This window comes from Brachycentrus maculatus, unplaced genomic scaffold (genome assembly GCF_059751285.1).
Source record: "Brachycentrus maculatus isolate JH-2025_06_01 unplaced genomic scaffold, ASM5975128v1 h1tg000202l, whole genome shotgun sequence".
Taxonomy (NCBI): Eukaryota; Metazoa; Arthropoda; class Insecta; order Trichoptera; family Brachycentridae; genus Brachycentrus; species Brachycentrus maculatus.
The window spans coordinates 939153-1047885 of NW_028280953.1; the positions used below are offsets into that span (position 1 = coordinate 939153).

General features: G+C 31.3%; 1 protein-coding gene across 1 annotated transcript; it reads left to right on the forward strand.

Annotated features, from left to right (window-relative positions):
* Positions 1–35812: 35812 nt before the first annotated feature.
* Positions 35813–102166, forward strand: LOC148307268 (arrestin homolog). The gene is made up of 10 exons (XM_088263619.1): positions 35813–35888; positions 38256–38420; positions 44937–45060; positions 85494–85641; positions 96615–96756; positions 97484–97597; positions 98565–98660; positions 99500–99608; positions 100849–100993; positions 101577–102166. The coding sequence occupies exons 1-10, from the start codon at positions 35857–35859 to the stop codon at positions 102164–102166; spliced, it is 1665 nt and encodes a 554-aa protein (XP_088119745.1). The 5' UTR covers positions 35813–35856.
* The last annotated feature ends 6567 nt before the right edge of the window (positions 102167–108733 follow it).

Sequence of the window (108733 nt, forward strand, 5' to 3'; positions counted from 1 at the left end):
ACATATATCTCAACTCTACCCTCTAAGCGAAAGGGGTGACGTCTTATTTTCTTGAATTAATTAATGTCGTGCCGTTCTGAAAACTTATGCTAATGAATTCATTCATGGCATCCATATTGTTTTTTGAAATTTGCATACTTACACACCATTATCTTATGAATATTATTAGTTTATACACCGTCATCACCCTGAGACACAACGAAAACCGGGCGAAGTTAGTAGTAAAACATTTTATTAACTTACAATGCCCCTCCACAAATCACGAAATGTAGCTAATAACTGTTAATTATGCATTGATTTTGTACTGAAAACTTACTAGAGCATTTTTTTATATTCATGTTTGCAGCTAAAACCAAAACATACATTGAATGAAGCATATATCGTTTTTATATGAAGAAAATTGGAAGTCTGATCATTGCCAGAGCTTACCATTTACCAGCTGGAATTTGGCTGGTTAAAACAATCCGAATACCTCCCAAATGCCAGGTTTTTATACCTGGAATGCTAAGACTTCCACCTTTCTTCATTTTAAAAATGATAAATGGTAACTCTTAGATGAAAACCTTTAATATTTATGAATATACCATTCGTACTGTAAAAAAAAAACAGTGTCTTATAGAATAAATAAATTTAAAAAATGTTACAACATTTGTATTTGTAAATGTTTTATGATATATGTTAAAATGGTGATGTAAAGAAATAATAGAAAGCTGAGATTATTATTAGCATTATCAACAAAATATAAAAAAAATGTGTATTGAGATGGATGGGCATGTGAATCGAAAGAGAGAAGAAAGAATAGCTAAACTTATTCATGGGATAAATGTGGCTAGTAATAGAAGCAGAAGAAAACATAGGAAAACTTGACATTATCAAGTATTTCAAATACGAGTACTTAGGCGGGATCAGGTCAGGGGTTGGAATAATAGTCGAGTATGTATGTGGAGATGCACCAATGTAAAAGAGGCGAAGATTGTTATCAAAGACATATTGGTTCTCTCTGCCTACCGCTGCTGGAAACAACTTAATAGTTAGTTTATTATTTAGTTAACAGACATTCTATTTACGCGAAATACAATCAATATTATCGTGTTGTAAAAAATGATAAAAATTCTAAGTGTGATTTTTTTTTTGAATTACCTAATGTCCAAGTGACTCTGAAATCTAGCTACGGCTTATGCAACACCGTTTATCATATCCCTACTCAGGGTTCAACTTTATAAGTTTCATAGCCTATGCCTACTTGTGAGTGGATTTACTGTTTATGTTCAAAGTTACTATAATTTCATGTAATTCATGAGTGAAAATTCTAGGCAAAAACACTCGCTTCTAAATGTGAATCAGCCCGGTTTTTTTTTATATCTCTGAACCATGGGGAAATTCCACCCCAAAGTTTTAAACACGAATGAATACTACCAACCTTGAAACAACCCTTAGAGTTGAATACATCCATTAATTCACCGTGCACCTTGTATAGCTGTTAACTTACTGAATAAAATTATCATACTTAAACTTATTTTTAAAAGCATATAAGATCATTTACTAACAAAACCTAAACATATACTAAACCAGTAACTTAAAATTCAGTTTTATATTAACATACTAAAATGGTCTGCCTCAAAAGAACAATGTTTCAAATTTGGTTCATATATATAGAACTTCCAAGAATTTGAGAAGTGTGGTTGTCAATAATGGGTAGAATTGGTGAATGTTACACGTATGTAAAGTGATCACTAAAACCAGCCCATGGCGCATCATTTTCATTCCGCATCATTTTCAAACACCGTATAAAATTATGCGGAATGCATCGAAACACGTGTCACAGTAGATTTTAAGAAAAAGTGGTATTTACTAAGTAAAACATTTATTAAAAATGGATAGATTTTACCACAAAGTGACCGAATCAATTAATGAAATTAATTTGTTTATAAACTGTAGCTGTTTTGTTTACAAATTTTATATATTATTGATGTATAAAGCCATTTGCAAAAATTATGACATCTTCCGAAAGGGCGATAAGTTTTGCGCCAACCTGTACATTATTTTTACATTTATAGAATAAAATAACAACTATTTAATTTTTTCATATGAATTTTACTAGACCAGCAACCGGGTTTTGTCATTACCGACATCATCAGACTGGTGTGAGGCTAGATAAAATTCTTTGTTATATATACAACAAGGCAGGAGTTGAAAACCGTGATTTTATAAAAAATTCTAAACTAACTAACTAACTAACCATCACGCCACTTCTCCGCAGGGGTAGGCAGAGAGAATAGAGCACCACACCACTCTGTCCTTGCAAACATTCTTCACCTCTTCCACGTTCATGCATCTCCTCATACATACCCGCCGATTGTTACGACTCCTAACCTGACCACTTTCAAGTATTTGGCATACCTGATCGTGCCATGTTTTTCTCGGTCTTCCTCTGCTTCTTTTCCCACTAACATTCGCCTCATAAATTTGTTTTACCATTCTTTCCTCACTCATTCGTTCTACATGTCCAAACCATCTCAACACACCTTTCTTAATTTTATCGATAATGCTTATCCCATCTTTGCATTCCTTCCTTATTTCACTATTCGCACATCTATCATACATCGTTATAAAAAAATTATAAAAATCATAAAAAAATCTGACAAAATGAATTTAAATTGAAGTTATGGTAAAGATTGTAGGTATGATTGGATTTAATTTTATGTTGGAAATGGATTTTGTTTGTGAATTTAAATAATATATTGATGGATTTAATCATAACACATGTCGGTTACGACAAAACTCGGTTACTGGTCTAATAAAATTCATGTGGAAAAATTACATACTTTTTATTTTATTCTATAAAATGCAGTTTTTTTTTTGTATACATTTATTTCAATCACAATTTTTACATATTTATAACATTTTTTTGCAGAGACCCACCAAGCCACCTTGTGTGTCTTGTCGGTGGAGTTCTTTTTTAATACATTTTTTATTGTTTATAACAATTTTAACCTAAAACACACAAAAAGAGAGAAAAATTAAGAATATAAACATTTTACAATTTTTATACAATTAACTCTTGATCATTTACCCATTCCTTTATTTTGACCTCTAACCTCCGTCGGTTAAAAATTAAAAATGTTCGGAACGATATGTTGCAGTGTTGGACTCCCATATTTATTGTAAATTATTCTTCTACCAAGAAATGTCAGTACAATTTTTTTTTTAAATTATCAACATTTGTTTAAAATTTAATATTTTTTTTTTCACTTTTTTTGGTACCTACTTTTCTCCAACCAGTTTCGATTAAGACCTCGTCAAACTTCGCTCTAAAGACTCTGTTCTTTAACACTCACATCCAAACATCTTTTAGTGATCGCATTTGTTAACGGAGTAGATATATACTTTAGCTCTTTATCGATTCCCTAAAGTAATGCTACCTTTTAACTTTTGAAGATCTTCACTTAACAAAACTCACAACAACAAAAAACCTTTTGATTCTGAAAATACGAACTTTTATCTCTTCCGGAAAAAACATCTCAATCAAAGTTTTTTTTTCATTAAGTTTGAATCGCAACGTAATTAATAAATTAACAAACGTTGTTTTTAATATAATTTATATTTGAGGCACTAACTTTGTGATTTTCCATTTTATAATTGAAATTTCACTTTTTTTTTAAATCACTTTAAATATTTTATTATAACTTAATTGTAATGTCTGCGAAGAGAGTTTCTGTCCAATAAAAAGCTTCTTTTCATCTCACCAATAGATGTCTCTAGTGAAGTTCTAGTGATTCAAGAGGAATGTTTTTAAAATTGGTTTAAATATAGAATTTCTATGAATTTAAGTAGTGTGGTTGTCAATAATGGGTAGAATTGGTGAATATTACACGTGTGTAAAGTGATCACTTAAACCAGCCTATGATGGTCGTCAGCCCCGTAAATGCCCAGACTTCCATATTCTTCTTCATCTTTGATGAGATGTCAAAAAATAAATAAAATATTTATTGTGATTTTGAAACAAAGTTACATTTCAATTATAAATTGGAAAATCACAAAGTTTGGATTAGGAAAGCTTTTATTTAGCAAAGACCACAAAAGTGTTAACCTCCTGAAATCTGGCAGTAAAATAAAAATAAATTAAATCCTCTTTTTTTACCACTACTTTATACCTCCTGGACAATTGACGTTTTGGATAAAATAAAAAACAGAGAATAACTGAAGAAAACTTGACATTATGAAGTTTTTCAAATACTTGAAAGTTGTCGGGATGTATGAGGAGATGCATAAATGTGAAAGAAGTAAATATTGTTTGCATATACAGATTACTGTGGCATTAAATCCTCTCTGCTTACTCCTGTAGAGAAGCACTACAATGGCTAGTGGCTAAGTTATTTATTATAATTTTCTACTAAGCTCATATTTTCAGTAACGATGGAACCCAATCGCCATTCGAACAAAACAAAATGGAAAAAGCTTACAGTATGAAGTTCTTGTTTTTTTGTATTCTGTATTTTAATTTTTGTTCGTGAATTTACCAAGAATGAAAAATTGTCATACTCAGCGCGATATCAAATTTTTGACAAAAAAGGGGAACATTTGGAAAAACGTAGTGTTATCGGCGTATAAATATTCATATTTTGTGAGGATAAACATTGAATGCGTAGGAAGATTAAATGTCATCGCCGAATTTTATTTTTGATGGACAAAATATTTTTTCTTATTTGTATTGGGGTGGTTTTTTTAAAAGGGTGGCTAAAAAGGCTTCCGTGAAAACAATAACTTTTTTCAAATTCAACACCCTCCTATCATTCATCGCTTGCTTTGTATAATACCACTTTAAAAACTTATTTTTAAGTAGTATTATACAAAGTGATGGATGAATGATAAGGATTGTGTTATATTACCATACCATAAAGTTGCTTTTATTTGTATATTGTTTGTTGTTGTCAAAATTAATAGGAAGAAAACATTGTTCCTATACGATACAGTACCCTATGCACCATTGGGTGCGGATATGTCCTTCTGTCCTGGATAACGTTACCTAGGCCATGGCTTCAATATCACAATATGTCACAATATATTTTAAGAAATAGTGGTATGACTAAATTTAACTTAAAATAAAAATGGATTGTTAATTTGACAGGCGAATAGAAAATAGTGGTATTTACCAAGTGAAACTTTATAATTCAAATGTTACTTTGTTTTAAAATTACCATATATATATATATATATATATATATATATATATATATATATATATATATATATATATATATATATATATATATATATATATATATATATATTTGTATAACTTAATTATAATGCCTACCGGTTTCAAAGCTTCCATGTATTTATCAATACTGGTTAATGCTATATGATTAATCAGTCTTGATAAAGAAGCGGTCAGCTCCGAAACCGGTAGACTTTATAATTAAGAGAGTTAACCTTTGTTTAATGGACTTTTAATTGTATATCTTGAAGAAAAACTTATGCCGCAATTTTTACCGCAAAAAAATAAAGGTAGTCTCTATCAAAAATTCATGCGTTGAGTCGAGAAAAAATTTGTCTGGATAAATATACTCGTATACCGAAATCTACTGCTTTAATTATGAGCAAATTCATAATTAAAATATAACTTTGTTTGAAAATCACTATAAATATTTTATTATAACTTAATTATAATGTTAACCGGTTTCTAAGCTAACCGGTAGACATTATAATTAAGTTATAATAAAATATTTAAAGTGATTTTAAAACAAAGTTACATTTTAGTTATAAAATGGAAAATCACAAAGTTAGTGCTTCAAATATAAATTATAAGTAATACTTTAATGAAAAATAAAATATTTCAGTAATAATTTTCCCATGAAATCGGTCAAGTTTATTGTAACGATGTTTACGAGTATCGTCTGACGTTTTGAACGGAGCAATATCAAATAATCCGAAATTATGTCTTTCATAATAAAAAAGTACACCTAAATCATTCCCCTTTAGAAATAACTTTACGACAGTTATGAAAACTTCGACAACAGAATGATGTTCAAAACCTTCGAATCTACGTCAAAACATTTTCTATATTATATCGTACTTTGGGTCTTATTCAGAAGTTTGTTTTGCAAGGTTAAATTTTGGAAAATTTATATCGTACCTACATGATTTACTTGTAGGTACGATATAAATTTTCCCTTTGGCTACTAAGACTTTTCGACCTTCCATTCCAGAAAGTCTTCGATTCAACCAAAAATAATTAAAGAGAAAAATGTGTAACATAATTTGTGAACACCTTTTGAAATGTTTCAAACATCTTCCGCACAACAAAAATATCTGATAGAGTTTAGTTAACTATTGTTAATTATGCAACATACTATGTTTCTGGTATTGATGTGTTTGAAACATTAAAAACATTAGATGTCAACAAGGGTGCTGGTCACGACAAATTACCTCCGTTATTTGTCGTTATATATAAATATATATTTATAATTATTTTTCTTGAATCATTTTTGTTTTATTCTCTTAAATTATTTTTGGTTAAATCGAAGTCTTTCTGGAATGGTAGGCCAAAAAGTCTTAGTAGCCAAAGGGAAAATTTATATCGTACCTGCAAGTAAATCATGTAGGAACGATATAAATTTTCCAAAATTTAACCTTGCAAAATAAACTTATGAATAAGACCCAAACACCTATTTTTAACATCTCATGAGATGTCAAAAAATAATATGAAAATAACTCCCGTAATTGGAGATAATCCAGATTTTGTGTACAAGTATTTGGACACACTCAAAATGTTGTATATAAATTATCCGGTCAAATTATGAGCTTAAATAATAAAAATGAAAATGTTTTTTTCTGGCGTTTCTCATGTGTGTGATTATTATATCCAGGATTCGGACCTCACATACTAATATAAGAGTTTCTGCTCAGTAAAAAGCTTCTTTACATCTCACCAATAGATATCTTTAGTGAAGTTCTAGTGATTCAAGAACAAGGTTTCTAAATTGGTTCATATATACAGAACTTCCAAGAATTTGAGTAGTGTGGTTGTCAATAATGGGTAGAATTGGTGAATGTTACACGTGTGTAAAGTGATCACTTAAACCAGCCCATGACGGTCGTCAGCCTCGTAAATGCCCAGACTTCCATATTCTTCTTAGTCTTTGATGAGATGTCAAAAAATAATAGATTAAAAGTGTTATAAAAAAATACTTGAATTTAACGAAAAACAAAAAATATGAATAATGTGTTTCTTTGTTTTAAATCTTCTTTGTACATTTTCGTAAAGTGTATTTGTTGTGATTTGTATGATTTGTGTGCTTTGCTGGGAGGTGCTTTCTTGTGTTATGTGAGAGTAATTCTTAAATGCACATGAAGTGAAAAAGATTGTGTATTGTTAAGGGTAATATTTCGGCGCCTCTTAGCGGGGGCATAATGAGCTTGTCGTGTTTCGCTAAGTAAAATATTATGTACTGACATCGACTAGAACATTCCATACAAGCCCCATGCACTGCTTGCTAAAAGCTCAAAGTTTCGTTGGGCATTATAGCAAGCTTGTGCGTGAGCGGATATTAGAATACTCAAAACTTACTACAGTTTAGTTCAGCTCAAAGAAAGTTCAACAAAACTAACACAGGGCAAAATATAAAATATAAAACAATGAACTGGTGTACTAAATAGGCATATAATACAAACGTAAGGTAAAAAGCATATTTAAAGGAAACCAATTAGAAAATATAATTAATCACTACCACAAATATACCTTCCCATAAATAATTTTTTCAGTTAGTCAATTTTGGATCCTTGAATGGGTTCTTTTTTATACATATCGTTGTCGTACAGGAGAAAGTGACCAACTTACAAAACTTAAAATGTTCAGGAGGGCCATTTAAGTCACTTTTGCTTGCCAAGAAAATAAACAACAATATAATTACTCATTTTTAAGTCAATATACTACCAAGTTTAAATTCCTTTGGGATTTTTTTCAGGGCAATATTAAGCTAGTAAGATATCAAATGGTCAATAATCATGTTTTTGAAAAAATGCACTTGGTCACTTTCTCCTGTATCAATACGATATGTAATTGTCGGGGAGCTGGTTTATTTTTAGCAGTATACAATGGTTCAAATACAACATGTTCTGTTTTCAGCAGTTTAAATGGTATTAAACTCGCTTACCATCACGCCGCTTCATCCCAAAGGTAGTAAGAGATAATAGAACGCTACAATACTATGCACGATATTCATGCATCTCTTCATACATCCTCTTCGATTATTACGACTTCTGGCCTAACCACTTTGAATGTTTGACCAGTTTTCTTCATTCTTTCATTACCTTTGTTTCTACTACTAACTACATTCGCCTAGTAAATGTGCTTTACCGTTCTCTCCCCACTCATTCGTTATACATGACCATCTCAACACAACTTTTATAACTAATCGTTGATGATTTAACCATTCGAACATCTGTAATAATCACCTGCTCTCCGTCTACTCTCATCCTTCTTTTACCAAGTTTATACTCCACCTCCATACAATCAGGACTTTATTGTGCTATGCCAGCTAAGCTTTTGCTAAAAGGTAAGGTAATCTTTCAAGAATGTGAAAAATCAAAAAACATGATTTTTCAAGAGAACGTTTTTAAAATTTAAAAATATAATACAATGCATTAAAAAAAATCGAGTCACTTATTGAACTTTTTACTGTGCAACAGATCTTTTTAGGTAAAACCTGAAGGTTTTTTCTCCATTTGATAAAAATTTTGGATATTAAAAAAAATAAAAAAAAACTATACCTTTTCTTCAAAATGCAAAAACAACACTCTCTGCCCTGTAGCTGGTAAATATTAAGTTTAAAATATGAATCTTTTGCTGGGATATAGTAAGTTTTTTGGGCATTCCGAAAACATGCACAACTGAAAATTGACGATTTTTGTTTTATGACGTTCTTGAAAGGAGTGAGCGATATGTTTTTCACTAGATTTAAAAAGTCGTCCCATATTTTTTTAAATACACATATTTTCTACAGTAATTAACTACAGAATTTTAAAAACTATGTATGTCTGAGAACAGGTTTATCGTGTATTTTATGCAAATTGAAATGTCTTCTGTAATATTTCATTAAACGCAGATGAAATATCTCGCGTGGGAGAAAATATGCAGTGAAGGAGAATAATGCAATATAAATATGAAGAGCTTCATCTAGGTTCAGAAACTTACTTATTAAATCGAGATATAACATACGAGTTCATATGTAATATACCGTTAGAAAAAACTCAATAATGAGTCGTCAACTAAACACGCACACACGTGATTATATCATATATAATAATAATAAAATAAAAACCCTTATCCGCACCAAATGGTGCATAGGGCACTGCTTCATATAAAAGCAGTGTTATCTTGATCGTATACACATGAAGGAAAGGTGATCAGCCCTCCGCTTCAGGTACCAGTCCAGGGTAATATTAAATAAATATTACAGTGAAAAAAAATCACTTATATTTATTTAACCCCCCCTGGGAATCGAACCCAGGACCTCCAGAACGGTAGCCGAGCGTGTACATTGAACAATCTTGCGACTCGGTTTTTTTCAATAATGGCAGTAAATTACAATTCTTTGGTAATTTATCGTAAAAAAATTATGTATAAACATTAGCATATTAAATTTAAGTCTCTTTTTTATAGATAACCAGTTTAGTTCTTCTCTCATTTTTTCTATATTATTATATCTTTTTTCCTTAAAAATTATTTTTATCACTTTATTTTATATTTTTAAACATATTTATTTATATAATACGTATATGATGTATTCGTCATAGGAAGCTTAGAGTAATTTACCTTAGGCTTTGGAACAAAAAAACAAAACAACCTGTTTACCCCTGTACCTCTTAATACAAAGTTCATCCACCCCTAGTTCACAACCCCTGGCATTCACTATGCTAACTTATTAAGGAGTTTGGGGTGCAAATAAGTCCTTCGGGATGACGAGTTAAAACTTTATTAATTGGAAACATAATCCGGAAACTTTGATGCAAGGTGCTTTTTAATGAAGAAGTCAGGATTGGTGCTTTTAAGGACACAGTTCATCCATTCGTACATTCGCTATACACTCACTTATTAGTTACATAAAGCTAGGTACAGTTTTCGTACACCTCCGTAGTGTAATGGTCAGTAAGCTCGGCTACCGCACTGGAGGTCCCGAGTTCGATTCCCTGGGGCGAGGGGGGTCAAATAAATATAAGTGATTTTTGCACTCTAATATTTATTACATAGATAAAAGAAAACACTTGTTTTTATACCACTTGAGTTTTATCAAAGACTACTAGTTTCAGAAGCTAAACTTCCATCATTCAGGTCTGAATAATAACTCATATTTATGCTAAAACAAATATTTTTTCTATACTACCCTGGATTGGTACATGCAGCGGAGTTGTGATCACCTTTCCTTCAATATAACACTGCGTTCATATGATGCAGTGCCCTATGCACCATGGGGGTACTATGTACGTATAACGGTGTAAAGAAGAAGAAGAAGATAAGGGTACCAAATAAAAATTAGATTCTATTCATTCTCTAACCTTTATCCGCACCCAATGGTGCATAGGGCATTGCACCGTATAGGAGCACTGCATCTTGATCGTTAAATACACGATTGAAAGGTGATCAGTTTTCCGCTTCAGATACCAGTCCAAGGTCATATTAAATAAATATCAGACTGAAAAATCACTTATGATCATTTTAACCCTCTTGGGAATCGAACCCAGGACCTCCGGCATGGTAAATATTTTATTAATATCATAAAATGACTGAATTAACTCCTCCAGCCCCCGAAAGTAAACGCAGCCCAATATCGTTAAACATGACGAAATCCTAAGAACTTATTTTTCCTCTTCTGCTTGGTGTGGGCCTTGTAGCTTGTTTTTAACTGGGATTAGCCTCCTGCGATGTCGAATCCATTCTGTCAATCCATCTCTTTGGTGGTCTGCACAGAAGTCGTCTACTTTGGGGTTGGCTGTCAGAGCAATGTCAGGAAGTCTGGATGGTTCCATTTTCTTCGCATGCGCATACCATTGTCTTCTTCGTTTTCTACCCCACCTAACGACATCTTCAATCTCGCATATTTCTCCTGGTGTTCCTTATTCTATCTCGCAGACTCTTGCCAGATATGCTCCTTGGAGTCTTCATTTCTGACACTCTTAGCGCGTTTTTTGTTACTGCGGTGTCCGCTCTGCATTCGATCCCATATGTCATGATTGATCGCGCAAAAGTTTTATATATTTCAATTTTTTTTAAATAAGTCTAGATATTTAAAGGACTTAAGACCTATTATTGACTGGTGTAACGATCACTTTACAGAAGTGCAACATTTACCATTCTACCCATGACTAATAACCACACAATTGAAATTTTTGGAACTTCTTCATATGTCATTAATCTTGTGACACTGTATGTACATGTGAGTTCGCTACAGTCTTCTTTGTTGAATTTCAATCCAAACGTCAAAAATTAAAAAATGACCAATAAGAAGAAAAAAAAACACATACACACTATTTCTATCATCCATTGTTTACTTTGTGTAATATCACTTTTATAAACATTTATTCGTGACTACGGGTTTCGGAAAATCAAAATTTTGAAAGAGAGAAAGAAGACAAATAAGTATGAATTCAATTAAGTATTTGGACACTCTTAAAACGTTGTAAATTTTATTTTTATATTTAAAACATCGAAAAGGTTAGACATAATAGGAATTTGGCTTCCTTTCATTTTTCGTTATGATTAAAACAATCGTTTAATTTTAAATCATTTTTGCTGCCAGAGAGAAACGGAAATGAATCTTTATCTTAACATAAATATATTTCAGCTTCCGTTTTGTGGTTAAGTACCTACCTCCAACCCTTACTGTATATCCGAGATAGGTAATTGCCGGATGAGGGTGAATACTCCTACAATCGAACCGAAAAAGCAGCCTTCTTTTGGGGAGTTATTTTCATTCACAGAGCCTATTTATGTAAGTTAATATTTGATTGTCTTACGTAGAAACAATGGACAGGTAACAGAGGTCGATTCGAATCGATATTCAATGAATTATGTAGAGTGATTAAGATTTATTATTCAGCTATTTTGGAGTATTTTTGGACTTTTGGAGTTGATTTTAGGGGTCTTAAATAATTAATAATGACGTCATTATCTGCCTCTTTACTTTATCAGTTTATTACTTCATCGTACAAACCAACCATACAAACAAATGTATTTATTTGAGGACATCAGTGATGGACTCCCACAAACGAAATATTTAACAAATTTCAACATATGACAGTCACAAAACTATATGCTAATATTATTTTATCATATGATGTATTTAAAAATTACTCTCATATAAGGGAAGAAAGCACCTCCCAGCAAAGCACACAAATCACAAATACCATACTTTATGGTAACAAGAATAATATAATATTATCTTGAATAATATAACTTTATTTATTTGACCCTCCCCCAAAAATAGAACCCAGGACCTTTACTTCAGCCGAGCGTGCTGACCATTACACTTCGTATATAAATATATATATATGTATATATATATATGTATATATATATACATGTACATATATATATATATATGTACATATATATATACATATAAATAAAATTCAATTGCCTTTCATTGTTTTAGAAGAAGACAATCTTCCCAAATATTTTAATATAACAAACATCAAAAACGGAAAAAGGACAACATTTTATCAACAAAAAATATTACATAACTTCTTCTCCATAGGTACATGTCAAAAAGGCTACCAAAATACACAAAAGCATCCTTGAATGAAAATGAATATTTGGTTAGTACATTCAGTATTAGCTGTCCTGAAAACCGCAGGATATTCTGTATTCGACAGGATTTCAACCCAGATATAAAGGATGAAAATTTTAATTTTTTATATGTGAGTATTTTTAAAATTATCGTTTTTCTTTTTGAATTCTTTAAAATGAACTTATTTTTTATTTATTTATTTATTTACAAAAATGTTAATAATATTATTATATGACCGCTCACCGAGATTTTCATGTCTATCGGATTCGAGACGTACCCGTCTCTTCGTCAGGACAATCACTATCACAGCATGCAAACAATACCACCGTTCATAGCACTATTAACTAATCCTGGATTATAATCACACACATGAGAAACGCCAGAAAATACCATTTTCATTTTTATTATTAAGCTTATAATTTGACCAGATAATTTATTTACAACATTTTGAGTGTGTCCAAATACTTCATTTGTATCCAGGATTCGGATCTCACATACTAATATTAGAGTTTCTGCTTAGTAAAAAGCTTCTTTACATCTCACCAATAGATGTCTCTAGTGAAGTTCTAGTGATTCAAGAACAAGGTTTCTAAATTGGTTCATATATATAGAACTTCCAAGAATTTGAGTAGTGTGGTTGTCAATAATGGGTAGAATTGGTGAATGTTACACGTGTGTAAAGTGATCACTTAAACCAGCCTATGAAGGTCGTAAGCCCCGTAAATGCCCAGACTTCCATATTCTTCTTCATCTTTGATGAGATGAAAAAAAAAAAACAAAAAAAAACTTACTACTTGTTATTTTATTTTTTTAATTATGATTTTATGTTATAAGACTATTTGTTTCTCTATAAGTGTATTCATTGGTGTTTTTTTTTATTTTTGTATTAGATACTGTATATATGTATTATATGTATTACCTCAAAGGCTTCAGCCGTTCAATAAACAAATAAATAAATAATTTAATAAAAACTGTTTTTATCTCCATCTTTTATCATGCCATCGGTCCATGTAGGTCTGCTTACAGTCATAAACCACGAAAATACCTCTTTGAAATAATAAAGGTTTTTTTATCTGAATTATCTGTGCCAAGGTTGAAGATGTAAAACGTAAGCGGCTCTAAACGTTAGACGATTTCGCCAATTGTTGTTACTTTTGCTGGGCAGAAATATAAAATTTATCTTGTTTTTACGGTTCGAGCATAAATTGAATTATCAGAAATCGTCATTTACTACGGTAAAGAGGGACTCCTAACATCGAGGTATTTTTTTAATAATAAAATCTTGACATACGAAATATATCGCCTTACAAGGTATGTCCAAATTTTCTTTCGCAAATTCTGGATTTTCGCTGCCATTGATTTAAGAAAACATGTTTTTACTTATACCATAAAAAGGAGATTAATGATTTTGAACTAACGAAATTTTACAATTTGCTTTATATAGATTTTTTTATATGCCATTCGAGCCTTAGAGGCTTGTACACTTCACCTCAAGGTAAATAAAATAATAATTATAATAAAACAACAAACAATAAAACTCTAACATTTTGCTTTATATAGATTTTATATATCGCTCACTCCTTTCAAGAACGTCATAAATCAAAAATTGTCAATTTTTACTAGTGCGTGTTTTCGGAATGCCCAGAAAATGTACTATATCCCAGCAAAAGCGGCATATTTTCAACTCAATATTTACCCGCTACAGGACAGAAAGTGTTGTTTTTGCATTTTGAAGAAAAGGTATTGTTTAATTATTTTTTTAAATAAACTAAATATTTTACAAATGGAGAAAAAACCTTCAGGTTTTACCTAAAATGATCTGTTGCACAGTAAAAAGTTAAGTAAGTGGCTTGATATTTATTTTGAATGCATTGTATTATATTTTTAAACTTTAAAAACGTTCTCCTGAAAAATCAAGTTTTTTGATTTATGACGTTCTTGAAAGGAGTGAGCAATATGTCATTCGAACCTTGAAGGCTGCACACTCTACTGCAAGGTAAATAAAATAAAAATAACAATAATAATAAATAAACAAATAAATTGCAGACAAGTCTCAGAAGATGGTATGATCGTGTAATTCCTTTATCTGTAACAATACCATTACGTTGAATATATTTCTTTTCCCTTCGGAATAATGATCCAGCCACCGCAATACAAAATGCTTACAAATGTGTAAAAGTTTACGACCATTCTTTCGGATTGTAGAGACATAAAAAAGAGATGAAAACCGTACAGAAAATAGCCAAATGTTCTCAAATATGCCCCCAAATATTCATGAACTCTCACAAGAAAACAATGCTTTTTTACGAGTTACGAGTATCGTACATATCGTAAAAAAAACTGATAAAAACAGCTTTAATTTGATGTAATGTCAATTTAAACGAAACTCAAAGTTTTTGACATTTTATAAACAGAGATTGCATTGAATATGAAAATTCCCCAACAATGTTTTTTTAGAATAAAATACAAGTTTTTTTTTCTAATTTTAAATTCTTCTGAATTTAACAACATAATATAATAGATTTATATTATCCACTGACACTTCGTGATGGAATTGCATTTTTAATTTATTATTAGATTAAAACCAATATTTTTAGCTTTTCCACTTTTTTATTTGACCAGCGACCGGGTTTCGTCGTTACCGACATCATCACCAGTCTGATGATGTCGGTAACGACGAAACCCGGTCGCTGGTCAAATAAAAAAGTGGAAAAGCTAAAAATATTGGTTTTAATCTAATAATAAATTAACATAATATAAAATCAAATACAAAAAATGAATACATAATATAAATACAAAAAAAATCCCACAAAGGCATGGGCCTATGTGTGGGTATACAATATATTTTAGGTCATAGTAAAGGGCACTGACAAGAATACAATGGATATTATAAGAAGTAAAATTATAGTAAAAGTGTTAATATAAACTACGACATTTTGAGTGTGTCCAAATACATGTTCACCAGCCTATGACGGTCGTCAGCCCCGTAAATGCCCAGACTTCCATATTCTACTTAATCTTTGATGAGATGTCAAAAAATAATATTAATATAAACTATTGTACAAATACTTGACTAACAGAAAACAAAAAATAAAAATAATAAAAATTGTTTTCTTATATATTTTTTGACTCTGTCATTATTGGTATTAACTCTGTCAAATGCCATGATGATTATTTTTTAATTAGACACTTGTATAATACCACTTCATGAGTTTTATTTTATTTCACATTAAATTACTTTCATTTCATGTTTCATGACATAAAACTCATTAAGTGGTATTATACAAGTTTTTAATTTTTAATATATGTATTCATATTTGTGATAAATATCTGTTGTCCTGACGATGCTGTTTTTCTTGACGTTAGTGGAGAAGTCCTACAGGAGCTGAATTCAAAGGTTTTTTTTTATTAATATCTTCACTTCGAACTTTTATCCACACCTGATGGTGCATAGTGCACTGCATCATGTAAATGCAGTGTTATCTTGATCGTTAAAACATGAAGGAAATGTGGTCACCCCGCTGCTTCAGGTATCACTCCTGGGTAATATTGAATAAAAATTACATTTGAGTGAAAAAATCGCTTATATTTATTTGACACCCCTGAGAATCGAACCCGGGACCTCCATAACGGTAGCCGAGCTTGATGACCATGACGCTACAGAGGTATTAAATAAAGGTACAAATATATTCATATATTTCAGTTTTTCTATGAAAAAACTGATTAAAACATTTAATTTATAAAATATGTATTTCATTCTACGTCTTTCTTTATGAACGTAGTATTAATTACACTATGACCTTCAGTATACATAATATATTTAGCGAAAGCTCTATCGAGGCATGTAGGGAACGATCCTGCTTGGTGGGAAAAGCTCCAGCTGGCAAAGCTTTCAATAAGGGGAGCTTTATATACAAAACCTTCGTTTGGTATCGATTTATTGTAAATATTTTTAGCGTGCATTTGTTCACATTTCAGCGATGAAAACGCTTTGATTCTGAAATACAGGACAGTCTTCACTAATCCTTTAATAATAAAGGCTCAATACCAGCGGATTATTCGCTAAGCCGGATTATCGAGAGTACTTTTATTATAGGCCTTTATGAATCCGAATGTGATGGAATGAATTATTTATTTATATTTTTTTACAAAACTTTAGTAATTTCAGTATATAACCACTCGCCGAGATTGTCACGTTCTTTAGTATGTGAGTTCTTGGCAGCATCTATGGTTGAGTCGAGTATGCTTTTTATTAAGCAGAAACCGTTATTTAAATATGCAAGACTCCACCCGAAGTTTTCACATTCTAGAAGGCACCTGAAAATATAATTATTTTTATATTTTTTATTTTTATTTTATGTGTTCGGGAATTGTTCAGCTTTATATTTAAAAACAATATTTAATAAATAAAAGTTACATTAACAATAATAAAGATTACATAACACTGTGAAAAATAGTTACATTAATAAAAATAAAGCCAATTAAACAATTCCACATTTATGTTATAATAACTATTAAACATTAAGGGATAAAAAAAATGAAAATTGGGAGTGTGTGTGTGAGGAAGGGAGTAAAAGGGTAAGGTTATGGTATAAAAATAGATTTTGCAGGAAGAAAAAAGGAAAGGAGAGGAATTAAATTTTTTTGATGCAGCTTATAATTTGACCAGATATTTAATTCACAACAAATTAAGTGTGTCCAAATCCTTGTTTACAAATCTCAGTTCTCCACTTACTTGAGCTTACGACCATCCTATGACGTTAATATCCAGACTTCTATATTCTCTTACATTTATTTTATGATGTCGATATAAAAAAATATATGTGGAGAAACACAGATATCGCTCACTCCTTTCAACAACGTCATATTTCAAAAAACGATCATACTTCAGTTGTGCATGTTTTTGAAATGCCCAGAAAATGTACTATATCCCAGCAAAAGCGGCATATTTTTAACTTAATATTTACCCGCTACAGGGCAGATAGTGTTGTTTTTGCATTTTGAAGGAAAGGTATTATTTGATTTTTTTGTTTAATCCACATAATATTTTTCAAATAGAGAAAAAACATCCAGGTTTTACCTAAAAAGGCCTGTTGCACAGTAAAAGTTCAATAAGTGGCTTGATATTTATTTTTCATACATTTTATTGTATTCTTAAACTTAAAAAAACGATCTCTTGAAGTTTTTTTAAATGTGACGTTGTTGAAAGTGTGAGCGATATGTGATCATAAATTTGGGCACACAGGTCAATTATCTCATCAATTCACCAAGTCTTAATCTATGACAAGAAATTACTATCATTCATCCGATGTACAATCCGATAAAGTTCTTTGTCTCTGTTGGGAATAAAATAAAAATATTTTAAAGTGAAAAGAAACCTTTTATTTAAAAAAATATATATCCTAAATGTTATTTTTATAAATATAACATTTAGGGATTTTTACGGAGTGTGTGGAAGTTTTTGGTGTATTTTAATGTTTTTTATGTTTTAGAATTAAAATTAACCCTAATGATGACAAGGTTCTTGTCGAAACCGATAGGTTAAATTGTTTTTTTTTTTAAAGTGGTGAAAACAAATTTATTTAATTTTATAAAGCTTATAAAATGTGCCACAAAGGATCTGCGGAAAACATTCAAGAAAAGTAACCATTTTCCTCGTAAATATATAAATCGTTGCTATTCTAAATATTCAATGTATTTCTTCATTCTCATGTTGTTTATTTTACAAAGCTTTCAGAAGAGCCGCACAATATTTCATGATATTTCAGTCATGAAATTCCTGAAAGTCCTTTAGAGTCATGTTGATTTATAGACATATCATGTTTTATGGAGAAAAACCATTCAGATCCCGAAGATTATTTAAAAGAGAAAGGAAGACAACGGTATTGAAAAGAGATTCTGTTTGATATAAATACGTGAACATTTTAAGAGTGTCCAAATACTTGTTAACAAATCTGGATTATCTCCAATTATAGGAGTTATTTTTTATATTATTTTTTGACATCTCAAAAATCATGTCAAAAAATAATATGAAAACTAGGTCCTATAATTGGAAATAATCCACATTTATCAACAAGTATTTGGACACTCTTAAAATGTCGTAAATAAATTAACTGGTCAAATTATAAGCTAACATAATAAAAATGAAAATTATGTTTTCTGGCGTTTCTCATGTGTGTGATTATAATCCAGGATTCGGACCTCACATACTAATATAAGAGTTTCTGCTCAATAAAAAGCTTATTTTCACCTCACCAAATGATCGGCTGTCCAAACTCAAAACACAGTAAGGGACTTTTTTTCTAGTCCTTTTTTTTTGCATTTTTGGACTAAGTAGATTCTACTTAGTCGAAAAAATACAAAAAAAACATACTACAAAAAATGTCCCTTACTGTGTTTTAAGTTTGGACAGCCGAGATGTCTCTAGTGAAGTTCTAGTGATTCAAGAACAAGGTTTCTAAACTGGTTCATATCTATAGAACTTCAGCCACGTAAATGCCCAGACTTCTATATTCTTCTTCATCTTTGATGAGATGTCAAAAAATAATAATAATTAGTGAATGTAAATTTATGACGATACACATATTTTTTTTAATTATTTAATATTTTGTATATCAAAAACATTATTTACTCTGTGGTATAGTAATAAATCTGAAGACCATCGTTTTAATAAATTAACGGGTATAGAAATTTTACGTGTAAATAAAACTGGTCATTGTTTAGATCATGGGTGGCCAACATTTTCACGTTACACGTGTGTAAAGTGATCACATAAACCAGCCAATGACGGTCTTCAGCCCAGTAAATGCCCAGACTTCTTCTTCATCTTTGATGAGATGTCAAAAAATAATATGATAAATAACTCCTGTAATTGGAGATAATCCGGATTTGTGAACAAGTATTTGGACACACTCAAAATGTTGATATCTAATACGTTATTAATATTAATTTTATATTAATTTGATATATATATTTATTTATATAAAACCCTTATCTGCACCCAAATGGTGCATAGGGCACTGTCATATAAACGCAGTGTTATCTTGTTCGTTTTTATACATGAAGGAAAGGTGATCAGCACTCCGCTTCAGGTACCAGTCCATGGTAATTTTGAATAAATATTACAGTGAAAAAATCACTAATATTTATTTTACCCCCCTTGAGAATCGAACCCGGAGCCTCCAGAATGGTAGCCAAGCGTGCTAACCATTACAATTGAATTTAATACAAATTTAAAATTTAATCACAATTTCCTATAAAATGTAGGAACATTATTCCTGGTTTTAATTTCACTAACGCGCGTTTTATGTATATACGTTTAAATTGTACCAACTGGCTAAAGGGTTTACATATAAACGTTTAGTCGCAATGTTCAGGAATACAATTTTCATAAAGGGTGTATCGCGATATCACTTCAGGCTACAAACAGTCTTAAAAGCGTTACTGTGAAATCCTGAAATCGAATTTTAACTTTCTGACAACTTATTTCCAATTTCGTGGCAAATTCAGATACCAATACAAAATAATATGGATCTAAAACTAACTAACTAACTAACCATCACGCCGCTTCCCCGCAGGGGTAGGCAGAGAGAATAGAGCGCCACACCACTCTGTATTTGCAAACATTCTTCTCCTCTTCCACGTTCATGCATTTCCTCATCTCCTCATACATACCCGCCGATTGTTACGACTCCTAACCTGACCACTTTCAAGTATTTGGCATACCTGATCGTGCCATGTTTTTCTCGGTCTTCCTCTGCTTCTTTTCCCACTAACATTCGCCTCACAAATTTGTTTTACCTCATAGATCTTTATTATATGATTTATTAAATGTTTAATAAAACACTGTTTTTTTTAGTCCACTAAATTGTTTTCTATTGTTAAAAACACAAAAAATTATACTTGACAATTGTTTCGCCTTGTTATGGCATTTTCCAACGAATGCCAAAACAAGGCGAAATATTTGTCACAAATATAAGTGTAATTTAATTGTGTTTTTAACAATAAAATACAAATCAGTAAACTCAAAAAAACGGTGTTAAGTTTTTTAAAAAAATCGAACCCTCATCCGCACCCCAATGGTGCATAGGGCACTGCATCATATAAATGCAGTGTTATTTTGATGGTTAACACACGAAAGAAAGGTGATCAGCCCTCCCCTTCAGGTACCAAGTCCAGGGTTATATTGAATAAATATTGGAGTGCAAAAATCATTTCATATTTATTAGGCCCCCTCTGGGAATCGAACCCGGGACCTCCAGAACGGTAGCCGAGCGCGCTAACCATTACACTACGGAGGCGGGCAACATTTTATATACTGGTATTAATTAAAATGGAGTTCTACAAATCTATGATTAAAGAATAAAGAAACAATCCCTTAATCATTCATCGCACCGCTTTCGGAATAATTTTTGTCTTCTTTCTCTCTTTTAATATTTTATTTTTATTTTTATATAAATGTCAGACCGTAAAAAAATATTTTATTGACTCTGTTTTAGGGTCCTGAATCAGAATGTCAAAAAACGTTTTTTGTGGCGTGACGGAGGATAATTCTAAATGTTTCGAAGAATATAAAGCCGAAGCCAGATGAGTTTCAAGCCAGATCTGTCGCAAAGTGTTAGAAGTATGGTTTCACATCTTATCGTATATGTTGAGATGTCAAAAATGAATGTAATGTATAACAATTTGTCAATAACACATGTGGAGGTCCTCACCAAAAACTTACATTTCCAATATTGCACAAAAAATCTTTTAAATGCAAATCGGTTCTGTGTACTGTATTCTTTCGAAATCTTAATTAAAGTTGCGACAAAACGTGACCAATTCTGTGTTAAACTAATATGAAATCATTGAATTGCACCAAAACGTAACAATTTTACAAGCTAGAATCTCTGATTACTTAAAATCATTTATAATGGAAATGTAACGTTTTGGTGAGACCTTCACATAAATACTTTTACCGAGCGACTGTATTCCGACATTCGCTTCAACATACGTGTAAATGTACATATAACATACACACATCTATACAACTTCAATAAATGTCACAATCAGCGCGTATTGTCGGTACGTACATTACGTCACAATCAACAGTTCCTTGGAAAATGTGAAACGTGATATGGTTGTAAACAGTCTTCATTGAGTATGTACTTTTAGGATTAGGGACCCTGAAAGGTATTCAATCGTTGTATATTAATACATATGATTATATTTAATTCTAACCTAACCTAACCTATGTTTCTAATTACACTGGCCAACATTGATTTTGTAACTGAAATTTTGATGACTGATTTGGGCAAAGTTAATCGTTCTTATTCAAAGTCTATATGGTGACAAGCTTGTATCACGTCAAGTTTTGATGTGACAGTCATATTATTGTTTGTGTGGACCCCATACGTTGAAACCATAATAGTGGTTGGTATCTAGACATGTTTTAGTATAAGGTCTAAGGGATTCCACTTCATGTGTTAACGATCAAGATAACACTGCATTTATATGATGCAGTGCCCTTTGCACCATCGGGGTGCAGATTAGGGTTTTGAAGAAGATATATGTTTAAATATATATAAATATATGTATATAAATATATGTATATATATATATATATATATATATATATATATATATATATATATATATATATATATATATATATATATATATATATATATATATATATATATATATATATATATATATATATATATATATATATATATATATATATATATATATATATATATATATATATATATATATATATATATATATATATATATATATATATATATATATATATATAATATATATATATATATATATATATATATATATATATATATATATATATATATATATATATATATATATATATATATATATATATATATATATATATATATATATATAAATATATATATATATATATATATATATATATATATATATATATATATATATATATATATATATATATATATATACATACATATGTATATATATATATTTATATATATATATATATATATATATATATATATATATATATATATATATATATATATATATATATACATATATATATAAATATATATATATATATATATATATATATATATATATATATATATCTATATATATATATAAATATATATATATATATAAATATATATATATATATATATATATATATATATATATATATATATATACATACATATGTATATATATATATTTATATATATATATATATATATATATATATATATATATATATATATATATATATATATATATATATATATATTATATATATATATATATATATATATATACATATATATATATATATATATACATATATATATATATATATATATATATATATATATATATATAAATATATATATATAAATATATATATATATATATATATATATATATATATATATATATATATATATATATATATATATATATATATATATATATATATATATGTATATGTATATTTATTTTAACTTATATCTCAAAATAAATGAGAAGAATGGAAGTATGGATATTGACAGGGCTCTGTCATAGGCTGGTTAAGTACTCACGGCATTGAGTTCACGGGAGCATCTATGGTTTGTTCGAGAAAGTTTTTAATTAGCAGTAACCTTTTTTATTAAAAATTAAACTAGATCCTAACCGAATTAGTTTACACATTGGGAGACGCCTGAAAAAAAAAATTTTCAGCTTATAGTTTGACAGTTTATTTTATTCACAACACTTTGAGTGTATCCAAATACTTGGTCACAAATCTGCATTTCTCCACGTAGGAGTTATTTCCACGAGTATATCTCAACATACATAGGAAGAAGAATATGGAAGTCAGGGTATTTACAGAGTTTATGAATTGTCATAGGCTGGTTAAGGGATTACTATATAAGAGTGTTACATTCATTATTCTACCCAGAGGCGTACATTCATAGGCAGAAAGGCATTGCCTACCGTGGATTACTCGCGTTCCACATAGAAACACGTGCCTACTACGCCTTATCCTTACCCAACCTTACTGCCTACCTTGATCAAAAACTTTTGATCAAGGTAGGCAGTAGATAAGCAGTAAATAGGCAGTAGATAGGCAGTATGCAGTAGGTAGGCAGTAGGTAGGCAGTAGGTAGGCAGTAGGTAGGCAGTAGGTAGGCAGTAAGTAGGCAGCAGGTAGGCAGTAGGTAGGCAGTAGGTAGGCAGTAGGTAGGCAGTAGGTAGGCAGAAGGTAGGCAGTAGGTGGGCAGTATGTAGGCAGTAGGTAGGCAGTAGGTAGTAACTCTGTTTACGCCACTGATTCTACCCATGAATGACAACATCGATTGAAAACAGGCGAAACGGATATGTTGAAATACTTGTAAACAATTGAATATTCGAAATCTTACACTTGGTATACAAATGTCTGTAGGATCACCAGAAACCTGTTTAATTAAAATATATTAATCACTTTAGTTTGTATTGCTTGTTGGCAAAATTGGAAACTCTACCCCTTTCAACAATGAAACAATGGTTCACAAATCCGATGATCTTAATTTAAGGGTGGTTTGTGTCTTTGAGCAAATGGGAACAGCCCTCATAAACAACTCCCATCCGAGTAATTGACTATTAGTATGCGCGTGTGAGAGACAAACATTTATTAGGGGTTCATGTGTGTACGTATGTGTTTATGTAAACAGTTTAACTGTTAGGTAAATATCAACTTATATATTATTTTGAGAAATAAAAAGACTTAGTTTTTTTCATCTATTCACATTTTTACTAACAACTAATTAGTTAATAAAAAGATAAACAAATTGTTGCCCAAATGCATTTGAATACACAAACATACTACGCAGTATATTATTTTGAGAAATAAAAAGACTTTGTTTTTTGTTCCACTCACATTTTTATTAACAACCAACTAGTTTCGGCAACAACCTGATGCCCTCTTCAGGGTTTAATTTATGACTAAGCATTTTTATAAATAATAAACAGTGTACAAGTTATTGCGTTTTGATAAGAATAGGGGTGGGGATAATGGTGTTTTAAGGAGGGGTAAAAGCAAGGAAGGGGATAACTTTGTTTAGGTTGGGTTTGATTTTATTGGAAAAATATTAAAAATGGGACTTTGACTTAAGTTTATTTGATTGTTATTAATTATATTTAATTTCGGTTTAATAGCTTTTTTTATTTCTAAAACTTCCAAATTATTAATTTTAAAATTATTATCCCATCTTCAAAATTGAATGAATGATTATTTGACAGGATGTGGTCGGCGAATTCCGAAAAATTGTTATTATTAAGACATCTCACATATTCCTTAATTCCAATTATAATCAATTTATGTTACTCGTCATTTAGAGATGAACTACAACTCAATTCTTGTTTTTTTTCTTCTGCCTGAATTGAATATTCAAAGCATCTTTTATTTAAATGTACTCGTATATGCAAGACCCCAACCGGTTTATTTTACATACTGGGAGATGTCTGATTTCTTATTTTTAAGCAGCTTATAATTTAACCACACAGCATATTTCGCTCACTGCTTTCAAGAACGTCATAAATCAAAAATCGTCAATTTTATGTTGTACATGTTTTCAGATTGCCCAGAAAATGTACTATATCCCAGCAAAAAAGACATCTTTTTAACTTAATATTTACCCGCTACAGGGCAGAAAGTGTTGTTTTTGCATTTTGAAGAAAAGGTATTGTTTAATTATTTTTTAAAACATACTAAATATTTTTCAAATGGAGAAAAAACCTTCAGGTTTTACCTAAAAAGATCTGTTGCACAGTAAAAAGTTCAATAAGTGGCTCGATTTTATTTTTAATACATTGTATTATATTTTTAAACTTTAAAAACGTTCTCCTGAAAAATCAAGTTTTTTTTATTTATGACGTTCTTGAAAGAAGTGAGCGATTTGTGATCAAGATTTTGCACACAAAAAAAATTGCTATGAATAAAATAATTGTATTTTAGAATGTTCATTAAAAATTGAAAAATAATTATTTAAGCATTACAGACAAGTCAACGTAATCGGCTTTATATTGTGCTAAGTACTTATAATTCAAGCGAATTTCATACGTAAGCACAATTTAACAATTCAAACTAATATCAACCGCACAAACAAAACCGTAAGTCTCAAATTCCCAAGTCAACAAAAACGGACAAATGGAAAATTCAACAAGTTGGGAAATATTCCCAACAGTGGTTAGCTTGGCAAAGATCTTTTGTCAACCTCATTACCTTTCATTTGATTTACAATTTTCAACCCTGACTACCAGCTACCCTGAGAATATTTTAATCAACCTTCTGAAACCGCTGTAAGAACAACACGTAAACACAATATTCTACCCTTATTTCAAAGATAAATGTATTAACGTATTTTTATTCGCTATTTTTTTTAAATTACAAACACAATCACAAATACAAATAATGTGCCACTGAATTTTCCCGTGCCGAGAACACATTATAAAATATAAATTTATTAATAATTTTTCATAAATTAAACACTTGCAAAATACCACTTAACGAGTTTTATTTCATTACGCGCTACCAGTTTCAAAAACTGTATGTTTTTTCATCGATAGGTGAATTTTTAATTAACGTTTTACTTAGTAAATACCACTATTTCTTAAAACCTACTGTGACACGTGTTTCGATGCATTCCGCATCATTTGTAAAAATGAAAACAAAAAATAATGGTATTTACCAAGTAAAACGTTAATTAAAAATGGATAGATTTTACCACAAAGTGACTGCCGAATCAATTAATGAAAAGATAGGTGAATTGTTAACTAACGATCAAAATAAAATATTGGTATATTAAGAGGTTGGTGGGTAAAATATGAAGGGGCGGGGTTAAGGAACGAGACCTTTTGGTAAAGGAAACATAGATAATAATGGTGACGTATTTTGAAAAAGAATATAATTTAATAATTTACGTTTATCGTTTTTATATATATATATTTATAAATATATGTTTATGTATTTATATATATATATATATATATATATATATATATATATATATATATATATATATATATATATATATATATATATATATATATATAATTCTAATAATAATGATATAATAAAACCTTATCCGCACCCCAATGGTGCATAGGGCACTGCTTCATATAAACGCAGTGTTATCTCAATCGTTTACACATGAAAGAATGGTGATCAGCCCTCCACTTCAGGTACCAGTCCAGGGTAATATGAAATAAATATTAAAGTGAAAAAATCACTTATATTTATTTGACCCCCCTGGGAATCGAATCCGGGACCTCCAGAACGGTAGCCGAGCGTGCTGACCATTACACTACGGAGGCGGATGTATATATATATATATATATATATATATATATATATATATATATATATATATATATATATATATATATATATATATATATATATATATATATATATATATATATATATATATATATATATATATATATATATTTACATTTATTTGTGTATTACGCCTCTTAAGGCATAGCCTGTGTTGAGCCAAAATACTTGTTAATACAATCATATTAATACAATAAAGAAGTTATTTTTTGTTGTTAATTACTAGACTTTTGTTCTTGACTTGACCTTGGTTTGTATCTGAGTGTAAACATTTAAGTGTTTGTGAGTAAAATGTGTAGTATGTTTCTATTATTAATGTTTACATAATATAACATTATTATTGGTAACGAAAAGTCTCGCAGAACGAATAAGTTCGTAACTCGAAAATCTACGGTTTATTTTCATGAAATTATGGTTAGTTGAATTTCGTGTTGGCAGATAATACTTTATTCATGGGATGTCACGAAATGTAGCGGAGTAGGAAAGTGATTACTGAGAATTTTAAGTAAATCGATACTAAGAGCACACTTAAGGTATTAGAAACCAATGGCGTGTTTTCAAGAATTTGGTTTCAGTATCAAAATTTGATTATATATTACAAACCTTATCGTAGTTCAATATATAATATTAATATGCAAACTATGCTATGTCCTCTCCGATTCCGCTGCCTCACATGTTAGCCAATGCTTTTGATAGTATAGATTTATTTAATATATTGTTTTGAATATGAAGTATTACGGGATATCAAACCTGTCGTAAGCTAGTTTAAGTGATCACTGTACTTACAAGTAACATTTACCGTTCTAACACTATGATTATCCACCACACTACTGAAATGTTGAGAACTCTCACATACCATTAATATCTTTAAGCTGTGCATGTGAGTATACTTGAGCCATCTTTAATTGCATTGGAATTTTTCATGTAGCAGAGACCCTTTTATTTAGATGTGTGCAAGGTTCTAACCGGATTACTTATTTATTTCATATTTTTTCAGACTTCAAAAATTCAAAAATAACTCCTAAATGGTAAAAGCCTAGATTCGCAAGTAAGCATTATATTTGGACGCTTAAAAATGTCTGTGAATTAATAAGTTACATATTACTTTGTTTCTCTTCTACAGATATAAATAAATGAAAAATTATCATAATAGGTAAAGGATATTATTCAAATGCATACTCCAAGCCTTAGAGTCTAAGGGATGGATTCATGATTCATGACCTGAAACTGAAAGGCTTCGAGAAGCCTTCAGTAAATATTCAAAAGATCTTATTTTATATTATTCAGTTGTCGCGTGAAAATGTGTCATCTTGTACAAGCCCAAAGCTGTATCGACTATAAATCCGGGAAAATAGAGCTTTTGAGACTGTTTCGGTGAAAATATTTACCACAAAAGATCCATTTTAAGGTAGAAATGAGTTTATAATAATACGCGTAAAAGGTTATTGTGTTTTTTAGGGAAAAAAAATTAAAAATGTACGAATCGGCTTTCTTCTGCCTTCAATACCAGATGTTTCCATTCGAGATAAAAATAATTTTTTAAACAAGTCGATTTTCGATTATTATAGGTAAGTAACATATGCAGATAAATGGGAAATTACAGTTGAAGAAATATATTTTCAATAATTACTTTAAAATATCTTTTTTTTAAATACATATTTATATATATGTAAATATATATTAATAATCAACCTTGTATTCTTTTCTAATATCACCATTTAAACATCTTGATTAGGTTTTTTGTCAATCATGAGTAAAATTGTGAACTTATATGTGTTAAATGATCACCTAAACCAGCCAATAACAGGTTTTCAGCCCTGCCATCGGCAGGTTGAACGGAAATGAGATTTTTCAAATTAAATTTAGAACCGTGAAGAGGGTTTTTTCCACCTTCCTTCAGAGAAAGGGTGTTTTCCATAGTATAAATCCATCTGTATTTTGATTGAAAACCGTTGGTTTAGCCAGTGCATTCTATATCAAATTTTTTCATCATGTCTTACCACAAAGTGAATGTTTTTTATATATATATATATATATATATATATATATATATATATATATATATATATATATATATATAGTTCAAATTCGAAACTAAGTGGATTTTAATCACTTAGAAATGCTAGAAAATATCTTTTTCATTTTATTATTTTAGCTTATAATTTGACCAATTAATTTATTTTCAACTTATTTGGATTCACTCAAAAATGTTATTTTTGAGTGTAAAATGCGATTTTTTTCAGATCCACACTCCCTTATTAGTTAATGAATAGTATTATCTTATTATTATTACTAGTACTATCTCTTACGTTGAATTTATTACTAAATGATTTTATGGATCATGGAAGCCATGTATCTACAATAATGTAATCAATTAGGAAATTCCTTTTTTTCAATGTTATTTTTGGAAGTAGATCTAGGTGGCACTGGATCTGTCCACTTTCCGAATTCTCATCAGTCTTTAGTACCGTCGACGGCCGAATCCGTCTGACCGGATCGCTCCATGACCGATAGCCTAAAAGGGTTTCCACCGATACCGTATTTTTACCTAATTTGATTTACTGAGCACAACTGAATACTTCAAGCACACATTTTTTACCAGGAAGCTTTTTCGTTTATTTTCTTTTTGTGATTGCCATTTGACCTGTTTTTCGTTCACTCACATACTATTTCTCGGTCTCACTCCTCTTTGCACCCAATGGTGTAAAGGGCACTGAATTATTTATATATGTATGTATATATATATATATATATATATATATATATATATATATATATATATATATATATATATATATATATATATATATATATATATATATATATATATATATATATATATATATATATATATTATATATATATATATATGTATATATACATATATATATATATATATATATATATATATATATATATATATATATATATATATATATATATATATATATATATATATATATATATATATATAAAAGCGAGAAATGTCAAAATGATATAAGTTAATATTAACGAAGGAGGCTATTTTTTAATCCTCAGGGATCTTTTTTCTGTATCCAATAATGGGTGCTGGTGACCGTTGACTCAAAAATTAATTTCCAGTAAACTAACCAGCTTAAAACGTTTTGAGTGAGCAAATTTTTGCCTTGTCAAGCTTGCCTCTTTTACAAGGCTGGTTCGCGCCGCCCAGGACGACCACTGCTGACAATTTGTCGGCAGTTCTCGTCTGAACTTCGGGAAGCGGACCTGGTTTGAAAGGATACAAGGCACCCGACAGAAAAGTATGGAGACAGTATGTGGACTCCATATGCTCCACGTAGGAGGCGGATATGGTTTGATGTAATAAATCTTTAATATTATTTTTTGACATCTCATCAAAGATGAAAAAGAATATGGAAGTCTGGGATTTATGGGGCTGACGACCGTCATAGGCTGGTTTAAGTGATCATTTAACACACGTGTAACATTCACCAGTTCTGCCCATTATTGACACATTTATATATTTATATATATATATATATATATATATATATATATATATATATATATATATATATATATATATATATATATATATATATATATATATATATATATATATATATATATATATATATATATATATATATATATATATATATATATATATATATATATATATATATATATATATATATAAATAACCAGCCTTGTAAAAGAGGCAAGCTTGACAAGGCAAAAATTTGCTCACTCAAAACGTTTTAAGCTGGTTAGTTTACTGGAAATTAATTTTTGAGTCAACGGTCACCAGCACCCATTATTGGATACAGAAAAAAGATCCCTGAGGATTAAAAAATAGCCTCCTTCGTTAATATTAACTTATATCATTTTGACATTTCTCGCTTTTATCGTGGACAGGTAAAAGTTTTCCAATTTGTAAAAACGGGTACCGGAGTAGCAAATTTCGGGGAAAACTTTCGTCAAACTCGCTCCGTATACTGAAACAAAGATATTGGATACCATCCGATGTAAAACTTTCAGTATAAGGGTGAATATCTTATTATCCTGCCATAATTTCATATCGAGGGGTAGAATTCCAGATAGACGGGGATGTTCATTATGATCATGATAATGATCATTTATACTTTATCCTGGTAATATTATATGTGTTCATGACTATGTATAAGTAGTTAGACTACCATGCTGGGTTTGAACCCAGGGCGGTCAAAATATACATACATACATATATTGTTATTGACATAAAGTAGATGAAGACGAATGTGGAATTTCTTGGATGTTTTTTGCATATGCTTTGTGAAACATTTTACAAATTTTAAAAAATAAAAATACATATTTTTAACAATATTTTATTGGTATCTTTGTCATCATCAGGGTTAAATATGTAGTACATACATCGTTTACTCTTTTTAACAACGTCATATATCAAAAATCTTATTTTTTAAGAAAATCGTTTTTAAAGTTTATAAATACAATGAAATGTATTAAAAATAAATATCAAGCCACTTTTTGAACTTTTTACTGTGCAATAGATCTTTTTAGCTAAAACATGAATGTTTTTTCTCCGTTTAAAAAATATAAAGAAAAGAGAAAATATTTAAAAAATTAGAGAAAAAAACATTCAGGTTTTACTTCAAAAGATCTGTTGCACAGTAAAAAGTTCAATAAGTGGCTTGATTTTTATTTTTGATGCATTTGATTATATTTTTTAACTTTAAAAAAGATTTCCTGAAAAATCTAGTTTTTTTTTATATATGACGTTGTTGAAAGGAATGAGCGATATGAACTTTGTTCCGTGAAAACATTCGGACGAGGCGCGTCGAGGAAATTAATCGTACGAGTGTAAAAGGATTCATATTTTTACAGGGACGCATAAAACTTTGTGGGACATATGTGTCCTATCTCTTTCAGCAGTAAAAAAAATATAGCCCTTTTATGATTTCATTCGCTAAAAGGCAGTAAACTTTACAAGCACTTACCGTAAATAACAGTAATTATTTTGACCAGTTATATTTGTACAGTAAAATAAAAGTTTCTGCATTTTATCCGTGTTATGATTATAACATGTTTGACATATCAATATTTTTAATGATTACGATACCAAGTTTTTTTGATATCTCATAAGGAAGTCATTTACAGTTATATTGCATTTTTATGTTTTTATGGTGATATAAAAAAGGAATGCAAGGGTGAGATGAGCATTATCGATCAAATTAATTATACATTATCGCAGGCTTGATGACTTGACGACTAACGACTAAGAACGTAACAAAAAATTACAAAATTTGTTTTATATTTGTCTTATTTATTTAACGTCTGAGTAGAAATGATTTTTCTTTAAACCCTCATCCCTACCCCAATGGTGCATAGGACACAACGTGACACAAACACAGTGTTATCTTGATCGTTAAAACATGAAGGAAAGGTGATCAGCCCACCACTTCAGGTACCAGCCCATGGTTTGTATTGAATAAATATTGGAGTGAAAAATCACTTATACTCGTATTTACATATTTCATTCCCCCTGGGAATCGAACCCAGTATGGTAGCCGAGCGTGCTGATCATTACACTACAGAGGTGGACATACATACATATATATATATATATATATATATATATATATATATATATATATAAATATACATATATATGTATATATATATATATATATATATATATATATATATATATATATATATAAATATATATATTTATATATATATATATATATATATATATATATATATATATATATATATATATATATATATATATATATATATATATATATATATATATATATATATATATATATACAATATAAAGGTATACTCTACGTGAAAATACCCAATGTCACCCTAAACACAGCACGTGAGAGGTAGGTTGTATAACAGTACGAAAGTAATACGTGAATTTAATCATATTGTTTTGATTTAGATGGAAACGTCGTAGTATATTATTAATTCAATCACCCTAAACCTTTGCATGCAGAAAAGGATCGTAAAGCCTTGTAAGTAAGTCTTAAGGGAGATATTTAAAATTTATCAAAGCCTCCAAAACACTTCTTACCTTCGATGCACGGTGAACCGAAACTCGAGCACCATGTGAAAAATATTTTAAATTCATCCCCTCTAAAATTTGAGATTAAAAAAATACTCTTTCGATGTGATTTTCTTATCTACTTCTACTCCTCCTTCAGGTGTAGTTAGAGAGAATGGGACGCCATACTCATATCTTCCGACATACATTCTAGTTTGTAAAATATGTAAATACAAGTAAAAAATTGTATTTTTTTATTGATTTGGCGTTTAATTTGTAGAAATCCATTTTTATTTATTTATTAAAAAAACATATTAATAACACATAAAAACTAATATTGTGATAGTTGTTTCGCTTAGTTATGGCATTTTCAAACGAATGTATTTGAAAAATGTTCATTTGAAAATGCCATAACTAGGCGAAACAACTGTCACAACATTAATTTTTATGGGGTTTTTAAACAATAAAATACAACTTAGTAGACTCATAAAATCTGTGTTTGATTGAACAATTAATACATAGAATAAAAATTTGTAATTTATATTTTAAACACTTTGTGATTTTCCATTTTACAATTAAAATATAACTTTGTTTTAAAATCACAATAAATATTTTATTTTAACTTAATTATAATATTAACCGGTTAGCTTCGAAACCGGTAGACATTATTATTAAGTTATAATAAAATATTTATAGTGAATTAAAAACAAAGTCACATTTTAATTATCAAAAAAAAATGTATTTTTATATCGAGCGCTATTTTATTACTCACCGTGTATGTTATGAAATTCACCGAGCACTCCAATTATATTCAATTATATTAAAATCAAAATGTATTCCGTATAAAATGAAGCTTTTCTTTACGAACGTCTTATTACCAGTTCCAAGCTTTATGTGAACACATCGAAAAGTGGTCTTCAGTAGTAATTACATTATCGCGCTGAAATCTTTCAGGTATTATTAAATTCTGTCTATGTTAAACTTTTCAGGAGTACAATAATTGATGTCCGATTTTCTTTGGGGAGTGGGTTTTTTTACATTTAATATGTATTTTCATAAAATAAAATCTTTGTATAATTTATATTTGTAGCACTAACTTTGTGATTTTCCCTTTTACAATTAAAATTTAACTTTGTTTTGAAATCACTATTAATATTTTATTATAACTTAACTATAATGTCTACCGGTTTCAAAGCTAACCGCTTCTTTATCAAGACTGATTTATACTAGAAACCACTTTTTTATCAAGAATGATTAATACGAAACCGGTAGACATAATGATTGAGTAATAATCTGTCCGCCTCCGTAGTGTAATGGCCAGCACGCTCGGCTACCGTACTGGAGGTCCGGGGCTCGATTCCCAGGCAGGGTCAAATAAATATAAGTGATTTTTTCACTCTAATATTTGTTCAATATTACCCTGGACTGGTACCTGAAGCGAAGGGCTGATCACCTTTCCTTCATGTTAATGATCAAGATAACACTGCGTTTATATGATGCAGTGCCCTATGCACCATCGGGGTGCGGATAAGGGTTTAAATGAATGAATAATAAAATATTTAGAGTGATTTTAATTAAAATTAATATAAATAATAAATAAAACTCAACATCTCTAGGTTTTATTTTATGACAAGGTTAAAAACAAATATACATAGATGGCATTACTATACAAATTACATCGTACCAACTGACAGATAGACTTCGACGTTCATTTACGTCCATACTCCCGGAAAGGTTAATTATGAATTTTATAATAATAATTACAAAAAATATTATTTAAAGCATTAACCAATCAACCAACTATCAATCACGCCCCGTCGTTACAGGGATAGGCAGAGAGAATACCATAGAACGCCACACCACTCTTTCATCGCAAACAATCTTCGCCTTTTCCATATTCATGCATCTCCTCATACATACCCGCCGATTATTCCTACTCTGACCTGACTACGCTCAAGTATTTAAAATACTTGATCATGCCAAGTTTTCCTCGGTCTTTCTCTGCTCCTGTTTCATTCACTTCATTCACATCATATATTTGTTTTACTGTTCATTTCATTCACTCATTCGTTCCACATGTCCAAACCATCTCAACACACCTTTCTTATTTCAATCCATAAAACTTATCTCAGCCTTGCATTATTTTCTTATTTCACCATTGGAACAACTATCGTAGATCGTTTGGCTACACATTCGTCTTAGAGATCGCATTTTGACTACGTTATTTTGCTTCTCTATGCTTCACATCCACACGTAGTCCAAAGAATGTAAAGTTTGGCTACACATTCGTCTTAGAGATCGCATTTTGACTGCGTTATTTTGCTTCTCTATGCTTCACATCCACACGTAGTCCAAAGAATGTAAAGATGTGAAGAATGACAATTTTTACTAGGTCTTCTTCTGCTTCTATTACCAACCACATTCACCTCTTAAACGCGTTCACTGCCAAATCAATTAATGAAAAATATTTTTAATATTTTTTTTTCTTTGGTGGTGGAATTATATTTTTTTGGTTGGTTAGGAGGTATTGATTCATTACGAAGAGACCGCAATTGTGGTTGTATTTGTTCTTCCACTAATTACGTTTTCTCTTTTGTTACAGATGGTGAAGTGTACGTGACGCGTGTTTCAGGGAGTGTTTCAAGTGCGGTTTCAAAATGGCTGCCGTTGACACACTGAATTGCCAGAGGTATGTACATTTATTACATATTCTTATATTTTACTGATCTGATACAGTGCCCTATGCACCATTGGACGCGGATGAGGTTGGAAAAAATAAGAGTATTATTTTTTTTAATTCATAAAATTTTTCATCGTTTTACTGTGACGCCAGTTAAGATTTTTTCTTAAAATCTTAATAGATAAGATGATAACACTATAAAAGCGAGGATTTTCAAGGCTTACGAGTTGTCATAGGCTGGCTTAAGTGAATTCTTCATCTTTCAACGTCCCAAGAACACAACTCTAAAATATAGACTTAGTTTCACATACGATGTTTGAAAATGATGCGAAATGCCTCAAAAGATGTGTCAAAATAGATTTTAAGAAAAATGGTAATGGTCAGCACGCTCGGCTACCGTTCTCGAGGTCCCGGATTCGATTCCCAAGGAGGGTAAAATAAATATAAGTGATTTATTCAATGTAATATTTATTCAATACTACCATGGACTGGTACCTGAAGCGGAGGGCTGATCGCCTTTCCTTCATGTGCAAACGATCAAGATAACACTGCGTTTATATGACACAGTGCCCTATGCACCATTGGGGTGCGGATAAGGGTTTTATATATATTATATTATGTGATTCAATTTTTGGTCTGTAAAATTGGCATCAAAATGTAATTGGTTACTATATGTATGATGAAAAATTAATAAATTAAACATATTTTTCTCTCTGGTAACTATTATATAATTGAATTTGTCCTCTATGACATTGTCATGCGTTATCTATGGTCTACGTCCTAATAAATAATGCAAATTTAATTGCGTTATTATGTAGATACAAATATCAAATCAGTATTGAAGCGGTATCATTCTATATCACTTGTGAAATGGACAGTCATTTGCTTTTCGCGTTTAAAGAGTACGAAAATCTTAATGGTGCCTCAACTTGATATGAAAAATCAATCGTTTCTTTATATATATATATATATGAAAGAAGATGAAAGTCTGAGCATTCTAGGGCTTATAACCTCGCATTTGGCTGGTTGAAGAGATCACTTCATACACTCGTGTAACGTTTACCATTCTGCCCATTATTGAACACCCATAAATCAGACTTCGGTCTTTTTTCATATAAAATAATTATGATAGATGTTTTGTATCAAGTTGGGACTCCTAAAATATAGGTATTTTATCTGCAGAGTGAATAATTCAGTGTCTTATATATTAAATAATATTTATATTCAGTCTAAAAATAGCAAAGAAAAGATATCGTGGGTGTAGTGACAAAAAACTTTTACCTTCTCGAAAACATACAATTTTGACTTGATGGTGCATATTATAACGTTTTCAACGTTCTATAAACCAGCAAAATATACGAAGCAGTTTGGAATGTCATAAATATCGCTCACTCCTTTCAACAACGTCATATATCAAAAATCGTCAATATTCAGTTGTGTATGTTTTCGGAATGCCCAGAAAATGTACTTTATCACATTTGATGTTGGCAGCATATATTTTACTTAATATTTACCCGCTAACAGGCAGAAAGTGTTGTTTTTGCATTTTGAAGAAAAGGAATTGTTTAATTACTTTTTTTAAACACAATAATATTTTTCAAATGGAGAAAAAATATTCAGGTTTAAGCTAAAACGATCTGTTGCACAGTAAAAAGTTCAATAAGTGGCTTCATATTTATTTTAAATAAATTTCATTATATTTTAAACTTTAAAAACGATCTCCTGAAAAATCAATTTTTTGATAAGTATACGCCGCCCAGGACGACCACTGCTGACAATTCGTCGGCAGTTCTCGTCAGAACTTCGGGACGCGGATCTGACATGGGAGGATGCAAGAGAGCTGGCAGCCGACAGAAAAGCCTGGAGACAGTTTGTGGATCTCTTGAAAAATCAAGTTTTTTGACATATGACGTTGTTGAAAGGACTGAGCGATATGTGGTTTTAGAAGTAAATTCAACGTTTAGTTTAATAGCAGGTATTTTATTCAGGCTAAAAGCTTTTAATAACATGAATTATTAAAAAAAAACACTTGTTTTTTTACCACTTGAGTTTAGTTTATGACGACTAGTTTCGGAAGCTATGTTTCTATCTTCAGGTCTAATTGTAGAAGAACATGAGTGCTAATTTTCATTTAGACCTGAAGATGGAAGCTTAGCTTCCGAAACTAGTCGTCATAAAATAAACTCAAGTGGTAAAAAAACAAGTGTTTCCTTTAAAAATTTCATTATGTCTTACCACAAAATAAATGCCGAAGAAATAAATTAAATAATACAGATTTTACAGTTAACGTTTTTGCCAGTATACCCACGATATATTGATTGAAGTTTTGTAATAAGAGTGATCCTTAATTGATTTTGTGTATTTTTTTCGTTACAGGGTGTTTAAAAAATCGTCTCCGAACAACAAACTCACCCTGTACCTGTGCTCGCGGGATCTTGTGATTGAAAATGGGGTGATTGATAAGCTGCAGGGTGTTTTGTGCGTGGATCCAGAAATTATGGAAACTAAAAAGGTGTTCGGACAGGTCACATTGACCTTCAGGTAATAATTAATTTTTTCATTAATTGATTTGGCAGTCATTCATTTTTAAGTTCAAGTTTTACTTGGTAAATACCAGTATTTTCGCAGACTATTTTTTTTATAAGAAATTTGGGTTTTTACCGAGTAAAACATAAATTTAAAAATAAAGATCCACTCTACCAAAAGTTGATACCTATTTCTAATGATGAGCCGCTTAGGCTCAGAGATATATATTGAATGAAATTGTTTTATTTTTATTTTTAAAGAACAATTTTTAAAAATAAAATTTAAATTGCAGAGTACCAAGCCACCTTGAATGTCTTGTCGGTGGAGTTCTTTTAACACACTTTTTTTTTTTTATCCATTTTTATCTTATATACACACACAAAAGAGAAAAAAATTAAGAATAAAAAATATTTCACAATTTTTATAGAATTAACTGTTGATAATTTACCCATTCCTTTATTTTGCCTTTGTTCCATATTTTATTTTGACTTCTTACCTTCGTAAATACTTTTGTAAATAATAAGAAAATAATCGAAACTAGTTGTGTGTAATGAAATAAAACCTAATAAGTGGTATATTTTGAGAATTATTTTTTTTTAAATAATCCCCTGAATTTCATTACCAGTTGATTTGAAATTTCGAGACAATTTTGTATTTGAATACTTTTTTTGTCCTGAGTTTTAATCCATCTACAATACAAAAATATAAATTTAAATATCTGTTTTAAGTACCAAACTTTAAAAACAGATGAATGTTACATTACAAAGCCACCACTGCAGAATAAAAACTTTATTAATCAGCACGACTGGAAATGAAACAAAAAATGTTTGAGAAGCGCTGGAAACTTTTGCGGAACAGTGGCGTCCACCATTTTTATTAGTTATGAAAAAAGGATATCCAAAAGCTCGGTTCATACAAACTTTTAGCAAAAAAGCACATTAATATTCCTCGGTTGTAAATTTGATGTTTGTTACAAAGCTTTCCGTATTTTAACGCCGATGGCATTTATATTTACTTACATAATTTATGTGAAAAAATCATAAACGAATTTCTGCTTCTGTCTAAATATGCTTACCCGTTCCAAGACACACACACACACACACACACACACACACACACACACACACACACACACACACACACACACACACACACACACACACACACACACACACACACACACACACACACACACACACACACACACACACACACACACACACACACACACACACACACACACACACACACACACACACACACACACACACACACAACACGCACAAACACACACGCACAGACACGCACGCGCGCGTGCGAAGCTTTTCAAATGTCAGTAGTGGGCAGAGAGAATAGAACGTCACACAACTCTGTCTTAGCAAACATTATTCGCCTCTTTCACATTCGTGCACCTTCTCATACATACCCACGATCATTTTGACTCCTGACCTGACCGCTTTCAAATATCTGACATACCTGATCATGCCAAGTTTTTCTCGGTCTTCCTTCAGGGGAAGCTGTGCTCTTTTGTCTAACTACATTCGCCTCGTAAATTGGTTTTACCGTTATTTTCTCTCTTATATGTTTCACATTTTAAAACCATCCCAACTCACCTTTCTTAATTTTATCTTCATATACCATTTTTAAAGTATTATTATGGATATACCATTGAAATGACCAAGGTCAATGACATGTATTTTTTACGTGTCTTCATTTAAAATAAATATCACACAAAAGAAGATGGAAGTCTGAGCATCTCAGGGCTTACGACCTGGCATTTAGCTGCATTAAGTGATCACTTTTACACACTCGTGTAACGTTCGTCATTCTGCCCATTTTTCAAGCAGTTTGTGCATTAATTTTTGAAAGATGTTCGAATGTAGTGTTATAGTTTCCTTTGATGTTATGACAGTTCTAATTATTTTTTGACATCTTATGAAAGATGAAGAAGAATATGGAAGTCCGGGCATTTACGGGGTGACGGCTGGCATAGGCTGGTTTAAGTGATCACTTTACACATGTGTGACATTCACAAATTCTACCCATTATTGACAACCACACTAATCACTCAAATTCTTGGAAGTTCTATATACATGAACCCATTTTGAAACCCATTCTTGAATCTCTAGAACTTCAGTAGAGACATCTATTGGTGAGATGAAAAGAAGCTTTTTATTGAGCAGAAACTCTTTTATTAGTATGTGAGCTCCGAATCATGGGTTATTATCACACACATGAGAAACGCCAGAAAATATCATTTTCATTTTTATAATTTTATTTATAATTTGACCAGATAAATTATTTACAACATTTTGAGTGCGTCCAAATACTTGTTAACAAATCTGGATTATCTTCAACCATAGGAGTATACTCCAATAATTATCACTTTTATACACCTGTGTAACGTCCGTCATTCTGCCCATTTTTTTAAGTAGTTTGTGCATTCATTTTTGAAAGATATTTGAATGTAGTGTTATAGTTTCCTTTGATATGATAGTTCTTATTTGATAAATATAAAAATAGGACTAACAATGGCGCCTATATTTGGGAAATTAAAAAAAAAATAGTAAAAAGAGGTATTTTTGGTAAGTTGTCTTAAACAAGTGTTTTATTTTCATATTTAAATTCTAGAATAGTACTTTCATATCTGACTAACTAGCAAACCCACTGAACTATGAAAAAAGTAATAAGAATGCGTTTTCTTTTCTTAAAACGGAAATCAGCAGAGCCCTGAGAGAATAATCCCAACGTCACGGACCGGATGTTGAGATTCCGGAACTGACGGCATAATAGCTGTCACACTGTGCGTGAAAACCTTCCCGAAACCGTTTCCGGAGCTTTCATTTAATTTCCTGGATCACTCGACCAAAAAAAACGTTTTTAGAAATTTACAATGTAAATAAGTTCAATTAAACTCCATCCTTCCTTGGTTACTAAGAATGAGACTTTTGTTCAAAATATTTTTATTGTGTCCAAACCTTTGTTCAAAAATGTGAGATTGACACTACAACATATGTCGGTTATGAAGAATTTGGTTGTCTGGGTATTTGAGGGGTTTGCGACCTATCGAAGGTTGGTTTGAGTGATCACTTTATACACTTGTTACGTTCACTATTCCACTTGAATTTCGAAACTTGCATATATTTCCTTAAATTAACATTTTCGTTCATGTTAAGTTCTCAGTACCATCTATGGTTGAGTTGAGTAGGCTTTTTATTTGGTAGAGACCCTTATGAAATGTATTCTTCCCGAATTATGTAAAATACTGGTAGATGCCTGAAAATATGAGTTGATTATTTTTATTCAACTTAAAACTTGATCAGTTATTTCAATACACCTATATCTTATGGCACATTTTTTAGGATAAAACGTCAAATTTTATTTGAGAACGTATATATATATATATATATATACATATATATATATATATATATATATATATATATATATATATATATATATATATATATATATATATATATATATATATATATATATATATATATATATATATATATATATATATATATATATATATATATATATATATATATATATATATATATATATATATTTATATATACTTGAAAGCGGCCAGGTCAGGAGTCGTAATAATCGTCGGGTATGTATGAGGAGATGCATGAATGTAGAAGAGGCAAAGAATGTTTGCAAAGACAGAGTGGTGTAGCGTTCGATTCTCTCTGCCTATGATGGTTAGTTAGTTAGTTAGTTATATATATATATATATATATATATATATATATATATAATATATATATATATATATTATATATTTATATATATATATATATATATATATATATATATATATATATATATATATATATATATATATATATATATATATATATATATATATATATATATATATATATATATATATATATATATATATATATATATATATATATATATATATATATATATATATATATATATATATATATATATATATATATATATATATATATATATATATATATATATATATTATGTATATTCAAATATGTATTTAATAATTTTCTGGACTTTGATTCTCAGCTTTTCTTTAGACATGACTTTATTACTTAATACTTTTGTACAGGTTTATTTTCCAAACATTTCCTTTTGGGCTATCTAATGTCCTTTGTGGAAATATTAGTATATTTCGGAGGAATTTCAAAAGGACAATAGCCTCAAGCTATGCGGACTATGGATAAATTATATAATCCTTAATTCATGCGTTCTTCCTGATATTTTATAATGCCATTTGATTCGAGATAAATGACAAAGGATCGTTTTAATGTATTCTTTCCTTATCTTTATTAAGATTATTTGGCTTCATAATTATTAATTTTGTAATCAAATTCACTTAATATAAAAATAAAAATTTGGTTTAGCGACCAGTTTTGAGTTTTTTAAAGTATTTTAGTTTTATATAGTAGTTTCACTACTACAGTATGGCATTATTGCATGGGAAGGCTCATACAACAACATACTGAACTCAGTGAAAATAGTACAGAAAACCATAATTAAAGTTATCTTGAAAAAAAAACATATTTCCAACAAAATTATTATTTAAAAAATTTCAAGTCCCAAATATAGAATCCATTTATAAAAAAAACCGCAGTTTTTCGAATACTAAAAGGTGACAACTATTTAAATTTAACAAAAAATTTATCACCGAGATTCTCAAACGATTTTTCTACTCCAAAATGCAACACCAAGCAATTTCAGCAAAACTTCAAATATTTGGCAATCAAACATTTTAATAAACTCCCCAAAGAAATTAAAAAAATTGATGATATAAAAATCCTTAAGAAAAAAATTAAAGCTCTTTACATTTAAATCTTTAAAAAAAAATATTAAAAAAACCATTATATCCATTATTATATAACATTAAAGCACGAGTGTAAGTCCCTTTCCAAGCACAAGAGCACAGACTCTTTTATTGAGAGACACAGCGAATCGAAATAAAAAAGTTCTCCATATGTATAAATGATTTAAATGTATTATGTTATAAATAAAAATGTAAATATATTAAATGAATAAAAAAAAATATTGACATTTCTCGGTGGGTAAAGTCTTGGGGACATTCGACGGAAACAAATTTAAAAATGGTTCAAAATCTGCAATATTCCCTAGTCAAAAAAATTGTACCCAGTCATATATATAATCAAAGGGACAATCCAATTTTGATATATAAACATTTAAAATTACTGCCGGTACGTGGAATATTATGGATGAGTATCATCGTTGAACAACAAACTAGATAAAAATATCGAAATCTTCTAGTACACAACCATGATACACGATTGACACACAACGAAGGTTTGATAGTCCCAAGAATTAACAATAAATATGGGAGTCCAACACTGCAATATATCGTTCCGAACATTTTTAATTTGTTGCCGACGGATGTTAGAGGTCAAAATAAAATATGGAACAAAGGCAAAATAAAGGAATGGGTGAATGATCAAGAGTTAATTTTATGAAAGATGAAATTGAAAATGAATGTAAAATATTCTTAATTTTTCTCTCTTTTTTGTGTGTATATTTTGGGTTAAATGGTTAAAAACAATAAAAATGTATTGAATCCGAACTCCACCGACAAGACACACAAAATGGCTTGGTGGATCTCTGCAAAATATATATTTTTTTAAATATGTTTAAAATTGTGATTTAAATAAATTTATGTCAATAAAAAAATAATAAAAACTGCATTCCGTATAATATTTTTTTTTGACGTTTATTTTATTTGAAAAGTGACTGGGTTTCTTTGTTACCGATGTCATCACACTGGTGATGACGGTAACGATGAAACCTGGTCACTGGTCAAATAAAATAAATTTAGCAAAAACTATAAAGTTCATTTTTTTAAATTAATGTAAACACGACTAGTTTTGAGAACTACAGATATTCTCATGAACAGTTTTAAAAAAAAATAATTATTTTTAATTATTGTGATAGACATGTTTTAACCAAGAGAAAATTTAATTTACTTTACTTTTTATTAATAATAAAATAATTTCTTGTATTATTTATCGATTTTGCCTTTTATTTTGTAAAATAGCATGATAATTAAAATATAAAAGTGAAAAGAACTCTCAAAGACTACTTTTCTTTTATTAAAGCAACAATGAAATATTTTTTCTTTAAATTAGCCTTACATAAAAACCTAACTTAGATAATAATAATCAACATTAAAAAACAATTAAAGAAAATAAAAAAAATAAGAAATTTTGTAATTTGTTGAAGAATTCCCAATAAAAAGCGTCAAGTGACAATTGGCGAGCTCAGTTGGGTTGTTGGGTCTTTTGTAACGTAAACAATTCGAAACACGCGAGCAATGCTAGGGTTGGCGTAATACGACACAAGTGATAAATAATATATATATATATATATATATATATATATATATATATATATATATATATATATATATATATATATATATATATATATATATATACACATATATATTAATATATATTTTAATATTGGTAAACATTTAGTTGTTTTCTTTTTCAGATATGGTCGCGAAGACGAGGAGGTCATGGGACTTAAGTTTTGCAATGAAGCTGTCATGTGTCTGGCGCAGATTTACCCTCCTCTAGCATCTTACGGGAGAAGTGAGCCCAACACCCCGCTACAGGTAAGGGTTCCTACAAATATACATACCTTACTAACCAACTAAACATCTAACCAGCACGCCACTTCCCCGCAGGGGTAAAGAGATTAGGATGCCACACCACTCAGTCTTTGCAAACATTCTTCACTTCTTCCACATTCATGAAACTCTTCATACATACCCGTACAAGTTCTAGTGTTTAAAAAACAATTTTTCGAATTTGGTTCAGAACTTCCAAGAATTTGAGTAATGTGGTTGTCAATCATGGGTAGATGGTGAATGTTGCACGTGTGTAAAGTGATCAGTTAACCATTCTATGACTGGTCGTAAGGGCTGTAAATACCCAGACTTCCATTTTCTTCTTCATCTATGTTGAGATATCAAAAATGTAAAATTACTTTTATGTGGGGAAACCCAGATATAGGAACAAGTATTTGGACACAGTGAAAATTTGTTTTTTTTTCAATCTTATTCTTCTTCTTTGACTTACATATTCTTCTTCATCTATGTCGAGATCTCAAATACTTATTTAATTAATCTAATTTCAGTTTTTAAGGATTTTCCATGATCGCTTTCATCTCATACGAATTTGTGAAAAATTGTAAATATTTTACAAAAATAAATCGTCTTACCTTTGACGAACCCTCTTGATTTTTTTAAAGTCGTAAGTTTAATGTATATTTTTGTCAATATTGCGTGTTTTTTTTACCCTTTTACGAAATTCTGTAAAGTCGACATCGCGTGTTTCGGTGCAATTATCTTCTGTAAACACGCGGCGTATCTACAATCAGCGCCATCAACATCTGATGTAGACACGTTTAAGTTTAATGGGTTTACATGACTGCGAAGTCGATAATTGTTAAAATAAGCGATGTGGTATGTTATTACTATATGGTAAGTTTTTAAAATATATTATTTTTGACATCTCATCAAAGATGAAGAAGAATATGGAAGTCTGGGCATTTACGGGGCTGACGACCGTCATAGGCTGGTTTAAGTGATCACTTTATACACGTGTAACATTCGCCAATTCTACCCATTACTGACAACCACACTACTCAAATTCTTAGAAGTTCCATATATCGCTTACTCCTTTCAAGAACGTTATAAATCAAAAATTGACAATTTTGAGTTGTGCATGTTTTCGGAAAGTCCAGAAAATGTACTATATCCCAGCAAAAGCGGCATATTTTTAACTTAATATTTACCCGCCACAGGGCAGAAAATGTTATTTTTGCATTTTGAGGAAAAGGTATTGTTTAATTATTTTTTAAAATATATTAAATATATTTCAAATAGAGAAAAAACCTCCAGGTTTTACCTAAAAAGATCTGTTGTACAGCAAAAAGTTCAATAAGTGGCTTGATATTTATTTTTAATATATTGTGTTTTATTTTTAAACTTTAAAAACGTTCTCCTGAAAAATCAAGTTTTTTGATTTATGACGTTCTTGAAAGGAGTGGGCGATATATGAACCAATTTAGAAACCTTATTCTTGAATCACTAGAACATCACTAGAGACATCTATTGGTGAGATATAAAGACTTCCATATTCTTCTTCATCTTTGATGAGATGTCAAAAATAATATGAAAATAACTCCTGTAATTGGAGATAATCCAGATTTTGTGAACAAGTATTTGGACACACTCAATATGTTGTTATTAATATATGTATTCTAAAAAAGAAAAAAACATTAAATTAACATTTTCAACAAATCGGGCGTGAACAGACATGTGACCTCTCCGTTGGTCTCCGATGGAATGAATTCTGTGAATATCCCTTTAAGCGATGTATTATACATATGGTATTCATTATGAACATTATATAACATATTATATTCCTTCGGTATAATGTAAATTCAACACATGTAAACGACAATTACACATATAAAATTATATTCTCTGACCCTTTCGTGACTAGAACTAGTAGCTCCGGGATACTTGGCCGACGATCGTTAAGCCAAAGGACATTTGGACGACACACATTCTTTTTCACTAAGCCTCTACTCGTTTACGAATGATTTTAAGTGTAAGAAACAAAATACATTATAAAAACAATAAATAAAGGATTTAAGAACATATAGAAATTCAAACCCTTATCTGCACACCAATGGTGCATAGGGCACTGCATTATACACTGAAGGTGATCAGCCCTCCGCTTCAGGTACCAGTCCAGGGTAATATTGAATAAATATTGGAGTGAAAAAATCACCCATATTTTTTTGACCCAACCTGGGAATCGAACCCGGGACCTCCAGAACGGTAGCCGAGCGTGACCATTACACTACGGAGGCGGACATATAGAAATAGATGCAAAAAACAACAATAAAAATATTTAGATTTTTGGACGAAGGACATTTGGCCGATGGACTTTTGGCCGACGGACCTTTGGCCGATGGACATTTGGCCGAACAAACATTATACAAAGAGAAATATTTGCGTGATTATTATGAAAATAGAAATTTCATTATTATGTGTAATTTTACATAATTTTTTGTTTGCCTTAGCGATCCGTTAATAAAAATAGGTACCTATCAAGTTATGGTAGAGTGTTCAAAATTACCCTGTACCTGAAGCCCAGGACTGATAAGCTTGCCTCCATAAATAATGTAAGATTTCGTCATTGAGATACAGTACCCTATGCACAATTTGATGTGAATGCTAGAAGTTGAAGAAGATAAATCTGTATTGGAAATTCATTTTTACGATAGATTTTTATGCAACATTATATATTCAAATTAGTTTGAAATTTTCATCCGCCCTACTTTATATATTGAAGCAAATAAGTTTCAGATATTGCTCACTCTTTTAAACAACGTCATAAATCAAAAATCGACAATTTTCAGTTGTGCATGTTTTCGGAATGCCCAGAAAATGTACCATATCCCAGCAAAAGCGGCATATTTTTAACTTAATATTTACCCGCTACAGGGCAGAAAGTGTCGTTTTTGCATTTTGAAGAAAATGTTTTGTTTAATTATTTTTTTTAATAGACTAAATAACTTTTTAAATGGAGAAAAAGCATTCAAATTTTACCTAAAAGATCTGTTGCACAGTAAAAAGTTCAATAAGTGGCTTGATATTTATTTTTAATACATTTCATTATATTCTTAAACTTTAAAAAAGATCTCCTGAAAAATCAAGTTTTTTGATATATGACGTTGTTGAAAGGAGTGAGCGATGTGTACACCATAAAGGCCCTGAGTTTTTATGATCCATTCCCCCCGAGTTGACACGAAACGAGATAGGCAAAATGTGTAGCTTTTATAGACCACCCGTTATGTTTTTACGGTGTTTCTAAAAGGACATAAAAAAACATTTTAAAAAGGCAAAAACCCTTTTGGCATTCTGTAAAATATGCCGTTTGCATATTGAAAAGTTAACAAACTAAGTTTTTTTGTCTAGAATAAAGAGCTAATATTTTTTCTGGAGGACCTCATCCCTAGTTGACTTTTTTTCAACGTCAGACTAGTTTTTGCAGGTTAGCATATATCTATATAAAATAGTTATGTAAAAAGGTGAAGGCTAGATGTTCCAGGTGTCATATACAAGACAAACACTTGTTTTTTGCCACTTGAGTTTATTTTATTAAAGTTAACCTTTCCGGGAGTACAAAAATTAATGTCCGACTTTCTCTGGCGAGCTGGTTCTTTTTACATGAAAAAATTTTTTTTTCTTCATTAATTCGGTGTATTATGAAATAGAAATTATGTCAAAATAATTCTTAAAAAAACACTGCAAAATATTTTCCAATTATGACAAAATTCATTCAAACCCTTATCTACACCCCAATGGTGCATAGGGCACTGCATCATATAAACACATTGTTATCTTGATCAAACACATGAAGGGAAGGTGATCAGCCCTCAGCTTCAGGCACCAGTCCAGGGTAATATTGAATAAATATTAGAGTGAAAAAATCACTCATATTTATTTGACCCCCCCCCCCTGGGAATCGAACCCGGGACCTCCAGAACGGTAGCCGAGCGTGATGACCATTACACTACGGAGGCGGACAAGACATGACAAAATTACATAAAAATATCCACAAATGTCATTGCTATACAAGTTACATCATACTAACTGACAGACGGACTTCGACGTTCATTAACGTCGATACTCCTTTAAGGAAAAATTCGCTCCGACGTTCATTTACGTCCATACTCCCGGAAAGGCTAAAAGTAAACAGCAAGATACAGCAGAAGTTAAGAAGATTAATGGGCAGACTTAATTTAGAGCCAAAGTAAACATAATAATGAAAAAACATAAACAGTTATAAGATGTATAAGTTGAGAAGAGCAATAAAGTAAAAAGAAGTGCTGTAAGGCAACAGCAAAAAAAAAAAATAAAAAAAAAATTTTGTTATATGGAATGGCGTTGCACATGAAATACATTGCATTTGCCAACGTCAAGTAAATTGAATTCTTAATTATAAAATATGATAGACTTGAATTCTTAATTATAAAATAGATAGAAATGAAAAAGCCTAGATAAGGAAGCTGTTTTAAATGGAAGTACGAATTTCTCTAACTACCCATCTGATGACCTTTTGACAATTCCAAATATTGATATGTCTCCCAGCTGATCCCTCAAATGGAACACCTCCAAAATTTCAAAGGGAAAACATTACTCTCTCATTCAGCCTACTGTCCCGTCCCGTCTTTGGTTTGGGAAAATTTCGATGAACAAGAAAGATACATCCACCATTTGTCGAATGAGGATGGGTCATTGCTGTACGAGAGAGCACCTTGCGAGGATTGGTGTCTTTGACTCCCCCATTTGCGAGTGTCGTTTTGAAGAGGAAGACCTTAACCACATATTCTTTGTTTGCCCAATAAATGACCAAATGCCAATTTTTTTTAAAACTCTGGGCCCGCTTATTCCCCTCTCTACTGATATCCATCTCATCCTGGCGAGCAGGAACCCTATTATGTACAGACTTTTAGTTGTTTTTTTTAAATTAAATGGAATTAATAAAAAAACAGTTAACACATAAAACAGAAAACATACGCAACAGATACGTAGCTATTCATATATTGCTCCGTAGTATCAATAAATTTATACGTAGCATCAATATATAAATATTTCCTATGTGAAGAAACTGTAAACAAAAATCATGTGTTTAAAAATCCATAACTTTGATTTTTTCAACATTTATCAGCAAATCACTTTCCTTGCACACATTATACATATAAAATTATGCAAAAAATTTCAGTGCACCATTCACACTTAATTTGAAAAGTTTTCCGAATTCGGGTATTACTGAAATTAAACACGAAAAGTAATATGAAAACTTTCATGAAAGGAAACAAACAAACAAATAAACAAACATCTTAATTCAATGATCGTTCTAATTCTCTAATAATACAATCGAGAATTATTCAAATTCTCAAAAATGGCGCCTTCAAAGCGCTCCAGCTCTTATACAGGGTGGCGCAAAATTAATAATTAATTTAACTCTATTAAAATACATTATAATTCATGCCAATGGCGTCGTACGTCAATCACATTTGATATTTGTAAATGAAACAGCTGAAGTATACAAACAAAGTTAAAATAGGGCAAAATTAATAATACTTTTGTGTTTTTTCAACTTTTTTTAATAATAAATAAAACCCTTATCTGCACCCCAATGGTGCATAGGGCACTGCATCATATAAACGCAGTGTTATCTTTCTCGTTTACACATGAAGGAAAGGTGATCAGCCCTCCGCTTCAGGTACCAGTCCAAGGTTATATCGAATAAATATTAAAAAATCACTTATATTTATTTGACCCCCCCTGGGAATCGAACCCGGGACCTCCACAGAACGGTAGCCAAGCGTGCTGACCATTACACTACGGAGGCGAACAATTTTTTTTTTTTTTTTAAACTGAATAATAAAAAACCACTTCTTTTTTATTTAGTAAATTTGATTTGCGTGTTAGCTGGTTAGCGTGCTTAGCTGCTATGCTTAAAGTCTTGGGTTTGATTCCCAGGGGGGAGGGTGAAAATAAAAACTTGAGAATAATTTTTAATAAATGAAAATATTTTTAAATAAAAAAAGCAACAAATACATAAATAATAGATACTAATGGAAAGATATTTATATATGTAGTGATTTGTCATATTAATTTGAATATTTTGTTTTTACCTTATGTTATTTTTTTTCTCAATTGTTATATTTTCTCATTTGTTTATTTTAAATATGCTTTCCTTGTGTTTTTCTCATTTAAATCTTTTAAATATATACCTGTTTATTGTTTTTATATTTTGCCATGTATTAGTTATGGTTATTTAAAATAAATATTTTTTGCTACTTTATCAATTGTGTTCCAGTCTTGTTAACCTTAATTCCAAAATGAGAAATAGAAATTACTCATCGGGAATATTATATTATATGTATAATAATAATAATAAATTTGGATAACTTATATAGCGCCATTTTCGCAAAGTAATACCTCAAGGGCGCTTCAATGTGCGTATATATGACTTATGATGTAATATATTTTGGAAAAAAAAAACAATAAATAAATGACTGCAGCTGTCTAGATTACAAATATCGAACATGATTGACGTAAGACGCTATTTTCAAAAATTATAATATCTTCCGATAGGGTGATTCATTATGCGCCACCCTGTATGAAAAGGGAACTTCTATTCGGCGAACAAATTCAATTTCTTAATTGAATTGTTTCTATTTAATACCCTGAAATAACGAGGGAGGGCTCTTTGAGGGCATTCCAGTCGTAAATTTGAGTAATTGGCCAAACAACGGAATATTTCAGCTCGAACCGAGACGGGAAGGCGAGAATCTACCTGAAAAAACTGAAAAAATACCTGAAAACGCCTTGCGTGACGAAATGTGAACTGCAAACGCTGAAAACCTCCTTCCCCTCCCTGAAAACGTAAAAACTGAGTTGAGGGCATCGGAAAATAATTTTCGTTATTTTATTAAAATGAAACACTTGAATAATCCACTTTATCGAGTTTTATTTTTATTTACGACTAGTTTCGAAAACGACAATTGTTTTCATCTTCTGGTACAAATTAAAATCTTCATTTAGTTTTAATTTGTACCAGAGGATGAAGACAATTGTGGTTTTCGAAACTAGTAGTAAACAAAAATAAAACTCGATAAAGTGGATTATCCAAGGGTTTAATTTTAATATAATCATGTCATTCCACAAAGTTCATGCCGAATCCATAAATAATATAATTTTCGTTGATTATAATACCATTTTAGAGCGAAAATTGTAAGATTGTTATCAATTTTAGAAACTTCTACTTTGTAAGTTTCGTAAATTGAAAATTTAAATAATTTACATAAATTTTGAAATTCTAAGGCGCTGGTGACAAAAATTTTATAAAGTGTACAAATAAAAAGAGATTTTGCTGATGAATGTTGACTTATCCATTGTATATAATTCTTAAGGAACAAGGTGGAAAGAAAATCAATTAAAGTCCAGTCGTAATTATTTTACTGTAACACTTTTCTACTTTAAATTATTTTTGTATATATTGAATTTAATGTATAAAATCTTGTAATTAAAATATTTATTTTATTGTATAAACATGAAAGTATTTCAGCTCAACACAGGCTATGCCTAAAGAATCGTAATACATGTTTTAAAAAAAAAAAAAAAAAATGTATCCCTGTGCCTAAAATAAGAAAATAAAATAAAAAATATATATGTATATACAGATTGGTGTGGCGCTCTATTCTCTCTGTTTTTCCCTGCGGGGAAGCAGCGTGATGGTTTGTTAGTTACTTAGAATTGTTTATCACAGTGAGGGATTATTCTACATCAATTCTACCCATTATTGAAAACCACACTACTCAAATTCTTGGAAGTTCTATATATATGAACCAATTTTTGAAACATTGTTCTTGAATCACTAGAACTTCACTTGAGACATTTATTGGTGAGATGAAAAGAAGCTTTTTATTGAGCAGAAACTCTTTTATTAGTATGTGAAGTCCGAATCCTGGATTATTATCACATACATGAGAAACGCCAGAAAATATTATTTCATTTTTATTATTTTAACTTACATTTCGACCCATTTATTTATTTACATTTTGAGTATTTGGACACACTCAAAATATTTTAACTTAGTTAGATGTCCTTATAAACCATTAATTCAGAAATAATTGAAACTTTAATCAATTTCTTCGGTCTCATTCGACTAAGCCACTTTGTAAAAGGATGTCATATCTGCTACCTGTTTAGCGCAGATATGAAAAGAACTTTTGTCTAAAAACCTAACTAGCATGTCAAAAACACTCCTGTCCCGTTTTTTAAACGACATTATAATCGTTATGTTTTAAGTGAAATAAATTATTCGATGGCTCATGTATATTTTGTTAATATTCAGAAAATCGACGAGCATATTAAGTATTTGGGTTATTCAATCAAGGTTTTATTAATTCAGTTCTTAAATTCAATAAAAAAAAAAACAAATTTAAAAGCCGTAGATTTTTTTTAATATACTGATATTTGATCGGTATATTAAGTATTTAAGTGATTCAATCAAGGTTTCATTATGATTTAGTCACCAAATTTAATTTAAAATATAATTAATGGTATGATTTTTTGATGCTTTAACATGGTTGATAAATATAATCTATATGAGAATGTGACTGACATCCTTATTGACTGCTATCCTATATTATAAATTCACACTTGTGAATTTTTACTTAATATCACAAGACTAAAATCATACACCTATGTAACTTCATTGCTAACATAGAATTATTAAATTGTATAAACTTATTTTTTTGACGAGATAGTGAGTTTTTTTGCTCAGAAATTTTAACTCATAAATTACATTGATTATTGTAATTTTAAGCACATATGGTAAACCCACTCACATTTCGGTATAAGTTATTAAACTTAAGAGTCTAAGTAGGAATATGAGTGACGTTGCATTAGCTGCAGCTAGATTTCAAAGTCACTTTTGGACGTAAGATTAGGTTGGGTTAGGTTTGGTTTGGTTAGTTTTGGACGTTATGTTAGGTTAGGTATGGTAACTTAAATTTTTTTTTTGAAGTTCATCATTTAACTCAAATTTCTGAAACTTCTAATGTTTTTGCAAGTTTCAACTAACTGATGTACTTCATATTTCGACTACAAATTGAATAGGTGACATCTTTATCGAAAAATCATCTAAATCTACTTCATATGATGAATTTTGATGAATTTTGACATTTCGCTTACTCCTTTCAAGAACGTCATAAATCAAAAAACTTGATTTTTCAGGAGAACGTTTAAAAGTTTAAAAATATAATACAATGTATTAAAAATAAATATCAAGCCACTTATTGAACTTTTTACTATGCAACAGATATTTTAGGTAAAATCTGAAGGTTTTTTCTCCATTTGAAAAATATTTAGTATTTTAAAAAAAATAATTAATCAATACCTTTTCTTCAAAATGCAAAAACAATACTTTCTTTTCTATAGCGGGTAAATATTAAGTTAAAAATATGCCTCTTTTGCTGGGATATAGTACATTTTCTGGGCATTTTGAAAACATTCACAACTGAAAATTGACGATTTTTGATTTATGACGTTCTTGAAAGGAGTGAGCGATTTGTGAACCTAGATGGTGCATTATTTCCGAAATTTTAAGTAAGGGAAAACGTTTGAAAAACGGTACCTTTCTCATTTCACCTTGTTAATTCTTTATTATCTGATCAGTCGTAGTTTGTTGATGAGAGTTACATCAGACGGGCTGCTGTTCATCCCTTATCTGGACCATCACCCCCCCCTCCCCCCTCCTCATCCGACAGCCCCAACCCTTACTCAGTAAACTAACACTTCCATGGACAAAAAATCCTTTAAAACAAAATTCTTTGTAAGGAGATAATTAACTTCGTTTCAGGTTGAAACTCGTTGTATTTTTAAGGCAAAAAGAAATTCGTCGTCAATTTATTCCGTTTATTTTATTTTTATTTGTTTTTTTTCTTTAAAAAAAAAAGTTAAATATTTGTGTTTTTTTTATTATTTACGTAATATTTCAATTTCAAAATATTTCTGTAAGCCTAAGAGGCTCATTATTAAAAATAAGTATCAAATTGTGGTAGAGTGGGTTCAAACCCTAATATTTAGAAAGTTAAATTTGAATAATGTGGTTGTCAATCATAGAGTAGAATTGGTGAATTTCACTCGTGTGTAAAGTGAACACTTAAACCACCTTATGACGATCACAAACCGCGTAAATGCCCAGACTTCAATATTCTTCTTCATCTATGTTGAGATTTAAAAAAATAACAGATGATTTACATTTTTGACATCTCAACATGAATGTCATGATGTCAAAAATGTAAAAGAAACTTTTAAGTGGACAAAACCCCAAAATGTTCCAACCTCAAAATCTTCCAACCATATACTTCAAATACTGGCGTAAGCAGGCCAGAATTCGGGTACCTATTATTGACAAGGATACCTATTATTGACAATCACACTACTCAAATTCTTGGAAGTTCTATATATATATGAACCAATTTAGAAACTTTGCTCTTGAATCAATAGAACTTCACTAGAGACATCTGTTGGAAGAGATGTAAAGAAGCTTTTTATTATTTTTTATGAACTGGTAAATGTTACAGTGTGTAAAGTGATCACATAAACTAGCTTATGACGGTCGTCATCCCCGTAAATGCCCAGACTTCCATATTCTTCTTAATCTTTGTTGAGATGTCAAAAAATAATATGAAAAATAACTCCTAAAATTAGAAATAATCCAGATTTGTGAACAAGTATTTGGACAGACTCAAAATGTTGTAAAGGGCAGTATTGTTTACATGCTGTAGTGATTGTCCTGACGAAGAGACGGGTACATCTGGAAATCGGTAGGCATAAACATTTAGTGGTTATATACTAATATTTCACACATTTTCGTAAAAAAATTAATAAGTAAATATTTGTACATTTTGTTAGACAAATTTTCGACGAATTTTGCTCAGTATCTTTTCTCTCGCTGCGAGCTCCTTGCGAGAGATGAAGTAACATATTCTGGTTTAAAATAAGGAAAGTTTTAGTAGGTATCTCAATCTTTCTTGAAAAGTAGCACTAGGACATTTCAAAAATGCTAAAAGTTTGCGATGTGAAAGAGACGAGTTTGAAGCACATTCGAGCGGCCGGATAAAGGGAACAAGTTTTTATTTTATATTTAGGCGGGGTAGAGCGTATAGTAATTGGCCATTTAGGACGGCTCGCTTGGCGTTACCCAAAATATTATTTTTCTATATAAATTTACTCTATAGTATATTCTTCTACCGAAAAAATACAAACAATTTTTTTGTTAGGAATATTCGTCCGCCTCCGTAGTGTAATGGTCAGCACGCTCGGCTATCGTTCTGGAGGTCCCGGGTTCGATTCCCAGGGGGGGTCAAATAAATATAAGTGATTTTTTCACTGTTATATTTATTCAATATTACCCTGGACTGGTACCTGAAGCGGAGGGCTGATCACCTTTCCTTCATGCGTAAACGATCAAGATAACACTGCGTTAATATGAAGCAGTGCCCTATGCACAATTGGGGTGCGGATAAGGGTTTTATTATAACATTCAAACCCTTATCCGCACCTGATGGTGCATAGGGTACTGCATTATATAAACGCAGTGTAATCTTGATCGTTTACACACGAAGGAAAGGTGATCAGCCCTCCGCTTCAGGTACCAGTCCAGGGTAATACTGAATAAATATAAGAATGAAAAAATCATTTTTATTTATTAGACCCTCCTCTGGGAATCGAACCCGGGACCTCCAGAACGGTAGCCGAGCGCGCTACGGAGGTGGACATAACTAAGTACATAACTACTCACATTTTTTTTTTATCCACCGGTTTCTAGACTTACCCGTCTCTTCGTCAGGACAATCACTACAACATCATGCAAACAATACTACACGTCACTACCAGAGCACTATTTACACACTTATAACCACACAACATGTACTAGGGGTTGCAGAACAAACATGCATTGAGAGCCGATGTGTAACAAGTACTAGATAGTATTGTTTACAGTGATGTGTAGTATTTTTTGCATGCTGATGTAGTGATTGTCCTGACGAAGAGACGGGTACGTCTGAATAATAATTACTAGTAAGTCCACAGCGATATTCTTCAATTCTATTTTTATACAGTAGGTTAGCCTGTATATTTTTATTACTTAACCCGTAAGCTGCGGATCGCATCTATTGTCGTTTTTTATAGAAGTACCGTTGACTGCGGATCGCATGCATAGTCGTTTTTCAACTTTACGTACTTATATCAACACCTATGGATAATTTTTTGCACTTAAATTTGGTTCGAGGCGTGGATGAATTAGTTCTCGTTGATTTATTGTCATAAAATATCAAAATTATTTTAATTTAGTGTCAACTTTATCGTGAATACTTCCGGTCGGCTCGTGCTCCGCAGATCTGACAGCCGCGTCTTCTATACAGCCGCCATATTTTAGGCCGCGAGTCCGTAAATGTTAATATTTTTGTGTAAATACACCATAAAAACATAATAAGTAAAGTACATTGTGTACTTTGAACATCAATGATGGATATCCGAAAGTTTCACTACAAAAATAGGCAAAAATATGCTTTTTTTGTCAAAAATATTGTATTGTAAAATAATCCAGAACGGGACGGAAAGTTTGACACTCGAAATCGAGCAGCTTAGAGTTTAATTAATGCAGAATCAATCAAAAATACTTGTATAAGTGAAGACATAATTATCCCGTTTGCAATTATTTTTCATCTACTTGTAAAAGAGTGAAAATATATATTTTGTATAAAAAGACAGGCTAGTCACTATACGGTTTACCTACTTCATAATACAAAACATTGTCTTCGCAAATATATGTATGTAAATACTCTTTTTATATTTCTTGTAAATATGTAAGTCTGATGTAGTTGAAAAAGAAGCGGAAAAAGAACGAGAAAAATTTGGCATGATCAAGTACTTATGTTTGAACATTCATTTTTATCATACTGTTATTTTACATATTTTTTCTTAATATTTCCTTGTTTTTTTAGTAATTTTATTATTTTTATACGGGATGAGATAATTATTATTATACATCTAGATAACACTGTTGTTATATACTCGTATACGTACACACACACATATATATATATATATATACATATATATATATATATATATATATATATATATATATATATATATATATATATATATATATATATATATATATATATATATATATATACATACATATATATATATAAATATATATATATGTATATATGTATATATATATATATATATATATATATATATATATATATATATATATATATATATATAAATATATATGAATGTATATATATATTCATTCAAACTCTTATCCGCACCCTATGGTGCATAGGGCACTGCATCATATAAACGCAGAGTAATCTTGATTATTAACGCGTGAAGGAAAGGTGATCAGCCCTCCGCTTCAGGTACCAGTCAAAGGTTATATTGAGTGAAAAAATTAGTTTACATGTATGTATATAAGTCATTTGATTTATTTTTGAGCATTTTATTATCTTTTGACTAACTGAACTTCATTTAAGATTCATTTATTCGTATTATTCACCCTTAAATGGTCGACGAATTGCTGTTTTTTATATATATAATTTCTTGCTTCATCAAGTGATAAGACCTTATAGTGCTCGGTATTTTATTTCCAAACTTCGACCTCTGTGCAAGTCCGAAACAGAAATCAGAACATCCCTCTTTGGAGGGGAAGTTTATAAGACCGAAATTGTTTTTCCTCTTCCACTCCCCGACTTAATCCCGTAATAAAACCACCCCTATTTGAGGGATTAGCCCCATAACAGACACACAATACAATCCCATTTCTTTTTTCGTTATATTAATAGACCGATTCAATTACTCAAACCCAAAATATAAACGGTATTTTTAAAAAGATGTACAAATAACAAAAACGTATTAACAATTTCACATCATTAATATCTCAACGTAGATGAAGAAGAATATGGAAGTCTGGGCATTTACGGCGCTTACGACCGTCATAAAACTCAACTAATATTTAAGGCACATGCAAAAAATACATATCGCTCACTCCTTTCAAGAACGTCATAAATCTAAAACTTGATTTCTCAGGAGAACGTTTTTAAACTTTTAAAATATAATACAATGCATTAAAAATCAATATCAAGCCACTTATTGAACTTTTTACTGTGTAACAGATCTTTTTAGGTAAAACCTGAAGGTTTTTTATCCATTTGAAAAATATTTAGTTTATTTAAAAATATAATTAAACAATACCTTTTCTTCAAAATGCAAAAACAACACTTTCTGCCCTGTTGCAGGTAAACTTTAGCTCTGTCTATTATCATCAGCTCATTAGTCACGTTCATCAACACATAAGTCATTACTAACCAGCCGATGAAAGCTGGACACAGCCAAAATGTAATTTGAATACAGTATTATGTTTTAACAATGCCTTATACCAATATGAACAAAGAATTATGATTATTATGGAAGATATTAGAAGCCTACATAGCTATCTCTAACCAAATCATATACTCGTATCATCGACATATGTAGACTACTAAATAGTCAATTGAAATTAATCAATACAAAATGTACATTTTAAGGCTATTAATAATCAAATCCCAAGTATTGGAAAAATCAAATTGCTTTATTAAATATCCTGAATAAAGATATAGATATTTCAAGTCAAAAATATGCCACTTTTGCTGGAATATAGTACATTTTCTGGGTATTTCGAAAAAAAAAGCACAAGTGAAAATTTTCGATTTTTAATTTATGACGTTCTTGAAAGGAGTGAGCGATATTGATTTTACCTCCCTTTAGAGATAAGACAGTGTCTATCCACTGTACAGGCCAAGTTGTGTTTTTAGTATTGAAATAAAATTAAATATAAAATAAATCGCTTGATAAAGCTAATTTGGGAGGAACATTCATATTGAATGAACGGCATTTTCTGACTACTGTACTAAAAAATTACTAACTAATTAACCATCACTCCGCTTCCCCGCAGGGGTAGGCAGAGAGAATCGAACGCCACACCACTCTGTCTTTGCAAACATCCTTTGCCTTTTCTACATTCATGCATCTCCTCATACATACCCGACGATTATTACGACTCCTGACCCGGCCGCTTTCAAGTATTTGACATACCTGATTTCCTCGGTCGTCCTCTGCTTCTTTTTCCTAACTAATTCGCCTCATAAATTTGTTTAACCGTTCTTTCTTCACTCATACGTTCCACATTTCCAAACCATCTCAACACACCTTTCTTAATTTTATCGATAATGCTTATCTTAGCTTTGCATTTTCTTCCTTATTTCGCTATCGGCACATCTATCATACATCGTTTTGTCGCACATTCTTCTGAGAGAGCGCATTTCGACTGCATTCAGTCTACTTTCATCCTTCTTTTGCCAACTCCATGTTTCACTTCCATACATTAGAGTTGGAACCAGGACTCCGTTGTGCACTGCCAGTTTAGCTTCCGCTGATAGGTTTTTATTTATCACTTTATTTATACTTATTATATTTATTATTACCGTCATATCAATAATTACACAAAGGCAAGGTGATCTATAATATTTAAATAAAAATGACCTTTCTTAATTTTATCGATAATGCTTATCTCAGCCTTACATTCTTTCCTTATTTCATCATTCGAACATCTATCAAATATCGTCTTGCCACACGTTACTAAAAAATGTATATTTAAATACACAACATTGAACTATGTGGGAAATCTTGATTGATATAAAATATTGAATTCAGTGTATCCTTTGCATTATTTTAAGGGATTAACCTTATTCCTTTATTATTGACTGCACACATTCGCCATCATTGTTAAGATATAGAAACTGAATATGCTATATATCGTTGTGCATAATAATAATAATAAAATAATAAAACCCTTACCGCACCCCAATGGTGCATAGGGCACTGCTTCATATGAACGCAGTGTTATCTCGATCGATTACACATAAAGGAAAGGTGATCAGCCCTCCACTTCAGGTACCAGTCCAGTGTAATATTGAATAAATATTAGAGTGAAAAAATCACTTATATTTATTAAACCCCCCTGGGAATCGAACCCGGGACCTCCAGAACGGTAGGCGAGCATGCTGACCATTACACTACGGAGGCGGACTTGTGCATAATAGGCAAGAATAATTTTTTTAGGCAAATAATGAAAAATATAAGAGTTTCTGCTTAATAAAAAAGCTTCTTTACATCTCACTAATAGATGTCTCTAGTGAAGTTCTAGTGATTCAAGAACAAGGTTTGTAAATTGGTTCATATATAACTTCCAAGAATTTGAGTAGTGTGGTTGTCAATAATGGGTAATATTGGTGAATGTTACACGTGTGTAAAGTGATCACTTAAACCAGCCTATGACGGTCGTCAGCCCCGTAAATGCCCAGACTTCCATATTCTTCTTCATCTTTGATGAGATGACAAAAAATAATATGAAAATAATGAATATATTTTTTACATAACATTCTTAAATGTTCCTATTCAACGAAAAAATTATCCAAGGGTTTGGTAATAGACATGCCCAATTAATTTTTATCGCAGTTTCGGTACATATAAAAACTACCTCCTTTATCCTGGAAAGTCTTTATAACCAATTTCATCCTTCGCATTATTTGTTAATGTCCTTTTAATATTTTTTTCATAATGAAAATCGAATCAAGTTTTTGCCAAGAACGGACTCTAAATCAATTAATGAAAGGCATATGTATAAGGGAAATTTGAAAATTTCGTACTGACCATTACACTACGGAGGCGGACAAAAATAAAAAAAAAATAGAAATTAGGAAAAAAAAATTAAATTAAAAATTAGCGATTTTAAATCGGAAAAATATGGACATTCATAGTTAATCCCATTAATGAATTATAAATAAAGTCAAAAATTTTAATCGTTGCCATCTGGCAACGCTCACGGAACAAGCGTAGGTCCACTCTTGTCGAAAGCTCAAGAGCTTCTGCCGCTAGCCCGCTAGCTAGCCAGAGAACATTGAGCTTTGAGCTCCTCACGCTTGTACAGTGCAAGATTGAGATGCGAATATAGTGTCGCGGTTCCAGTACACTCTTCACGCGCTATTTATACGCGAATTTGTTTCTGACATTCACGAAATACCTCCGATGTACCCGATAAATTCTGATTATTATTAATATATTTTTTTAAATCAATGCGTAAATATATTATGGAGGAATACCTAAAATTTCATCGTTGTTTTTATTATATTTAAAAAGATATTATGATTATAAGAAGCAATGTGTACAAGGTACACAACACCGGGAAGGGGGGTTGATGTACAAAAAACAGTCTTCGTTTATTCGCCAAATTCAATAAATAAACCTGACAAATTCACATCACTTTGCAAAACCTAAAATCCTTTCATACTTTATAATTTCAGTACCCTCTCACTGTGATTTGGGTTGAACATTTATGGGATTTTCAAATTAATCCACATTTTCTTTCCGTTGTTTTCGTCTGAAAATCCTCTTCGGCAACGATGGACGATTATTATTGAATTTCCCAGACTTTACACGGACCCTTCACAGTAATTGGTTTTTATTAACGGGTCTTCTTACATTTATTCAGCATGTTTTTCCGAGGATGAAGCAAATTAATGAACGGGATAAAAAACAGGACTAAAAAATATGAATGAACAAAATTTATAAGAACATTATCAGGAAAATTTAATTATCCAACCCCAAGAAAAAAATTATATTGAAAAAATAGAGATGAATTAAGAGGGTACTCGCAAATATACAAGTCAGTAAGCGATTGGCATCGAATCTGTAATTAACTGAACTAGTATTTTATTTATTGTTTCGGCATTAACTTTGTGGTAAGACATGTTACAATGATTAAAGAAAACACTTGTTTTATACCACTTGAGTTTTATTAAAGAATACATGTTTCAGAAGTTAAACTTCCATCATTCAGGTCTGTATAGTAACATATCGCTCACTCCTTTCAAGAACGTCATAAATAAAAAAACTGGATTTTTCAGGAGAACGTTTTTAAAGTTTAAAAATATAATACAATGTATTAAAAAAAATATCAAGCCACTTATTGAACTTTTTACTATGCAAAAGATCTTTTTAGGTAAAACCTGAAGGTTTTTTCTCGATTTGAAAAATATTTAGTTTATTTTTAAAAAATGATTAAACAATACCTTTTCTTTAAAATGCAAAAACAACACTTTCTGCCCTGTAGCGAGTAAATATTAAGTTAAAAATTTGCCTCTTTTGCTGGGATATAGTACATTTTCTGGGCATTCCGAAAACATGCACAACTGAAAATTGACGATTTTTGATTTATGACGTTCTTGAAAGGAGTAAGCGATATGTTACTATACAGACCTGAATGATGGAAGTTTAACTTCTGAAACATGTAGTCTTTAATAAAACTGAAGTGGTATAAAACAAGTGTTTTCTTTAATCATCTGTACTAGTCATGTATAAGTTCTAAAATTTTGAGTAATGTTGTTGTCGATCATGGCTAGAATGGTAAATGTTACACTATATGAAACGATCAATTAAACCGGTCTACGACAGGTCGTAAGCCTTGTTAGTACCCAAACTTCATCTGTGTTGAGATATCAAAATTTTATTTTATTGTTATCTATAAAGTTTTGTTTTGTCATATATGATTTACATTCACTAATACATATAACATTTTGAGTGTGTCCAAATTCTTGTTCTCAAAATCTGGATTATCTCCAATCACAGAAGTAATTTTCATATTATTTTTTGACATCTTATCAAAGATGAAGAAGAATATGACGGTCTTCAGCCCCGTAAATGCCCAGACTTCCATATTCTTCTTCATCTTTGAAGATACGTCAAAAAATAATACATTTAATAATAATTTTCAATACACTTTAAGCTTCCATATTCTTCTTCATCCTTGTTGAGACGTCGGTATTTTTATTACTGTATAAACTCAATAATTTTATCCCTGGTAGTGTAATTTACAATAAAATCCTTGCTTAGCTGAAAAGAGTTAAATTCTCATTTTGCTTAAACATTGTTTTGCTTTTCTCTACAATTTAAAAAATAAATTTCCTAGTTTAAAAATTAATTTATTTTATCAAAGCTTGAAAATTGCAATTTAAACTTTCTGAACTGTAGCTTCCCTTTGTTAAAAGCAGAAAACTCCGAGTCGGGAATTTGCTTACGAGAATTTAAGTCATAATTTCCTGAAAAATCCTGAAAATAAAATATCTTGGATGTTTGTAACATTGTATAAAATGAATAAAATACCTTCACTCAATAAGTACGTAGGATAGTATATTATTTTTAATTGTAACAGTTTTCAAGTTATTTATTAATTTGGCGTTTCATTTGTAGAACTTCATTTTAATTTATGTATTAATTTTAAATCAAACACAAATTTTTTGAGTCAACTTAGATCTATTATATTAACAAAAACACATAAAAAATTAATATTGTGACAATTGTTTCGCCTTGTTAGGGCATTATCAAACGAATGTGAAGATCAAATGTCTTTTAAAAAGGCAAAAACCCTTTTGGCATTCTGTAAAATATGACATTTGCATATTGAAAAGTTAACAAACTATTTTTTTTTTACAACATTTTGAGTGTGTCCAAATACTTGTTCACAAAATCTGGATTATCTCCAATTACAGGAGTTATTTTCATATTATTTTTTGACATCTCATCAAAGATGAAGAAGAATATGGAAGTCTGGGCATTTACGGGGCTGACGACCGTCATAGGCTGGTTTAAGTGATCACTTTACACACGTGTAACATTCACCAATTCTACCCATTATTGACAACCACGCTACTCAAATTCTTGGAAGTTCTATATATATGAACCAATTTAGAAACCTTGTTCTTGAATCACTAGAACTTCACTAGAGACATCTATTGGTGAGATGTAAAGAAGCTTTTTATTAAGCAGAAACTCTTATATTAGTATGTGAGATCCGAATCCTGGATTATAATCACACATGAGAAACGCCAGAAAATACCATTTTCATTTTTATTATTAAGCTTATAATTTGACCAGATAATTTATTTACAACATTTTGAGTGTGTCCAAATACTTGTTCACAAAATCAAGAACAAGGTTTCTAAATTGGTTCATATATATAGAACTTCCAAGAATTTGAGTAGTGTGGTTGTCAATAATGGGTAGAATTGGTGAATGTTACACGTGTGTAAAGTGATCACTTAAACCAGCCTATGACGGTCGTCAGCCCCGTAAATGCCCAGACTTCCATATTCTTCATCATCTTTGATGAGATGTCAAAAAATAAGTTTTTTTTTGTCTAGAATAAAGAGCTAATATTTTGTCTGGGGGACCCCATCCCTAGTTGACTTTTTTTTCAACGTTAGACTACAATAGTTTTTGCAGGTGTTATATACAAATTACCATATATCTTTATATGTGTCACCTAAGTATATAGATATTTTAAACAATAAAACCCACAACTGACTTATTTTAACATGTGTAGCAATATTTTTTTTCATACCCCATTAGCTACTGTTTTAACAACAGTAGCTAATGGGGTATGAAAAAATCTGTGTTTGATTTAAAATTAATACATAAATTAAAATGAAGTTCTACAAATTAAACGCCAAATCAATAAATAATATTATTTTTAATTCTCACAGTTTTCAAGTATTGGGTTTATAAGATAAATAACTCTCGCTATTCTTCATCTCAGTCACTAAAAGAAGCAGCCCTGGTACATAATACGAGGAACAACCCCGAAACATTTTTTTTACAGGGCGTTAAAAATACGAAAAAAAGTTTTGTTTCAATTAAACTGTGTTTTAATTTTTGTATTCAAATCATCATGTTATTCCATGAAGTAAAAGCCAAATCATCCAATCACCTCTAACGAATTATTTTTAAACAGGATTATTTTGAACTGATTATTCTTTACTCTCGTTTTAATTTCTTTATTAATGCTAAATTACCAATTACATAGATGAAGATTTTTTTTATATCCTTTGTGAAATTCAACCCTGAATTTATGATTGAAGGTTTGAACGCAATCAAAATATTCAGATACATGTGTCACCTACTTTAAAAATCCGCCAGATCTAATTTCATAAGATTTTTAAAAAAATACTCTACTGAAATGCCAATTGTGGGTTTTTTTGTTGAAAATATTTTTATACCTGAAAACCTTGCTAAAAAATCATAAAAATAGCCTTGTATTTCAAATTCCGCTATAGTCATGGAACTTGCCTTCTGAACCATATCGGTCAATCACAGAGAGGGGATAGGTCAAACATTAAGATGACGTCATTATCGGTTTGTGTCTCGCGTTTTTTTTTTTAATATTGAAAAAAAAACGGAAAATTTTCTATTTCATAATATTTTATCTAAAGATAGACAAATCTAAGAAACATAAATGTTACTCGGAGAATTTTGCATTTTCGTAAAATCGACTTAGATGGATCTGGCGGATTTTGAAAGTAGGCGACACATATCGCTCACTCCTTTCAAGAACGTCATAAATCAAAAATCGTCAATTCTCAGTTGTATCAATATATATATTCAATTTTCATGTTTTCGGAATGCCCAGAAAATGTACAATATCCCAGCAAAACAGGCATATTTTTAACATAATATTTACCCGCTACAGGGCAGAAAATGTTGTTTTTGCATTTTGAAGAAAATGTATTGTTTAATTATTTTTTTAAATGAACTAAATATTTTTTAAATGGATAAAAAACCTTCAGGTTTTACCTAAAGAGATCCGTTGCACACAAAAAGTTCAATAAGTGGCTTGATATGTATTTTTAACACATTGTGTTATATTTTTAAACTTGAAAAACGTTCTCCTGAAAAATCAAGTTTTTTGATTTATGACGTTCTTGAAAGGAGTGAGCGATATGTAAGTTCTTTGAATCGATATGTACTCATGACGCAATAAACCAAAACACAAATTTTAGTGTGCCCTTTTACGATCACACAGGAAACACGTCATTTGTTATAACAAAACATGACTTGCTATTGAGATTTTCAGCATGGAAAATTTTCAGGGGTGATACAGGGTGTTTCGCAAAAAATGGTTAAAATATTATAATTAACAATAGTGAAATTTCAAGGACACGTCACGTTTATTAGGCTCATTTCATTACATGTAAGAGAGGAAAGACATATCGTTTTAAGAAGTCACATACAAATATAAGAGTTTATGCTCAATAAAAAAGATTATTCATCTCACCAATAGATGTCACTAGTGTAAATTCTAGTAATTCTTGTACAATGTTTCAAAATTCTTTTTTCTTATATATATATAGAACTTCCAAGAATTTAAGTAGTGTGGTTGTCAATCATGGGTAGAATAGGTAAATGTCACGTGTGTAAAGTAATCACTTATGACGGTAACCAGCCTATGACGGTCGTAAGCCCCGTAAATGCCCAGACTTCCATACTCTTTTACATACATGTTAAGATTTAAAAAAATTAAGAAAATAAAAAATGACTTTGTTATTTTCCGTCTCATAACTTATTTGTCCGCCTCCGTAGTGTAATGGTCAGCACAATCGGCTACCGTTCTGGAGGACCCGGGTTCGATTCCCAGGGGGGGTAAGAATAAATATGAGTGATATTTACTCTGTAATATTTATTCAATATTACCCTGGACTGGTACCTGAAGCGGAGGGCTGATCACCTTTCCTTCATGTGTAAACGAGAAAGATAACACTGCGTTTATATGATGCAGTGCCCTATGCACCATTGGGGTGCGGATAAGGGATTGATTATTATTATTATAACTTGTAAAATTATTTTGTTATAAAATTCCTATGTAACTTATATTTACATTTCTTTCACGTAAACTTTTCTTTCAGTTTCGAAGGAAACAGCTTCTTCCTTAAGACTGTTAATTAAGGTGTAATAAAATACAGAGTAACTGAGTTAAGTTTCAAAACTTAATTAATTGTATACAGTTACAGAATTACGAAGTTTTGTAGACTGTGTAACACACACTCGTATATGTACGTTTTTATACATTCATCGTATTTATACATATACTATGTAGGACTGTTTAATTAATACGAAGATTAACATCATAAAACAAAATGTACTTTATTTAGAAGTCTGGGCGCCTTTTAATGTTTTCACCTTCTTGGATTTCTTCCTATTTAGCAAATTCTGTAAAGGGTTTCAGTTGGTTCTCGATATTATTTACAAAGGACCTGAAGGACCTCACAAAAAGCCTTCCAGGACTGTTGCCAAAAGTGGAATAAGTGTGTACATCAGGGAGGTAAATAATTTGAAGGGACCCAGACCATACAACTTCGAAATAAAGTACAGTCTACGTATTTATTGAAAAGGCCATGTTTATGTTTAAATATAAATATATATATATATGTATATGTGTATATATTTTACCATTTTTTTTAGCTTTTCCACTTTATTTTTATTTGACCAGCGACCGAGTTTTGACGTTACCGACATCATCAGACTGGAGGGAGGCTATATAAATTGTTATGTTATATATAACACAAGGCAGGAGTTAATAACCATGATTTGATATAATTTATTTATATGATTTATTTTATTTATATGATTTGATTAAATTATATCAAATCATGGTTATCAACTCCTGCCTTCTTTTATATATATATTTATATAACATAACAATTTGTATAGCCTCCCACCAGTCTGATGATGTCGGTAACGACAAAACCCGGTCGCTGGTCAAATAAAAATAAAGTGGAAAAGCTAAAAATATATGTTTTAATCTAATTGGTTTCGCCACAGTGCGAAATGAAACTCAAAAAAAATAATTATTCGAAGGACCAGTCTTATATTATTAACAATAAGACGACGATTCTACAAGATAGAAATATTTAGATCGATTTGGAGTCGTGATACTCTCCCGAGTTAGTTCGATGATTTATGCTCGAACTTTCAAGTACCAAGGGAAGGCGAGTTCGATAAATATCAAATAGCACGTATGAATAAAGAACTAACCTTTTATTCTTATAGATGGTCTTGATCCAGCGCTGGGATCAGGGCGATTCTCTCTTGATGGTGGTGATGGGGTCACAAAATACAGCGAGGTATTCACAACAATTCAATAAAATACAGCGAGGTATTCACAACAATTCAATATATAGAGCGCCCGCGTGAAGAGTCAAATTGCAACTGTTTTTTACTTTTGTTTTCTTTTGTCTTGTATTCGGGCAGTCGGGCGTCGTTCGAAATTCAAAACGTACTACCGATAAGTACCGGCCAAACCATGCCCCCCGCCTTGGAAGTTCCTAGAGCTTCCGAAACCGTCGACGCAAACCGAAAGAACCACGAACTCCAAAACGATCAAACACGAATGTTGAAGAGAGAGAAATAATATCGAAAAATACTTAAATAAAGGGATAATTAAATAATTCATTTCAATTTGAACCATAAGAGGTTTGAGGTAATTCTCTCAACACTTTCACTTGTTCGGAAACGTCCAATTCAATACAATTGGAAACTTAATGCAAAAACAAACAAACAAAAGAAAAACTGAGATAAAAAAATGCAAAAACAATAGATAAACAAACTACTATTGATTTGGAATTGGACACAGTTTAACAACTGGCCTTTTGAAGCTGGTGGTTTGGGTTCTGACCAAAGCCACTCTGGCAATACCATCGGTGCCAGGGTATAATTCTTCTATTCTTCCTAGAGGCCAACGTAAAGGAGGGATGTCGTCTTGTATAATTAGAACTAAAGTACCCACAGTTACCGGGTGATCGGGTGTACACCACTTTTGGCGCACTTGCAATGTATGCAAGTATTCCAACCTCCACTTTTTCCAATATTCTTGGACTAAACTGTCTAATAACCGTTTACGATAACCTAGACTATAACTGTTTGTTTCCAAGGCCGGAAGAGATTGCAAAGGTGTATACATGAGAAAGTGGGCGGGAGTAAAGACTTCCGGATGAGGTTCGCCCGATAACACACAAATGGGTCTAGAATTGAGGAGAGCCTCTATCTGTACTAATACCGTAAGGAGTTCTTCATAAGTCAGTAATTGACTTCCTATTACTCTATATAAGTGTGATTTGAAACTCTTAATATTTGACTCCCAGATTCCACCAAAATGTGGACTATGAGGTGGAATTAATTTCCATTCTATACGACGCTTAAGCATTTCTTTGCTTATAATATTGTGGTATTCCTGCGATACGGTTAACTTATAAATATCTTCTAACTGTGCCTTAGCTCCAATAAAATTTGTACCATTATCTGAGTACAAACATGATACAGGTCCTCTTCGCGACAAAAAACGTTTGAACGCGGCTAAGAAAGTATCGGAGGATAAGTCCGAAGCAAGTTCAATATGTACAGCCTTAGTTGTTAAGCAAATAAAAAGACACAGATAAGCCTTTTGAGAACGTTGTCCGCGCTTTCTAGTGAGAGTAATGTTTAGAGGACCCGCGTAATCAACACCTGTGTGGACAAAAGCTTTTGCCTCCTGTATCCGATATGATGGAAGATCAGCCATTTTCGGAGTTGGATGTGACGGAGACATGCGGAAGCAGGCATTGCATTTATTTACTCGCCCTCTAATGACGCTTCTGGCAGAAAGAATCCAAAATCTTTGGCGCAGGATAGACATAAGGAGTCCCGATCCCGTATGTAAGTGAAATTTGTGGTACTGATCTATTATTAAATCGACCACATGGTCTCGTTTTGGAAGAAGCGCTGGGTGTTTGGTTTCAAAAGGAAGATCTGCTTTGGATAATCTTCCTTCAATGCGTAAAATACCTTCTTCGTCTATAAAGGGACTCAGACGTTTCAACTGTTTTGATATGACCTGAGACCCCTTTAATTGGCTTATTTCGTCTGAAAAATGCATGCTTTGGACCGCTCTAATAACCACCTTCTCAGCTTCTATCAAATCTGAGACTGTAACTGTCACCGAACGAGGTAACCGTTTTAAAAAACGTAAACAATATACAATTATACGAAGAAGCCTGTCCCAACACGAGACTCTTTTAGACAATTCGTAAAACTCCAAACAATTATTAACGAATGTATTCGTTGTTAGAAAAACTTTAGAACGTTTGTATTCCAATTTTTTATCTTCGGATTCTTCAAAGGAAAATTTATTTATAGGCCACGTAGAGCAATCTTCCCTAGCCCACGGTGGACCGTTTAACCACAGAGGGTGGTCAATTAATTGCGCGGGTTTCAACCCGCGAGATATACAGTCGCTTGGATTTTGCTTACCATTGATATGGTAAAAATATTTGGGATCAAGAAGTTCTTGAATCTTGGTGATCCTATTTGCGACGAATGTGTCAAAACGATGTGGTGATGAGTGAGTCCAGTGTAGAGCGACTGTCGAGTCACTAAAGGCATATATATTTTTTACTGTACACCTTGAGGAAATTGTATCGATGACAAATTTAATAAGCTTTGCTAATAATAAGACTGCGCAAAGTTCTAATCGAGCTAAAGACACAATTTTGAGTTGAGCTACACGACTCTTGGCTAGAATAAGACTTATTTCATTGGGATTATTTGGAACTTCTATGCACTTATAAACACAGGCGCCGTTCGCGCGTTCGCTGGCGTCTGCAAACCCTAATATGTTAAAAGTACATAATTCCGATTCAAAGCCTAAAAATCGAGGCAATTTAAATTCTTTTAGCAGAGGCAATTCTTTTAAGAACTTTTGCCAGGTAGTTTTTATTTCCTCAGGTGGCAATTCATACCACCCTAACTTACGAATCCATAAAGCTTTGATTAATAATTTCGCATATAAGATTACTGGAGAACAATAGCCATTGATATCCCACAACTTTGCCACCGTTGACAACATTGTGCGTTTGGTACATTTAGGTATTGGGCTACATTTTACAGAAACTGTTAAAACATCTTCCTTAGGACACCAATCTAATCCGAGAATCTTAAGGTTATCCTCTTCATTGTCAAATTTAACTTTACTAGTTAAACGATTACTTTCCGGAATAGCATTCATTACTTCCGCCGAGTTGCTTACAAATTTAACTAATTCAAAACCTCCTAATTTGAAAAGTTCAATTAGACTTAGCGCCAACTTAACACCTTCTTCCGTTGTGCGAGTGGACGTGCCTAAATCGTCCATATAAAAATCTTCGGACGCGATTTTGGTAGCGTATGGATATTTATCATGTTCATCTTTAGCTAGCTGCTTTACGGTACGCATAGCTAAGTAAGGACTACATCTCAAACCGAAGCACACGCGATTAAACTGGTACATCTTTATTACGTCATCAGTTTTAAATTCATACAGGATATTGAGAAAACGACGATCTTCAGGACGTACAATTAAATTTAGAAACATTTGCTTGATATCCGCGCTGAGTGCAATTGGAAATAATCTGAATTTTAGAATAACGGCGGGTAATTCTGCTTGTAAATTAGGACCTGGATGTAAACAATCATTCAGAGAAAGACCCGACGTAGTCACCTGACTGGCGTTTAGGACAACTCTAAGTTTTGTAGTGAGTTTGTCCGCTCGTTGAACTCTGTGATGAGGTATGACATAAAATGGCTCGTTAGAATTACTAAGTGGTATGGGAGAAATAAATTTATTTTCGAGATATTCTTCCATGACCTTATCATAGTCACGACGCAGAGTGTCATTTTGATTAATTTTGCGTTCTAACTTCTGATAGCGAAGTGTCGCAGTTGTAAGTGAATCTCCTAAACAGGATGGATCTCTATTAAAGGGTAGTGCTGTGACGTAGCGCCCAGTGCTATCCCGATGTATGTTTGATTTACAAAATTCTTCACACTGTTTTTCCTCAGATGAAAAACTTGGTTTTTCACTCGAAGGTGCTTCTTCTAATGTCCAAAATCTGGATACTAGTGACTCAATTGATTCCTTAGAAGTAGTCAAAAAATTATGAATAGGAGGACGAGTATCGTCCTTATCGTAACTTATCAAAGAATTGGCCGAACCTACAATTTTAAACCCAAATGCGGTCTCCATAGCGTCTGAGTTTCCTGGCGGTCCACGTATTCTTTTATCTCGCAGATTTTCAGTAAAAACTTCAGCACCCAGTAATATGTCTACTGGTCTTGAAATGTGGAAGTCTCTGTCAGCTAAGGACAAGTCATTTAAATAGTTGAGAGATGAGGTATTAATCTCGGAAACTGGAAGGTTATCGGTTATCTTATTTAATACTAGTGGTTGAATACTTAAATTATAACTAGGATCATCCTGCGATTTTAAAACTAAATTTGTTACACCGTGAATTGGTTGCGAAGTATTTGACGACTCGAGTTCGGAATATTTTGTCATCCTTATAAGTGTGTCTTTAACAAAATAAAACTTCCTTTTGAAAACTGTCAAGCTCTCAAAATTCGGCTGAAAATCTGGATTTAACTTCATTTGCAACACGTTTTCATTATCACATAAGTTTTTAAATTCGGAAAAAAGATTGTCAATTTCCGATGCCTGTACTCTAAATCTAAATTCTTGTGTAATTTGCGTTTCTTTTTGACTTTGATAAACATTTTGAGCTTGTTTATGTAGCTCTTCGATTTTCGCCAAAATATAATCTTTTTTTGCTTTCGCCAATTTAAGTTGTATTTTATCATTCATGTTTACGTAATGCTTATTGCAGTAGCAATATTATCAAAGGGAAACAAATTCACAAGGAATTTAAATATCGAATTTAGTATTGACACCAAATCCGAAACGCTCGCAATCGTAAATAGGTACGCTAGTAATCGTAAATATGTAAATCCGGTTCGATAGGACCAAAAATGGTTTCGCCACAGTGCGAAATGAAACTCAAAAAAAATAATTATTCGAAGGACCAGTCTTATATTATTAACAATAAGACGACGATTCTACAAGATAGAAATATTTAGATCGATTTGGAGTCGTGATACTCTCCCGAGTTAGTTCGATGATTTATGCTCGAACTTTCAAGTACCAAGGGAAGGCGAGTTCGATAAATATCAAATAGCACGTATGAATAAAGAACTAACCTTTTATTCTTATAGATGGTCTTGATCCAGCGCTGGGATCAGGGCGATTCTCTCTTGATGGTGGTGATGGGGTCACAAAATACAGCGAGGTATTCACAACAATTCAATAAAATACAGCGAGGTATTCACAACAATTCAATATATAGAGCGCCCGCGTGAAGAGTCAAATTGCAACTGTTTTTTACTTTTGTTTTCTTTTGTCTTGTATTCGGGCAGTCGGGCGTCGTTCGAAATTCAAAACGTACTACCGATAAGTACCGGCCAAACCACTAATAATATATTAAACTAATAAATATATATAAAATTTTAATATTTAAATATTTCGTTAGATTGGAAACACCCTATAATTTGAAGTAGCCGGCTCCATCCGTTCAAATATTGCGTTGTCATACTTTTTACTGTTTTTTGTTATGTGTAGAGCTTTCAGCAAAATATTGTCAGAGGCTTTTCAAATGGCTCGATTCAAGTTTATAATGAATTGTGGCGATCGTTAACGTGCTAGCGAAAATTTCAAAAGGTGTTTTCCAACCTTTTAGTGATAATATTTTTTTTCAAATCAATAATTTAATAAAGTATGATATTTCGAATTTTTCAAACGTATGCTGAAATTAAGTTTTAAGGCTTAATATATTGACGTGTGTAAAGTGATCTGACTACATTTCGGTCAATTTTGAGATATTTGGTGTAAGTTATCAACTGACCGTTGTCCACAAATATAAACAAACAAAAATATGAATAAAATAAATTACTTATATTATATCGAGAAATAAAATAAAAACACCATTACCCCCTTAAAACACCATCACCCCCACCCCTACCCTTTTGAAACCCAACAACTTGTACACTGTTTTTTTATATATATATATATATATATATATATATATATATATATATATATATATATATATATATATATATATATATATATATATATATATATATATATATATATATATATATATATATATATATATATATATATATATATATATATATATATATATATATATATATATATATATATATATATATATATATATATATTTAGTAATAAATGTTACCCTGAAGAGGGCAACAGGTTGTTGCCGAAACTAGTTGGTTAATAAAAATGTGAGCGGATCAGAACACAAAGTATTTTTATTTCTCGAAATAATATATCAATATGATCCACAAAGTTAATGCTTTCAATATTCAAAACAAAATAAATTACGCCTAGTTTTCATGCGTATCAGACGCTATCTACATCGAATTTTCGAAAAGAACTGAACTCCTAAAACGCTTACTACTTAATTTTTACAAATCGTTAAATTTTAAAACGATTAAATACATTATTTTATCGTGTTTTTTAATGTATAATTCTAGTGTAGAATTTCAGATAAAACCGTTAATTAATAAAAAATAATACGTTGAAAAAATCTTCTAAGCTCTCTCCTCTAAAGTAACAGATTTGCAGATAGAGTACTTTACGTAGGGGCCGTCGATATGTTAAAGTTAAACTTAATTTTCTTGGTTTTTTATTTTATTTATTTATTTGGACTAACAACGGCAACGTATATAAAACAAAACATTAAATGAATATACACTAAACAAGCCAATTATAGTTAACCACAGAAACATAAAGATTAGTACAAAATATTTAGTGTAGATCTAGCAAATGAACACGTATCTATGAGAGAAAATGTGCATGTGTGAAGTGTGTAAGAGGGTGTGTATGTTAGTGTGTGTGTGTGTGCGTGTATATGGGTGATGTTAAACCCAGGTGACATTTAACATAATCAATTAACTTTTTTCTAACTTTTTTCATAACTATAACTTTTTATAACTTTTTTCATTAAACACCGTTTTTGTATTTTGTAGTTTTTCTTCGAAATAAAGAATTATTGAAAAGTAAGGAGTTTAAAAAAAAATACAAAAATATTTTTTCAATATATGTTGAAAAAAGTAAAAAGTTTTAAAATCCTTTACTTATTCTTTTTTTCTATTTCGGATGTTACATTTATCTTTTAATTGACACCTTCTTTTACGCGCGTGACACATAAATTTCAAATTTTAACAGTGTGGTTTTCAATTATGTGATCACTGAAACCAGTCAATGACAGGTGGTAATCCCTTTAAATATCCAGACTTCTATACTTTTCATCATCTATGTTAAGATGACAATATAATATTTATTTAAACAAATTACTGCGAAGCGCAGAATTGATGAAATTACATTGCTTTCATATGATGTATGTAACATCGTTAGTTTTGCATATATTATAATATAATATATAATCATCAAGTTGGCATCGCAACGGTGTGTTGTAGTGCCCTATGCACCAAAAGTTCAGAATAAGACGGCTTATTCAAAATATTACAGGCATGCCAACTGTAGAAAAATCGCTGGAAATTACAGCAATATCCGTTCGAATGTCAAAATAATGAGGAAGTTCGACGCGAGATCGAAATTTGATTGGCTTCGTCAAAGCAGAAATTTCCTGTTTCCGGTTTCTACGAGTACTGTGTGCTTTCTACAAAATTCCTACATTATCAAAAGGAATTTGTTCAAAAAACACAAAAAAATACTTTTTTGTATTTTTATCATTTAACAGTTTATACTGTTTTGTCGTTTCAAACGCATGAGTTGTGTCGGATTGTGGTCCCGTGGTTAGTGTCGCGGACTCTTGAGTCAAAGTTTCTCGGTTCAAACCTAATCTACCACAATTTGATACATATTTATAATAATGAGCCGCTTAGGCTCACAGAAATAGCATAAAATTGAAATATTTGTGTAAATAATAAAAACACAAAAATTTCTCTTTTTTAGATGGGAACTGAATTTATTTTTACTTTTCTTATTGTGTACAAGGTTTGTAGATCATAAAGTAGATTTTTGTTTTTTATTACTGATTAAGTATGTTTTTATTTGAAAAAATGCACACGCATAAGTTATAATGGACACAATGGTGAAGCGATCACTTTATACACAAGTGTATAAAGTGATCGCTTATGCCAGCCAAATGCCAGGTCGCAAGACCTAGGAGGTTTAGACTTCCATATGCGTGATTCATATCAAGTTGAGATACTAAAAAACATATGAAGGATATTATTTTTTAACATCTCAACACAGATGAAGAAGAATATGGAAGTCTAGGCATTTACAAGGCTTATGCCCGTCATAGGCTGGTTTAAGTGATCACTTTACACACGTGTAACATTCACCTATTCTACTCATGATTTACAACCACATTTCTCACATTCTTGGTAGTTTTATATACGTGATAAAAACCACTAAAAAACATATGAAGGATATTATTTTTTAACATCTCAACACAGATGAAGAAGAATATGGAAGTCTTGGCATTTACAAGGCTTATGACCGTCATAGGCTGGTTTAAGTGATCACTTTACACACGTGTAACATTCACCTATTCTACTCATGATTTACAACCACATTTCTCACATTCTTGGTAGTTTTATATACGTGATAAAAACCACTAAAAAACATATGAAGGATATTATTTTTTAACATCTCAACACAGATGAAGAAGAATATGGAAGTCTAGGCATTTACAAGGCTTATGCCCGTCATAGGCTGGTTTAAGTGATCACTTTACACACGTGTAACATTCACCTATTCTACTCATGATTTACAACCACATTTCTCACATTCTTGGTAGTTTTATATACGTGATAAAAACCACTAAAAAACATATGAAGGATATTATTTTTTAACATCTCAACACAGATGAAGAAGAATATGGAAGTCTTGGCATTTGCAAGGCTTATGACCGTCATAGGCTGGTTTAAGTGATCACTTTACACACGTGTAATATTCACCAATTCTACCCATGATTTACAACCACATTTCTCACATTCTTGGAAGTTCTATGTACATGATAAAAACGATGAGAATAGTGCTCAAGAAAAACAGATATAATAATATAGAAAAAATGAGAGAAGAATTCAACTGGTTATCTATAAAAAACAGACTAAAATTAAATATCCTGATATTTATATTTAAAATTCGAAACAGTAAATTACCGAAATATTTTAAGGGTAAAAAAGTGTTAAACAAAGATTTTCATGAATATATTACTAGAAATAAGGATAGAATAAGACTGCCATTGTTGAAAAAAACCGAGTCACAAAATCGTTTAATGTATAAGGGTTTAAAAATGTATGATGAGATGCCTGAATGTATGAAGAATGAAAAGAGTCTGAAAGAATTTAAAAATAAATCTTTTGTTTACTGTAAAAAGAGGAAAAAAAAATTATTAGCGCTAACCCGCTTAGCCCTGATATACTGTATTACTGATATACCCGAAGGGCTATCAGTAATACAGTATATCAGTCATACAGTCATACTATATAGTATTTAACAAAAAAGGCGCTACATCAATTATTTTTAATTATTATTATTATTTTTATGTCCGCCTCCGTAGTGTAATGGTCAGCACGCTCGGCTACCGTTCTGGAGGTCCCGGGTTCGATTCCCAGGGGGGTCAAATAAATATTAGTGATTTTTTCACTGTAATATTTATTCAATATTACCCTGGACTGGTACCTGAAGCGGAGGGCTGATCACCTTTCCTTCATGTGTAAACGATCAAGATAACACTGCGTTTATATGACGCAGTGCCCTATGCACCATTGGGGTGCGGATAAGGGTTTTATTATTTATTTATTATTATTATTATTTTTAATAGTACTTGTAACTATGGAATATACCATACAGGACCTGTGCTTCACTTCGCAGAATAATCGACATACTTCCCAAACACAATGAAGGCATCAGCAAAGCCGCGAGCACTCTCGAATAATGAAAATTATAGAGAATATTGAATTCGTTCCGTTTCGCCGGAAAACGGAGCGGTTAGCGCGCAAATCGGAACTGTTTTAGTCGTACCGGATGTTCTGAAACGGCCTAATAGGGTTTTGTATCGTATTTCACGAAACCGAGGGCATTAGGACGAGAAAACGAAGTCTAAGTACGAATTTCGACCATTAAATGAAATATTTTAAGTATAATAGAAAATTTCTGGGAAAATTTCTCAAAGAAATTGTGAAATTAAACACTTAAAGTTATCTTTACTACGGTCGTTAAAGATTTTGAAGCTTTTGTTGAAAGATACTAAAATAATTATACTACAGATATTTTAAATTGTTGGGTAATATATCCAAAATTAAACACGGTTATTGGATTGAATTCTACTTTTATTTACATATATGTATATGATAATATGTGACGCGTTTCGTCTTATTAAGAATTTTGTGTTTGATGGCAAAATAAAGAAATAGGTAAATGATCAATAGTTAATGTTATGAAAATTCAAAAATAGTTTATCTTTTAATTTTTTCTCACTTTTGTGTATATTAGGTTAAAATGGTTAAAAACAATAAATAAAAATAATATATATATATATATATATATATATATATATATATATATATATATATATATATATATATTTATTTATTTATTTATATTTATATATATATGTTTATATATTTATGTATTTATATATATATTTATAGATATATATATATATATATATATATATATATATATATATATATATATATATATATATATATATATATATATATATATATATACATGTTTAAAAAAATTCTTTAAATAAATGTATACAATTTTTGTTTATAAAATAAATTTTAAAAAAAACGATGTCTTAAAAACGAAATGCGTCACATACTATCATATATATGTAAATAATAGTAGAATTCAATCCAATAATCGTGTTTAATTTTGAATATAAGTATGACCCAACAATTTAATATGGAATTCTACCAACTGTCTGCAGTTACAACAAATACAGATATTTTATTTTATTGTTTCAGCATTCACTTTGTAGTAAAACATGATGATATTACTATCAAAATTACTATCTACTCTCTTATTGCAAACAGCTATGTATCATGGATATATCAGCTATATATCAAACAGTTATGGTATCAAACATTTTGACCAATATCACTAGTCTGTTTTTGGTTAGTTTGAAGATATTTGTTTTTAGCAATAAGCCCGCCATGGTACTTATTTCTTTTCTGTACCTGAGGTTTAAATAAATCAATAAAAATTAAAACTATGGTAACCATATTAAATAATAAAAAAATAATAAAAATCCTTAGAGTGAATAATCAGTGTCTGATTTTCTAACAATATTTTGCTTTGTTATTCGCAGCAGCCTGAAGCTTTTTAAATGAAATTATGCACTTACGTAGATAAACGATAAATTGCTTTGAAAGGAAAGCCAAGGAGGAAGAAGTAATTTGCATAATGCAGCCCTGACTATCCGTAGGGAGTCTACGTGTACGACCCACCAGATGCTTCCGAGCGAGTGCTCTTTTCCAATTACTTTACGAACCCCTTAAACTTGCCTTTCCGACGATTGGACCGCGTTAGGCAGAAAGAGTCCAACCCGATCTATTTATTCACTTATTATTTTCTTGAGGCTTGTCCGCCTCCGTAGTGTAATGGTCGGCTACCGTTCTGGAGGTCCTGGGTTCGATTCCCAAGGGGGGTAAAATAAATATAAGTGATTTTTCACTGTAATATTTATTTAATACCACCCTGGACTGGTACCTGAAGCGGAAGGCTGATCACCTTTCCTTCATGTGTAAGCGATCAAGATAACACTGCGTTTATATGACGCAGTGCCCTATGCACCGTTGGGTGCGGATAAGGGTTTTATTATTATTAGCCAAGCGTACTGACCATTACTAATAGTAATAAAAAATAATAAATTTACATACTTTTTTCGATTTCGAATATTTGGGAAGTATATCATCAAAAATTAAGAAAACACTCTCCGTATCAATTGTCGTTTACTTCGTTTAAAACCACTTTTAAAAGCACTACTTCGTGACTACCGGTTTTGAAATAATCATTCCATCATCAGGTCAAATATAGATTAAAATAAAATCGTCGAAAATTGAAATGGATACAAAAATAGATTTTTGAAATAATTTTGAAATTTCCTTTCAAAATCTTATTTTTGTATAAATAACAGACCGTAACAATTTCATTTTAATCTTCATTTGATCTGATGATGGAATGCGTTTTTTTAAAGTGGTATTAATGAACTAGGGTTTTTTTAAAGTGGTATTATACAAAGTGAACGATGAATGATAAGGAAGCTGTCCCACCGCATGCCCAGATCTGATACAGAAGCATCTAGGCTTCCTGACAAATCTGCTCTTGCAAAGCAATTTTTTTTAAATAAGTTGCGATTTGAAAATGTGAAACAATATAAAAAAACCTTTTAAATGTAAATTCACAGAAAAATCGGGATACAATTTTATATTTTACGAATGATAATGAGAGTATTAGAAAATATACAAAATCATTTACCCGTTATTATTTTTATGTGAGTTAATGCTTTCTTGTTTAACGCTGCACATTTAACCTTTAGTTTCTCGCCGCCTCGTTGTAGACTTGACCCACATTTCGAGGTCATGGCGGTTTGGCCGGACGAACAGGTCGATACCGGCCTAGCTCAGTGCGGGTTATTCATGGCATTGCCTGTGCAGTGGTGAGCGCATTTTATTTGCACATAGATCACGGTTTCAATCACTTCGTATTCAATAAACGGTGCTTATCGCCTGCAGTAAAACCTAGACCTTTCCTAGAGGTCAAACCTAAGACCATGTAATAGCCAGGGGCATGCCTTCCATAAAATACAATAATTTAAAGACTAGAAGTAATGTGTATTTGATTACGCATTTTTATCGATTGTTGCGCGGTATGATCGATAGTCCTGAAATTATTTATTTAAAATTTATCTATTTATTTTAAAACATATTACATACATAAATCATAAATACATATAATATTCCCGATGAGTAATTTATATTTCTCATTTTGGGACATGGGATTAAGGTTTACAAGACTGGAACACAAATAATAAAGTAACAAATTACCCTGGACTGGTACCTGAAGCGGAGGGCTGATCGCCTTTCCTTCATGTGTTTACGATCAAGATAACATTGCGTTTATATGTTGCAGTGCCGTATGCACCATTGGGGTGCGGATAAGGGTTAGAGAGATTTAAGTGGACCATTCACTCTATTCCCAGCATTCACTCTCCTTGTTATATTTTTATCAATCTTTTCATCCCTAGAAAATATGTTTCCCAAATATACAAAATCATCTACCTGTTCCATAATCCTTCCATTTACTACTATTTTAAATACAGATCTACATCCATCTCTTACAAAACTATGATTTTAGATTTGCTACACGTTCATCAAATCACACATGACACACTTTTGTCACCAACGCTTGCAGGTCTTCTCTGCTATCGGTAAGAAGAACAGCATCGTCAGCATACAAAAAGCAGCAGACAGTTAAATGAATCATTTTAGCTCCAATATTCAAACCTTTCAATTCTTTCATGCAAGTATCCTTATTTAGATTTGACAGCCATGGTGACATTACACATACCCGTTTAACACCTTAAGAGATACCAAAAGACATTTACATTTATATCTACAACATTTTGAGTGTGTCCAAATACTTGTTTACAAAATCACGATTATCTCCAATTATTGAAGATAATGAAGTTCTAGTGATTCAAGAACAAGGTTTCTAAATTGGTTCATATATATAGAACGACCAAGAATTTGAGTAGTGTGGTTGTCAATAATGGGTAAAATTGGTGAATGTTACACGTGTGTAAAGTGATCACTTAAACCAGCCTATGACGGCGTCAGCCCCGTAAATACCCAGACTTCCAAATTATTTTTTATCTTTGATGAGATGTCAAAAAATAATACATTTACATATATCGCCAAAAAAATATAATTATAATATTTGAGAACTGCCGAATCAATTTATTAAATTAAAAATATGTGATAAATGTATTAATTTTTTTAAACCCCTTTATGATGTATTTTTTGCCTAAATTTATTATCACTTCAGCGCTTTTCGCCCGCTAAACCTCATGAATTATGTATAAACACACCCTTCAGATTATAAAACCTTATTTTGTACATTTTTCAGACTAAATACCCGCTAACTTCGTAACTGGGCAATATTTTCAGGGCGGAATATAAAATTGGAACAGGAAAAAAAATTAAAGCGCTGACAGCGGCTTCCTGCCGAGTACTGTGAAAATTTAGAAAAATAAATCGTTTACTTTAAACTCCCCTTTATACGATTTTGAAATAACACGGTGTGAAGAAAATAAGAGTAAAGATTTTAATAATTATGATATAACAATGATTAAAGAAAACACTTCGTTTTTTACCACTTGAGTTTTATTATAGACTTTATGTTTCAGAAGTTATTATACAGACCTGAATGATGGAAGTTTAACTTCTGAAACATGTAGTCTATAATAAAAATCAAGTGGTAAAAAACGAAGTGTTTTCTTTAATCATTATGATATAACTCTGTTTTAAAATCACTGTAAATATTTTATTGTAACTTAATTATAATGTTTACCGGTTTCGAAGCTAACCGCTTCTTTTTCAAGATAGATTAATACTTGAAAAAGAAGTGGTTAGCTTCAAAATCGGTAGACATTATAATTTAGATAAAATAAAATATTTATATTGATTTTAAAACAAAGTTTTATTTTATTTACAAAATGGAAAATCACAAAGTCATTGCTTCAAAAAAAAATATTGAATACATTTAACAGTGAGTAACAGTACAGTAAAACCTCCATATGACGGACTAATAGAGGGGGGAGGGCTGATCATCTTAATTGTTAACGATCAAGATAACACTGCGTTTATATAATGCAGTGCCCTATGCACCATCGGGTGCGGATGAGGGTTTGAAGAAGAATTGGGGGAAGGTTGTGTCCGGTAAAACCGAAAGTCCACCATCCAAAAAAAAATTAAAATAAATTGAATAACTATTTTTTTTAAACATGAACACTCTACGAGTATTTAGATATAAATAGGTGAAAGTATGTTTCTGCCAGTGTCAAATGTAATTTATATTTATACAAAATAAAAATAACAATTCATACAAAATTTCATAGTTTAAATGCGTTTAGCTTTATCATTTTAGAAATTAGACAGAAAATCCAAAAATTAGGTTCTGAAAGAAGGGTGGATACTTTGTTTGGGAGTTGGATTCCTGTATATTAAATTTAACATAATAATAATAATAATAAAACCCTTACCGCACCCCAATGGTGCATAGGGCACTGCTTCATATAAACGCAGTGTTATCTCGATCGATTACACATGAAGGAAAGGTGATCAGCCCTCCACTTCAGGTACCAGTCCAGTGTAATATTGAATAAATATTAGAGTGAAAAAATCACTTATATTTATTAAACCCCCCTGGGAATCGAACTCGGGACCTCCAGAACGGTAGGCGAGCGTGCTGACCATTACACTACGGAGGCGGACATTTAACATAAATAAAATAAAATAAATAATAAAAACAAAAAACATTTAATAAAAAAAAATGCTTAAATAAATACGAGTATAACTCAAGTGGTAAAAAACAAGTATTTTCATTTACAATTTCATGTCTTACCACAAAGTCAATGCCGAAACAATAATTAAAATAACTTAATTTTAACCTAACCTAACCTTACTTAAACTACCCCTGCGAATTAGTGACGTGATGTTCAGCTTTTTTATATCCTGAATTAATTTTTGTGTAAATAAAACTATCCCTTATCCCTCCTGTTCCCAACACAGATTTAAAAAAAAACATATTTAATTAGCTAGAAAAAACAAAAATCCACTGAATGATTTATAAACCTTGTACATAATAAACAAGGTAAATAATAAATTCCCATCTAAAAAAAAACATAAAAGCCTATCCCCATTTTTTTTTTATTTAAGTAAAAGTAAGTACTTTTTAAATTCTCAATATTATTAATATCTAAAGCATTTACTTTGTGGTTAGTCATTTTTACTTTTTTTTTTTTAAATGTTAGTAACATAACCGCTCACAGAGATTTTTATGTCTACCGATTTCGAGACGTACCCGTTTCTTCGTCAGGACAACCACTACCACAACATGCAAACAATACTTTTTATACGATGTCGCGTGGAACGCATTTACCGTGTAAATGGAGGGTTCAGTGTATCTGGAATTAAAATATGTACTTATTTTTTATTTACATAACTTGTTTGGTTTTGAAATCCCTTTTAAAATACGATGTAAGGGATGTTTACACGCCTTATTTGATTTTACGATGAGTAAATCAGTTTTCACTAGCTGAAGCGTGGTTCGTGGAGTTTTCAGGGTTCGTAGAATGTATACGTAATTCATCACTCAGTAAGTCCGATGAAACTTCTTCGTTTTGGGTCATTTTTTGTCGGATTTTTCAAACAAACGCAACAGTAACGTATTACAACATTTTGAGTGTGTCCAAATACTTGTTCACAAAATCTGGATTATCTCCAATTATGAGGGTTATTTTTTATATTATTTTCATCTCACCAATAGATGTCTCTAGTGAAGTTGATTGTCCTTGTTACAGGAAGCGCTGATCCAGAGGCTAGGCCCCCGGGCGCACGCCTTCACGATGGAGCTGACGCCCCTCGCGCCCCCCAGCGTGCAGCTCGTCCCGGCCAAGGAGTACCGCGGGGCCCCCATCGGAACGTCCTACGATGTCAGAGCTTACGTCGGTAAGTAAAAATAAAATATTTTTTGACATCTCATCAAAGATGAAGAAGAATATGGAAGTCTGGGCATTTACGGGGCTGACGACCGTCATAGGCTGGTTTAAGTGATCACTTTTCACCAATTCTACCCATCATTGACAACCACACTACTCAAATTCTTGGTTTTTCTATATATATGAACCAATTTTGAAACATTATTCTTGAATCACTAGAACTTCACTAGAGATACTTCACACTTCACTATTGGTGAGATGAAAACAATATGAAAATAACTCTTGTAATTGGAGATAATCCAGATTTTGTGAACAGGTATTTGGACACTCAAAATTTTGTATGGAAGAATAATGTTTTAAATATTGAAAGCATTAAGTTTGTTAATCATATTGATATATTATTATAAGAAAACAACCAACTAGTTTCGGCAACAGCATGTTGCCCTCTTAAGGGTTTAATTTATATATAAAGGCAACATGTTGTTGCCGAAACTAGTTGGTTGTTAGTAAAAATGTGAGGGGATCAAAGAGCAAAGTCTTTTTATTTCTCAAAATAATATAGAAAAAAAATGGTCACTCAAGCCAGCCTATGACAGATCGTAAGTTAACAAAGTTCCGTGTTCTTCTTAATATGTATGTTGAGATGTCAAAATGTAAATATTATACTTATTCATGTATGCTTCTTATGTGGAGCATATGGAGTCCACAAACTGGCTCCAGACTCTTCTGTCGGCTGCTAGCTATCTTGCATCCTTCCAAGAGAAAAATAATAATTTTAATTTTAATTTGTATAATACTTATATTAAATAATAGAAATCTTTTATACAAATAAAATTTAAGAGCATTTTAAAGTTCGAATTTCGTATGTAAGGTTAATTTTTAACAATGCAATGTAGACAACATTGACACATATCGCTTATATTTTTGAAATGCTTAAAAAATGTACTATATCCCAGCAAAAGCGTCATATTTTTAACTTGATATTTGCCTGCTACAGGGCAGAAAGTGTTGTTTTTGCGTTTTGAAGAAAATGTATTGTTTAATTATTTTTTTAAATATACTATATATTTTTCGAATGGAGAAAAAACCTTCAGATTTTACCTAAAAAGATATGTTGCACAGTAAAAAGTTCAATAAGTGGTTTGTTATTTATTTTTTATATTTTATTATATTTTTAAACATTAAAAACGATCTCCTGAAAAAGTTTTTTTTTATAAATGACGTTGTTGAAAGGAGTGAGGGATATGTGATAATCCAGTTTCGCTTCCAAATAAACCAATTATTTTTTGTAACGTTAACTTCCTTTAAATATGAATCAATTCTGGTTTAAAAATACCGAAATCATTAAAATTAAAAGTACGGAAGTAAAGATACATCTAAGTACTGTAAAATATATATTTTTAATGAGTTTTTTTTTCAATCATATACCTTAAACTGTTTCTTTTCTCATTGCTAAATGACAAATATTTTTGGTGTAGAAAAATACATATTTTAAAAATGTTACAGGAAGTATTCAACTTCCTCAATTATAATATTTATATAAATATATATGTATATGTTTATAACGTATAAGTATCTTTTTCCAATTATAAAAATAAAATGATAAGATTTTTTTCGCAGACAGATCTTTATAAAAAAAATATACAAATAAAACATCCCTGGTAGAGATAATTACGTTCAAATATCAATTATTTTTCGAAATTACATCTAGTATTCTTCAGGGCTCTTTTTACGTTTGAAGATCGTCGCACAAAAAGGAATTGAAAAAAAGATGTTTTGCATATTTTTTAGCTTTTATTTGTCTTTCAAGGTGTCTTGAAGGAATCTTACGAAATCAATGTCTTGGAATATAATGGAATTTATTTGATTGTAAAACAGATTTTTTTGACATCTCATCAAAGACGGGGCTGACGACAGTCATAGGCTAGTATAAGTGATCACTTTACACACGTGTAACGTTTACCAATTTTACCCATTATTCACAACCACACTATTCAAATTCTTGGAAGTTCTATATATATGAACCAATTTCGAAACTTTGTTTTTGTATCATAAGAACTTCACTAGAGAGATCTATTGTTGAGATGAAAAAAAGATTTTTTTATTGAGCAGAAAATCTTTTATTAGTATGTGAGATCCGAATCCTGGATTATAATCACATACATGGGAAACGCCAGAAAATATAATTTTTCATTTATATTATTTTAGCTTATAATTTGACCAGTAAATTTATTTCCTTCAGACTTCCATATGCTTCATCATCTTTGATGAGATGTCAAAAAATAATACGAATATCTCCTATAATTAAAGTCCAGGTGTAATTATCACATTGAAAAACCTTAAAACATAAATTATTTTTATATCTCCTGTATGTTATGTTTATTATCTAATCATTAAAAAAAATATATATATTAAAAATTAAAAAAATATATATAAACTTTGTATTACCATGTTAGTATTCGGCTCAACACAGGCCATGCCTAAAGAGCCGTAATACGTATAATAAATGTGTATATGAAATGAATATGTATATTGAATGTATCTATGTATTATGAAAATAAATAAATAAATAAATAATAAATAAATAATTGGATATAATCCAGATTTTGTGAACAAGTATTTGGACACATTCAAATTCAAATATATCATCATATTTGAATTTGAATGTGTCCAAATACTTGTATATCATCAAATTCAAATATACAATATATATATATATATATATATATATATATATATATATATATATATATATATATATATATATATATATATATATATATATATATATATATATATATATATATATATATATATATATATATATATATATATATATATATATATATATATATATATATATATATATATATATATATATATATATATATATATATATATATATATATATATATATATATATATATATATATATATATATATATATATATTGTAAACTATTTCTCAAGCGCGATATTTTCTTTGGCAAATGTACGTATGATCCATCAGGATTATCCATCAATCTCAATATCACTCTATACTAACTGACAGGTTGACAAATTACAAATACCTTCTAGAACACCCTAGTTTAGTAACTTATCGAGGAGGATCCCTTCGAAAATAAGGGATGAAAGTTTTTGCACTTAAAGTAATGTTCGATGTTTCAATCATATCATATTTGTATTTGTATATATATTACTTTATATTTTTATATAAATATATAAATACAGGGTGTCCCATAATCCAACGTATCCCTTTTAAGGGATGTTAGGCCAGCTTATTTCTCAACAAAAAATGAAAATATGACCTCAGTGAAAGTGCCTTAGTTTTCCAGATATTTCCACTTTTATGAATTTCCCGAACATCTACACGTTTGATCCGTTTTTTGAGTGCCACTTTTTCAATTTTTCATATTTTTGGATTTTTATTTGTGTTTCACAATAACAACTTGAAGTTGTAAAACGTTCTTCAAAAACTTCGCCTCTTCTACATTCATGCACCTCTTCTACATTCATGCACCTCTTCATACATTTTCTATTCAAACTCTTATCCGTACCGCAATGGTGCATAGGGCACTGCATTATATAAACACAGTGTTATCTTGATCAGTGTTAAACACGAAGGAAAGGTGATCAGCCCTCCGCTTCAGGTACCAGTCCAGGGTAATGTTGAATAAATATTACAGTGAAAAAATCACTAATATTCATTTGACTCCCCCTGGGAATCGAACCCGGGACCTCTAGAACGGTAGCCGAGCGTGCTGACCACTACGGAGGCGAACTTCATACATAGCCACCGATTATTTAGACTTCTTGACTGACCGCTTTCAAGTATTTGACATACCTGATCATGCCATTTTTTTTTTAATATGGGATTAATGTAATATTTAAAAAAAAACCTTTTTCATATTCTTCATTAAGGTTTCCATATTCTTCTTCATCTGTAAATGTCTTAAAAATTTTGAATCTTACGCTTAGTTTATTCGTTCAGTTTATTCTAATTTATTAGTAAATAAACTAAATGTTATAAATAACGTTTAGTTTATTCTAATTTATATGAATCCTCGGCCTAACACAGAGGATTCATATAAATTAGAATAATTATAAATACCTTTTCTGTTATGAATCCCTGAAAGTCTAGCTGTATTCACAAAACGTGATATTTCCAACCACTTGTCCGTGGGGAAATCAATTCCTCTTTTGTGGGCAGGAATCAAGGCGAGTCCCCTTAAATAAAGTAATTCATATATTTTATTCAGCGCACGAAGCACTTTTAGCATGATTGCAGCGGTACGGGAGACGGTAATCTGGCTAAACTAGCTAAAAAAAAACTAACCATCACGCCAAGTAAAATTTAGATAATTTTGCGTGGTCAGGTATAGGAAGGTTTTTAACTAGGCTTTATTTAAATATTTAGAGAATTGGAGAGTAATTCTTCAATGTATAATATATGTAAGGATAATTTAAGCATATTTATGTTTTGAATATTGAAAGCATTAACTTTGTGAATCATATAGATATATTATTTTGAGAAATAAAAAGACTTTGTTTTTTTATCCACTCACATTTTTATTAACCAACTAGCTTCGGCAACAACCTGTTGCCCTCTTCAGGGTTTAATTTATGACTTATAAACCTACTTTAATTTATGAGTCATAAATTAAATCCTGAAGAGGGCAACAGGTTGTTGCCGAAGCTAGTTGGTTATTAAAAATGTGATTGGATCAAAAAACAAAGTCTTTTTATTGCTCAAAATAATATAAGCATATTTATTTTAAATTTATTTCTTTCTTTAATTAGCTTATATAACACTAATATAAACTATTATTTACACTTAATTAACGTCATATATAAATATATATTCACATCTTTTTACAGTAAACGAAACACCTTCTTTTCTTTTCAACTCACCAATAGATGTCTCTAGTGAAGTTCAAGTGATTCATTAACAATGTTTCAAAATTGGTTCATATATATATAATAATGTAACATTCACCAATTCTACTCATAATAATGAGTAGAATTGGTGAATGTTACACGTGTGTAAAGTGATCACTTAAACCAACCCATGACGGTCGTCAGCAACAACGACCATGACGGTCGTCAGCCCCGTAAATGCCCAGACTTATTCACATTCTTCTTCATCTTTGATGAGATGTTAAATTGCAAAATATATATATATATATATATATATATATATATATATATATATATATATATATATATATATATATATATATATATATATATATAATAAACCCTTATCTGTACCCTAATGGAGAATAGGGCACTGCGTGATATAAACGTAGTGTTATCTTGATCGTTAACACATGAAGAAAAGGTGATCAGCCCTCCACTTCAGGTACCAGTCCAGGGTAATATTGAATGAATATTACAGCGAAAAAATTACCTATATTTATTCGATATCCCCTGGGAATCGAGCCCGGGACCTCCAGAACGGTAGCCGAGCGTGCTGACCATTACACTACGGAGACGGATGCAAAATAATATTAATTATAAAATAAATCCTACCCCTAATTATCACCCCCTGTCATATTTGATAGCAATCTCAAAAAAGCTGAATGCGGGTCCCAAAATTGATAATTACAAACAAGGTACATATTATGAAAAAGTTTAATAAGGGGTCACGGAGGAATTTTCAACAATAGAGATCCTTTGAAGAAAACATTTACAAATTGAACCAGGATATTCTAAGCGTATATTTTGCGGCCTGTATAAAGTAGTTTAATATGGGTATACATGAAAAGAATTCCTTTACATGGTAAACTTTTCCTATATTACAAAAGTTGTTATCTTTCGGGCTTTGTGTTCGCATATTTATGTGTTTTTGTATTTTGAAAACGCTCAAGAATACTAATTTTGTTTATGTACGTATGTATCATGTAAATTTATACATCAGAATAACGCAGACTTCGATTTACGAATCTCTCCAGTTACGACACACAATGATTTATTATTTAATAAATTATTCTTAGAATTTACGTTTTTTTTTATTTCTAAATAATTTTCTAAACAATTCAAAATTTGGCCTTCATGTGGTACAAGATGTAATCATTTTAATTTATGAGAGTGGAATGAGTGATTTGTATCTATTATGTGATTTGCAATCCCGAAAAATAATTACTAACAAGACCGCTACGATGTTCTTTAGAAAATTTAGAATCCCAAAAAAACCTTAATTCTAATAATATTTTTTTAAATAATATAGTGTTTCAAAATTCTTCACCTTTGCTTTCCATTTTTCCTTTGTTTTTAAACTCCGCCCCTTGACTAACCCCCTCTCTCAACTAATTTACCCCTGTCCTTATTTATAGAACAATTTTTTATTATATATTTTAGTTATTATTTAGACCTGACGAAGGAAATTTAGCTTCCGAAACAAGTGTTTCCTTAATCATTTTAACATGTCTTAACATAAAGTAAATGCCAGACAATAAATAAAATATATATAGTTGTTATTTTATTCTATTTAATTATGCTGTGGAACCTCAAGTTACGGTATGATTTTTTTCGTAAGACATTTCGCAACTCGGGGCATCATTACCCGAGGTTTTCCTGTATCATAAACTTTTATATCAATGTGCCCCATACTGGTGACTTCATAAATAACAGGATTTGCAAAGTTTTATTGAATAAATTTGCAGTTTGTCATTCTTGGTAGAATGGCCGTATGAAGAGATGTAATATGTTTCGCAGCACATTCATCTCGTGGTTCGCGACGATTTCAGTTACAGCAAACATGAGCCAACATGCCATCAATCCTTGTTACAGCATAACTCAGTAATCGGTCTTTATTAGGACCGCCGAAAAATACAAGGTTCACCCCAACGAACGGCCCCAAAAAGGATCACTTAAATTTAAGTCTTGTACTGACAATTCATGGTGGAATTGCGTTTTATATGATAAAATAACAACTTTAAATGGACCATCACTAGTCTGATGTTGTCAGTAACGACAAAACCCGGTCACTAATCAAATAAAATATACTATACACTGATAATATAGCTTTATTAAATAACACAAATTTGTTTTAACCGCTTTTTTTGTGCACTTTTTCCAATCGGTTTCAACAAGAACCTTGTCATAATCAGAGTTTATGTGCTGTTTCAAAAACATTGAAACACTCGTAGTTAGGTTATCGGTAATTACCCTTCCCTTACGATGCCAAAAACTTCCACGCACTCCGTACACCATATGAAAATAAAATGATAATATAGCCCAAGAAATGATAATATATCTCTCAACAGCGCCGCAACGGTCCTGATCCCCTTCCAATCTCGTATATTCCTTACCTTTCAATAACTCTTTACTTTTTAAAACCATGTATTTATTTCGAAAAAAACTTATTTTTTAATACAAAAACAGTGTTTAAGCAAAAAATGCAGTTACCTTAAAGGTTACCTCGGCTGTCCAAATTTTAAACACAGTAAAGGACATTTTTTGTAGTAGAATCTACTTCGTCCAAAAATGCAAAATAAAGCATACTACAAAAAATGCCCCTTACTGTGTTTTGAGTTTGGACAACTGACCTGGGTTTAGAAAAAAATAAGTTGCGATTTATCGTATTTGGGCCTTAAAACCCTCCTTTTCATTCATCGTTCACTTTATGTAATACCACTTAATAAATATTATGTAATTCTCAACATTATTAATATTTAAAGCATTTACTTTGTGGTTAGTCATTTTTACCTATTTATTTTTTTTTCAAAAATGTTAGTCATATTAGTGTATAACCACTCACCGCGATTTTTATGTCTACCGGTTTCGAGACGTACCCGTCTCTTCGTCAGGACAATCACTACCACAGCATGCAAACAATACCCCTACAATAACGTCATAAATCAAAAATCGACAATTTTCAGTTGTGCCTGTTTTTGGAATGCCCAGAAAATGTACTATATCCCAGCAAAAGCAGCATATTTTTAACTTAATATTTACCCGCTACAGGGCAGAAAGTGTTGTTTTTGCATTTTGAAGGAAAAGTATTGTTTAAATATTTTTTTTTTAATGTACTAATTATTTTTCAAATGGAGAAAAAACCTTCAGGTTTTACCTAAAAAGATCTGTTGCATATGAAACTAGTAAGTGGCTTAATACTTATTTTTAATACATTGTATTATATTTCTAAACTTTAAAAACGTTCTCCTGAAAAATCAAATTTTTTGATTTATGACGTTCTTGAAAGGAGTGAGCGATATGTATTATGTATTATCTGGCCCAAAACTCGGACACGAATTACATTAATTAACACTCTCCTTATCATTCATCGTTCACTTTGTGTAATACTACTTTAAAATATTGCGTATTACAGAAAGTGAACGATGAATGATAAGGGGAGTGTTGATGTAATTCGTGCTCAAGTTTTGGGCCACCGCAAATGAACTCGGGGTCGGATAAACCATAAACCTCAGCAGACATCCCTTAATAGGTATTCCGTTGACGAAACTGCCCCATTTATTAATCATTCCGACACACTGATTAGATTGTCGCGTCCGGCAAGACATCTGTCGCAGCTGTCTGACGAGCACAGTGTGAACGACCCCTAAATTAGCAATTACATGAAGGATAAATTCTGGGTTTACTGGCAAAAAACGTTAACTCGAAAATATGAAATATTGACTTAACTCTTTCAATACTGTAGGGATATATCGTAGTCATACAGGAGAAAGTGACCAAGTGCATTGTTTAACAAAAACGTGATCATTGACTATTTTCTATCTTACTAGCTTAATATTGCCCTGAAAAAAATCCAAAGGATTTTAAACATAGAAGTATAATATATTGACTTAGTAAAAATGACTAACTGCATTGATATTTATTTTCTTGCCAAGAAAAAGTGACTTTTTGACAAGAAAGTGATGGCCCTCCTGAACATTTTACGTTTTGGTAGTTCGTCACTTTCTCCTGTACGACCACGATATTGTCCCAGAGAATTTCCAATAATTACTAATATAATTTAAATGCTTACAAATGCATTGGGATCTGGGATTTTGGTACTGTGCGGTCATAGGCTAAATAAAAAAGAAATGTTGAATTGCAATGATGTTCTTCTTTTATATTTTTTTCTTTTTAGTGCAACATATATTTTATATGTTCCACTATTTTACTATCATAAAATACTGTTCGGACACAAACGAGCAATTATTGGGACAATATCGCTCATTCCTTTCAAGAAAGTCATAAATCAAAAATCGTCAATTTTCAGTTGTGGGTGTTTTCGGAATGCCCAGAAAATGTACTATATCCCAGAAAAAGAGGCATGTTTTTAACTTAATATTTACCCGCTACAGGGCAAAAAGTGTTGTTTTGTATTTTGAAGAAAAGGTATTGTTTAATTATTTTTTTTAATATGCTAAATATGATTCAAATAGAGAAAAAACGTTCAGGTTTTACCTAAAAAGATATGTTGCCCAGCAAAAAGTTCAATAAGTGGCTTGATATTTATTTTTAATACATTATATTGTATTTTTAAACTTTAAAAACGTTCTGAAAAATCAAGTTTTTTTATTTATGACGTTCTTGAAAGGAGTGAGCGATATGTCCCAATTATTATTTAGCAATAATGGAAATAATGAAAAATGGAATGTTACGATTACCTTTTTTTTGTTATTCATTATTGTAAGTGTATTTATGTTAAATAGTATTAATAAAAAAGTGGTTAAAATTAAGTTATTTAATTTTATAAAGTTTGTAAAATGTGTCACAAAGTATCTGCGGAAAACGTTCAGGAAATAAAATTTTATAATTCCATATAAATTAACGAAAAAAATTAAAACACAAAGTAATCCTGGAAATATATTAGATAAAAGTAGCATATATAAATCAAACGACTGTGGAAGTTCGTATATTGGTATGACTTCCAGAAAATTCAAAACAAGAATCAGGGAACATGAATTATGTTTGAGAAATAATAATTTTTCGGAATTCGCTAACCATTTAATAGATAATGATCACAAATTTAACCACAATAACGTAGAAATCCTAAAAATACTTAATACAAAAAGCCATAAACTGCAACATATTGAAACAATAGAAATTCATAAAAATATAAATTACAATCAACCCATAATTAACAACAAGACAATTATTAAAGCCTCCCCCCTATTGTCTATGTTCCCACTGATAAGAAATAAAAATTAAAAATTAAAATAAAATTTTAATAAATAAATAAAATAAGAAACAGGTACTACCCCCTCTTCAACCTTCAACGTCCCAAGGACCCAACTCTAAAATTTAGAATTAGCTTCACATACGGTGTTTGAAAATGACGCGGAATGCATCGAAACACGTGCAACAGTAGATTTTAAGAAATAGTGCTTATTTACCTTAGGAAGTAGTACTTATAAAACATTAATTAAAAATGGATAGATTCTACCAAAGAGTGACTGCCGAATCAATTAATGAAATTAAATTATTCTCATATTATTTTTTGACATCTCATCAAAGATGAAGAAGAATATGGAAGTCTGGGCATTTACGGGGCTGACGGCCGTCATAGGCTAGTAAGTGATCACTTTACACACGTGTAACATTCACCAATTCTACCCATTATTGACAACCACACTACTCAAATTCTTGGAAGTTCTATATACATATATGAACCAATTTTGAAACATTGTTCTTGAATCACTAGAAGTTCACTAGAGACATCTATTGGTGAGATGAAAAGAAGCTTTTTAATGAGCAGAAACTCTTTATTAGTATGTGAGGTCCAGACTTCCACATTATTCTTCATCTTTGATGATATCTCAAAAAATAATATGAAAATAACTCCTGTAATTGGAGATAATCCACATTTTGTAAACAAGTATTTGGACACACTCAAAATGTTGTAATAAATTATTCTCTTTATGTAAGTTCATTTATTGATAAAAATCTTACTAGTAATAATTTCATTCATGATTTTCATAATTTTTCATGAATTTCATTCAGACTCCAATATAGTTTATATGTTTTTTTTCAGCGGAAGCGACTGAAGCCAAGTTGGAGAAAAGGACCACTGTCCGGATGGGAGTCAGAGTGGTCCAAGGAGGTAGCGGACCAACTCACCCTGACCCTACTTCAACTCTCTCTGCCCATCCCGCGAGGGAGTCAAGGTTGCTCAGGTATTAAATATAAATTCAGGTACCAGTCCAGGGTAATATTGAATAAATATTAGAGTGAAAAAATCACTTATAGTCATTTGACCGCCCCTGGGAATCGAACCCGGGACCTCCAGAACGGCAGCCGAGCGTGCTGACCATTACACTACGGAGGCAGACATATATTTCATATCATAGGTACATGTGGCATATCTATATTTCTTTTTAATTGTGACAGTAACTAAAGCGTTTCCACTGATACATTGAAAATAAGAAATATCTCCTACCCCCTCTTCATCCTTCAACGTCCCAAGGGTACATGTCTCAAATTTAGACTTAGCTCCACATACGGTGTTTGAAAATGATGTGGAATGCATCGAAGCACGTGTCACAATAGATTTTAAGAAATGGTGGTATTTACCTAGTAAAATTTTAATTAAAAAATTACAATACAATTGAAAAAAAATAAAGCCACTTGAGATCTACCTAAGCTACGTTCCCGTTTTGAATATTGTTTAGTAGATAGTGTTTTAGTATTTATCTGTTTTGATCAAGAAGCGGTTAGCTTCAAAACCGGTAGACATAATAATTAAGTTATAATAAAATATTTATAGTGATTTTAAAACAAAGTTACATTTTAATTATAAAATGGAGAATCACAAAGTTAGTGCTTCAAATATAAATTATATTTAATTATGAAAAATATCGTTTACCACATAACGGTCAAATAACTCATTTTAACATGTTGCAGGCTGTCTCCGAAGAACTTCAAGGGCTCTACATCTCCTGGCCGGAGACCAAGCACACAACTCAGACCCCCAGTTCTACCAGAAGAGACTGACTCTCTGCAAGAAACATGCTTGTCTGAAGGTATAAATACCTAATTTTACCAGTATTTACTGAACCAAAGATGTTACAGATAATAATTTGAAGCCTTACAGCGTAAACTAAACTGGCAGTACACAGCAAAGTCCTGTTTCCAACTCTAATACATGGAACAAACATAAGAGTTGATGCGTAAATGCCCAGACTTCCATATTTTTCTTCATCTTTGATGAGATGTCAAAAAATAAGAAGGGTTGAGCTAGTCTCAAGCCCTAGGGCTTCGTTGTGTACTGCCAGTTAACTTTTAATGTACCATTCACTTTGTTGTTAGCATTCACTCTGCAATATCTTTATTAACCTTTCTATCCCTAGAAAACATACTTCCCCGTTACACAGTTCCAATATTTACCTATTAACTACATTTTCAAAAAACCATGACTCTAAATTTGTTGACATTCATCAGCAAATCACTTTCCTTACACACATTATATACCCTTGTCACCAACGCCTGCAGGTTTTCTCTACTATCAGCAAGAAGCACAGCATCGTGAGCATACAAAAGGCAATAGACCGTCAAATTGATCATTTAAACCCCGACTTTTAAAAAACCTTTCAGTTCTTTTATGCAATTATACATGTATAGATTAAACAGCTCAGGTGACATTACACATCTCTGTTTAACACCTTTAGAGATGTTAAACTAGGATGAAAATGAACCACTTACCCCAATGCATGCAGTGCTATCCTCGTACAAGGATGCAATACCTTGGATAAGTTTACTGCTCACTCCATACTCAGATAACACCTTCTATTGTTTCGTTCTATCAACTCGGTCGTACGCTTTCTGCAAATCCGCAAATGCACAGAAAAGCTTTTGGTTTTTGCCTAAAAACTTTTCTGTTACATTGCGCAAAGCAAAAATTTGATCCATACATCCTCTTCCATTCATAAATTCACTCTGAACGTTTAAAACTAAAATCTATAAATAATGTTTTAATTGTATGATTGATTTCAGGGCATGGAGGAAGCCAGAATCTATTGAATATACTGCCACCTCCACCTCATGCAACGGTAGAAAAACCTTTTCTACTTTCTGAAGGAAGGTTGGTTCAATATAAATGTTACATTAATTTATCAACCCTGAAATATACGAGAATCCCTCATTCATTCATTCAAGGGATTCATTCCAAGGGATGGATTTATGGGAATTTTTTTTTTTTAATGATTCTACGGTCTATAGGTTACACACAACTTATGACCTAGTACTGTCTAGCTAAAGTGATCACATACCCTGTCCGAAGTTCACTACCTATTTTTGAGCATCCATATTGCATTTGAAAGTTGTATATATACAGTATTTTAACAATCGCATTTTAGTTGACACTGACCAACAGAACTGCCATCTGTCGAAAGGTTTGTGCACTAAATAGCTTTTCCCACTTGACCATAGGTGAGATTTTTTCGAATTTATATGTGTCGCCTACTTGAAAAATCCGCCAGATCCATGTAAGTCGATTTTACAAAAAATGCAAAATTCTCCGGTAACATTTATGTTCAAAAGAAATGTCTTTAATTAGATAAAATGTTATACTGATTGGCCGATATGGGTCAGAAGGCAAGTTCCATGAATATAGCGGAATTTGAAATACAACGCTGTTTTTAAGTATTTTTTGGCAGGGTTTTCAAATATATAAATATTTTAAATAATAAAAACCATAATGGGCATTCCGATAATGTATTCATTTTAAAATTCGATCTGGTGGATTTTGAAAGTAGGCGACACATATATTGAGTGATTATTGAATGATACATACAAATCTTCTTTGAGCCTCATCTGCTCCCAACAGTGTGAACATATCCCATATTTGAATCATCTTCTAAGAATCCTCGCTTTATTTATATTCATGAATTGATTCATATTCATAGATGTATTTCATTCTAGGGTAACTTTAGACGCTTCACTTGATAAAGCAGTCTATTCTCACGGAGAACCAATCAATGTTAACGTCACTATCAGTAACAGGTCACACAAAACAGTACGAAGAGTCAAGGTAAGAAAAGCAAAGAAAATCCATTCAATATTACCGTCAGATTTCCATTCTAAATTCTAACTTATGAGTAATAAATGCAAACTTTTATAACATCACACTCATCGTTCACTTTGTGTAATACTACTTAAAAAGTATTTTTTGAATGGCTGGTTGCTGTCCACTCAGCTGACTACCAATGTACTACTACTACTACTACTACCATCACGCCGTTTCCCCGCAGGGGTAGGCAGAGAGGATGGAACGCCATACTCTTCTGTCCTGACATACACTCCTCGCCTCCTTCACATCCATACATCTAGACATGCATGCCCTCCGATTACGCAGACTTTTGACACCGCCAGATTTTAGGTTCTGATTGATCTGATCGTGCCAAGTCTTTTTCAGTCGTCCACGTTCTGTTTTCCATCTCACATTCGCCACATATATTTTCTTAATCATTCTCTCGCTATCTACCATTGGTATGGACTACCAATGTGACTCATATAGTGATGTATCTATGTTTGTTTTCCATTATCATGAATCGCATAAAAATATGCTTACATTCTGTCTTATACCATGTTAGATGTGTTCCAATATAGCTAGATTACTTAGACCCTCACTTCGGGCATCAAAAAGGCAAACATGTACTTGTATAACTTTCTGCATTTTACTGAATTGAATTTACCAGCTTTATGTTAAGGAAAATAAAGCTTGCGATCCCATATTTGAGTGTTGTGTGAATATTGTTTTGAAACAGCTTTAAACAGCTCTTTTTTGGTGCGTTTGCTGCTTTTCTCGATGCGTTGCTGTTTTTGATCGACTGTAAAGAAACCTAGAACCCACTTCAAACAGAGCTTTCTCGTGGACATTTTTTGTTGCATTATGTTAAATATATTGCTGTCTAATATTTGATATGGTGTCAACTATCCTAAGCCACTTCCATTTGCAATTGGCCGTGATTAAAATGTAGACTGTTTGCCGTCTTACAAATTTATGGAGTGATGGATTATTTCTAACCTAATACAATTTCAAATGTTCAAAACACATTCCACCAACATCTCACAACTAGAAATGTATCTTCTTCTTCTACTTCTTCTGCTTGATGTAGGCCTCGTGGCCTGTTTTTAAAAGAGATTAGCATCCTGCGATATTGATACCCAGCTGTCAATCTGTCTCTTTAAAAAAATTGTGCCACGATGAATATAAAGATGTATTTTGTTTTTGATTCTTCATTTTTTATATCTCTTTTTATACTTTTTAGGTGTTTGTAGTCCAACATGTGGATGTTTGCATGTTCTCAAATGGAAAATTTAAGAACGTAGTTGCCATCACCACATCGAAGGACGAATGTCCTGTCAATCCTGGGGATAATGTCACCACATGCTACACACTGCGACCTGCAAGAGGTAAATATATAACTAACTTAATGATAATTATGTCTCTTCCTCTCAGGCAGAGATAAGAGAACTCTACATCACTCTGTCTTTGCAGACATACCTCTTCCATATTCATGCTTCCCTAATACATACTCCTGACTGCATTCAGTCTACTTTCATCTTTTTTTGGCAACTCTATGCTTCACTTCTATACATTAGACTTGGTAACAGGACTCCATTGTATATAGCCAAGAAACATACTTGTCTGAAGACATAAACAACCAAATGTTACCACCATTTTCCAACCAAATATGTTATATTGAACTAATTTTGGTAGAGATGTAAGATGGTAGATATTGAACCATTTACCAAACCAAGGACGCTAAAGACAATAATATTTTCTCTTTTAAATAAGCTAAGCTTTCGCTGATAGGTTTTTATTGGCTTAAACCATCCGAACCTTTATCATACATTCGTCTTAGTATTTGTATTTCAACTGCATTTCACAACTCTATGCTTAGCTTTCTTTCACTCCTTCCTTTTACAACTCTGTGCTTAGTTTCCATAGAAAAGTTATGGATTTTGAGTTAGTAAATTATTTCTCTTTTTTCAGGAACAACTAAAAACTGGATAGCGTTAGAAGATTCATACGCCAAAACTGGAGCAAGCCTTGCCTCAACAGTTCTCTGTAACGCCTCCAACACAGACGACAGAAACGTCTTTGCCATTTACGTATCTTACTACGTCAAAGTCAAACTTAGCGTCAGCGCGATGGGCGGAGAACTATCACTTAAACTCCCATTCACCCTGCAACACTCCTGCAGAGACGAGGAGCCGATGTCCCCAAACGCCAACATCCATTCGGAACTCATAAGCGCCGACATCATAACAGAATGCCGCGAGGACAGTGAAGAAAACTCCAACAAACAGGCCACACCGCTTATCAAAAGCTTCCACAAAGACGCCAGTCCCAAAACGGAACCGGATGAAGTAGAATTAGGAAGAATCACTCCAGGAGATGATTCAATTGCAGGGGGAAAGATCGTAGTCAGCGTGGAAGACCACCCTCCACCCAGTGAAGAGTCACACAGAAGAAAACTGGAACGCAATGTCTGTCAAGAGAAATGCGACATATCTGCGAAGAAAACCCACGCCGATGAAGATCTGAACCTGATCACGAACTACGACTGCGGAAACACATGATCCAAAGAGATCATATCCGATATCCCTGACACAGAAGACGATATAGTCATATGTAATAAGTACACAGAAACCTGCGGCACTGATATTAAAGTAGATAAATGCAAGCCCATCACTAAGAAGGATATTGTAGCCAGGCTGACTGGTAAGAATAATGATAAGGTCACAAGCGTTATGAAAATCACAACTGAGGATATTGAGCACAATAATTTCACGTCTAATATAAGAAAGGTAGTGTGTTGCTTAAACGCAAGCGGAAGGAGGTGTTCGTAAGCTGCTAGTGGCGGATCTAAATGTAAAGTGTGGCTGGCAAAACCCCCGAGTTTATACTTTTAACAGCTGCTTTTGATCATAAAACGAAATTGAGGATATGTAATGATAAAACTGTTTATATGTTTATATAATAATCGTTTATATTGACATATCAACATAGTTGAAGAAGAATATGGAAGTCTGGGTATTTACAGGACTTACAACATGCCATAAGCTTGTTTAAGCGATCCCTCTACAACTTGACTATTCTACACATGACTTGTCAGTCATGACCACAATACTCAAATTTTTGGAACGCCTAGATATATGGTATGATCAATCTCATGACGCATTACATATAAGTTCATAAAAGCCATTTACTTTGGATCATCAAAGCTTTTATTTAGCAGAGACCCTTTTACTTGTTTGCAAGATATCATAGGCTTATTTTTACATACTGGGAAACGCCTATAAACATGATTTTCAATTGTAATTAGCTTGTAATTTGACCAGTTATTTTAATTCACAACATTATGTTTGTCCAAATATAATTATTCACAAATGTGGGTTTTCTCCACTTTCTAGGAGTTTTTTTTACTTTTTTTTGACATCTCAATATAGATAGAGAAGAATATGGATGTCTGGAGTTCAACACTAGCGCCAGTTCCAAGTTTTAATAATAAAGATCCGCCACTTTATCAGCGCGATTATGTATATTTTTTTTATATGTATATCATGGAATCACGGGTGAGATTATTGAGAATTTGATTATCACTGTCTGAGTAGATAGAAAATACTAATTTAATAATTTATTAAATATTAATTATGCTTGCTTTCACACGTGTCACATACTAGTAGTTGAGCCAATTATATCGTATGTAGAATTTTGTGATCATAATGACGATAACACCAGTAAATTGTGGTGCATTGTATGTATTAAATGTTAAATCTGATTTTTTGAGTCTACTAAGTTGTATTTTATTGTTGAAAAAACACATAAAAATCAATTTTGTGACATTTTTAAAGGAATGTGTGTTTTTTCATCAATAAAATACAATTAAGTTGACTAAAAAAATCAGCGTTTGTATTTAACATTTAATACATAAATTAAAACGGCGTTCTACAAATTAAACGCCAAATCTATAAATAAATAAATTGTGGTGTATTCGTCTTCATATCAGAATCAACTTTTCTCCAAAATATTATCAAATTTTGTAATTCTTACTATTTTTTCAATCAATTTTCTTCTTCGTGGGTTACAATCTTTGTGATGATTGGTTTGTTTCTTGCATGGCCAGTCTCTACCCTTCTCTATCTTCAACTTGGCGTACCCACTACAGCGCATGTTGGAGATAATTTGGTCCATATAGGTTACGCGGGTCGTCCTTTTTAGTTTGTGCCTTCGCACATGCCTTCCGCAATCGTACAAAGCAGGCCTGGGTGTCTTATATTATGGCCTATCCATTTGGCTACTTTATTAAGTAAGCATCTAGACTCCCCAGCCCTGCTTGATACCCCGTTGTTCTTTACATGTTCCGACCGATGAATCTCCAACATGTGCCTGTAGCACCACATCTCAAACGCCTCCAGCCACCCCCGTTCTACATGGTTTTACAAGGAGTTTTTTGAGTTGGTTTCCTCCCAGCAATGAGCAAATAAATGCTGAGAAGTTCCTGATTGGCCCACACTAGATTATCCCTCCTGTTCCCAACACAGATTCAAATAAAAACATATTTAATTAGCTAGAAGAAACAAAAATCCACTATATGATCTATAAACCTTATACATAATAAGCAAGGTAGATAATAAATGCAATTCCCATCTGAAAAAAAAAGTCACCCCCGTTCTGCCTGCCCGATAGTCCACTTTTCGTTTTCATTGACTTTAACACTTACTATCACATGTTATATAGGCTATTGTTTATTGGGCCTTAAACCTTCTTCTTCCTTTTCTCTGCCTTACACCCTATCTAAGGATGAAATAAGTTTCACCTTCTTCTTCTTCTTCATGATCCCTCTGTCCTCCACTGCTGGATATAGGCCTCTTCCCCTTCTTTCCATTTCCTCTGGTTGGTTGCTGCTTGCAGCCAGTTTCTACCTCCCACAGTGACTATATCGTTGGACCATCTCTTTTGGGGTCTTCTGACGCCTCTTTTGTTCTCCCAAGGTCTCCATCTTAAGAAATTTGGAGTCCATCTCGTGGGGTCCTGTCTTGCAATATGTGTTTCAATAGTTTCATCATCCGAATATAAATCATACATCTTTTGGCGCACATTTGTCTCGAGTGAATGCATTCAACTGCATTCAGTCTACTTTCATTATTTTACCCAATTCTATGCTTTACTTCCATACATTTGAGTTGGAACTAGCACTCCATTGTGTACTGTTAATTAAACTTTTTGAAATCCCTTTTCTACACATTTAAACCTATTCAGAACCAACTGTATTTTTTGGACAGTCGATACTTATATACATTTCACACTTATTGTACAACAGAATAACATAGAAAATTTGTGTTGTTTTAATTAAAAAAATTAAATTCATTATTCTTGCTATGTAAAATATTAAATTAATAAAAAATATATACAGTTTGACCAACACTAAGACTTCAAATTTTAAATAAGTCAATTTTTATGCCTGTCTTTATATATGGTATGTATGTAAAAATAAATGTTTGTAAAATCTAACTTCTTCCTTATAATAATATTTATTCCCTAAGGGCTAATCAAGAATATCGTAGAACGGGGCTACTTGAACTTTGATGTGTTACTTGAGCCCAGTACAAAAAAAGATTTAAATCTGTATTTGGTCTACAATAATGAACGTATCGACATGATTCATTGTTTCCCTAACAGGTGACACTTATTGTCACGATACTTTGATCAATACCACAATCTAAATATTTATTTTGTACTGGGCTCAAGTAACACATCAAAGTTCAAGTAGCCCCGTTCTACAGTATTCTTTTTATCAAATAAGTCCATTATTATTAAAATTAACTGTCTTTGTAAATAATGATAGTGTAATAATTATATTTGCCGATAGTAAATTAAACAATTCTTCAAAAGAATTTCAGTTATCAAAAAAAGCTTGCTTTTTTTATATCTCGATATTGTAAAAACTAACCGTCTTTTTAATAAAAATAATAAAAAATATTACATTTGTCGGTAATTACTGGATACTAATATCAACAATCTATATGCAACGCCATTCTATATTAAAAATATGTACAAATATTAACAATTCTTTTAAACAATTTTGATCATTGAAATAAACATATATTTTATTAAAACTAACCATTTATTTGATCAACTGAAATTTGTATAATTATATTTGCCGGTAATTCCCAAAAGTAAAATTTAATAATTCTTTTAATGAATTAGTAATCTAAGCAAACAAAGATATTAATAAAACCAATCATATTTTTTACCAACAGAAATATAGTAATCTGTAGTAGAATTTCAATCATAAAACAAACCAAGCTCTTATCAAAACTAACTGCTATTTATTAACAGTGATTTGATAATTTTATTTGTTGGTAATTACCGATAATAACTGAAGATGGTCCCAATATTTAATAAAATTGACATCCTTTGGGCCCGTATTAAATTAATTAAAAGATATTCATTTGACATAACCTTACATAACCTAACCTAACCTTACCTAAGTACTACATCATGGTCATTACTAGTAATGATAGGTTAGGATAAGTAAATGTGCCGATGCAGAGTGCCACTATATATTGAATACAGCCTCAACTGTTGAGAGAAAAAAGAATGTAATTAATGACTTGTTAAATTTTAATAATATGCAATATGTAAAATAGATAATTAACTATAACTAAATCGTATATATGCAATATATTGACCGTCGATTATCAAAACTATGTATCTTTTATATAGTACATCGTGTATAGGAGCTACAGTGTTTTGGCATTAGTCGATAAGACTTATGTAAAAAAAGTATCTAATAAATGAAGTTCGATATTAATGTACATAGCTTCCCTAAAATCCAATGTGTATTTATAGGGCTTTTTTTTAAACAAAAAAGGTTCCAGAACTTACTTCATGTCAAGCTTTTTACTAAAGAAATATGTATACAAATTTCATTTCAATATTCATAACAATACCATATTTTATAATTTTCATACAATAATGATGAAACAAAAAAATATATCGCTCACTCCTTTCAAGAACGTCATAAACCAAAAAACTTGATTTTTTAGGAGAACGTTTTTAAAGTATGAAAATATAACACAATGTATTGAAAATAAATACTAAGCCACTTACGAACGTTTTACTGTGTAACAGATCTTTTTAGGTAAAACCTGAAGGTTGTTTCTCCATTTGAAAAATATTTAGTTTATTTAAAAAAATAATTAAACAATACATTTTCTTAAAAATGCAGAAACAACATTTTTTGCCCTGTAGCGGGTAAATATTAAGTTAAAAATATGCCTCTTTTGCTGAGATATAGTACATTTTCTGGGCATTCCGAAAACATGCACAACTGAAAATTGACGAATTTTGATTTATGACGTTCTTGAAAGGAGTGAGCGATATACAACACCATATTTTATCAGTTATATAAATATGGATTGTAATTACGTAAGCTTAAACATTGTTTCTTCTAATCGATTTTTTTAATTTAAAAAAATATATATGTACATATCCGTGAAAAAAGGTTCCGGAACCCTGTTTCACTGTGTTACATGGAAAAAAAGCCCTGTATATATATATGAAACTATATAAATATATATGTCTAAAAATGAAATATATTTTTGTACATTTGTTAGTAGATGACAGATCTAAGAACAAAAAATGCTGTCTTTACACTTTGCCAATCGATTTTAATATAAATTTTAAATGCATTTCTCAAATGCTTTAAGGTGGCTGATAGATTTTATTAAGAGATTATTTAGTACACCAAAAATGCCATGTCTGAGCTTCCAAAAGTGCCATGTCTAAGCTAGACAAAATCTGGAAAGACCGGGGTGTGAGTAACAACACCAAGATGAAGCTTGTTAGGAGCTTGGTCCACTCCATTTTTCTCTATGCTGCTGAAACATGGACTATAAAAGCAGCAGAAAGGAGAAAAATTGATGCCTTCGAAATGTGGTGTTGGAGGCGCATGCTCCGAATTCCATGGACAGCTAGACGCACCAATGAGTCCATTCGCCAGGAACTACGCCTGGATGGCTTGACTCTGGCCAATATCTGTACCCGACGGATTCTCCAGTTCTTTGGACACGTTGCACGTGGCAACGAGGATAGCCTGGAACGACTGGTTGTGATCGGTAGCCTGGAGGGAAAGAGAGGGAGAGGAAGATCCCCCACACGATGGACCGATCAAATTAAGGCAGCAGCAGGCACCTCAGTGGTTGGAGCGCTACGTGCAGCGCAGTCAAGGGATAACTGGAGAAGAGTCATTGCTTCTGCAAGGGTCACAGCCCTCAGCAATGAGGATTAAGACGGAGAAGAAGAATTAGTACACATATATTAAGTGTGCATTAATTTTGGAGGAAAATGCATATGTAACTTTTATCAATAAATTTTCAAGCACTAAATGAATGACTCGAGTTGTTGTATCCTTCGAACATTGCCTTCTCTTTTAAACGCTACCGAATTATAATATATTGCAATAGATACATAATTGTAATATTTAGATAATCGAATATTATAATAATTGTTAGTTAATATATAGAATTAAACACCAAATTAGTGTTAATATTCTCAATCTATTTATTGACTTTGTGAAATAACATATCGCTCACTCCTTTCAACAATGTCATATATAAAAAAAACTTGATTTTTCAGGAGATCGTTTTTAAAGTTAAATAATATAATAAAATGTATTAAAAATAAATATCAAGCCACTTATTGAACTTTTTTCTGTCCAACAGATCTTTTTAGGTAAAACCTGAATGTTTTTTCTCCATTTGAAAAATATTTAGTATATTTGAAAAAATAATTGAAAAATACCTTTTCTTCAAAATGCTAAAACAACACTTTCTGCCCTGTAGCGGGTAAATATTGAGTTTAAAATATCCCGCTTTGCTGGATTATAGTACAATTTTTGGGCATTCCAAAAACATGCACAACTGAAAATTGACGATTTTTGAGATATTACATTGTTGAAAGGAGTGAGCGATATGATGATTAAAAAATAATTTTAAAAAATACTTGTTTAATACCTCTTTTGAGTTTATTTATGTAAACACGACTAGTTTCGAAAACTATAGATATTATAATCAACTGAAATGAAAATACAAACTGTTTGTATTTTCACCGATTGATGATAACTCAAAAGTGGTCTTATA

Excerpts from the sequence above, each read along its gene's own strand:
- LOC148307268 (XM_088263619.1), top strand. The coding sequence starts at position 35,857 with ATGGCTGCCGTTGACACACTGAATTGCCAGAG. Across the intron at positions 97,598-98,564 it reads CTGCAAGAAACATGCTTGTC|GATTTCAGGGCATGGAGGAA; the intron begins TGAAGGTATAAA and ends AATTGTATGATT. Across the intron at positions 100,994-101,576 it reads CACACTGCGACCTGCAAGAG|GAACAACTAAAAACTGGATA; the intron begins GTAAATATATAA and ends CTCTTTTTTCAG.